Here is a 119,411-nt window from a genome sequence, read left to right on the forward strand (position 1 = left end):
CCTCAGCACTTTAAGTATTGAGGAGTGCCATGTATTCAAAAGCTTAAGCAATCTTTGTTCATTGCATGAAGTAAATGAGTTGAAGACATGTTCTATTTGGCAGTGTGAGGGGATTGAGTGTGTGATTGACTTGTCATTATCATCTAGCAACTCACTTCCGAAAATCGAGAAGCTAAGCTTGGGGGATTTGTGCAACTTGAGTGAACTTGTGAGAGTAGAAGTTGCCGTTGTATCTACATCTCATGCTCGAACCCCGCCCGCCATGTTCTCTTCTCTTAAAACATTATGCTTGTGGAGCTGTTCCAGTATGAAGAACTTGTTTTCACTTGAGTTGTTGCAAGGCCTTCAAAACTTGGTGCATATCCAAGTTGTAAACTGTAAAGCAATGGAGAAGATAGTAGCATCAGAAGAAACTCATCATGGAGAAGGAGAGGGTGCCACTACCAACATAGCAACATCTGTTCTTCCCAAATTAAGGGAATTGTCCTTGCAGTACTTGCCAGAATTAAAGATCATTTGTAATGGTGGAGTTATGATTTCTGCATATTGCCTGGAACATCTGTCAATAATGGATTGTTCAATGCTGAAGAAAATCCCATTATCTCTTCCCATGCTTGATAATGGACAACCACGTGCTCCTCCCTCCCTCGGACGGATCACTGTAGGCTCAAGAGAATGGTGGGAATCAGTAGAATGGGATGATGCTAATGCTAAGGATGTCCTTTCACCCTTTGTTTGTTTTGAATAGAATGGGCCTCAGCATCTCAATGACTGGTGAGTAGTCTTGCTTCTTCTTAAGACCTAGCTATAACAGCCAGCTGATCCACCATAAATCCTTTCTCATTGTCCCCCTCAAAGGTTTACTAATTTTCACAATTTTCAGGTACATTTGCAGATTGGCAAGAAATTGTTGTGAGGAGGCATTTCAAATTTCAAGGAGTTTCAGATTCAGAAATGAAGTGAACATGATTGTTGCTTTGGAGGGGATAAGAAAATACTGACTCAAAAAGTTCATGCATGCCTCTTGGACTTCTTCACATCTAATAGGTTTTCAACATTTTATCTATTTTTTTCTATTTTAATTATTATGTAAATTTAAGCAAAAATTACTTATAAACAATTACATATTAAATTTCATATAATTATTGGTTGGATTGATCTAGAAACATAAATGCATAACCTATTTTTTATCTATACTAGTTTTTGCTACATTTACAATTTTATACACGAAATTTAATATTTAGAAAATAATTTTAAAAAAAAGTGATTTTAACTTAAATTGGAAAATAATTGGTCTTCTTGTATTTTAAAAAATTTCTCTTTTTTTTTTTGGGCCATCACATTTTTAAAAAATTCTAATAAATTAAAATTTTATATATGAAATTTAATTGTAACCATTAGTAAGTTATCTCAAATTTTATTAATTCTTGTATTTTACTTCCACTAAAATATAAAAAAGTAAGTAAAATTATTAGAAATAAATTCAAAATTTTTATTTTTTTAAAACTCCATTAATTATAAAAGAAATACTTAAATTGAGTTTTTTATAATTTTGTAAGGTATTTAAATATATTTAAAAAAAAACTAAATAATGATTCACAATAAAAATATGAAATTATTATACCAATATTATTGATAGTTAATATAATAAATTTGCTCCCATTAAGCATAAATCTTGATTTCGTTCCTAGGATCATTAATACATTTTGAGAGATAAAATTGACAATAAATCGAATCAAAATAAATTTTACTTATTTCAAATTAAACCCGATTTTATAATCATAAAATTCAAATTCGATCCGAAAATTTTTTTATTTTTTTTTACACGAATTCAATCAAATCCGATATTATATAAATCGTATCTAATCTTACACGAAATTAATAAAATATTATTTTTAAATATAAAATATTATTTTTTAAATATAATTATATAAATATATATAATTAATTAATTAATTAAAAAATAATTTTTATATAATATCATATTGAATTTACTTAAAATTCGACCTGATCCAAAATTCAATTTAAAAAAAAAAAATAAATTCGATTCTTAGACCAAGACGAAACTCATAAAAAAATGAGTTGGACTGCCAACCTATTGGGAGATATATTTAAAAAACAAATTGCATAATTCTTCTGAGGCAAGGCCCCTAGCTAGGAAAACAGGACGAGAGACATAATAATATTATTTTCAATATGTTATATATGGAAGTATAAATTAGCAAAACTGAAAAGAAAACCGGGACTAATATTACTAGGACGAAAGCAGTTAGGCACAATAACAAGTGAAAATTCCAAGCTTCAAACAGGGTATTAAACCAATACACGTGATGCATCAATTCTATAATAAGTTTCAGGTTCAGCTATTGGGATTTCTAATTGTAGCAAAGTGTGAAAAAAAGTTTGGCAATGTCGATTCACCAAGACTTATTAGGTTTGACATAGTTGAATAATGTCGCATATCAAGCAAGCTGTAGATCAGATGACACATAAAACAAGCTGTCTCTGAATACGTAGGAGGATAGACAGACTGAGGAATATTCAGACGTTCATTACTAACATTGACTTCAAGCACAAGCACATATGCAGTTTGTGTATAGATGCTGATGAAAGATGTGCAGAGATTCTTGAAATAACAATGTTTTCAGGCTCCAGATCCCACCAGTCGATACGATCCAACTAAGCTAGGATGATTTTCACAGCTCCACGATAAGCTTGAATGGACCAGGTCAGCTGACAAGAAAAGAAATACCTTGGAATTAACAGTAAATCCGTATAATAATTCAAAGCACACGTTTAATAGGCAAGGAAGTATTAAAGGAAGGAATTACCCTTGGAAGAATTTCAGATTTCATTGTGAGGCTTCAACCTCAGCAACTCCACCTGTGGGCCCGTAGTTTGATTCATTCACAGAAGCATCTATGCAAGGGCTGTTCTTAAACTGCTCCACATGTTGGGGGTCCATCAATGAGGAAGGAACTTTTGAGACCTGGTGAGTAAGGTTTTGTTTAACTTGTGAATTGTCTGATAAGCAACCCATTGGCAAACTCATTAAACCTGCTGATTTGTGTTCACATGCGAACTTTGTGGAAGCAGGTGATTCAGGTGTCTCAGGATGCTTTACTGACAACTCCAGAGGCCGATGGAAGAGTAAATGAGCAATGGTACGGTCTATGGGATTGGTCTCTGTTTCAGCATCGGACATCCTGTACCATTTCATTCAAGAAGAATGAGAGGCATAAAATGCAGCATTAAGGGTTATAAATGGATATTAAGTTAAAAGAGCTGTTGATTAAGGGAAAGAACCTGAAAAGTTTAGAAAAATTACTTCAAAATGAAATAATATAAATATTAACCAATAAATAAAAACCAATTGAAGCCATATTAATGCTTTTGAGTTTGTTTGACGGTGATCAAATCAGGAAAACTCATGAAATCTCCGCAGAGGAGCAGATAATCCGTAAACACAACTGAGCAAGCATGTACTTACTCTAACTTATACAAGAAGCAAAAACCCTGGCTGTTAGTGACATAAAAACTAAAATAAAATTGAGACAGCAGAAAACACATATTTATAGCTTGTCATTTAGCAGACACTAGTAAAAGGGAAAGGTGGTGATTGAATGTTGACAAGAAATCCCTCCCATGATACTGTAATGGAATGAGATAGTGTGGATAAAAGGATTCTGCTAGACACAGTTGCATTGTTGGATTCATTAAGACTAGAATTCCAGTTGTCAAACACTCTATAATAGCATATTGCTAGTTATCAATGTCCTATAGTGCATTATTATGGCAAACCATTGTCAGAATTCATCCTTTTTATAGTACAAACCATAATTAAACCATGCTATTCAAAGTGCAAGTATCAACAAATTTTCATAAAGCAAGACAAGAAAAAGATCGTCAATTCACCGACCAGGAAAACAAAAGAAAAGAAAAAGGAACTTTAATCAAAAACCTTTCCTTTTTTATCTATATTTTTCATCTTGGCTCAAAATACATTGATGCCTCAGTAACTCCGCATTCAGCCATTAATAGTACAAATCTTAGGTCCAGTGCTATTTAATTTTAGTAAAACCTTTGGAGAGTTCATGACAGAGACTAACCTTTCGAAGGATAACATAAAATCAGTTTCGCATTTGAAATAAATATAAATGCAACAGCATAGAGTTTACTAACCTGTTATGGTGCTTATTTTCTTCTTTTAAAACTTCATTTTCATCCCTGCCATTTTTGTTAGTGCTGCTTGTGTCACTAGCATAATGTCTCTGCATTGCACTTTGAGCCAACCGGAACAAGCTATCTCTTATGCAAAGTCTAACTCTCACATCCAACTGCAAAAATTGATTTCTTGATGTCAGTAATTCCTTATTACCAAGCAAGGAAAGAACTTCACCAGAAAGTCAAGCATACCTTTGCAATTACATCTTGTAGCTGATAAAGTACCGTGTCCCCCACTGAATAGTCATCAATTGCAATAGAGACTGTATTAGAATCATCTTGCTCTAGAGGCGAGTTAGGGTCAAAAGAGGCAAGAGTGCTAAGGTCTTCAACATCAGTTCCCTCAACAAGCTGAAATTGATTTTCTTGAGTTGACTTTGGAATGAGAAATTGATTGGTACAAGGAACTTCATGCGTAAACTGCTGTTGTTGTTTCTGAATGGCAAGCAGTGCTTGCATTTGCTGGCGCCGCCTCAATTTTTCAATTTTTTCTTGAGGTGTCATTCTCAAGGGTTTTGTAGCAGCCTCAAATGACCTGTTTAAAGGATTTGCCTTTCCAGGGGAAACATCATAACAAGAAAGTAAGGGTTGCTGATTAAATTCCCCATACTGGATGTTGGACAACACAGGTATTGCAGGATATTGGTTTGTAAGATTCCCATACGTGGCTGCAAATGTATTGGAGATGTGTTGGTACTGCAGTAAGTCAGATCCTCGAAGCTGCCTCTGCTGACTCACAACCGAAGATGGAGAAGATTTTACCATCGAGGTTGCCAAATTATTCTCATACTGAGCCAATGGGTTCCCAGTTGGAGTCCAGGTACATAAATCCTGTACTTGTTTTGCCTCACCTATTTCTTCAGCTTTTCTTCGAAATTTCAACAGCTTTTTCTGCCTATATGCCTGCACAGAGAAGTATTAAAATAAAAATAACAGTCACATCTTGAAGAAAACACCTAAATTTACAATGCCAGTAAATTAACGCAATAATTTATATATTGTTTATTCACAGCAGCCTCCAAATTTCCCAGACCCCTAGGGGAAAAAAAGAGGAAAGAAGAGAGAATAGAACTCCTAAAGGTCTCCTTTTTTACTTTGGCTAAAGAGTGAAGTCAACATTTAAGGGAAAGCAATTACTCGAGCTTGAAGGAAAATTGAATATATCCAAACACATAAAAATTGCTTTTATACATGAATAAGTACAAGCTGTCTTTAGCAAGCTCTATCATTCCAAACTTCCATAGTTGTATAGACAATATAAATCAGTGACACTGTTGTCACTGTGTAGCTAGCAAACTTCAACATGTTCCAAATTAAGCTGCTGCCTGACGGTTATTTTTTATCAAATCTACATAACACCGAAAAGGTGGTCCTTTTTAGCTCAATAAATTATATATCAGACATTAGAACATGAGGTGGGATCCATTTACACAAGCTTAAGTTTTACACTCCTTTTTGACCTTTGGATCAAAATGGCTAAGATTAAAATTATTATTTTGATCCATGGATCAAAAAAGAGTGTACAACTTGCACAGGTATACTCTTTGAACATATATACAATGGTACATTCTCAGCATCTATTAGCAATTCCAAACTCCCAACTTATATCAACATCTACCAAAAGCTAGAATAAAATTTAACAGCAATATTGTCACAAGGGCTAGAAAGGTATTCTCTGTCTTCAATGAAAACCACATAATCACAGTTAAATGTCAAAGTTAAATATAACATCAGAATTAGACAAGGAGAAGAACTTTCTACCCAGATGGTTTTCATTGTTAGAGGTTTTCCATGACTAACAATACTGAGCCAAACCTGCTAATTAACAGGCACCTAATAAACAATTTCAACCCATCTATTTTGATTTATAGCTAACAAAATCATTTATTTAAAATATTCTGCACTGAAAGAAACTAGGCGCTTTCCCCTCTCTATATAGCACTACGGGAAAGGTTCGATAAACTTACACATATAGTTCTGTTAATGCACAATGAATGAGACATCATAAAAACTTGCCATCCCAGGACCACGGAAAATAGCATTTTGTTATAAATCTTGAAGAGAAACACCAGAAACCAAAGATAATATGAATAGTTAAGTATTAAAAGTAGGATAGGAATACCTTATCAACCAATTCATTAGGGGCCATAACTTTTTCTGTAAACAGGTGAGAGTTTGATGTACTAGTTTTTCCCTTAGTTTCCACATTCATCTGTGAAATCAAAAATAGAAATTATGTAATTACTTTGGATTGATTGTCTAAGTTAAAAGCATGAGTAACAAAGAATTGATCATACTGCATGTTAATATTCCACACCTGCTCCTCAATAATGGATTTACTCTTATCTCCATGAAATTCCACATTATGCAGACCATGAGATGTGCAACCATCCAGTTCTTCATAGATAAGAGTAAATGACTGGTTATCTTGTTGCTCGTATTCTCTTTTGATTTCCAAACTCTCAGATGTGCTCCTTAATGCTCCTAACCCCAGGTTAGGAGAATCCATAGTTGTAGGAAAGCATTTTCCTGGGCTGTTTGTTACCTCTTTAGATGAGGACCATAACTCATCAGCACTACCAAGACTTACATTGCCAAATATTGGGTCATCATTGCTGCAAAATCATCACTTGTGAGAATATTGAGTCAGATGGCTGCCATTGTATATGATAAAAAGGAGCAACAACTAAAGGTACATTCTGATTGGAGTTCTCTTTTTTGCCCCAGAAGGCGTTCAGGTGTATCGGACTCCTCAAAGATTTTTCTTATACTAGTTTGGAACGCTACTACCAAATCAAGGGAAACACATAACAAGTGTATTAAATATGGACAACCGATTGATCAAACTGCTGCTGAAGTTTCAGCTTCTTAGTTCCAAATTCAAGGGTACATAGAATAGTTATAACTTGGACAATATAAGTAGAAAATTTCAAAGTCAAAAGTTCATGAAAACAAATGGTCATTTATGTGAAGACACAAAGGTTGTTCCATGGTGACAAAAGTTATCAACTTATGGTTACTTACCGAGTTCCAAATGAAATGTGAGTATCATAACATATACTACTTGCCTGACCGCACAAAGACCAATCTTCCAGATTAGATTGTCAAGACAATGCTTTCATAAGCTACAAGAAATGTATAAATTGTGCTTTACCTGAAAATTCGATCAAGATCATCAAAGCTTCCAATGTTAGCCCAGCTGTAGTCAACAAAATCACCTTGTTCTTTACCTTCATTGGGATTTTGAAAAACTTCAGGATCTTTACCATGTTCAAGCATCTCTGATGTTAAAAGAATGTGGATAATTAGTTATAAAACAATAAAAAAAAAAGTCATCAGCTTTAGTCTGAATAAAAAATATTCTCACCATTTTTTGAACAACAATTAGCTACTTCAACCAAATTATTAGAGACTTTGCTACCCATGGAATTCTGATCAGTTTTTTCTGCATTAGATAAAGAAAACTCTGGCCATGAGCCCATGCCAAATCCTGAGGTGGAAATCCTTCCATTGGCATTGAAATTGGAACTGCCTTCCAACTTTCTTCCATGAAGATCAACTTTATTCCCAGGTGTCTTTTGCTGGGTGGACTTTATGGTTGCAGTTTCTTGACTCCATTCCTTCTTAGCATGACAGCTTTCACTTCCCTCTTGATAAGGTACTATATGGTCATCAGTCTCACCACCCTCACCCCATATTATATTCGTTAGCTGAAAATATGACAAAAGGGTCCATATCATCACTCATATCACATACAAGAAGGTACTATTATATCTTTAAGCAATCAAAATAATGACATTTAAGTAAAAAAAAAAAAGACAATTCAAAAGATATATCAAAGCTGCAGCTCTCTTGTTTGGTGCATAGGTCTGCCTGATTAAATCAATTGTTATGCTTTTTGCTGCTTTCTAAAATAAATCACTGCCTACAATGATAATTTCACTATAGCAAAAAGACAGAAATTATTTAGAACTCAAGGTACCGGAAGGATAGGTTATGAGTTTCTTGAATGGAAATTATGAAAAAAAAAGAAATCATCAAACTCTCTCCCCACTCTCTCCCCAACCCAGATCATTACTTTGTTAACATGTGTCACAGCCTCATTTATTTAACAAAGCCTCTTGATGTTCTCTCCTTTTGGCTCAAATGTCTTGACTTCAATTAGCATCCGTTAAATCTTCCTTAAACATGATTTGATTCCAAAAATGTATTTGATCTCAGGAACTTTTGTTGTTTCTATGTTGATTATACCTAGTAGTGTTATATTATTTATTTTGAATCACAATCCAAAGAATCCTTCCGACGAATGTAACCTTAGATTAACTGCTTTCTATAAGCATACAGAGCAAAAATTTGCAAAAACAAAATAAAATACTTCATAATGTTGTCTCACTTGGATGTCAAGCTAAGAGATTCAACCTTAAAATCAATTACTTATTGATGGAGGAAACAAAAGTCACGGGCAAGGTGAGTTAGTACTTCAACCAGAAAAAAAGAAAAAGGACATCTGACACACAAAACTAAAAGATATTTAAGTAGCTGATTGGGAAGATATAGGACGACACTTTAAGTATATGTTTCATGAACTCCAAAAATTAACACACCAGATATAAAGGTAATACATATAGGATGGGAAAAAAATGATCCAACAAGTACTTAGATACTCCATTGACAAAGAGAGGTACCAAGATATATAGTAGATGTTTTTGGAATATCCTATTTGATTAGGTGCAAATATGCTCCGTTTTTCTGATGAGATTTTTGGGGGTTCTAGAAGGCCACAGGAACTCACCCATCCTAAATTTATCACGCGTCGTTAAGTCTTAAAATTCAAAACTGTTTCTTTTCTTTTTTTTTTCACATAGTAATCAACAATTAACACATACACGAAGGTAAGGGGAAGAGTACACATCACAAAGCAAACTGCTGCTTTTAAGAGGCTAGAATAAAGCCCAATTATAATCAACAGTTTAAAGTATTTGAATAAAGAGCTTTATCACATGTTAATCATCCTTTTTGTCAAGAGTATGATGCTACTACCCATGCAGCAGCAGACAATGTTACACAAGCTTCCCCAGCGTAGGAAATGAATCTGTTCAAAAATATTTCTGGGGAAGTTACTAATAAATAGCTCACTAATGTAGGCACAAAGGCTCAAGTGCTCCCAGATGTAAGGCAAAAGGGGAGAGAAAGACAAAGGAAAATCTACCTTAAGCTGCTAAAAGTAAAGATTAACAAAGACTCAAGCAGAATGGTTCACAGAACCCTTAACCATATGATATCAAGAACCATGCATGTTTACCTGTCGAATAAAAACCAAGGTAGGGTAGAAAGTTAATCACCCCTGTGACCTCGTGATTAAGGTGGCATGCAATTTCAGCTACGTATATAAGTTGTCTTGACATTGTAAATTTAGTATTCTATGTCAAAGTATGTGCTATTGCCTCCTCATGATGTAGAAAAAGTTTCTCAAGCAAAACACTTGAGAAATAATCTTAAATTTTTAATGAAATTTCCCCAAATCTCAACTCTCAATGGTCATTTCTCAGAATCAAAATCTCCAAAATCAAAGCCTCAACAATCAAATCTCCATAATTGATAAAACTCCAAACTTTATATTTCATAATCCAAACCTACTAGAAAATCAAATAATATGGGTCCTAAAATCTAAACCCTAAACCTTAATATAAGCTCTAAACTATCAAATATAACCAAAACGCAAATATTATTAACATAAATTGGCCTAAAATGTCATAAATATATTAAAAAAAAAAAGTTAACATATATAATATAACAAAATAGCAACATAAATCTTAAAAATTTAATCCCTCAAGTAGCTTCTATCCATCTTGGTTCAATAGGGCCGACCTTAAATATGTGCCCTAGCTGTTTAGAAGGCATAAGCAGGTTGCCTCAAGGCTTGGACAGCTTTATTAATTAAAAGAAAACTTCGCTTATAACCAAATTATTTTTTAGCTACAGGAATGATCTTGAATGACAACTATGCTTAAGTCTATTAACCAAGGACTCCCTTACTTTTACAATTAGAATAGTGATTCCAATACAAAGGGATACAAAGGGATTCCAAAACTACATCAAGTAAGAGAATCCCACTTAAAACTTTAGCTTTTACTCCTATCCTTAACCTTAAATATTTGGTTAACCTCTCTTTAAATGCTTCTCTGTTTCTAACACATTAAACGAAGCATTTTCTCACCTAAATTAAACTAAAAACCCTAGCCCTTCTGCTCTAAAATCCAGGCCCTAAACAATAATTTGTTTCACCTCTTGCTCTGTAAGTGATTTTAAGTAGGTTTCAGACTCTCATGAAGCACAGTTTCTCCTTTATACAATTACTGATTCACAATTTTGAATTATTTCAAGATAAAGTTTCTGATTCCACCAATTCTAAAATCCTAAACTCCTTCCATTACACGACATAGCCTGCCCCTTTCCCCTCAGACCTTCTAAATTCTTTCCAAATACAAATCATAATGCATTCATTCGCACCGTTCTTTCACTTCATCTAGTTTTCTGTTTTCAAGTTAAGTTGACAAGATGCTACAGAACTGAGAATAATACTCCCCATGAATATAAACCATTTACTTACTAGCAAAGTAGTTCAAGCCTCTTCGATTCTCATGTTTCACGGTTTCTAGCTCCTAACCCAGATAAATTCTTCACAATGAATTGTTTTAATACGTGATAAAGACAAAAACTCCATGTTCACCCCAGGAAAAAAAAATCCTTAAAAAATTTCTAGACTAAAATTGCTCTCAAGATTCCTGAATTATAGCTCACTTTATCCTATCACTTCATTGTCCTAGATCTCTAACATAGCCTCATTCCTATGTTAAGTATTGAAACTCCTCTTTACCTAAATCCAAGACTACAATTTTGCCTTCAAGCAAGAAAAAGATTGCATTTTTATGTCATAAAGTCCTAAGAAAAAGTTACTATAATTGATAATTCGGACACAATCTTAATCGAAAATATTTCCTTAAATAGAAACCTCAAAAAAAACACAGTTCAAATGAGAACACTGACAGAACATAAAAACAGAGCAATCTAAGCAATTCCCCGAATAAGTCAAACATAATTTTTCAATTAAATATATTCCAAGTACAATTATTTTAATATATTAAAATAAACAAGATAAATTAAAAAATGAAATTGACTACATATTTTGTGCATCAACTTGCCCAAAAAATTAAAAAAAAAAAAAAAAAAAAACCAGAGCCATTTACAGAGTCTTTTTAACAAAAGAAAAGGTTAGATCTAATTACCTCTTCGTCGTTCCAATCAAACATCTCTAAAGAAACCGAGGCTAATCACAAATCCAAATCCAAATCCCAATTCAAAAGCATGTTCTAAAATTACTCCACACATCGCCAATTCCACCAAAATTTTAAAAAAATAAAAAAAAAAAAACTAAAACAAGAAGAAATAAAACATACCCAGAAAAATTAAAATAAAATTATTTTCTTTGATTTTTATTTTTTTGGATAAACAGAGGAGTGACAAAACAATAAAGCAATGAAAGACGAAGATGAGAGTTACAGAGAAACAGAGAGAGAAAAAATTTTGGGGAAAGAGTTACTATTGTGGGACCCATTTCACGTGACGTCACGTTTCTTAAATGGCGGATAAGATGACACGTGTGAATAGGAGTATCCAAAGATGTGGCTAGGAATGAACTGATCTATTGCTAAGTTGTGATTGGGCCGCTTTGATTACATTTCAATTTCATTTGCATTTCAGTTTTATTTGCAGTTTTATTTTGAAATAAGGAGTTTAGTTTTTTGGTCAAATTTCATTTACATCCTTTATCTTTTAACATCTTTTCATGTAATTCCCTATAATTTTTTTAAATTCTTAATTGTTTATGATTTCAATTTTTTATCGTAAAGTCAATTGATACTAGCTAATATGATATTTATGGAAAAATATTTTACGATTAATTCATTATTTATCAATTAATTTTGTGAGAAATTAAAATTTTTTAAATAAATATCATTATATATTTTAATATACATAACGATAAAATTTATAAGATTAATGAAAATTATACTCATTATGTATTTTAATATCATATAAATATTAATTTCAAAACCTCATAATAACATATTGAAACTAAAGAGGATTTTTCTTTATTTATAAGAGAGAGATTCAAACTCAAAATTTTAAAAACATAAAATTTTCATTGAACCCAACATTCATATGTAAAAGTTAGTAAATCATAGGGTGTTATTTACAAAAAAGATAAAAGTAACGAGGTATAAGCATAATTTTTTTGTCTTCTGCCTTGCCTTTTCATACTTCACGTTTTTATTTGGAATTTTGCTTGACTAGAAATGTCTAGGGTTCAAAAAAAAGAAAAAAAATTTCTAGGGTTTGTTCTTAGTGACTTAGTGGTAGTGGCCAACTTGCTTGTTGCTTTCATGGTGTGGGAAAAGGACTAAAGCTTTATCCCCAAAATCTTATATAATCTAAAAATCTAAATATAAATTATATTCTTATTATAGTGTGATGTAGGATTCTTTTTTATACATACATATATTAAAACATTAGGTTATAATTTGGATCTAACATTCACCAAACATTTTTATCCAAAAAAAGCATACATTTTATTTAATTTGATGGATAAGTTTTATTGATGTCATGTTGTCATCATTTATTATATATATATTATTTATTTATTTATTCATAAGAGAACAAAAGCCCAAACAAAGGGAAAGAAAGATAATACATCAAAATATTTTTTTGAAAATCTCTTAATCATTAAGTTAAGAGATGAAAAATTATAATTAAATGTAAAAAATAGATAAATAAAAAATTATAAATTCATCCCAAAAAATTAAATATAAAAAATTCACCCCTCAAATTGGAAATTCTCTTTCTTTATACCATAAAATAGATTTCAAAATAAATTTTATTTATTTATTTAATTATACCAACATGATTGAAGTGAAGTACCATACTTGATTTGTTAGAGATTCTCTTAAGTCCAAAGACATAATGGTCTTTTTGACATTTTTTTTCTTACAATTGATAAGCATTATATATTTTTTCTATGCAAAAACTATTTAATTGGATTCACAAGCAAATAATGTTTTTTCGTATAGCAATGAGTTGACTTTAACAAAATGAAAAATCACAATAATATCTCAATTAAAAAGAAAAATGATAGGATGAGAAAAGGGAAAATCCGAATTTGATCCCTATACTTTTTTAATTGTGTGATTTTGGTCCTCTTACTCTAACTTCAATAAATTTAATCCTTATATGGATAAAAATGTTAAAATTCTACAATTAAATTCGATTAGGTAAATTCTTATTGATGATGTAAAATTTTAACTTAAACTTTTTTTACCATGGGGCACATATTTATTTGAAAAAAAAAACTATTTTATGAATTAAAAAATAAATGAAGTATATATTTGCATAAATTAAAAAGTAAATAATTTTAAGGTATATATCATTAAATTTAGATATAAATTATTTTTTTATTTAAGCATGTGGTATGGGTTTATTTTTCATTTATGAATTTTGTTTATTAATGTACAAATAAAGCAATATTAAATAAAATATTTTTCTGCATTCCTTATAACTTTTTTATTAATTTAAAAGTAAAATAGAAGATTGTTATTTCATTTATATGAAATAAAATCTATACTTTTTAGAATTATTAAAATTATTACGTCTGGTGCTGCAATATTATTAATTCAAACAAAATTAAAAACTTGCTTTGATTTTTTTCTTTAAAATTTGCAAAAAAAAAAAATTTTTCTAAAATTTGCTTTTGCTCATTTTGGCAGATGAGAAGGGCTGGACGTTAGAAAATGGATCTACGGTTATACATTATGGGCTGCGGTATATTTATATTGTATAAAATATTAAAAATTAATTTATATATTTATATAATATTTTATATAAAAATTATATATTATAATTTATATCGATACGAAAATATAAAATATATTTTTTAATTTTATTAAACATAAATATAATTTTTATTAAAATTTTAAATAATATTATTTTTATATATTTTTTTATGACGCATAAACCAACATTTAAAATATATGATAAATCTTGTTCATAATCTTGGTAGTTTTATCATATATGTATAATTGCTTATAATTAGGGATGTAAATGATACATTAGTACTCGTAAGCTACTCGGATTCGATTCGAATAAAACTCGAATTCAGTTCGATTATTATCGAGTCGAGCTCGAGCTCGAGTAGCTCGACTTATCGATCGAGCCTAATTCGAGTATTCTTATATTTCACTCGAGTAGCTTGCGAGTCTAATCGAGCTTTTATATTTAAATATATTTTTATTATTTTAATTAATAAAATATTTCGAGTCCGAGTTCAAGTTCGAGCATGAATAATCGAATTCTTGTCGAGTATACGAATCGAGCTTATTTTTATATATTAATCGAGCTTAATCGAGCGAGCTCGAATAGCTCGAATTCGATCACGAATCGAGCTCGAGCCGAATATCGAGTCCCGAATTGTGAGTCGAGCTCGAGCTCGAGCTTCTCATTATTCGACTTGACTCGACTCGATTACACCCCTACTTATAACCATCTAGAGATATCAGAGTTAGGAAATAAGATAAGAAATGACTAAAGACGTTTGAGGATACATCAAAGACCTGATTTCGAGTTAAGTTTTTTCGTCTCATTTATTTGTATTAGGGTTTTGTCTTTTAGATGTAACCAAAAAAAAAATATGAGATTTTTTTTTTTAATTTTTGTGATAATTAATTGATTTAATCTGAACATAGAGCAATAAGGAATTACTCAGTTTGTATCAATTCCCACCGATCTCAAAAAGCAAATTGCCAGCAAATGTTGCAAATCTTTTTCTTTAATTTTTATTTAATTCATTATATAATTACTGATCACTTGAAAATTGTGAACTATTTTCAAGCGGTACATAAGAAGAATTTATATTAGAGTGATTTTTATATTTTTTAATTTTTAAATTAAAATTAAATTTATAATTCATTTGAATCAAAAATAATAATTTTAATTTAAAAATATAAAAATCATACTAATGTAAATGAATTATTCCTAATTCATCTTTTTTTCTTTTAATTTTTTGAAAAGAGGGATTCTAATTTAAAAAAAAAAAAATACATGCATATATCATTCAATCAAATAATCAAATATATTTCATTAATATCTTAATTGTTAAGATTTGAATTTAAAAATTTTTTTTTATCAAATAACTCCAAATCTATTTAATGTTATTTACTAGGTAACTGAATCAATACTTAGGCAAGTCACATTTTTAGTGTCCCTCATTATAGCAAATGGAAAATTTATACTAAAAACATTGTAATAGACAATAAAGGATGATTCCTCCAACTCGGATAAAGAGACAGGCGGTGGAGAAAAAGCTGAATGAAGTGGCTGGAGAGAATCCTATATTTCTTCACACGTTGCATCCATGCAACCACAAAACGACACCCAAAGCCATTCCAAAACGCATCATAAATGAAATTGAATTAATTAATTAACAAAAATATATAAATTTAAATTTAATAATCTAAAACATGAATATACGAAATATAAAATATGAAAATAATATAATTTAAAATTTTAATAATTATTATATTTAAATTTACTAAAAATAAAATTTTATATTTTATTTTTTTATATTAAAACAAATTATTATACATATAAAATATAATATAAATATATAAATTTTAATATTTTATATGATATAAATATACGAATTACCGAATTTATAATTTTTTTTTTTTTTGCTTTTCTTTGTTTAAGTTTTTAATTGCCAAAAAAAAAAAAAAAGTAGAAGCTAGCTTGGAAAGCATGATGGCTGTGAGTTGGCGTTAACTTCAACAATGGGTATTGGGGTATCATACGAATTTTGGTTGCTATAAATAGGATGGTGGCAAAACTAGTTTCCTCATTCAAAAAATTTTTTCTATACCTAATTGCTAGCTTAGCCCTGCAATATTAATGGCAACCGTCATTGCTCCTGACCACTACTCTGCTGTTGAAGATGCCGAAGCCCTTCAAAAGGCTTGTAAAGGTAATTCATCTCTCATAAAGCATTTTAATATATATATATATATATATATATTATAGATTTGAGATTGTTAAAATTTAAATTTTAATTATTGAAATTAAAAATTTATTATATCAATAATTTATTATGATCGATAATGTATATATTTAGTTTCAATTGTACTATCATTCCTGTTAAAAATTAAATTTTTTATTCATAACAATAATTTTATTTGTAAAACTTTTGAAACTCTAATTTAATTAGATAATTTCGAGTCTAAATTAAATTAGAGAATCTAAAATATAATATGAATATGATATGAAAATAAGATACGAATATAAAATAATTTAAAATTTTATCAATAATCATATATGAATTTAATAAAACTAAAAAAATATATATTTTATATTTTTATATTAACATAAATTATAACATGTAATTTTCATATAAATATAAATATATTAATTTAAATATTTTGCACTACAAAAATACATGTATTTTCATATTTAATCTAAATCTTGAGATAGAGGCAAGAAATTTACACAATGAAAGAGCTTATTATGATAAATTTGTTCTGATATAATAAACTTTTATAATTATTAAGTAGTTGGTTCAATCGGTTAAGATTCGTTTTTTTTTACGAAAAAATTTTGGGTTTGAGTTCTGTCAATGATCACTTGTTGGGATCATCATGAATGTACGATTTGTAATCATATATTTTAAGCTGTCAGATATAATATATCTTATTTTAACTTAAAGAACTGACTAATTTATCTATCGCAGATTTTATTTACTAAAAAAAAAAATGGACTTTATGATAAATTAATTTTTTCAATGGATTTTCTTCAATATTATTTAAATCAAATAAAATTTTTTTTTACCAATGTTGGCAAAGTCACTACTACCTGATCAATATAAGTTTAGGGCATATAATTCAATATGGATTGCTTAAAAGAATGTCACTTTCTAAAAGTCATGCATGTTTCATAAAATTTATGATAACAGTAATTAGGTCAATTCTAAATTCCAATAAAGAATTGAATGGAAATTTCCTTTTGATGTCACCAACTACACATTTCTACTTGGTAGGTACACTTTTCTTGTCCATAGACACGTAGCTTCATATGTCAATTTCTCTTTTATTTTAAATCATCTGTCATATTTTTCCTTTGATTTTCTTGTATTCATTTCTTTATTACAAAAATAAAAAAACCCAAGCTATAATATATTTTTATTAGTTTTACGTATATGATCTAATCTCATCTAAATGTATTAAAAAATATATTTCGATTTAATCTCTAAATTTACGTGTATATATGTAAGAAAAAAAATCAAATAATAATTTTGCTTGAAAAGATACAAAAAATTTTGAAAGGCCGTGGCCCTTGCCAGCCCCCTAGCTACGCTCTGGTGTGTGTACTGTAACACATGAACATCCTATCATTCAAAAAGTTTTGCTAAACAAAGACTAAAGAGAAATTCAGAAAGCTAATAATTTTCAGAACAATGGCTGAAAAAAGGGGAATCTGATAAAGAGTTAGGTTCTTTGGTTCACCAAAAACTTTCAAATGATCAAAAGATAGCAACATATTAGGCAAACATTTATTAGATTAATTAATTAATTAATTAATTAATAGGGAAAAAGTGTAACAGGGACTGAATTCAACAAAGGAACACTAAAGCTGTGAACATTGGCAACTTTCCAGCAAATTACTGCTAAGTAAGCCTGGGTTGGATTTCTTGACAACTATTGATTTATCATTTACAAACAATTCAGGTTATGGAATCTGCTCTGTGTTAAGAAAAAAAGAGTACATAACTTTTTAGCAATACTTCACCGTCTATGAATTTTTTGAAAGAAAAATTTGAATTTGACTCGAAAATATACGTATTTATTACTAACATATATGTTTGAAATTCAAATTCAATATCTTATTAAATTAATTAAAGTTAATAGCATATGTGAGTTTTTTTTTTTTTCTGTAATTAGTACATAAAGGAAAGTACCATGACTTAAATTAACTTACCATTTCTGCTCCATTTCTTGTCCTTACTCTTCGACTTGAGTCAAGCTTAAGTAGCAAAGATGAAAACTTTTCCTAATTACTCTTACAATTATCATTGCAATTGATAATTTATTCTTTGAAATGGGAGTTTTTATTCTTTGAAATGGCAGCATCTGTTACAATAAATTACTCCTTAAAAGATCATGCTTTACCAGGGTATAGAAAATGTTATATTATATCTGCACAGCTAAGCATAAACTGAAAGATCATAAATATTATGCACTAAAATAAGCTAAATTAAATAACATTATCTAGTATAACTATGAGAAAATCACATATAATTTATTTTTAAAAATGACACATTAATTCATAAGTTTGAAATTTAAATTTCAACCCATATAATTCTTTCTTTCATTTTCAATTTGCGGTGTCTTTTATAAAAATTTTAAAAAAAATTATTTTTATTTTATCCAAGTCTAAAAGATTTATTTTTATAGGCGTTAAGTTCAACGATATTAATGGTTTAAATTGAGTGTTGTGAGGATCCTAGTACTATAAATAAGAGCCTCAGGTAATAAAGTCTCCTTCAAAATTCATTGACAATCTCTTAAGATTAGAGGAAAATAGTTCAATCAAATGGCTACCATTGATGTTCCTAACCAGGTTTCATTTCTTGAAGATGCAGAAGCCCTTCGAAAGGCTTATCAAGGTTATTACAACGAAATTTTTCTAATAATCTCATAGGCCCTTTAGTTTTATGTACTGATCATTTGTTTTTCTTATAATCCATCTTTATACTATATGTAGTTCAGACTGGAAAAAACCTTGTGACTTGTACATGTTTTTGTGCTTGTAACTTTTGCTAGGATGGGGGACCGATGAGAAGGCAATAATTTCGGTATTGGGTCATAGAAATGCAGCTCAAAGAAAGCAAATCAGGCTGGCTTATGAAGAACTCTACCAGGAAGATCTTATCAAGCGTCTCGAATCAGAGCTTTCTGGTGATTTTGAGGTTAATGCCATTGCCAGCATCATTTCCATTTCTGTTTCATTCTTAAATATTGGATCATCAGTGTTTTTGACACTAGTTAAGATTGATTGTTGTGAATATAGAGAGCGGTGTATCGTTGGATATTGGATCCAGCAGATAGAGATGCTGTGTTAGCTAGTGTGGCCATAAGGAAAAGCAGCCCTGATCACCATGTGATCATTGAAATATCATGCACTAGATCCCCTGAAGAGCTCTTGGCTGTAAGGAGAGCCTATCAGGTTCGATACAAGCATTCCCTGGAGGAAGATGTTGCTGCTCATACCAAGGGAGACATCCGAAAGGTATGTGATCCTGATCAATATTCTTCATTTTATGGTTGATGAAACCTTGGGGGAACAAGTAATTACAGAAAGTTTTTTATTGCTGTTACAGCTCTTAGTTGCCTTGGTGAGTGCATTCAGATATGATGGAGAGGAGATAAATACCAGACTAGCAAATTCTGAAGCCGAGACTCTTCACGATTCTATCAAAGACAAGGCCTTCAACCATGAAGAAGTTATCAGGATCTTGAGTACAAGAAGCAAGATGCAACTTATGGCAACTTTCAATCGTTACAGAGATGATCAAAGCACTTCCATCACTAAGGTAAATGTTAAAAGCTCTTTTTATCAAACTCAGACCTTAGCTTAATTGGTTCATACCACCAACCTTAAGTGGTAGCGTCTAGCTGATATTCGAATTCAAACACCTGTAATCCCTTCCCTTAGTCAGGCACCTGTAATCCCTCCCCTTAGTCAGGCACCTGTAATCCCTCCCCTTAAACCTGGGTTGTGGCAAGCTATGTTCATGTCAAATGTATTCTCAATTAACCATTTCTTTTCTGTTTCTCCAGAATTTGCCAGCTGCTTCAGGTGATGAATTCCTGTTGGCACTGCGTACTGCAGTTCGTTGCCTCAATGACCCGAAAAAGTACTTTGAAAAGGTTGAGTTTTATGACCCTGATAACAATTTGCTAAGCTTTTTAATCAATAAGATTGGTGGAATAAATGGACTCAAATCTGGTATTTGTGTACGATAGGTTTTGCGCAGTTCGATCAAAAGGACCGGAACTGATGAGGATGCTCTTACCAGAGTGATCGTTACAAGGGCAGAAAAGGACCTGAAAGAGATCAAAAACCTTTATTACAAAAGAAACAGTGTGCCTCTTGATCAAGCTGTTGCCAAGGACACCTCAGGGGATTACAAGGCTTTCCTTCTTACTCTGATGGGGAAGGAAGATTGAAATCGTTACTGGCCTTTTGCAGGTTTCAATAAAGTGTCCGGTTGCTTTGAGTCAGTATTATCTTGATCCGGGCTTATGTTTCTATGTGGCTTGATCCTATTTGCTTATGTATTTTCATTTAATCTGGTTGTAATGGAGTGGTTATTTTCCTAAGCAGTTGTCAGAAATGTACTTTTCTTTAATCTGGTTTTAATGGAGTGGTTATTTTCCTAGGCAGTTTCTAATGACATTCCTTCAATCTCTAGATGATTGCCACATATTCATATGAGAACAAGAATCTTAGTTCAGATGGTTCACCCATATTATATTAAACTATATTCTTAGAAGAATCTAAGCTTATTCTAGATGGTTCACCCACTTCCTCCAATGAATTCTCATGAAGCATCCTCCTATGGAAGCTGAATTCCTTCAATGAATTCTCACAATGAGTTTTATCAGGGCATTTGCATTCCCCTTTACCCATGGCCTTGGTTCCTGGCAACATATATATCTTAAAAGAAAAAAAAAATTGCAAGCCTAATTAATGCTGATGGGCTCTCTAAGACAATCTTTTGGTCATGAGAAGATGAGAAATCTCGTTAATCCATACCAAACCCTAAACCCAACAACCAGCAAACTACTTCATGTAGATGTTAGACCATATCCTGTGAGCCAAGTCAGCTGAAACCAAGCATTGGCTCTAGCAACCACAGCTCAAGCTAAAACTAACTTTTGATTCAGGCATTATTTTGTGTAAAATCAAATTTGAAGTCATCACATATAAACGCACACAACATTCAATGGAGCAGGTAAAAATGAATGATCTCATTCATGGTAAGATGCATTCCACCAGGAGTTCATTCAATTGGTTAAGACATCATTTCCGGGGATGGGTTTTACTTAGAAACTATAAACAACTATGTAACTGTATTTTATTGATAGAGTATCATGGATTATTCCTAATAGAAACGGTAAAAAACCAAAAGCTTTCACCTAATGCTAATCAAGGTCTCCTATAGTGCAGATTGGAAAATCATCTCTGCAAGTTCCTGCAACAACACAAATCAATTGTACTTTTAGATTTGATTCATACTGCATTAAATGCTACTTTATGTCAACAGCTAGTGTATGAGACAGAGGAAGAAGAACGATCTGAGAGAAAACATCTAACTAAAATATTTTCTAGATTAAAGTATTGCATAACAAGTGTGTATATAAAAAGATAGTAAAAAGGTCAACGATGTTCTATGAAAAGTACTGCCTTCTGTCATACTTATAAAACCCAACCCCAAATCCCATCCTTAATATTTGACAATATGGTCATCACAGTCTATCTTGAAGTTAAATAAGCATATAAACATTATAAAAAGTAGCATATCTAACTACCTGCTTGGCTGAAGCAACCTTGGGCTCGCTCCATTCCATGGCTTTCTTCTCTAGCATTTCAAAATCAGCTTTACCAGCCTGTTGGATGAAGTATTACTTAGATTAGCCATAGGAAATGCGTTTTTTAGGCCAAAAAGGAAGTTATTACAAAAACACATCACCTCAATTTGGGCACCAATTTCTGAGTCAAAGCTGGAATATCGTTTACGAACCAGCTCAGCCAAAGACCCATCCTATAATCAACAAATTCATTAATATAGTGAAAGGTGAGACAGGCATTTGGTGAAAAAGTGGAAGAAACTTGATATTGTAGTACCTCAATCAGCTTGGCAGCATTTCTAAGTCCACGGGCCAAGGTGTCCATTCCACTAATATGAGCAATGAACAAGTCCTCAACATCCGTGCTCTCTCTCCGTCTACAAAACCATTAAAAGTCAACAGTTCATCTCAATCGGATAAAAATAATGACTATAGGTAGTCACAACACAACTGAAAGAAAACAAGGAAAAGTTTACACTCACAATTTCGCATCAAAGTTGAAGCCTCCAGGTGCTAATCCTCCCTGTCATAAACAAAAGAGAAACCCAACGTAAACCCCACTGAAAGTTGAACTCTCTTTGAAATATCAAAAGTAATTACAAAGAATCCTTCACATACATTTCTTATCACACTTAGCATAACCATAGTCGCCTCTCCAATATCTGTCAAGAACTGATCTGTATCCCAGCCTGTGTTGCAAACAAATCAATATCTTCAACTCTAAGAGGATTGTAATTCTAAATTTGTAAACTGAAAGTAGGAAACTTTGAAAGAATAGAAAGCTTTTATTTATTGAATGATACCAATCTGAGGATCGCCAGTGTTTGCATCAATATTTCCTAGCAATCCATTGATTCTTGCAGTCTCAAGATCATGATGACAGCTGCCAATTACAACAGCACCACAGGTTGGCAAAGCAATTTACATGCATGCAGTTGTTGGGCAGTTTTAGATGGAAATAATAAGCAGTATAAAAAAAATTTGAAGGAATGGAACATCACAAACCTGTGACCAGAGAGTGTGGCGTGGTTGCATTCAATGTTAAGTTTGAATTCCCCTGCAAAAAGAAATAGTGAACAGCAAGTAAAGAATGTAACTGCCTACCAACATAGACAATAGCCGGAAAGATTCTTTTCCTTTTTCTTCTATAATATATAAATGGAGGTGATCAACTAGAAATTCCAACACTCTGGAAAGCATGGTTTGGAACATTAATTTAAAACAGGCAACTGAATAAAGGGACAGTTTACTTCATTAAAGTTTCTGTTGGAAACCAAATACTCAACAAAATGGTTCAACATCGCAAAATATCAAAAGCCTAATAAATTCTAAATTATGTGGAATTATTCTCTGGGATGAGTGTTATGCTTTCTCATCATACAATTCTTTTCTCAGGCAGCTAATCTTACCATGTAATCATCAGTTTCTTTTTATTTTCCTGGTCCTAGTAAAAGCATGACTTAAATACTTGCTTTTACCTAAAAGGTATAGGTTTTCACTTTTCAAACAGCATATATAGACACATTCATGAAGTCAACTCTTGCATCATAAGGTTAGAGTTATCTATGAGGCAAGCCCAATCAAATGCATAAGTTTAGTTTATATTTTATTTAGCTAATGCATGCTGAAAATTAGAATCATGATACATGCAAATAACAGAGTTATCAAAGATCACGCAAAGCAAAATTAGTAATCAGATGAGAATTCATTAGAGCTCACCAAGCAGCCCATATTTTCGCAAGAAGTTAGCTGTTGTTGCAGCATCCCAGTCATACCTGGAAAAGATCAAGCATAATTCCTATAAAGAACAGAAGGGATTTGATTGATATTACTAACTAAGCTCGAAGGGTTGTTGAAACATACTGATGTTTGGTAGGTTCTTGAGGCTTAGGTTCAATCAGTAGAGTTCCTGAATAAAAGTATGTTCCATCAGAATTTCAGCAAAATAGGAAAAAGATGAAAAAGAACTAAAGAAGAAATGCAGACGACTCCTTTGGTATAGAATGGCATCTTTTTCTTTGTTCCCCTCTTCCTAGCCACCTATATTAGCAAGAAGGGGAGTTATCATGAAGTCTTAAGATTATTACAATGGAAAATTACCATTGAATCCAATCTTCTTCTTGTAGGCAACAGCAGCTTCAAGAAATCTTGCCTACAAAATAAATAACAATAGTTTAAGTTAATGAGAACTAGGTCCCTGAATTGGAAAGTTTGAAAAACATTCAATCGGGAAAATGCATAAATAAAATACGCCTTTTTAAGTAACATAAAACTAACAACAGCCGACATTGAAAAGCACAATTTATATACCATAGTAAGAAATGTGGAACAAACATACCAGATGATCAAGCTCTCTTTCCATGTCTGTGTTCAAGAGTGATTGATAACCCTCACGACCACCCCAAAAGACATAATTTTCTCCCCCTAGATAATGTGTCACCTATAGGATGAGCAAAGCAGTATATAAAGCAGTTATCAGAAATAAGACAAATGTTACTGTAAATTAAATGCACAAAGCTACACAAAGTTTTCTCTTGATGTTATATATGAGTAAACACCCACCTCCATGGCTTTCTTGACTTGAGCAGCAGCATATGCATATACTGCCATTTCAGAGCTGCAAAGCAAACACAGAAGGAAGTATCAAGTTCATCAAGGGACAAACAGATCACATTCTCTACTGGATATATACCAAGGAAATATACAGAACACTCAATAAGGATACCTTGTAGCACCACCATGCATGTAACGAGGATGCATAAATAGTTGAGCCGTACCCCACAGCGGACGGATCTTGTCCCCCTGCATATTCAAGTAACAGAGATGTTTGGGAAATAGATAACTTAGTCATGTTTCAAACAATAAAAACTTATCAAACAGATAATAATGAAGCCCAACATGCAAGGATAATTGTTCACGCTAGAAAAAATGACAAAACAAGGTGCCAAATTATTTTGAGCAAAGTATAATTTGTGGCAAAAGATTTTTCATGCCATAATTAGATCTTATTTTCAATTAGAAGAGCATGAATATGTAATAACCGAAAGCCCCAGACCCCAATAAAAACCCTTCTCCAATATCAAATTCGAGAAATATAATTGTAAGTTTTTCTATTCTCCCATCCCCTGGCATGCAAATCAAGCACTCAAATGGAAACAAATATTACGTCAATTGCCAAGTCTATTCAATGGTCTCTTTTCCTCATATTATAGAAGTAGAAAATTACAGAGCAAGTGAATTCACTGTTGATGTTCTATAACTAGTTATCATTCACGTTGCTCATTGCTGAGAATCCATCAAAAGTGAATTATTATACTTCTTCCACAAACAATAAACTGGTGTAACCTGTTTAGGTAACATGCATATGTCCAAAAGTGACATGGGCAGCTTGGATAAAAACAGGCACAGTGCCTGTTATCTATGTGATTGATTAAAAGCTAGACTGTTAAAATAAACAAACTAAAAGCAAATAAGTAAATAAGAGATCCAATATGAGATGTTCAAGAACATGTAAAATTATAGAAAGGAAAAAAGGGAAGTTCGGTACTTAAGTCTCTTTAAGCAAGACAGCAGCCAATTAACACTTTATGCACATTCGGTCAGTTACCTGAAGTTCTTTAGCAAGGGCCACCACTTCATCCAAGTTTGCATTAGTTTCCTACAACAACCACAATAAGAAAATGATTGATAGACAAATGTCAAAAGTAATAAGAGGGTTGCTAAGACAGTTTAAAAAAAACCAGTTCATTTCAAAGCATTCAAATATAAAAGCAACTATAACAATCAATAAGAAAACTATCAGACCTCTAGTGTTTTGCCATCAGGAGCGATGTCCCTGTCATGGAAACACCACCTATCAACTCCAAGCTTGTTTATGAATTCAAAATTGGCTCTCACTGAAATTTGATTCAAAAAGAAGCAAAGAAAATTACTAAATGCTGCAAATTAGTATGAATCAATAATCAGAGAAAAGTGGGCAATAACTATGAATCTTACTTCTTCTTTTGGCCATAGCAATGGAATTGGTACCATCTTCCCATGGCCAAAACTTTGTGGGTGCACCAAAAGGATCGGCACCTGTCCCACGGAAAGTATGCCAAAATGCAACGCTGAATCTCAACCAGTCCTAAACCATTTTTATCCAGTCAGCAACCATCAACATCTTGATAAATCTCATAGAAGTTACAAATGGAAACCAACCTTCATTTTCTTCCCAAGGATCTCCTCTTCGGCATTGTACCATTTGTATACAAGTGGATTCTTGCTAGAAGGGCCCTGCACTCAAAATTACAGTCACATTTCATAATGTTTGAATAATTAAGCTATGGCAATCACAACTATGTTTGCTTTGAGAATCATATGTCTGATTTCTAATAAAATATCCAAAAAGGGAATACAATCCTTTTTAAATTTTTTATTAACAAACACAATCAATTTATTTTGCATAACTATTGGGACCTAACAGTCTTTACCTCATACTTAATTTTGGGAATTCCAGGGAAAAATTCCCCTTCCCATTCACTATCCTCAGAACATTTTCCACCAAGATCAGCAGGGCATGTTTGTGGTGCAGCATTCTACATGAAAAAAAATTCCGATTCACAAAAAAAAAAAAAAAAAAGAAAAAGAAAAGAAAAGAAGAAGCAACATAATATCTACATAAAGAATACATATAAACATTACAAAGGAGGGCTTTTTTACCACTATAAAAGAGACCACATTCATACAAAGAAGTAGTAATAAAATCCTCCCAGCCATATTTTTCTTTTCTAATATCATGCAAAGTAAACCTGCAAGACAATAACCAACCAAACAAATAAATACTAGTAAAATTATTAAAACCAACCGATAATTATAAAAAAATTAACAATCATCCATCATCATATATCACATAAGAAATGAGGTTACTATAAAAAAAAATTAAATATCAAACTTTAGCCAAAAAAAAGTTAAGTTTTAACATTCAGAACTAATAGTTGGAACAGCAAATGGCACTAACGAGAAAATTAAAAAAAAAAAATCCCTTTTTTCCTTTTTCTGATGAATACCCATCATCATATATCACATGAAACCAATAAAAACTTTAAAAATTTTGAGTTTTGACAAATACCCATAATCAGATATGAAGAAAAAAATCATGGGTTAATCTCAAATTTCTAGCTTTTTTTCTTTTTAAGACAGCCCAAAAAAAGAAAAAAAAAAAAAAAACAGAAGTGACCTTTGAAAATCGAAAAAAAAATACATATAATAATTTTAAAAAATGATGACAGCTGATAAAAAGTTAAAACTATAACAAAAAAGAAATAGAAAACTTACAGATTTTGAAAAAGATAATTAGTTTGAGAGAAAGAGATGAATCAAGAGCTGAGGCAGAGTCAGTTAGTATTTATAAGTGAATTTGAACTCAAAATCATATCTTTTTTTTTTAAATGATTGCGTCATTCTTCAGGGTTTTATTGGATAAGTCTTAGCTAATTTTTAGGGATATTAAATTACATATTAATAATTTATTTATTTATAAGTAATTAATAGTAATTTTTAAATTAATTTTTAGACTTGGGTATGGATTTCAATAATTGTTCGTTTGATTTTAAAATTTTTTTTTTACTAAATATACAATAATTATGAAACTATACATATTTATTTTCTCGTCTTGTGAAATTTATTTAAATAATAATTTTTTTTTTGTTTCTTTTACACATCTAGTAATTGTTAACACAAACACTACATACTATTTTATTGTAATTTTATTTAACACAAACACTTTTTACTGATTTTTTTTCTTATTTTGGGTTTCTAAAGTGAAGTATGTTCATATTCTATGAAATCAAATGTTTAAATGAGAGTAAAACAATCAACTGAGTATTAATTCAATTATATATTAATTTAAATAGTTAAAGAGTTTAATTTTTTTAAATAAGATTTTAATTTTGAATCTTATAAATAAAAAAATAAATTTTAAAAAAATTTATCCTATTATAAAATTTCGATCTAATTCAATTCAAAATTAATTAAAATTTAAAATGATTCTCGAATATCAAAAAATTTTAAACAAAAAAATTTGTATATTAATCTCCTTAAAAAAAATTATATATATTAATCAGATTTTTAAATTTACGAATTCAAGAAAAATTTAAATAAATAATGTGATTTTCAATTGAATTAAATCGGTAAATATTTTTAAAAAATAAAAGTAAAACACTTCTTACTATTTTGTTTTTTTCTCTATTCAAATTTAATACACTAAATATAATATATTTTTAAAATAAAAAAATAATTTTAATATTTCCACGAGCGAACCATCGCTTTCAACGCTTTTTATCAGATAATAATGTACACGTATGTTTCTCGTGGCAGTTTCCTTGGAACAGTGAAGTTGCTATGTTATCCTTTGAAGTTTGTTTTGATGGAATAAAATAATAATTTTGACTAAATGAATCTTTTCTATGTAAAAGATAAATACTAACTAGAAAATATGACAAAGCAAATTTAATTAATTTTTTAAAATTATAATTATAATTAAATATCACATTCATATTTTTAAAAAATCATCAAATAATTAAATAATCATCCGAAAAAATTTTAAGAGTAAAAAAAATTATTTTATTTTCAAAATTAAAATAAATCGTCGATTCAATTAAAATTTACGAATTTATTAAACTCAAGGCAAATTCTAGTTACAAATGAAACAGCTAATAAAACAGCAATTCTTTCATTTATTGAAAAAAAAATAAATATTCCTTATTAATTTGCAATAGGCTTGAGGAGGACGAAGATTGCCATTGTTTTCTGGAAATCTGGGTTCAAGAAAATGGGTGACTCTGAAAGTTTCCTCCAGTATATCTCGAAGAGTTGATCAATGATTTCAATTCCGAAGTGTTTCGCAATGAGTTCTTCCAGGACAGCTCTCATGTACAGGGCTCGATGTTGGAGGTCAGGCATGGCTATGTGCTGCTTTGGGTTGGTCAAGATGTCCATTCTCTCGATGCTGAAACTTCCATTTCTCTCTATAATTTGCCGTAATTCCTTCGGGGATGTGTAGTAAATAGGCAAGTTGAAACTGTCCACCTTTGCCGCACTTACCATTCCCTGCGTCACAACCCAATTGATAAGTTCTTTTCACACCGATAATAATTAAATCCGATCAAGCTACTTGCTAAAGCTTGAAAATCTGTTTAAAATTGGAGAGAATTTACACATAAATTTTAGAATTTGTTTAAAAATGAATTGGGTAATGTTAGATTCAAGAACTTTTTTTAAAAGTGACAACTAATAATATATATATATATATATATATATGATATTACCGATAAATTTATCAATTTTATTAACGAAAAAAAAATTGTTGAGAAGAAAATTTTAAAAGTGTTAAGGAAAATATTTCTTTTAAAATTTTTGTTTTCCAATTTTTCGTGCTCATATGAAAATTTTGAGATGTCCAAAGAAATTTTATTTTTTGTTTAATTTTCTTGTTTTCTAAGGTTTTTTTTTTGGGGGGGGGGGGAGGTCAACCGTAAACATGACAATACCAATTAGATCTAGTAAATAATTTATATTATTTACAAAAAAATTTATTTATTAAATATATATAAATATTTATATAAGGTATAAGTGCGGGAGGGATGCTATATTATCTATTTTCATTTACATACCCAATAAAAATTTAAATCATATACTCTTATTCTCATAATATAATACTTATTTTCATCCTTATTCAAGTAAAATAGTAAATTTTTTATTGAATATGAATAAAATTAACATCTCTAATTAGATTTACTTTTGGAATCAAACATTAAGCATAACATTTAAGATTTAGATCTAGCTCGATTGAATAATTTTTATATATTTTTTTATATTATATAAAAATTAATAGTTAACTAAGTAAATATGTGTGTATGTCTATATTTTATGTCTATATTTACCAATCTCATCCAAATATCAATTGAATTAATACAGTTATTTTTTAGGCTTTATTTTGTTTATTATTTATTTTAGTATAGTTAATATTTATTATAATTTTTTTACTTTTTTATTTAAATAATTGAAATGTGGATAGACTTGATCGTTTAATCAATTTTTTTTTTAAATGGATTGAGCCTAGACATCAAAATAAGATTCTTACACTTTCAAGCCGAATCTAAACATCAAAATGAAATTCATACAAATCTGGACAAATCTTAAGCTTATTAATATTTTATCTAAACATGATCCAAAGTCGGTCCGACTTGATCTATGCATGGGTCTAATAAGAACTCGATTTGGAATTATTATTGAATGAACAAAAGATTTGAAAGTTACCATTTTTGCCATCTCCATGAGACAAGAACCGACGAGTTCCAATTCTGATCCTGTTGTAATTTGAGGGTGGGTGATCACATCCGGAACAGCGGGTATAACAAGTGCCATCAACCCACCAGCCACAATCTCTTTCACTCTTGCCTGCAAAAACGAGTCTATGTCCTTGGCAAATTGATCTGAATAAGCTTCAAAAACCTCCTGCGGTGCACCAGTATAATGAATCCTACCTTGATTCCAGGCAGGGCCAGTTTTGTCTACGACCGCTTTGGGCACCTCGGAGAGCCAACAAAGTGCACATGATGAGTAAACAAAATGCAGGGAGGCCGTAGGAAACAGGCGGTCATAGAAAGAACCAGGAAGAGCAGCTGCATAGTAATTTCTCCCAAGTGGAAGTGATGCAAACAGAGAATTGAAGTCATTGCCAACTTGGTCATTAAAGAAGACCTGAAATTCAGGATCAGTTCGAGGGCTTGGTCCATGAGCTTGGAACTTGTGCTCTAAAGCCTCTAGTATGTTTTGGATTGCTAGAATTGTATTGGGTCCAGAAGAGCAACCCAAGTCTTCAATCCTGAATGGCTCTGAAGCTGCTAAACAAAGTTGTTGAATGTCGAGTTTCATGGCGATTTCCTCTTTGATCATCCCTTTGGCAGCCTCCATTATTCCTCTCTACAAAATAGTAGGGCATGCTTCAATTTAACCATAATCGTCAGTATTAATAAAGTTAAAGATCTAAACCTGGTACGAGGAGTTTTGGGCGTAGCTGTAAGGTCCAACTCCTCCGTTCATAGCATATGACTCCATACTTGGGCTTTTATCTTCCATCAAAATGCTTGAAAAATGCAGTCAGTAGATTTTATCATGGAGTTTAATTATATGTATATATGATTCTAAAATGTTTGAGGTTTTGTTATTGAAACAATAGGTTTGTATTCTTGAAAGGCAGAAAGGTCCAACGATATAGTTCAACCAACAACTTGTGCGTAGTATAAAACAAGTATGCAGGGAATTGATAGAGGGAGATGCGTCGCCTTCATCATTTTGCAAGTTGAAATCTTATCTTTAACTAAAGTTCTCACAATAAAACACTTGATGGAGGATCCAGGCAGGCCCACTACCCTTATCAAGTATTCAAGTATACTATTTTAGTTTTTTTTTTTTTTTGCAAAATACAAATTGCATACATACATACGTATAGACCTACGAATTAATTGGGACGAATCATAGGTCTATACGTATGAGACCTACGAATTGCATATACATACTTGGAACAAAGTATTGGATACGGTTATTTCAGAAAAATGAAGAGTCGTAGCAACATAATTGATCGTATTATGCATGGCTATATAAACATGTGCAAAGCCTTCGGGACGCTCTTGCCACAGATTTTGTTGGAGTGTTCATATACTGCCTGAGGACGTGGTTTGCTCCCTGTAGCAAGGATCATGATTGTGTCTTGTCCGCGATAGGTTTCCTTTTATCAGTATTCTAGATTGCATTGGAAAGGATGTCAGCTTTCAAATTTTGCAACATCTTCATTTACCTTTGGCCCTAAGTGTCACGGATCCACATTTCCAACACAAAAGACATATTTATTAAATAAAGAAAGATTCATGATTTATAAGTTCAGGAACATCTCTTTCTCCTATTGACGTAGGATTCGTAACATTCTCTTCTATCCAAAAATCTTATCAAAATAAATCTTCATGCATTATAATTAGAGTTAACAATGAGTACGGGTCAGTGCAGAGTTTTGTTCGTCTCGAATCTGACTTAATTTTATAACTACAAAATTTGTATTCATATTCTATCAAAAATTTTTTTTATTTTTTAATACTCAAATTCGATCCGAATCCGATATTATATAAATCGTACCCGATTCGATTCGATTTGGAATTAATAAAATATTATTTTTTAAAATATAAAATATTATTTTTTAAATATATAAATAATTAAAAAATATTTTTTTATATAAATATCGGATCGGATTTACCTAATACCCGAATCCAACCCAACCCCGATCTTTCTTTCATAATACTCGACTTGACTTGATCCGAAACTCAATTTTCAAAAAAAAAATCGAACTTATGAGATCAGATCAAATCGAAACCCGTAGATTCTGAGTTGAGCTATCAACCCTAATTATAATTCTAGTTTTCCAATATCAAAAAAAAAAAAAAAAAACGGATGCAAAGAATCCCATCATTATTAAACCTACTTTAATCTTTTTTAGGTGTGAGAATGCATTATCTATGATTACATAGGTGCATTTTTTCGCCTTCTTTATTTACAAAATATTTAATTTTACACTTCAATCCTTAAACAAAACGCCATTAAAATCAATTTCCTTTAACAAAAAATCTACCATACCCTCTTGCTAGGTCATTCATGTAGATTTTACTACCTAAAAAGCTATATATTTGAGCTTTTTGTATGCTGCATATATATAGATATTGAGTTCATGATGCTTCTTTTCTCATTTTTTTTAAATTTTCATTTTATTTGAAGAAGGAATAGAAAATAAGGGAATATACTAATTATGAACAAATTTGACTCTCTTTTTTAAGTTAAATGTAATATTAAAAATTTTGATGAACATATGCAAATATAATTAAGGTATGCAACACACATCCAAAATGATTTGATTTCGAATTCGAAAATTTTTATGATAGATTGATCTAATAGCTCAAGTCCATTTTCATCTTCAAAGAACAACTTGAAACATCCCTTTCTCATAGATTTCTTGTGTTCATGGTTTGAATTTGCCTCCATAGAGATCAATTGAAGTCTTGAAAAGAAGATGAACTAATATTGATCATTTATAAATTTCTAATCAAAGAACAAACTTGCTAGTTTCAATGATCAAATTAGCTATGCCTACAACAATGTAGAAATCTGTTGTTCTTGCTTTCATACATATGTCAATAACTTTTTTGAACTTATAAGATAAATTAAAGTAATTTAAAATGCCATAATTAAAAAGATTTAAGTTACGGCCTTTTATATATATAAAAAAAAAAGAAGAAGAAATATATTTACATCAACCTAGAAGGCTATTTTTGTCATTTTAGTACATATTAAGGTTAATTATATTGAAAAAAAGGAAAAAAATTATAATAACAATGATCATAATTAAAAAATTAATTAATAATTCATGTAAGATGTTGATATTATATCTAAATTCGGTTCAAATTTAAATCGAATCTATCCATAAAAACCTCTATTATCAACTAAAGGTCACATGCAAAATATAAGCCAGAAAAGGATTTTGACAAAGGGTATTGTTGAAAAAATTTAAACTAAAAATTTAACATTCAATTCAAGATAAGATTTTTAATAGACGATGAAAGATTTTTATAAATAGATTGATTTGAATGAATGTCACATGTTCATGACATGAAACAAGATATTTTCGATGTATCTAAAATTATTAGCTAAGATTTCATTGCTACTAACACTTGGAATCGAAGAAACCATACGTTTTAGTCACGTGAAACATTGCAACTATATTTATCGAATTAATAATTAATACTTTAATCAAAACTTAGGTGGTGTGGACCGTCATAATATGATAGCAAGTTCTTCATTCATTCTTTTTTTTTTTTTTAATTTCTTTTCTTTGTTCCAAACTGCAATTTTTATCAATTTCTTACGCAATCCTCTACTTTTCCTAATGCATCACTCTTTTTTTTTTTCTTTGTTTAGCCTATACTTTGCCTAAAAACATTATAATTTGCAATTATTCTTTTGAATTTTGAATTTTGTCACTTTGAAAACACAATTGGGAATAAAGGGTCTATTCTTACTTCCCTTTGTTGTCCCAGATGGAGCCATGTATAATTAATCATTGACTAGCTGTCCTGCTGAGAAAAGTATCATAGACAGCTAAGATTTTCAATTTTTTTTTTAAATTAAGCAAGTTATTATTATTATTATTTTCAACTCACTTCATTTCTAATATCAAATTAATTTATTTTGTGATCGTGGAAAGTATAAGGATGTAAATGATACATGATTACTTACAAGTTATTTGGGTTCGATTCGAAAAAAATTTAGATTCGATTCGATAATAATCGAATCGAGCTCGAACTCGAGTAATTCGATTTATCGATCGAGTCGAATTCGAGTATTCTTATATTTAATTCGAGTAGTTCATGAGTCTAATCGAGCTTTTATATTTAAATATATTTTTATTATTTTAATTAATAAAATATTTCAAATTCGAGTTCGAGTTCGAGTTCGAGCATAAATAATCGAATTCTTATCGAGTATACGAATCGAGCTTATTTTTACATATTAATCGAGTTTAATCGAGTGAATTTAAGTCGTTCAAATTAAATCACGAATCGAGTTCGAACTTGAAAAATAAAATTACATTGAGTTTAAATCAAATATTGAATCGCGAGTTGTGAATCGAACTTCTCACTGCATCGATTCGACTCGATTACACTCATAAAAAAGTTGGAAGGAATGTGGATTATTTTAATTTCACCCACTTAGATTGTAAGTGTGTTTAAAGGGCACATGTGATTTTTTTAGGGGACACACATTTTTCACTTTTTTTTTATATATATCACAAAGAAATAAAATATAGCATGTGAGATTTGAAGATGGCGAGATTTGCATCATCAACAATAATTAAATCAAACGGTCGGACGTGTTTAAAACATGATTTTTTTAACTTATTGAAAAAATATTCTTAGTTCAATTTAAAACTGTAAGTTTCTAGGATTCAATGATACGTTACTGAAGATTTTACCTTTTAGTAAAAGCTTCTTTAAAAGTTGAAAATTAACTCATGGAAACTGATATGTTACTGAATTCTTAAATGTTGCATTCAATGGTGAATGATAACTAGCAAAAGTTGTTACGAATTGAAGGAAATATCAATATTCTTAGGTACCAAACATAAATTTCAAAAGCTTCATGAAAGTTAAGAAAAATATGCCAAAACCAAAGGGTATCATAGCTTTTTAATTTGTTTTCATTTTCCTTACTTTTTTTTATTAATAAAATGGCTTTAATCTCCTTTCATTTTCTTTTCTTTTTTAATTATGAAAAATGGTATGAAAATCCAACAAAAATAAAGATTACAAGTACTGATATTTAGCATAGAAAACAACAGAAACTGAAGGAAGAAAGAAACTGAAAAAAATCAGTGAACAAAATGAAGAGTTTTAAGAAACTTTTCACAAGTAAATCAAAAGCCCATATCCGTGAATCTAGTTTTAAGATTGAAGGAATGGGTTCAGTTAAAGTACTAGATGTCGTTCCTCCTCCAGAAGAAGACTCTGAGAAACTCAAGAAAGCTTTTCAAGGTCTCCTCTCTATCTCCATTCTTTTCATTTTTTTTCCTTTGTTTATTGAGAATCTAAGATAATTTTTATGATATTGTTGTTGATGTTATTGGGAAATTTGTTTACAGGATTGGGGACAGATGAGGAAGGGATAATTGAGATATTAGGACACAGAAATGCAAGTCAAAGGAAGAAAATTAGAGAAACTTATCAGCAGCTCTACAATGAAAGTCTTATTGATGCTCTCAATTCTGAACTTTCTGGTGATTTCAGAGTATGTTATACTGTGCATTCCAACATAGCTGTTTAGTTGATTCAATTAAGATCAATGATTTTCTATTGAAAATTTGAAATTTCTGCAGCAAACCCTTGAAGATCAGAACCTTGAAATCTCATTGTTGTGAAGTTAGAATAGCACAAATCAAAAACATTTTAGGCCAGGTTATAACTCTGATCTAGGCTGCTACCAGAAAGAGGAATCAAATCATATGATTTCACATCAATAGAAGAATAATTAAGGCTTCTGTTTTTCTTGCAGCTTGTATTTCCTTAAAGCAAATGTATACATATATATCAAACATGTATATAGGAAAAGACCCGCCTTTAGAGTACGTTTTCCAATTCACTGAGGTTTTGAATTTTTTTAAGGAGGCTTGGTTTTAGTCCTGGAATGATTCTTCAACTTGTTGAACTGTTCTGATTTCGAAGAAGCATTTCATTTCCAAAAACTAATGGTAACATCCTATGGTCATATTTTAACAATAAAAATTTTTCATGTTTAACAGAAAGCTGTCATTCTTTGGACATATGATCCTCCTGAGAGGGATGCCAAACTGGCAAATGAAGCATTGAAGTCAAAGAAGAAGGGTGTTAAGCAGCTAGAAATCATAGTTGAGATGTCATGTGCATCGTCTCCTCAGCATCTTGTGGCAGTGAGGCAGGCCTATTGCTCTCTCTTTGATTGTTCACTTGAAGAAGATATCATAGCTTCAGTATCTGCACCCCTCAAAAAGGTAACTATACTCAGAATCGATACACACCAGATAAAGAAGGAACACTAACCTGTAATTGACTGCAACTTCATTTATATTGGTGTTTTGAGAGATTGAAAAACAGCCATTTGACTTGTTAATTTTGGTGATGCACAGATTTTGTTGGGCTTAGTAACTTCCTACAGGTATGACAAGGAAGTGGCGGACATGGATGTAGCCAACTTAGAGGCAGATAGATTACATGAGGCTATCAAAACAAAGGAGTTAGTTCATGATGATGTAGTGTATATACTCTCGACAAGAAATTTCAATCAACTCCGGACAACATTTGAATGCTACAAGAAAAAATATGGAAATCCTATCGACAAGGTTCTGCTTCCAAGCATTTATGTAGTCTATATATATAACATTTTCTTTCTATTTTTCATCTTTTATCATTTCCTCTTGACTGAGGATTTCTTGTGACAGGACATCATGAAATCTGGGAAGGGTGATTTGGAAGTGCTACTGAAAATGGTTATTTTGTGCATAGATTCTCCAGAAAAGCACTTTGCAGAGGTGATTCTATCCTTTTTTCTATCTAAGTAGTTAATAAACCAGAAGAGCCATGTTTCTGAACCATAGTTATTGTAAAAAAAATAGGTATATAAGAGGAAATTCTTGCCAGTTCTGGATATAGTTTTCAGATAGTACTATCTTAGATGATTGAATCCTTTCAAAGCAAGAAAGGTTTAACAGATGAAATTGAACTTTTCTATCTTTTTTTTTTCTCTGTTAAATTTCAATCTTTTGGAAAATAGAATATTTTTACCTATTAGCATGACCAAAGAAACACATTAGTGCCATCAATTATATTGTCTGTTGGTAGAGTATTGAACTCTTAATTCCGTGATCAGATTTGATTCTTAACAATCTCAAGTGTGTGTGTGTGTATATATAAAGATAAAGAAACACTTCAGTGATGTTCCAGTATTTCTCATATTGAAGAGATGAGAATATGTATCAGGCCACTCTGTTGCTAAAACTTGAGTGTTCAAAAATGTGGATTTGTGTTTAGTACTGCTTTCAACCTAAATTTTGGGTGTACTTTTAGCAGACTTGTTTTGTTTTTTTCTCTGTTTGGAGTGGCTTCTTATCTGTTCAAACCATGAACAGGTTGTTGGAACTTCCATCATTGGGCTGGGAACCGATGAAGATTCACTAACAAGAGCCATTGTCACTAGAGCAGAAATTGACATGATGAAAGTAAGAGGAGAATATTTCAACATTTACAAGTCGAACCTTGATGATGCAGTTATAGGGGATACATCTGGAGATTACAGAAACTTCTTGGTGACCCTACTTGGTGGCAAGATCTGATCCCTTCTGTCATGTTTACACTTTGAATTGGAGACCATGGATTGTTTGCATTGGTGGTTTAATATGATTTGTAATGGGAAAACCTTTCATATAAAAAAAAAAAAGAGAGAAAACCCGTATCAAACTCCTAAGTCTCAATTGTTTCTATCTGTTTTCAAGTCTGACTGCTTGTCCATAGGTTTCGTTGATGATTTCTCTGTTTCTATCTGATCGTTTACAGCATGAAGTTTTTAATTCTCTGCCAACTGAAATCAGTCCCCAGCATCATAAAGCCATTTTCATTTATACATGGGTTAAAGTTAGGAATAATACTTGAACTATACTAAAATATGCAATAAGATATTCAAACTTTTAAAATATCTATTGTGATATCTTAAATATTAATTAATGCGATATTTAAGAAATTATTTGATCACCACATGTCATTTTTAGAACTAATCACAAATAAAATAAATATTACATTAGTTAACAAATTTATAGTTTAAGTATAACGTTAACGATTTTTAAAGTTCATGCATTATATTTAACATTTTAAAACCATTTGTGACATTATTACTTTACATATCCTAGATCCCTATTGCAATCCAGAAGAGAACTGAAACACATATGCCAGTGTAGCTTTCATTTATAAATGGATAAATAAATAATATAATAGAAAGAGAGTTTTGTTCCATTTTAAATGCCACCCAAAACTATATCTATAGCTTTGACAATATTAGAGGCTAAATTCTCATCATCAGCAATTATAACAGTACCAGTTTCTCCAACATTGATCAAGGCTTTCTCGGGATCATGGATGTCTATAATACCAGCAGCATTTTCAGATTTAGCATCATCCATGACTTGTTTTATGGTTCCATTAATTGCCATCTTGGACAACTCAGTCAGAAGCCTCTTCAAATCTGGTGAACCCCAGTGTACTAATGGTCTTTCCTGCTTGGAGTCTGCTGGCTGGAACTCAGAAAGTAACCTATGTTTGCCATGATCCATGAAAAGCTCCCCCTCCAGCCTTGTGATTGTTTCCTTTTTCAACGTTTTCCAGTAGAACTTGGAAGCCAAATCGGTTGCAATCTCTATATCCGTGTTCTCCTTCAAGCTTGGTATATGTAATGTTTCATTTTCAGAGTAGAGAAAAGTTGCATTTGCTTCTGAAATTTGGATCTTGCAGCTCAAATCCTTTGGAAACTGTCTTAAGCAGCAGCAGAAAGTGATGTTAGAAAAATAAAATCTTATACAAGTGAAAAGCAAACATCAGAAAAAGTAGAATAGACCACCAGAACTAATTTTGGCTGCAATATCTTTAGTAAGGGTTGAACTTTCTGCAGCCTGCCAGAAAAAGACAGAAACATAAATGCAATAGTATCTAAACCCCGAGACAAACATTTCTTTCGTACGAAGAAGCAAACAATTTGATGTAGTAATAAAACATTCCATGTCATCAGACATTAGGGCAAGCACGAGGAATTTGCTTAAAAGATAATCCTAACTAGTGTTAAAATTCTTTACGGATACTATTTGTGTGTATGTGAGTGTGCATCTTTTTGCGAGGGGAAGAGAGGGAGTCAATAAAAACCTTATTCCAGACAGAAAGGAACACTGAAGAACCTTCATTGCCATTGGTTTGAAAGGCAAGAGAGCTAAGTCAGCATCAACACCACTCTGCAAAATTCACATAAATTTATTCCATTGCTCAAAAGCATTCATAATAAGATCATATTAAGTTTAATAACCGGCCATAAACAAATATTGTAGATGCTTTGATAAAGCATAGATGCAAGGAAGCACCTCAAGGACAAATAAAGAGTTTGGATCTGAGCACCAATGCCGAAGCAAATGAACAACTGGACCAAGCCACAAACTCCAGTGAGGAGAGAACACAATACAAGGTTCCTGCCAATTGGCTCTATGTACATAATGTTAGGGTCTTATAGGAAATACATGATACATGATTACCAAAAAAGTCGTTAACCATTCCAAACTGATTACAAAGTTCTAAAGCCATTTTAATGATTTATCGGTAAGTTACATTTTACTTCCCTGATACATCTTTCTTTCAGATTGAAATCTAATTTATGTTAGTAGTACTTGGAGTGGGCAGGAAAAGAGGCATTGGCATTTGGTTAAACATATGACAAGTGGCACCAAGTATCTTTGTAAGTAATCGACAACCCTCAAATTAAGACTTATTTTCTCACAACTCATGAAAAGAGCATGCTTCAGTCAACATTTTCCACTTATAAGGGTGAACCATCAGCAGGAAATAGCAACAGAAACAAAAGGGCATATCTTACAATAATTCAAGTGAATGAACTGCAAGAAACACATGAACTTTCCTCTCTTTTATGAGCTTGACATGTCCAAACAATGGTTCACCAGACAAAAGCTGCCAAACCAACAAACAGAGAATGAAAAAGGTCCTTTATTTATATTGAGACAATAAGCCACTTATTAAGATGTACCTTCTCTTGCCGCTGCTTGCAAAGCCACTCTGGTATTATATTGGTAAATGCCAATAATTCTTCTGCCACAGAAGATATAATGTATATGGGAACCTGCACCACAGATATATAGCATATGAATTAGCAAAGAAGCATGAACTGATGTAATGAAAGTATACAAGTTAGACATCTTTAATTTTTCTCCTATTTAAAGAACTGCTCAACCAGAGAACTTAAGTTATAAGGCCATGGCCTTCAAATAGATTTTAGTCTCTAAAATGCCTACCAATATAAAAGCCTTGGGTTTTAAAACTGTGGACAAAGCCAAGGCCTGCCTCACGCTGTGATTATCAAAGATGTACAAAGGTGCAGGCCCCAATACCAAGGTATCATATCAACCATATATCTGGGTAAGACCACTTCAGTTTTAGTTAGCAGAAATTCATTATGATGCAGAAACAATAATTTTTACAAACAATGATTCCAGCTGTGAAACAACAATTCTCTCTCTATAGCTCTCTCATATTGGCTCCTTTGTTTCTTTTGACTCTAAGCCTCGGCATCTATATGTCTTCAAATGTCCTTAAGTAAAGGAGTAGCTACACACGCTAACCCAAAAGAAAGAAAAAAAGAAAAAAATGAATACTTTTAGAGATGAAGACTCCAACAAAAGTGACATATGCTCCAAAAGGCACAGAACAGTTCCAAGCCGATCAATAGTAACAAGAACTGATCCACCTGCTTTAACAGAATCAAGGGCACAGGAACATAGAAAAGCTAGTTTCTCCATTTCCTCCATACTTTCATCATCCTTGAGTAAGGATACAGCCATCTCTTCCAAATTGTTGACACCATCACTACACTCATGAGACATAGAATTTCAATTCTACCATACTAGCAATCTAATATATATATATATATATATATATATATATATATATATATATAGTATTCATTAACAGAAAAAGCATCCCAGCAAAATTAGTATATCATTACCTAAAAGCAGAATTACCGAACATTTGATGAACTGAGAGTAACTGGATCAAAGTAAGTATTATCATTCTCCATATTTTCTGTAGCACCCAGGGATGAGAAATCTGAATATATTATCGAATCATTCCCACAAAGTCCAAGGAAATTGAAATCCATCGCATGTGTAGAAACAAAGATAGAGCTTGAAATATAAGCTATATTTCTTTTTGGACCATTTATCGTCCAATTGCAGGTCCCTATTTCCAAACCAGAGCTGAGTGCTTTTATGATCAAAGTTCCATTGTAGCAAGCTTCTTCTGCAGATTTTAGTGTTTGAACCTTCCTCATGCAATCCTTCAAATCAACTGCACTGAAAAGCACACTCCATTAATTTCTTATAAATCAACTTCTACATTCAGAAAGCTGTAAAGGATTAAATCTGGATAGAAAATGCATTTAATAGATGCAACAGAGATCGGTGGTCATACAAATTAAAGAATTGTTTAGCATTCTAAAAGCAGTTTTAGTTACAAATTCACCAACTGAATTTGTTATGGAAAGGATCTCAACTCAACCATGACTAATCAGAACTGAGACGTGAAAACTAACATAATCTTCTACAAGCCTTGAAATCAAAAGGTGCACCAGATTAATCTACACATAAATACAAACATATCATCTAAGGCATGATAATTACCCGTACAAAGGCATCCAAGCTCCATGCTCCTCACAATCTTTGCCTAATACTATTTTCTTCAGTTCTAATGGAAGCAGTTCAAGCTCTTCCCACCTCATCCATTGAGGGAAACAAGAATCTTCAGGTCCATAAAATTGCCTAAATTCCATGTGCATTGAAACAAGATCCTCCATCAAGAGCTGTCCTATTCTCGCTGTTGCTTCAGTCACATATACCTGACCAGGTTAAAAAGCAAAGCTCAGCAAACAACTTTCAGCTAAGGCTAACAAATATCAACATTTAATATTCTTGTTTTAAAATGAAACACTTCCCAAACTCTAGTTACCTTTGCAGAAAAGTCCTTGGTTCGAGTAAGAAATGGCAAGCCAAGCATGCCCATAAGAGTTGAGATCAATCAATAAAGGAAGCATCGCATAGGTGCAAATTTTTTACAGTTTTATAACAAGGCTCAGCATGTACTAAATCATTTGCATCAAAAGTTTTTTTGATCTTCTTCTTTTTCCTAACAACCGAGTCCGTATACAAAGACCCATGGGCCCCAGGAGCAACTGGAACAGGAGTGAAAATAGCAAGAGATGAAAGGTCCAAGGCGCAATCAAGTAAAATCCTAAACCCGGATACATTAAGCATAATAGGAAATGGAAACCACAACCCTTACTAAGGCATGTCCGCAAAAGCACAAACTCAATGAATTCCTCTAGACCAGAATTCAAAAACACACACACATATAAACCAACTTACAGGCTCAGCAACAAGTTCATTTAATTAATAATGTTAGCTTTAAGTACCATTTGATTCCAAAAGCAAATAAAAAGTGCCTTTGCATACAAAACCAAAAACATAATTTTGAAGAATCAAAAATTAAAAAAAAAAGGTTCTTTTTTTAACAAAATTCATGATTTTTGCAGAATTGGCGGTAAAATATAGTGATTATATTTGTTCATTATTAATTAATTACAATTTTATTTAACAAAAGAAAAAACCAAATGGAAATCTTAAAACTTTATCTCTAAGGAAGAGAGAGAAAAAGCAAGAGACTTACAAACTTCATTGAGGAAATGAATGATAAATTCACCTACAAAACAAAAATCACATTGAAAAAGTTAGCTTGGATGCCTTAAATTAAAATTTTTTTATCTTTTTATTTGTTTTCATTTTTTCATTATTACCTTGATGATGAGCTCAATCAACTTCAAATAAACTGTGGGCCAAAAACGCTAGTAAACCAAAATAATTTATCAAACTGACCGGCCGTAGGAAAAACAGCCACCTTTTCAACGCCGACGAAAGAGTTGGTGATGAGATAAAAAAAAAAAAAGGATTTTAAGCCAAACCAACGAAGGAAATTGAGAAAATAGAAAATGGGTTTTAGGCTCAACCTTCGAAGAGATTGAGAAAAGTGAAAATGGGAGAGTGCTAAACTAAATCTTACATCAACTTCAAATCCTGCTAACTTCCATTAAAAAACTTGCCTTCGCCTTTTTTTTTCTCTTTTGACGGAAATGAAATTAATTTATTAAGAATTAGTTCTTCATTACTGCTTTTAGAAAGAACAAAGTAACACTATGATATTAATTTTTAACAAATTAATTTTAGATGGTAGATTGACAATTGCTCTCGCATGCCTTAAACGATGGAAATTTTTTAAGTCAGCCAAATAAATCGAATGCGTTCATTTATTAACAATAATAGCAATAGTGGCAGTATTGTCGGATCAAAATGAATTCGGTTTAATTTTTTAAATAATGCATAAAATTATAAATATTTTAAATTCAATGCAAATTTGAATCGAATTTTTATGCATTTCTAATTAAAATGAATTTAATTTATTTAATTTATCAATTTTTTATTTTTATATTTTATTTTAACATAATTTTTAATATATTTAAATTAATTTAAATATAAACTAATTATTTTATTTTATAAATTTTAAAATATTTATAAATTAATAAAAATATATAATTTGATTTATTTTTTTAACTTTTATTTTTTATTTTAAATTTAATCCAAACTTAATATATATATTTAAAATTTAAATTTAATCCAAATCAAATCAAATCAAATCCATTTTCAGTTTTTTCTCATCCTCTTTTCAGCCTTTCTGAAACAATTTCTTCTTTAACTCAATTTATGCTGTATTACTTTGACTTAACCTTGTGGTACTAGCCATAACTTTATATAAATATAAAGATTAATCGATAGCACAGGCAGTAAAACTAAAATCAGAAATGATATAATAATATTACTAATGAATTTTTAATAAATTAAAATGAAACTCTTACATTTACTTTTAAATTTTTTTTTTGTTACATCGTGATGATAAAGTTTTAATATAAATAAGGGAAAGAGAAGAGGTTTGACTCGATAACAGCCATTGATAACCTCAATTTCTAAGCAATTTTGCCATTACTTTACACAATAAAAGAATAAATGTAACTCACCCACCTATTTTCTCTTTTCAATTTCACCAGAGAAGATAAAGATTTCAGCAGAGAAAAAGGAAATTGTGGGAAAAATTCTCCAGGAACCATGTAACAGAGCATTGGTAAGCATAGAAGATTGCAAAGCTATGGAGCTCCATTTGCTTAGAAGAAATTATGAATGACATTAGGTAACAATTAAAGAAAAATTTAATAACAAAGAAAAAAAATAAAAAATACATGTAAACAAAAAAAGAGAGAGAGTAATTATCAGGTAAATAACTTGTAAGAAACTGACAAAATTGAAGAAAAATTTTTAGATAGCCAATTAACTTGCAGCGATAAATTATTTATTTATAATAATTTTTGCCATAAATTTTCCGCTCATAATATTCTCTAAAATGCACTCATATGTTTATCTTGTACTAAATTTAAATTTTCTCCAATATCTTACTAATAGTGATAGTAATATGAAACTCATTAAAGCATTTAGAAGATATTGTTTCTAACTATGATATCCTTTGTTATCAAATGCGGAAAAGATAATAAAAATACTTAATTATCATGTGAGAGATGTGTGATAGTGGTTGGATCATGCACAATGGTTTTTCTTTGGAGTTTGCACAAAAATTATGTGAAAGATATATATATATATATATATATATATATTGATGTTTCAAAATTATGTTTTTTTTTTATTATTTTTGAACATCTAAAACTCTTACATTTATATTTAAAATTATTTTTTAAATATTAAAAATCATGAAACTTTAATTTTATGTAAATTTTAATATTAAATGCATCAAAATCAAAACTTTTTTTTTTTTTTTAATTTGGTGAAAGTTAATATTACCCAAATAATTTAAGATGGAGGAAGCAGTTCATATGACATATAAGAAATGGCTAAACCTGAATACCATAGGAAATAAATAGCTGACTTCAAAAGACAAATACCTATTTGAGTTATGGCAGGACATAACTTGGATGCAGTCCTTTATTAGAAATAATTTATCACAATCATGGTTGAAAATTGCAGGTTTATTTGTTCATATAGTGTTTTTTCTACAACTGAACTTTTACATTGAAGATCAGTTGGAGGTTAAACAGCAAAAAAAGATTTGTAGTACCAAAGACAAAATGAAATGACATACATAGAAGAAAAAGTTTGAAAAAAGAACCAATTAACAATTTAGTAGAAAATGTCCAAGTTGGATTCTGATTGTGTAAAACTTATGAAAAAAAAATTTGAACTGGAATTTAAACTCAAACTCGGCTCGAACTTTGAAATAGTTGAAAAATAGTTGGAACTTAAAAATGATTCGGATCCAAGGTAATTCAAACTGAACCTCCCAGTTTAGCACTTCTACTTTTATTCTTCTGTCAAATTTTGCAGTCTCACTAAAAACACCAAGCAGGTTATCTGCCAACAAAAAGTGCACCTCCATGCTGCCATTCCCACCCTGTTCTCTGCTGCCTCAATTGAGAAACCCATATGTCCATATCTAGTTTTGACAAGCAGTGGAGAAACGAGAGGAAGGGCTTCTCGAGGGAGTTTTGGATAGCATTGGAGGATCTTAATAACAGGGAAGTGGTCAAGGCTGGAAACATGAATCCAATGCTCAAAGTAACAGGCTAAGTAATTGAAATATGGCCTCAATTCCCTGTATCTCTTCTGATTGCTTAAGACCCAGGCAGACCATAAGTCAGAAAATTCAAATGAAATACAGCAAATGACAATAAGAAAGAACATAGACTATTAACTTCTATTATCTATCAGTGTTCTTCCCTATCCTCAGATTATCAAGATCTTTTACCCGTCAGTATTCTCCGCCATTCTCTGGGTTCTCATTATATTCATATTCATTGTCATCATTATTGTCATCCTCATCAATGTCCTCATCAACATATAAATTGGCTCGAGGGAGTTTGCTGAGCTCCATTTCACCATCATCTTCATTAAGGAGCTCCAGCCCATATTTTGTATCATGATGTTTAACTAAAAGCCAACGCAACAGTCTGTCTTCCTTGTTCAAGTACTGCAGCTCCTTATTGATATTGATATTGGGGGTGGCCATCATTGTCATCTGCATGAGTTGGCCCTGTACCATACATAATATAAGCAGCAGTTAGTTCAATGGATCCTTTTATTAATAAATTTCTAGGCCATAAAGATCAATTCGTCTACACATTTCTAACACATTTCTAGCTCATGAAGAAACTTTCTACAGAACAAGTTAGCAGGAAACTTATAGTCACACAAAGACAGAATTTGGACTTAAGGAATGATCATCAATACATATTCACCTGGTTGCTTTAAGCAAAATACTTTACATTGAGACCAGAAAGTAGATAAATCGATAAATTCTCCTTCATTACTGATATAAATCAATAATTTTCATGTTAAGGTAGTAAGTTTCATATGAGAAGACTCTTTCCTTTTACAACCAAAGTCCAGTTTCAAACAGTGAAACAAGAAAGTAAGAAATAAATACATATCATAACATAGTATGCTAATATTTCCCATATTAAGATGAACTCCACCATAGCAAGTCCAATATCTTAAAATGGAAAACAAAACACCACCATATCCATATTGACTGATCTTTAACATGTTCCATTTTTCATTGCAACTGTATCTATTGGAGTTAACTCCAATTTTTGTTCTGAATCGTAACAATGTTTGAACATTATACAATCTGCTTAGGCTCATAGGCTGGTTACAGACGACCAAAAGAAAAGACAGGTTATTTTAAATAAAGCAAAGCTTGATTCCATTTCAAAGTTCAGTAGTCAATACTCATTACAATCAAAACTTTACAAACAGAAACAAATCCACATCAAAGCAGGATAAACTTCAAAGGAAAAAGGCAAAATCAAACAATTAATACAGAATTTTAGCTGGATCAAATCTCCATTCATAAATACCGTGCACCTTTATTTTTTAAAAAAATTAGAGAGTAAAATTTTCTCACCTGGTAGTATCTCCCAGAAAGCTTCTTGATGCCATACCCCAATTGAATGGTCCCAAATGATTTGATCTCAGTAAGAACCCCATTTCTGCTATAAACATGTCTTCCTACTCGCGCTACCAAGTCCATCAGCCCCTCCTTCTTCACATGGGGCTTCAATGGAAGCATACAGAGGCATTTTTTTCTCTCAGTCGCTTCAAAAACTAAAACCACCAACCCTATAAAACAAAAAAATTTGGGAACCACCAATGAAAGAAAGCCAGTTATATATATGAATGCCTTTATCAAATTAAATGGCTTGGTTAATGATGAGAGTGAATCAAAATGTAAACAATAATGCTAACTAATATATTAAAAAATCTCAATACTATCAAAAACAAGCGAAAATAAGATTGCGAAGTTACACATTATAGTGAGCAATCATGTATTAATTTGAAATATGAACAAGTATTTAAACTATAAGACAACCCACATTAACAAATTCAAAGCTAAACCAGAAAATGATAATATATTAATATTATCCTCAAACATTGATTTTAGACTCTTGAGCTGAACGAAATAATCAATACTCATCAAGAAAAATTGACAATAAGTTTTAACCAAAGCACATAAAATTAATCTCAAAGCTTAAAAAAAGCAGAGATTGAAAAATACCTGAAGCTGAAGGCTGAAGCAATGAAACACCCAAATCTTGTCCTGAGAAAGAGAACAGAGCAATGGGGGCAGTGATTTGGAGTGTGGGTTTTTGGGTTTTCTGCTAGGATTCAAAGCCCAAGTAAGTCAATAGGTTTTGAAACAGAATTTTTCTGGGTTAATGAAGCAATGGGTCTTGGGTCTCCATTGAATCCAATTGAAACAACCAAACTGGGCTTAAGGCAAAATATATAAATCTTTTTTTTTCTTTTTTCAACTTAATTTTTCCCAAAAAAATGTGGGATTAATAGAAATTTGTTGAATTGGATTTGAATATGTTAATTTATAATTTTCTTATAACGAAATAGACACGTGAAAACCTTAAAACCTGCTTATAAAAGTAAAAAATTTCATCGTAATTGTATTAAATATTTAATATTTTTTATTCAATAAAAATGTTACTTATAGCTTTTCTTATTTGCCTAAACATTCGTGTTCTAATGGGTTTGAAAATGAATAATGGTATAAATGGTCCTCAACTATAATATAATTTTAATATGATATTCGAATTTTAAAAATTTTTAATACAGTACTTGAATTATAAACTTATTATAATTATTTATCTATCAAGTGTCATCACTTGAAATTAATCATGTTAACAATAAGTATTATATTAATTAATAAATTTATAATCTAAGTATTATATTAAATATTTTACTAAGATTTAAAAACAATTCATAATATTAACCCTTTTGAAATTTTCAAAAGTTGAGGACTCCTCAATTCTCATAGGCTAGATAGATATCTTTTCCAACTTAGGTATTTGAAATATAGTCCAAGCAAAATTGGTGGGATGGAATATTGAATGTGATGGTTTGAGGTTTTTTTTTTTTTTTTGCTTAAAGAAAGTTTTTTTTAGATTGGCTATGCTGCATAACTTGTATCTTTTGATAAATCATATTGGTTTTTGAAGAGACTATTTTCATTTTTCTAAATCTAAAATAGTTTTTGCATTCAAAAATTATTTGTAATCCCAACCTCAATACCAAATAACAAAAAAAAAAATGAGTTTTTAATTTAAAAATCTGATTTGCAAATCCAAACAAAAAAAAATCCTAAAGAGATATTTTAGCATTTAATCATAATTTTTGTGACTAAAATGATTTTATTATTTTCATATTTTTAAATTTTTATTATTTTATGTACATTTTTGGACATTTCAATTCAACATAATATTTTTTTTACAACACACCTAAATACTTAAAATTATTAATTTATATTTTTCTCGATGCATTTTTAAATACATTTTTTTAATTTAATTTTTTTAATCGCAAATATAAACTAACCCAGATAAGGTATGTCTCTCCTCACTTAAAAAGAGTAGGATTTCAACCTTTTTCCCAATAAATAAAATTAAAAAAAAAAAAAAAAAAAAACCACCCATGCACATCAAATAAGTCCATGATAACAAGTTAAATGAAGCTGACTCATACTGATGTACAAGTCTATATATTTTATTTTTTCAAGACAATGTTTGCTTTTATATTTTTACTATTAAAAAAAGAGTTTCCTTAATTATTACAAAACTATTCAAACAAATAACAACAAACAGAACACAACTACTACTTCAACTGCTACAAATCCCTACTTATTTTCTCTGTAATTAGTTGCTTTTTTTCCTTGTTATTTTCTTGAGAATTGAGATATTGTCCTTTGATAACATGTATCTCTCACTCATATATATTTCTATTTGCCTTTTTTCTGCTGTTAATTTGTTCTTCATCTTTAACTGTTATGGATTTTCACCTTCTCCTCTCTTTTTCTGTCAAATCTGCTCCTTTCTTTGCTTTCATTTTCATTGATATCATTCTTTACAGAAACACAATGGAAACCCCATCAAGTAGCAGCAGGCTGGTACCCTGAAGAAGAGAAGAAAGCACTCTTCAGGCTTTGATTATTTACAAAAGTTGAAGAATCAACTCATCCATGGATTGATCAATGATGGAGAGAAACTATAGCTACTCAAGTGTTCATCAATGGGTTCTTGCTTTTTATTCTCATCCTACATGGTAGGGTTTGACATAGTAATTAGGTGAGGAATTGGAGTTCTTGCTTTTTTTCAACTTCATTGAACAAGTGTTTGAGTTAATAAGTAATTAAATTTGCAAGCAGGCTTCAGATGTATGATTTTCATTTTGTTTCTCTTTCCTTTCTGTCTTTGAGTTACATGATTAATTTAGTATCTCTCATTTAGTAATTTACTTTAAACTGTTTGCTATATACATTGATCAAAGCTAATTGCTACACGACTAGAAGATTGGCTCAAGGCTTGACCATTTAAAGATCTATTTATATGAGGGATGAAATCAATTTAAATGAGATTGAAAATAATAATAAAAGTAAAATTAATTATTATAATGATGAAATTAAAATAAATGATTAAATATGTATTTAGATGTAAAAATAACATAATGATAAAATAAATTATAGTGAAAAAAGAAAATGATTATTAAAAATATTAAATTAAAATTTATATATAATAATAATTTTAAATTATTATTATTTATAAAATTAATAAATAATAAAAAATTATCAAATCATTTTTATAGTAAATAATAATTATGTTAATAAATAAATAATAATATATCTAATAATAATATAATAAATTAATAAATTTATTTAAAAAATTTTACATTAATATAATTTTAAAAAAAAGAAGAAAAATATTTAAATTGTAAGGACATTGTTGTCGCCAACACTATAATTACAAGGATATGACAAAAAAAATTTTTAAATAAGGAATTTTTAAAACAAATATTGCACTGGATTTAAAAAATCTCATTGGACCCCTTAAAAGGGTCAGTCTCAAACCACAGGTACAGTGCACCAATCACACCGCCCTATTGTTTTCCGAGTGATAAGCACGCGCATGATATGTCCCAAAAAAGTGATATATTCACGCCGTAACTCAGACACAATACGATCCAATGAACCCTAAATCATTCTAAAAAGTCAAGCAAAATCTTTATTTTTTCTTGCATTTAGTGAAAATAGTGTATTAAGCAAAAATATTTTGCTAACAAAACACTCTTTAAGGATGGTTAATATTCTATTTATAGTTATTTTTTATATTAAAAAAAAAGTTACATCTTGAAAATAAAATAAAAATAAAAAATTTTAACTCAACTAAATCGTAAAAAAATCATTGCCATCAATAGTAAATTAATATAAATTATAATATTATATTTATTAAAATTTAAAATTTAAATCTATTAAATAATCTTTTAAAAAAAATTTTAGCATGCTCATTAGCAAAACCTAAACAATGACTAGTGACCAATGACCAATTTAGTTTAATTAATTGATGAATTCTAGAACCCCTATACAATTAATTTATACTTAGTGTCTTTCTCTTTCTCCCATAAATAAATCCCAAAAAGAATATGACTTTGAATGTACTAAAGCAATTGGACCACATTTTAATTAATTAAACTAAAGCATTTCTTAGAAACTTGCTAAGCATTAACCTAAATAAATGCAAAAAGGTATCAAAAAATATATGTCTAGTCAATAGTTAAATCTTTACAACTGGCAAAATTAAAAGGTTTTTTCCTCTCCAACTAACTATTTAATGTAAACTTGTAAAGTAATATAAAATTCATTTAATTTTTTTTCTATCATATTTTTCAAAATCAACTCATTTAAATAGTAATACTTTCGCATACAATCTAAAGTCAAATTAAAGGAGAATCCATATAGAGAAAAGCAACATAACAGTGAGATAAATTTTAGTGAAAAAAATATTATTAATTAAAAATATTAGATTAAAATTTATATATAATAATAATTTTAAATTATTAATATTTATAAAATTAATAAATAATTAAAAATTATTATAAACATCTCATTTATTCTGAGGTCAATCACATTTTAATATTAGACTTTGATTTTTTTTATTGATTTATTTTTTATATTGTATTTAGTTTAGAGTTATTCTTATTTTTAAAAAATTAGTGTAAAATCGAATTATTCTGGATCGAAGTTCTTTCGAATTACAAAAGTTTTGGTTGAAATCAAAATTTAAAGCTTGAATAAAAATGGAATTGAAACTTTTTTAGATCAAGACTTTTGTTATATTTGAAATAAAATCCCTATAGATTCCCAGCATCATAGTTTCATGAAGAGGAACAACCAGTGAGCAACAATTACATAAAAAGCAACCATTAGCAGTTATGATCACCATTTATACTCCACCACCATAGCTTAATCACCACAATCACCCAATGGCCATCTAAGCAAACATATAATAATAGTAGAGGCAAAACCAATAAAAACTAAAAATAACCCAGGATAAAAAAACCATCAGAGCTAGATGGATCTAATTTCTTACAAACCCAGAAACACTCACCTACACAGAGACTACAATTTATAGATACAAAACCACCACCAGTAGCTAGCAAACAAACCAATCCACCCACGACTCCATACTTGAATCGATCTAGGTAGATATGCACCTAGTAGAGCCTTAATGAACAAAATCAACAATGATCAAAATTGTAAGACTCAATAATTAGTCTTTATTTCCTAGCCCACTACTTATCGATCTAGCAGTTTCATCAACACACAATCTAAAAATAAGCAACAACTACAAGACAAAGCAAGGAAACGAGTAAATTCATAAAATTAAAAAAATAATATTGAGAATAGTGACTTAAATCCTAGAACATATTTGTTTTGGATTGGTTGGATATTACTTGATGGACAAGAAGACTAGCAGAAGAAGAATTTTAAGAGAAAATGGATTCTTAATAGGCAAGTTTGACTTGTAGAAGAAGAATTCTAAAAGAAAAGAGATTCTTAATAGGCATATTTGTATGCTTATAAATAAGTGAAGTCTTTATATAGTTAGTTATGAGAAAAAAATGTAAGAGAGTTATAAGATTTTATGAGATACATATCCCATAGGACTACTAGAGATTTAACGTCCTTATAGGTGTATATGTTTGAGTGGACTAGAGATGACTGAAAGAGTCCACATCGGTATGGTGCATGTGAGTAGACTATAAAAGATTAAGAGGATCCATATAAGTATAATACATAAGTGTACAAGGGTATGTGTTTATTTGGATTGAAAATAGTTTATAAGACTAGAGGAGATTAATAGGATCTTATGAGTATTGATTGTTAAGTGAAATTGATATGATTTGTATATTTGTAATTCTTTACAACTAATAGATCTTGTTTTTAATCAGTAGAAGTAAGTCGATTGGGTTAAACTACGTTAAATTATTATCTTTTATATGTTTGATTGATTATTTGATTATACTTTCGCTGACTTGATTGAATTGAGGCTTTTTACCTAATAAATGTTATCAAAGCTATGTTAATTTCCCAACAAATGATACATTTGTTTTTAGGCAACAAGTGTTTTGTTAGATGGAAAAGCATTAGATAAGCTTTTTGAAAGCCCAAGTTCACCAAGTTATTAAAAGAGTCTATTCCAGAGCTTTTGGATAGACACTAACGATGACAACATCAGTGATAGAAATTGTAAAGTTGTGGTGGTCAACATAATCGGTGAGACTTTTAGGCAATCCGAATGATGAAAAAAGAAACGAGGATGAAAGCAAAAACATACTAAAAGTTAAGTAAGATCAAACAACGAGAAGTGGTTGAAGAGATAGTAAAAAAGTCTCGTTACTACTTTGGATTCAAGATATTAAGGGGTGATTTGAAAGACTTAGACATTAGATATTAGGCGAGGAGGCCAAAATGGAGCTTCAAGTGAATTTTTGGATCTAACAAAATATGATAGATGGCAACCAACAGCGACTGGTGTTAAGGCGATGAAGCCTCATTGGTTTTTAGATTATATGACAGCTGTTCACTTTGTAAAAAAAGGTAAGATAATTAAAAAGGTAGAGAGAAAACAACCTATGAAAATGAAAAAAAAAGCATAAGGAAAGGCTCATATAAAAAAACCAAAACGACATAGTTTTGGCGATGACCTAACTTTTTAAGCTCCGTAGTTGGAGACTCGATTCGGATCCAACCATTGTTTGCTCCCGACCCGTGCAGTATCTAGAATAAGTTTTGGCCCAAGTCATCAAGGCTCATTTTTCAAGCTTGGATTAGAATCTAAATTGGGCTATTCCAAGTTCAAAATTTCCTAGACTTCAAATTTGAACTTAGCCCAGTAATTAGTATAATTTTTATTTTTTTGCTTTTGTTTATGTAATGTTATTATGTATTATTTATTTTGATTATGTATGTTTTGAAATATATAAAAAAATAATAATAATTTTTACAAATCTATTAGATTTTACCAAACTATTAGAGTATTATTGTGGACTAAAAAACAAAAATATATATTTTTTATTATAAATCTTATCAAACTATTAGAAGATCACATTCAATTAAAAAGATAAATTTTCAATCATACCAAATGATTGAAGGATTTAAATATTGAATTATGAATTATACCAAACGACTAGAGAATTTCATAATGAATTTTTGAAAAATAATTTTTCAATCCTACCAAATGATTTGAGAATTTAAATTTTTAGTTCAATCTTATCAAACTATTAGAAGATTTAATGATAATTCTTTAAAAAAATTTTGTAAATAAGTTTTCGAATAAAAATCCCGTCAAATGATTGGAGAATATGCATCAAAATAAAATCCTACCAAATGATTGGAGGATTTTATTGATTGTTTTCAAAAATAATATTTTGAAAAATATGTTAATGAATCTGACGATGAAATATCTTTAGACTAACACACAAGTCTCTATGAATATTCTCAATGTAAGGAAATTGTCTTAAATCACTATCGATTGGAGTAATTTTAAAATTAATTTTTAATAATTAAATTTACTTGGTAAAAATTTAAAAATATTTTAAGACTTGGATAATATGAAATCAAACTGATACCATCCTTCGATGGGCATTGTGAGGATGTTATAACTTTTTTTACACGTAACTGTACTCTCAGATTTAGATCTGATTTTGTGAATTGAAATTTACTATTTAAATATACCTAAGTCAATATTGAGATATCTTTTTAAAATAGGACAAATTCGACTAGATGATCAATTACACTTAAACGAAAAAATATTTAAGGTGACCTTTAAAGGTAAGTTTAGCTATAGATCTACGGATTTATACTTTATGACAATTATTAAATTATTTTTATAAAAAATAATAATTATGCCAATAAATAATTAATAAGAATAATAATAATAAATTAATAAAATCATTTATAAAGTTTTACATTAATATATTTTAAAAAAAATAGAGAAGGAAAATGCTTAAATTACAAGGACATTGTTATCCCAACTTTATATCTATAAGTATATGAAAGAGAAAAAAAAAAAAACTTAAAATAGGAACATTTTTTAAAACAAATTTTGCAGTGGACTTGAAAAATCTCACTGGACCCTTAAGGGTTCTGTCCCAAACCGCAAGTGCAATGCACCAATCACACTATCTTATTGTTTTACAAACAATAAGCGTAGTATGATTTCTCCCAAATAGTGATACAATCACGCCGTAATGCAAACACGATACAACTCAAATAGACCTTAATTCACTTTGAGAAGTTAAGCAAAATCTTAAAAATTTTTTTCTTGAATTTAGTGAAAATAGTGTATTAAGCAAAAAGATTTTGCAAACAAAACAATTTTAAAGGATGGTTAATATTCTATTTATAGTCATTTTTTATATAAAAAAATTACATCCTGAAAATAAAAGATAAAAGATAAAAATTCTTAACTCAACTAAATCTTAAAAGAATCATTGCAATCAATACAATGAATCAATATAAATTATAATATTACATGTGTTAAAATTTAAATTTTAAATCCGTCAAATAGCTACATAAATAAAGAGCTAAGCCATTACGTCGTAATAATATTTTTCATTAAATGTGATAGTTTACCCTTAATATATTGATTCTCAATGCATTGGAAGAAAAGATTATTTAATATGATAATCTTAATAAAATATTTTTAGGACACTCATTAGTAAAACCTAAACAATGACTAATGACCAATGACCAATTTAGTTTAATTAATTGATGAATTCTACAACCCCTAATACAATTAATTTATACTTGGTGTCTTTTCCTTTCTCCCATAAGTAAATCCCATGAAGAATATGACTTTGAATGTAATAGAGCAATTAGACTACATTTTAATTAATTAAACTAAAGCATTTCTTAGAAACTTGCTAAGCATTAACCTAAAGAAATGCAAAAGGGTATGAAAAAGTATACACTTAGACAATAATTAAATCTTTACAATTGGCAAAATTAATAGGGTTTTCCTCCCCAACTAACTTCTTAATGTGAACTTGTAAAGCAATATAAAAATAATTTTATTTTATTGCTTCCATTGTTTTCCAAATCAACTCATTTAAAGTAGTAATAATTTTACATAGGGGTGAAAAAAAAAACAAAATATTTGAAAATTGATTTAAATTTGTAGTGTTCAATTCAATTCAAATCGATTTTTTTATTCAATTCGAATCAAGTTTGGATATTAAATGTATATATTAGTTTCGAATCAAATTTCGGATCTGAAGATAAAAAACTAAAAAATATCAAACCATACCGAATTATATATATATATATTAATTTTTATATATATTTAAAATTTTTATAAAATAAAAATAATAATTTTATATCAAAATCTATTTAAATATATTAAAATAATATATAAAAATTAAAAAAAAATTAAAAATCGATAAACTAAATCGAACCAAACTATACCAGTAATATTCGATTTAATTCAATTCGAATTAAATAAAGATTCGATTCAAATTTGAATTTTAAATTTTTATAATATTATATATTATCTAAAAATTCAAATCAAATTCAATCCAAATTCAACCGTTATCATCACTAATTTTTCATGTAATCCAAAGTCAAATGAAAATAGGAACGAGTAATTAAAATATAAGACAACCCAAATTAGCGAATTCAAAGCTAAATCAGAAAATAATGATATATTAATATTATCCTCAAACATTGATTTTAGACTCTTGAGCTGAACTAAATAATCAATACCCATCAAGAAAAATTGATAAAACACGTTTTAACAATAACACGTAAAATTAATCTCAAAGCTTAAAAACAGCAGAGATTGAAAAATACCTGAAGCTGAAGGCCGAAGCAATGAAACACCCAAAATGGAGTTGGAACCAAACCTCTTGTCCTTAGGAAAAAGAAGAGAGTAATGGCGGCAGTGATTAGGCGTTTGGGTCTTGGGTTTTCCGTTGGAATTAAAAAAGAACATGGTTAAAAGCCCAAGTAAATCAGTACGTTTTGAAACTGCATTTTGTGGGTTTACCAATTAATGGGTCTTGGGTCTCCATTGAATCCAATTGAAACAACCAAACTGGGCTTAAGCCATAAAATATATATTTTTTTCTTTTTCGACTCAATCTATCCCCTCCCCAAAAAAAAAAAAAAAACGGGATTAACAAAAATTTGTTGAATTGGATTTGAATATGTTAATTTATATATATTTTTTTATAACAAAACAGACACGTGAAAATAGGATTGGCATAAGGCCAGGTTCGGAGCGGGTTTTGCTTTTTTCGAATCCGATTTGATTTTATGTGTTATTAAACTCGAATTTGATCTTATCCGAATTTTTTTTTATTTTTTCATACCCGATCCCGATCCCGATCCGATATTATATAAATTATATCCGATCCGATCTGAAATTAATAAAATATTAGTTTTAAAAATATAAAATATTATTTTTTAAATATAAATATTTAAAAATATTATTATATAAATATAAATATTTAAAAATATCATTATATAAATATATATAAATAAAAAATTAAAAAATTAATTAAAAAATAATTTTTTATATAATATCGGGTTAGGTAGGGTTTGCCTAAAATCCGAACTTGACCCGACCCCGATTGCTTCTTAACCTTATCAATTCGATCCGAAACTCGAATTTAAAAAAAAAAAAACTCGATCTCATAAGATCAGATCAGATCGAAACTCGTCGGAAACGGATTGAATTGTCGAACTTACGTGTGGAAACTTTATAAATCTACTTAAAAAAGTAAAAATTTCATCGCAATTGTACGCAATAATTGATCTTTTTTTTTAATAAAAAAAAGTTTTAGCTTTTGTTATTTGCCTAAAAGTTCGTGTTCTAATGAATTTGAAAATGGAAAATGTTATTAATGATATTGGATTATAGTTAAATTTTAATATGATATTTAAATTTTAAAAAATTTTAATGTGATATTAGAATTATGAATTTATTATAATTATTTGTTTGTATTATTATTTAAAATTAATCATATTAAACATAAATATTATATTAATTAATAAATTTATAATTCAAATAAATATTAAATATTTTTAAAATTTAAATATTACATCAAATATTTCACTAAATTAAAAAACAATTTATAATATTAACCGCTTTGAAAATTTCATAGGTTGAGGACTGCCCCATTCCCACAAGCTACATAAATTTCTTTTCCAACTTAGGTATTTGAAATATAGTCTAAGCAAAATTGTGAGGATGGAATATTGGATGTGATGGTTTGAGATTTTATTTTTTTCTTAAAAAAAATTATTTAAATTAGCTATGTTGCGTAACTTGTATATTTTATATTGGTATGAAGAGATTATATTTAATTTTTTAAACCTAAAATAATTTTTGCGTTTAAAATTTGTTTTTAATTTAATTTTGATGTTAAATAATAAAAAAAATATGATTTGATTATTTCATATTTTTAAACTTTCATTATTTATGTATATGTTTTTGAATATTTCAATTCAACATAATATTTTTATAATAATATTAAACACTTAAATTTTTTATTTATATTTTTTTCACCACATTTTTAAATATATTTTTTAATTCAATTTCTTTTCAATTGCAATTATTAAACTAAACCCCACATAGGTAAAGACTCGGATTTCAACCTTTTTCCATATAAAAATGAGAAAAATAAAAAACCCACCCATACACTTCATATAAGTCCATGATAACAAGTTAAATAAAGCTGACTCATACTGATGTACAAGTCCATATATTTTATTTTTCCAAGACAATGCTTGCTTTTATATTTTTACTATTAAAAAAAGAGTTTCCTTAATTATTACAAAACTATTCGAACAAATAAAAATAAACAGAACACAACTCCTACTCTAATTGCTGGAAATCACTTCTTATTTTAGTTGTTACTTTTGATTTCGAGAGTTAAGGTTTTATTATATCTTATAGACATAATTATTGTTAAAATAATATTTTTCACATCTCAAAATCATTTTTTTTTATTTCTGTTTTTTTAAATTTTTTAACATTTCTATTTTATCTTTGAGTTAGATGATTAATTTAGTATCTCTCAATTTTACTTTAAACTGTTTGCTACGTACATTGATCAAAGCTAATTGCAACACTACTAAAAGATTGGCTTGAAGGTTTGACCATTGAAATATCTATTTATGTGGGTGATGAGATTGATTTTAGTAAAATTAAAAATAATAATAAAAAAAAATTAATTATTATAGTGGTGAAAATAAAATCAATGATAAAATATATATTTGAAATAAAAACAACGATAACGATAACATAAATTATAATAAGAAAAGAAAATAATCATTAAAAATATTAAATTAAAATTTATATATAACAACAATTTTAAATTATTAATATTTATAAAATTATAAAATTATTAATTATTTTTATAAAAAATAATAATTATGTCAATAAATAATAATAATAATATAATAATAAATTAATAAAATCATTTAAAAAGTTTTACATTAATATATTAAAAAAATAAAAAGGAAAATGTTTAATTTGCAAAGACATTATTATCCCAACATTATATCATTAATTTGGCTTAAGGTTCAGGTTTATTTTAGATAGATAGTAAAATTAAATTTGGTAAAAATGAAAATAGTGGTAGAGATAAGATTAATTATCGTAACGGTAAAATTAAAATTAATGATAAAATATATATTTAAATGTAAAAATAACAATAATAATGAGATAAATTGTAATGAGAAAAGAAAATAATCAATAAGAATATTAGATTAAAATTTATATATAATAATAATTTTAAATTATTAATATTTATAAAATTAATAAATAATTAAAAATTATCAAATCATTTTTATAGTAAATAATAATTACTTTAATAAATAAATAAAATCATTTACAAAGTTTTACATTAATATAATTTATAAAAAAAAAAAAAAGAAGAAAAACACATAAATTGTAAGGACATTGTTGTCCCCAACACTAAAATTGCAAGGATACGACAAAAAAAAAAATTTAAATAAAGAAGTTTTCAAAACAAATATTGCACTTAATTTAAAAACTCTCACTGGACCCCTTAAAAAGGTCAATCTCAAACCGCAGGTATAGTGCACCAATCACACTGCTCTACTGTTTCCAAACGACAGCCACGTGCATGATGTGACTTCTCCCAAAATAGTGATATAATCACGCCGTAACGGAGACACAATACGATTCAAATGGACCCTAACTCATTTTGGAAAGTGAAGCAAAATCTTTATTTTTTCTTGAATTTGGTGAAAATAGTGTATTAAGCAAAAATATTTTGCTAACAAAACCCTTTTTAAGGATGGTTAATGTTCTATTAATAGTAATTTTTTATATTAAAAAAAAGTTTACATCTTGAAAATAAGAAACGAAATAAAAATTCCTTACTAAAATAAATCTTGAAAGAATAATTGCAATCAATATAATAAATTAATATAAATTATAATATTATATTTATTAAATTTTAAATTTTAAATCCATTAAATAATTTAAAAAAAATATTTTTAAGACGCTGGTTAGCAAAACCTAAACAATGACTAATGACCAATGACCAATGACCAATTTAATTTAATTAATTGATGAATTCTAGAACCCCTATACAATTAATTTTATACTTAGTGCCTTTCTCTTTCTCCCGTAAATAAATCCCAAGAAGAATATGACTTTGAATGTACTAGAGCAATTAGACCTCATTTTAATTAATTAAACTAAAGCATTTCTTAGAAACATGCTAAGCATTAACCTAAAGAAATGCAAAAGGGTATGAAAAAATATATGTCTAGACAATAGTTAAATCTTTACAACTGGCAAAATTAAAAGGTTTTTTCCTCTCCAACTAACTACTTAATGTGAACTTGTAAAGTAATATAAAATTCATTTAATTTTTTTTCTATCATATTTTTCAAAATCAACTCATTTAAATAGTAATACTTTCACATACAATCTAAAGTCAAATTAAGGGAGAATCCATATAGAGAAAAGCAATGATAATAGGGAGATAAATTATAGTGAAAAAAATATTATTAATTAAAAACATTAGATTAAAATTTATATATAATAATAATTTTAAATTATTAATATTTATAAAATTAATAAATAATTAAAAATTATTGTAAACACCTCATTTATTCTAAGGTCAATTCACATTTTAAGATTAGGCTTTGATTTTTTTATTGATTTATTTTTTATATTGTATTTAGTTTAGAATTATTCTTATTTAAAGAAAAAAGTTAGTGTAAAATTGAATTGTTCTGGATCGTAGTTCTTTCGGATTACAAAAGTTTTGGTTGAAATCAAAGTTTGAAGCTTAAATTAAAATGGAATTGAAACTCTTTTAGATCATGACTTCTGTTATATTTGAAATAAAATCCCTATAAATTCTCAGCATCATAGTTTCATGAAGGGGGAACAACCAGTGAGCAACAATTACATAAAAAGCAACCATTAGCAACCATTAGTAGTTCTGATCACCATTTCTACTCCACCACCATAACTTAATCACCATAATCACCCAATGGCCACCTAAGCAAACATATAATAGTAGAGGCAAAACCAATAGAAACTAAAAATAACCCAGGATAAAAAACCATCAGAGCTAGCTGGATCTAATTTCTTACAAACCCATAAACACTCACCTACACAGAGACTACAATTTATAGATACAAAACCACCACTAGTAGCTAGCAAACAAACCAATCCACCCACGACTCCATACCCGAATCGATCTAGGTAGATATGCACCTAGTAGAGCCACAATGAACAAAATCAACAGTGATCAAATTGTAATACTCAATAATTAGTCTTTATTTTCTAGCCCACTACTTACCAATCTAACAGTTTCATCAACACACAACCTAAAAACAAGCAACAACTATAAGAGAAAGCAAGGAAACGAGTAAATTCATAAAATTAAAAAAATAATATTGAAAATAGTGACTTAAATCCTAGAACATATTTGTTTGGGATTGGTTAGATATTACTTGATGGACACGAAGACTTGCAGAAGAAGAATTTTAAGAAAAAATAGATTCTTAATAGGTAAGTTTGACTTATAGAAGAAGAATTCTAAGAGAAAAGAGATTCTTGATAGGCATATTTGTATGCTTATAAATAAGTAAAGCTTTATATGGTTAGTTATGAGAAAAAAATGTAAGAGAGTTATAAGATTTTATGAGATATATACCTCATAGAACTACTAGGAATTTAACGTCCTTATAATTATGTATGTTTGAATGGACTAGAGAAGACTGAAAGAGTCTACATATGTATGGTGCATGTGAATAGACTATAAGAGATTGAGAGGATCCATATAAGTATGATACGTAAGTGTACAAGGGTATGTGTTTATTTGGATTGAAAATAGTTTATAGGACTAGAGGAGATTAAAAGGAGATTATGAGTATTGATTGTTAAGTGAAGTTGATATGATTTGTCTATTTATAATTTTTTACAACTAGTAGATCTTGTTTTCAATCAGTAGAAGTAAGTCGATTGGGTTAAACTACGTTAAATTATTATCTTTTATGTATTTGATTGATTATTTGATTATACTTTCGCTGACTTGATTGAATTGAGGCTTTTTGCCTAATAAATGTTATTAAAGTTATGTTAATTTCCCAACAAATGATTCATTTGTTTTTAGAGAACAAATGTTTTGTTAGATGAAAGAGCATTAGATAAGCTTTTCGAAAGCCCAAGTTCACCAAGTTGTTAAAAGAGTCTTTTCCAGAGCTTTTGGATAGACACTAACGATGACAACATCGATGATAGAAACTGTAAAGTTATGGTGGTCAACGTAATCGGTGAGACTTTTAGGCAATTCGAATGATGAAAAGAGAAATGAGGATGGAAGCAAAAACATACTAAAAGTTAAGTAAGATCAAACAACGAGAAGTGGTCGAAGAGATAGTAAAAAAGTCTCGTTACTGCTTTGGATTCGAGATATTAAGGGGTGATTTGAAAGACTTGGACATTAGATCTTAGGCGATGAGGCCAAAATGGAGCTTCAAGTGAATTTTTGGATCCAACAAAATATGATAGGTGGCAACCAGCAACGACTAGTGGTAAGGCGATGAAGCCTCATTGGTTTCTAGATTATACAACAGCTGTTCACTTTGTAAAAAAAGGTAAGAGAATTAAAGAGGTAGAGAGAAAGCAACCTATAAAAATGAAAGGAAAAGCATAAGGAAAGGCTTATATAGAAGACCAAAACGACATAGTTTTGGTGATGACCCAACTTTTTAAGCTCCATAGTTGGAGACCCGATTTGGATCCAACCATGGTTTGCTCCCGACCCATATAGCATCTGGAATAAGTTTTGGCCCAAGTCATCAATGCTTCTTTTTCAAGCTTAGATTAGAATCTAAATTGGGCTATTCCAAGTTCAAAATTTCCTGGACTTCAACTTTGAACTTAGCCCAATAATTAGTATAATTTTTAGTTTTTTTGCTTTTGTTTATCTTATGTTATTATGTATTATTTATTTTGATTATGTATGTTTTGAAATATATAAAAAAATAATAATAAATTTTACAAAATTAATCTATTAGATCTTGCCAAACTATTGGACTATTATTGTAGATTAAAAAACAAAAAAAATATTTTTGATTATAAATTTTATCAAACTATTAGAAGATCACATTCAATTAAAAAGATAAATTTTCAATCCTACTAAATGATTGAATGATTTAAATATTGAATTATGAATTCTACCAAACGACTAGAGAATTTCATAATGAATTTTTAAAAAATAATTCTTCAATCCTACCAAATGATTTGAGAATTGAAATTTTTAGTTCAGTCTTACCAAACTATTAGAAAATTTAATGATAATTCTTTAAAAAAAATTTGTAAATAAGTTTTCGAATAAAAATCCCATCAAACGATTGGAGAATATGCATCAAAATAAAATCATACCAAATGATTTGAGGATTTTATTGATTGTTTTAAAAAATAATGTCTTGAAAAATATGTTAATGAATCTGACGATGAAACCTCTTTAAATTGACACACAAGTCTCTATGAATATTTTTAATGTGAGAAAATTATCTTAAATCACTATCGATTGGAGTAATTTTAAAATCAATTTTTAATAATTAAATTTACTTGGTAAAAATTTAAAAATATTTTAAGGCTTGGATAATATGAAATCAAACCGATACCATCTTTCGGTGAGCATTGTGAGGATGTTATAACATTTTTTACACGTAATCGTACTTTCAGACTTATATCTAATTTTGTGAATTGAAATTTACTATTTAAAAATACCTAAGTCAATATTGGGATATCTTTTTAAAATAAGAAAAATTCAACTAGATGACCAATTACACTTAAATGAAAAAAGATTTAAGGTGACCTCTAAAGATAAGTTTAGCTATAGATCTACGAATCTATACTTTATGACAATTATTAAATTATTTTTATAGAAAATAATAATTATGTCAATAAATAATTAATAACAATAATAATAATAAATTAATAAAATCATTTATAAAGTTTTACATTAATATATTTAAAAAAAATATAGAGAAGGAAAATGCTTAAATTGCAAGGACATTGTTATCCCAACTCTATATCTGTAAGGATATGAAAGAGAAAAAAAAAACTTAAAATAGGAACATTTTTTAAAACAAATTTTGCACTGGACTTGAAAAATCTCACTGGACCCTTAAGGGTTCTGTCCCAAACCGCAAGTGCAATGCACCAATCACACTATCTTATTGTTTTACAAACGATAAGCATAGTATGATTTCTCCCAAAAAGTGATACAATGACGCCGTAATGCAAACACGATACAACTCAAATAGACCTTAAATCACTTTGAGAAGTTAAGCAAAATCTTTATTTTTTTTTCTTGAATTTAGTGAAAATAGTGTATTAAGCAAAAAGATTTTGCAAACAAATTAAACACATTTTAAGGATGGTTAATATTGTATTTATAGTCATTTTTTATAAAAAAAAAAAAGTTGCATCCTAAAAATAAGAGGAGATAAAAATTCTTAACTCAAGTAAATCTTGAAAGAATCATTGCAATCAATACAATAAATCAATATAAATTAATATTGTTATGTTAAAATTTAAAATGTAAATCTGTTAAATAACTGCGTAAACCAAGAGCTAAGCCATGGTTTGTAATAATATCTTTCATTAAATGCATTGGAAGAAAATTTTATTTAATATAATAATCTTAAAAAAAATATGTTTAGGACACTCATTAGCAAAACCTAAACAATGACTAATGACCAATGACCAATGACCAATTTAGTTTAATTAATTGATGAATTCTACAACCCCTGTACAATTAATTTATACTTGGTGCCTTTTCCTTTCTTCCATAAATAAATCCCATGAAGAATATGACTTTGAATGTAATAGAGCAATTGGACTACATTTTAATTAATTAAACTAAAGCATTTCTTAGAAACTTGCTAAGCATTAACCTAAAGAAATGCAAAAGGGTATGAAAAAGTATACATTTAGACAATAATTAAATCTTTACAATTGGCAAAATTAATAGGGTTTTTCCTCCCCAACTAACTTCTTAATGTGAACTTGTAAAGTAATATAAATTTTATTTTATTTTATTTCTTCCATTGTTTTCAAAACCAACTCATTTAAATAGTAATAGTTTTACATATGGGTGAGAAAAAAATGAAAAATTTGAAAATTGATTCAAATTCGCAGCGTTCGACTCAGTTCATATTCTTTTTTTTTCTTATTTAATTCGAATTAAGTTTAGATATTAAATATATATATATATATATATATTAGGTTCAGATTAGATTTCAAATTTAGAGATAAAAATTGAAAAAAATCAAATCGTGTCGAATTATATATTTTTCTTAATTTTATATATATTTTAAATTTTTATAAAATAAAAATAATAGTTTTATATCAAAATCTACTTAAATATGTTAAAATAATATATAAAAATAAAAAAAATAAAAAATTGATAAACTAAATCGAACAAAACTGAATTAATAAAATTCGATGCAATTCAGTTCATATCGAATGAAAGTTCAATTTAAATTTAAATTTTAAATTTTTATAAATATTATATAACATAAAAAAAAAATCAAATTAAATCTGATTCGAATCGACCATCATTACCGCTAGTTTTTCATACAATCTAAAGTCAAATGAAAATATGGGAGAATCCACCTAAAGGAAAGGAAAGCAAGAGATTGTTGAAAATCAAAAAGCAAGACAGGAAAAAGGTGGTAAGTGGTCAAAAAATCATGAACAAGATTTGCAATTTAGGCCTCAACTTTTTTTTTGCCTTTAACGTGAGCTCAATGCCATCCCAAAGTTTCTCGATTGTCAAATTGGGATGGCTGCGTTCTGATGTTCAAATTGCATGCTCATACTCAAAGATTTCCTTTAAACACTCCTTTCTCACGTGCAATATGAACTTTTATTTATTTTCTTAATAATTGTTTATGATCTAATATCAAATACAAAGTTTTTTCGAAACAGTTAAACTTTAAATTAACATTTTTTTTATATAGGCATAATTCTTAACATTACTATTTCTTATCTTATTAACTTTTATAATGTTTCATTTGAATATTTGACTCATTCGTTGATGCATGTATCTTGATAATCAAATAGCATAATTTGAATCTTTTTTTTTTTATAAAAAAAATCTATATTGTCTCTTTGTAATTTAGATAGTAAGATTACAAGAGATAATCCCTACAAAAATTTTTTTTTTAAGGAAAAGCATATTATTGTCGTATTTTATTATGTTCTTTTATTAAAAAAAAAAAAGGATAAGAATGTAATGAAATAACTCGACACATTGTTGAGTTCAAAACTCCTCTTTGAACTTAAAGATTGATAAACTATATAATAAGAATTATTTTATAATCAATTGACTAGTCATATATATATATATATTTAAGCAACAATTAATTAGGGATGTTAATTTTATCTATACCTAATAAGAAATTTAATTTTTTACCCTAATAGGATGAGATGTGTATTATGTTATGGATATAGGTATGGGTATAAAGATTTGTATGATTTTAAATTTTTATTAGATACAGGGATAAAAATAGGTAATATAATAGCCGCCTCACACCTGCATGTTATATATATTAATATATATTTAGTAAATAATTTTTTTATTAAATAATATATATTATTATTTTAAATTAATTAGAAGTAATATATTTTTATTGAAAAAATATATATTAATATATTTATAAAAAAAAATTACCTAAATAAACAAGATGAAAATTAAAAAAATTTAAAATATATATTTTTTAAAAACTATGGGTATGAAAATTATTCATACTCGTTAAATACCCCAAAGATAAAAATGGAGATAAATTTAAAATATTTATTATATATGAAAATAGAAATGAATATAATATAAAAATTTCGAATTTGGGGATTGAGAATGGAAATGAGAAATGTTTAACCCTCTCCATACCCTATAATTAACTCAATGAAATGGTCAACTTTACTTAAAATACACTCAATTTAGTTGGAATTAGACAAATATTTTTTATTGTTACACTTGGGTTTGGCTTACTATTTATTTGAACAAAGTCTAAAAAAAAAATATTAATGCGTGTATTAATGCCATTTTTTAAAAGTTTTATTAGTTTTTATGAATTATTTAATGAGTGTGCAAAAATTAAAGATGTTGAAGATTTATTAAACTTTAGCTGCAGCTGTTGGGAACTTAGTAAATAAAACCTCATTTTCTTTAAAGTTAATATAATTTTTTCCCTTTGAAATTATGAGATATAATAGTTAATTAACTTTGATTAATTCAAAATTAAACTTAAGATTAAAATAATAATATATATTAATTATTTAATTAATCCAACACCAACCAAAATTCTTTAAAGTTCCAATCTTGCACTTAACCATTTTAATCAATCTACTTAGTATTTTCACTCCTGTTTATTTCTAGTACTTTCTCTCCTTTATTCTTTCCATTGTTGAACTTTCCATACTTTTGTAAATATCGAATACAATCATTTTCAAAGATAATACAAGAAGAAGTTCTTGAATTTTGCTCAAATTTGTAATTAAATCCTCCTATTTGGTAAATCACCATGTATATGCAGTACAAATAAAAGCATATTACTTGTAATTACTGCAAATAATTAATCAATTAATCAAATTAAATTTAACATCTATATGAGGTTTATCAAAAATATCTATAGGACTCATACTTTAAAATAAAAAATTCTTACATAATTTTTTTTATTATGATTGATTAATTATAAAATTATAGCATAAATAATTGTAGGTAAAAGCAAACACAGCTAACCTTTTTTTTTTTTTTTTCAAGTCTTCTTATGCAAGTATGAAAAGAAATTGCCTCTCAATACATGACTCAGCAAATGAAGAATAAAAAATAGAAAAATACTAACAAATTAACATAACAAATAATGCATTTATTATATAATATATATAATTGAATGAATTGAATCATTTTGAATTGGATTATTTAAAAAATTTTTGAATGATTTTAAATTTAAATTATTTTAGATTTAAATCATTTTGAACATAAATTTTTTAATTTTAATACTCAAATTATTTATAATCTAAAGCATTTTGAATAAAAATTGTCGAGCTTAGAGACAAGTAAATATAATTTGGAATCATTTTATGGTAGTCTTTTACGTTGCTTTTTTTTTTTTTTTTTAATTATGGCCTTTTTATTAATAAAATTAATTTGGGTCAGATTCGGGCATTAGAAGAACTTTTCAGATTCTGATAAGCTTTTGATAAATCTAGCCATAGGCATAGCTATCGTTAAACAGGTCCCCGATAGTTGATGAGGCAGGATCCCCGTAGCTTCCTCCACTTTCAAATCTTGAAAGTAAGAGCAATTATTTTTTAAAATTAAAAAAAAAAATTATATGAGACAATTACATTTTATTGATATATCATATTAAATATTATTTTTTATTTAAATAATGCTAAATAATTAAATTATTAAAAAAAGTTATTAATATATTCTTTATTAATTTTAATAAATTAATTATTTAATAATATAATTATATAATATAATTTAAATAAAAAATATATACGTTGACGTAGCCTAATTATTTTATACAATTTTTTTCTTGACTTGGTCCTCTCGGAAAAGAGGATAGTACTAATAAATAAGCTGAATGACAAGTTAAGAGCCAACTGACATTGACATTGACATTGACAAGGATGGTATCCTTCTCCACATAACTCCGGACTGCAAGCTTCCATTTTCACATTTAACAAATTTCTTTTGACGATCATCACCGTAATATAATAATTTTAAGCTTTTCCCGTCGTTTCTGTTTCTTGTTCAAGTCCAATGAGGGAAGATGACAAACAGATTGTTTCGCCAGAAAAATAATTTTTTCTGTCCTGGTCGGTCTTCCTACCTTGTATTCGATTTTCTTTGTTGCTTTTTCTTTGTTTTCCACTCGTATTTTCCCCGTTAAGATTCAAGGGTGTTTCCATTTCTTGGTCTTTTTCTCAGTCTTTGTACTCCGATCCTCAGGTTAAGTTCCTTCTCTTTTCTTGGACCTTGAATTTTTCTTGTTATTTTTTCTTCTTTTTACACTTGTATATATATATGAATCTATTTCTGTTTGTTATTTGTATTTATAATCTGTTTAATCTTCCATATGAATTTGCAGCCCCTTCTCTGTTTCTGCCAAACCCCTGTTACTGTTTGACTCTGTTTAGACGCTGGAAAATCCTCTGTTTTCAGCTTTTTCTTTGTTTTTTTCTCTAGACTTTTAATTCGTTGAATCCTTTTCCCTGGAAATTTGTTGATAACTTTATTTATTAAGAACTATTCGATCTTTGAGAATGCAAAACACTGACGGCAGAAGCTTTCCTGAGCTTGTATCAGAGCTAGAAACCTTAGTGGAAGAAGTAGCCTCACTGGCAAAAGAATCAGAAAATGGGCTATTCTTTGAATTCTCACTTCTTCTCAATAAACTTGTCCCAATTTTGAGTGATATAAGGGATAACAAAGATGTCATGGACACGGTTACTATCCGAAAAGCAATAGAATCGCTCGAGAAAGAGCTTAGACGTGCTAAGACTTTGATCGAAAGCCCTGATTCGAAACAAGCAAATATATGGATTGAAGATGTGATACAGGATATTGGGAGATCCGTAGGCCTTATGCTCTTTGCTAGTATTGATCTTCATTTGGATATGAAAGAGAAAATTGGTGCATTGCATAAGGAATTCATGAATGTGAGGTTTGATGCAAGCTTAAGCCCAAGTTCTAGTCCAAGTCATGAATCCGAGTTTGTTAGTGCTACAGCATCAGAGAGAGAAATTGAGGAAGAAAGAATAGAAATTGAGGAGGAAGGAACCAATCTTACTATCAATGATGTTGTCTTGCATCTGAAGTATGGTAATGATGAAGAATTCAACTTTGCGCTCTTCAGCTTCAACGAGTCTGTTAGGCAAGGATTGATTACAAATGAATGGATAAATGAAGAAGGCATTATTCTCATTCTAGTTAATAGGTTGGGATCATGTAAACCAAACAACCGTTTGATCATCCTTCAGATACTGAGAAAACTTGCTTTAGAAAATGCCGAAAACAAGGTAAACTATACTTGTGACATATTCTTTTGATCTTTTCTTTCCATTATTTATTCTGTTTTTTCAATTGGAAAATTTTTCTTGTTAACAGGAGAAGATGGCAGATGCTGCATCTTTATCAGCATTGGTGAAATCTTTGACGCGAGATGTGGAAGAGAGGAGGGAAGCCGTGGGGCTGTTGCTTGATCTGTCAGATCTTCCTGCAGTTTGGAGACGGCTTGGCAGAATTCAAGGTTGCATTGTTATGTTAGTTACCATGCTTAACGGCGATGATCAGATTGCTTCGGAAAATGCAGGGAAGTTGTTAAATGCATTGTCAAGCAATACACAAAATGCGCTGCATATGGCAGAGGCTGGTTACTTCAAGCCACTAGTGCACTACTTGAAGGAAGGTAACACAAAATTACCTTTTACTTGCTGCATTTGAGTGCTTGAATCTTGACTCTTAGATGCATCCATTAAAATGCATGTAACTAAACTTGGATAAAAGCTGATATGTAATTCTATCGTACTTCTATTCAAAGGCCTAAGTTACCTGTTAAAAACATTGCCATGTTTTGCCAGGCTCTGACATGAGTAAGATCCTCATGGCAACTGCAATATCAAGAATGGAGTTGACAGATCAAAGTAGAACTTCCCTTGGAGAAGATGGAGCAGTTGAACCTCTTGTTAAGATGTTTAATGCTGGAAAGCTTGAAGCCAAGTTATCTGCTTTAAATGCATTGCAAAATTTGTCAATTTTGCCGGAAAATATACAACGGTTGATCAGTTCCGGCATTGTAGTTTCTCTACTTCAACTCCTTTTCTCTGTCACATCTGTGCTCATGACTCTTAGGGAGCCAGCTTCAGCAATTCTTGCAAGAATTGCTCAGTCGGAATCTATTCTTGTTAATCAAGATGTAGCACAGCAAATGCTCTCCCTTTTAAATCTCTCAAGTCCTGTAATTCAGTATCACCTCCTACAAGCACTGAATAGCATTGCTGGCCATTCTAGTGCATCCAAAGTTAGAAGAAAAATGAAGGAAAATGGTGCAATTCAGCTCCTTCTACCCTTTCTAACCGAAAGTAACGCGAAAATCAGGACTGGAGCATTGAATTTACTCTACACTCTTTCGAAATATTTACCTGAAGAATTGACAGAACAGCTAGGAGAAAGCCACCTGAACATCATTGTCAACATTATCTCATCAACCTCATTGGAGAGTGATCAAGCTGCTGCAGTTGGCATACTGAGCAACATACCAATTAGCAATAACAAAGTGACAGAGGTTCTTAAAAAGGCAAATCTGCTGCCAATTTTGATATCTACAATGACTTCGAGTCCTTCAACCTTGACATCCACATGGCATTGGTTAGCAGAAGGTGTTGCAGGTATATTAATTCGATTTACGATTCCTTCTGATAAAAGACTACAGCTTCTTGCAGCACAGAATGAGGTGATTCCTTTGCTTGTGAAGTTGCTTTCTAGTGGATCATTGGTTGCTAAATGCCGAGCTGCTACCTCACTAGCTCAGCTATCACAGAACTCACTATCTCTCCGAAAGTCAAAAAAATCAAGCTGGTTCTGTGTCCCCCCTTCCACTACTGCATTTTGTGAAGTCCATGATGGCTATTGCTTTGTTAAGAACACATTTTGTTTGGTAAAGGCAGGTGCAATTCCTTCACTAATCCAAATATTGGAAGGCAAAGACAGGGAAGCAGATGAAGCTGTTCTAAATGCAATTGCAACACTATTGCAAGATGAAATTTGGGAAAGTGGAAGCAATTTCATTGCCAAAAAATCAGGTGTTGGAGCAATTATAAAAATCCTGGAATCAACAACTGTGAAGGCTCAGGAAAAAGCACTGTGGATATTGGAAAGGATTTTCAAAGTTGAGGAGCATAGAGTAAAGTATGGGGAATCTGCTCAGGTGGTGCTCATTGATCTAGCTCAGAATGGTGACCCCAGATTAAAATCATCAACAGCAAAATTATTGGCACAGCTTGAACTCTTACAAGAACAATCTAGTTACTTTTGAGAGTGCAATTTCTACTATATCAACTACTGTTTTCTGCATGTCAATTTCTATACTTTGTTTTCTTTGTTTATACTTATTTTGCGTATCCTATAAGTGTTGTTTGGTCATTTTAGGATGAATCATAAGAAAACAAATATTCCTGTTGTAAGTAAAATAATAGCACTCGAGCATTTAGCTTAATGGTAAATAATTGATAATATTCCTCTGATCAAATAATTGAGATTAAAATTTTTTTCCTCCAATTAATAATAATAATAAACGAAATTTGTTGATTTTTTTTGTACAAATAAAAGGACGATATATTGTTAATTAAGTAAATTTGGCTATTAGTACTGATAATTCTTTTTCATATTTGAAGTTATTAAGATTTGAACGAAATCGTTAAAATTAATAATTTAATGTTTTACCAATAGATTATGTTGGTTGGTATTTACAATTCAAACCAATATAAAATTTCTCCATTGTCAAACATTGAATAAAGATTAATACAGGTTTGATATCAATTCAACAGCAGCTAGAGAAGAATTTGATAAATTACAAACAAAACATCATATAATTTGATTACTAATCACTCACAGATACGAAGGTATATACTTTTTCTTTCTATCGCACCGATGAAAAAAAAGTATAGTTACAAAAGCAAGTACTATAATTTGAGTTTAATAATCTACGTTCAAACGTCATTATAGTACTATATTACATTTTATGAAGTACAAAATAAAAATTCAGCAACGGAGACGAACATTTCAGATGCAATTTCACACTGCCATCTGATTGCTCCTTATTCTAGAGATCGAAGCAAGCATCCCACAGCCAGCAGCAGCATAAAGCAAAGAGACTGCAAAATATATGATTTAGATGAAAAATAAATGTTCATTTTGAAAGAAATTTCAGGAGAAATTTATTATATAAACTATCTGTTTAGCTTTTAAATTTTATATTGACAGTATATCGAATATTAATTTTATCTCGCATTTTAATTTAAAATAATATATCCTATATGTGGCAACTCTCTTACTGCACTTGTGGAATTTAATCAATGGTGAATAAGATAATAAAAAAAAATTGTTAATTTGAAGGTGGTAGAGTTGAAGACTTACCATCCTTCAATGAAGCTTCTGTTCCTGCCGTTGCCCTTGTTTCTTGTCACCGGAGGACAACATGCTGGAAGACATATATACAAGCATTAAAATCGACAAAGATCCATTTGAAAAACAGAAAAAAGATGATCAATATGTGACATTGAGAGATCACCAGCTGATTTGTTGTCGCTTGTTGGTTCTTGGTTTTTGTGATTTCCCATGGAGAAATCAAGACAAGCTCTGGCTAGAAGTTATGAAGTACGATTGGGTTATGGCCTTGTCAATCTATGATTCTGATCAACTTCCTTGGCCCCAATTTACATACTTATAGAAGAAAGAAAAGCATTTTTTTCGGTTTTTTTTTTTTTTTTTAAAGCTGGCGAATTCTGGACAAATCTATATGCTGCTCTTGGTGTTTCTAAAATTTTGTCTTGGAATCGGATTCGAATGAACTTTTGGTAAGATAAAGCAACCATTGTTACTGTGGGAGATGCCAATTTCTCAGATATTGTTTTTGAAACCGAATTGGAGAATCACTTCAAAGACACTACTAGTATACCATTCCCATTCTGCAAGCTTCTATACCATTCGATTTTTGCGCATCTAGTTTCTAATCCGTAGATTAAACTAATGCTATGAAATAAATGGATAAGCAAGTTTGAGATTTAGTTTAGTTGATTTATGAAATTATGGACACTTTATTTAATCTCAGTTCCAAGTCGATTGGACTCAAACTCAATCCAAATACGATTGTAAGATTTTTATTTATTTTTATTATTTCATGTTTTATTTTGTATTTATCCTTTTTACTTATTTATTTTAAATATTTTGTGATTTATCTCTAGTTTAATGGCATTTTTTATCATTATCTGATTAATTATAAAAAATGATAACTTTTCAAGAAAGAAAAATTGAATGGCCAAGGAAAGAGTGATCGGTGGTGATAAAGTTGTTTATTAGAATTGGAATTGGATTTAACTTGTACATAGATAAATTCTAATTTTCTTTTTATGATAATACAAATTGAATTAAGATTGATTTAGAATTATCCTAAGTTTAGTCTTATAAATAATAAAAAAAACAGCAACAAGAATAGAGAGTACACGACAAATATAAAGAGCAATCAAATACAAAAAAAAAATTTCCAAGAAAAAGTTTGTGGTAGAATTTTTTTTTCTTGTTTTAATTTTTGAAATTGAGAAAGTTTGATATGATGTTCTTTGGAGGATTCTAAAAAGTCAAAGGGTTAGTTTAAGGTTTTAGTGAATTTTTTAAATTTTCTAGGTTTGTTTTAGAAAATTTTCAAAATTCGATGAATTTTTTTATAAAAATTCAAATTTTTTGGTAACTTTCTAGTGACAAACCCAGTTTCCGACATCATTTCTAAAATTCGGTGAGCTTTTCCAAAAACCAACAATTTTTTGACAAAACTTTTTAGTTTGTGGCGTATTTTTGTAGAAACCAATGGTCATTGAAATCGATTTAAGAAAAAGAAGAAGAGAGACTCAAGAAAGAAAAAAAAGGAAAATAGGAGGTCTGAAAAAAAAAATCGACTTTATATACTTAGGATAAACGATGTCGTTTTGAGCATTAATGCCAAAGATCCACACGTTGCACCAAAAACCTGATCCAACTCATGTTGCTCAACTCGTTTCTGCCAACAATTGTCTAGTCGAGCCGGGCCTAAGCCGCTTTGGTTGCTTTCCGTGCTTGCAACCAAGCCATGATCTAAGCTCAGCCTAGCTGACCTTTTTGGTATTTTTATTTTATTTATTTATTTATTTATTTGGTTTGTTTATTTATTTATTCATTTATGTTATCATTGATTTAGTTTTGAAATATTTGGGCATGATTAAATTTTAGGAAATATTAGAAGAAATAATTTTAAAAAAACAATAATAATGAAAGCTTAATAAAAATTTAAGAATAAATAATAATTATCCAATGATAAAATTTTTTAAAATTTTAAATGATAATTTTTATGGAATTTTTAAGTGATAAATTTTTTTTAAATTTGATCCAAATAGAGAAAAAATTTAGATAAAATTTCAATAATAATAATTAAAATTTATTTTCAATTCTAAAAAAAAGCCCAAAAACATAAATAAATTTAATAAAATTTTAAGATTGAATTAACAATTATCTAATGATGAGATTCTTAAAAATTTTAAATGATAATTTTTTTAAAAAATCTCTATGTGTGAAATTTCTTTAAATTTGACTCAAATGATGGAATAATTTAGATGAAATTTCAATAAAAATAATTGTATTATTTCTTAAATAAAAAAATTTTAAAATATAATTTACAAAGTTTGTATGAAAATATTTGACAATTATCCAATGATGAAATCTAAAAAAGAAATCACATATGGCTGAATTTCTATGAGATTTCTAGGTAGAGATTTTTTTTAAATTCAACTTAAATGGTAAAAAAACTTATATGAGACTTTAAAAAATAATTATTATATTATTTTCTTTTTAAAGATTAAGAAACAAATGATGAATAACAAGAGTTTAATTTCTAAGAAAGATATTTTTAAATTTAACTCAAATGGTAAAAAATTTAGAAATTAAACTTGTAAGATATTTCTAAATTAGGCCCAAATGGTGAAAATTTTAAAAAATTTGACCCTAATTTAGAAATAAAACTTTTAAAGTAAAAAATAAATCTCGAGAATGAAATTTTTAGTAATCACAAATTGATGATTATCTAAGACATTTTTAGATGAAAAAATATTTCTAATTTTTGCTCAATTGGTAGAAAAATTAGATATATTTTTAATAAAATAAAAATTTGACAGCCAAAATGATTAAGTTTTTTTATGACGGAACCTTTTTAAAAAAATAAATGAGATTTTTGAACACTCTTGAGATAAAGAAGTATTTTTAAAAATTTTACCAAATTGATTGAGAAATCTTAAGAATTATTTTTAATATTTAAATATTAAAATTTAAGACCGTTAGAACTATAAACCTTTAGGATAATTTAGAATAAAGTGGTACCGTCCTTTGAATGGACGTGTGGAGGTGCTATAACTTTTATTGATAGTTTAGAATGTAGTGCATTTCACATTGAATAAAAAGATTTAATTATTGATGAATAAAATTAATAAAATTAATTTTTGTATTAATTTTATTCATATTTTAAATAATTATGTTTGAATACAAATAATTATCATATAACAAATTATCATAACTATTTGAATGTAAATAGATTATTATTCATAAAGATCATGATTATACAAAATGTTATAACTATTTGAATAAAAGTTTGTCTGTTCATTCATTATAGATAAAATTTTCAGTATAATCATTTTCATTACTTCTAATTAGAGAGTTTGAGGTTTTATTGTATCCTAAAGGTATAATTGCCTTTAAGAAAGTATTTTTCACACCTCAAAGCCAAAATTTTTTTCTATTATTTCTCTTCCCTTATTTATTTTTTCTAACAATTTAAAGGCTATTGTAAGAAAGTTATATTTTGCATAAGAAAGATACAAGAAAAAGAAATTGGCATGATTTGGAGATCAGTATTAGCAAAGGCTTAAGGTGTCAAATGATTAATATTTTTATGGAGTAAAATATTAATTTTCACAAAAATCTTCATTAGAGGTATGCATTTTATTTTTTTGCATAATTGCTGGTAAAAAGATTGGTTGAATGTGATAAATATGTTAACAATTTATTTTATTAGTGTGTAAAGTCAAAACACAATATGCAAAATATTGATTATATTATATAAGTTTATGCATATACTGAAATTGATTCCATAATTGGGTTTAATGAATTATATTATATCTATTTGAAAAATTGATACTTATAACGACTAGGATAGAAAATAGCCTGAAAACATAAAAGAGAAAGACATGAATTGATTTGCGATCAAAAGAATTATCACTTGTTATAAAGTAATGAATTAAATTGGGTTATAATGGAATGACCGATTATTTAATTATCATGTCTTGGTTATATATAGAATAAACAAATTATCCCATGGTTTCTATGAAAATAATCAAAAATAGGTAAAGGTATTTACCATAAAAAATTAGATATAAGTGGAGAAAATATGCAAAAAATAAATTTTGACTGCAAAATTAGTTTTATTTTAAATCATAGCACCAAAATTGAGATAATAAGATGAGTTAAGCTATTTGTATGGTTCTATTTTTGTTGATCATTTATAAATCAAATGTTGATATATATATATATATATTTAAAATTTATTATTGGTTTAAATTTTGGCTTGCATTCTATTTTCATGAAAATCAATTAAAATTAAACTGATATATGTAAATAATTATTATTAAGATATGATGTTTTATGAATTAATTGGTGGATAATAAACCAAATAATTGTTATTATAAAAAATATGGGCAGTGTGACAGGTATTTTTGCCTACTAGGTGTATTACACTAGAAGTGATTTTACAAAATAAAATTTTATTGTAAACAATCACAAAGTTGAAATCATAAATAATGGTTAAAAAGTTAATCAATTGTTACAAAAAAAGCATCTTTGCTTTTCGTATATGGGATATTGATTAAACAAAAAGACATGTCATTAAAAAATATTGAAGCATCTATTTGTTACTAGCATTTTGAAGGATGCTCGTCAATGTCTAATCAGGCATGTTTATAAATTAGAAAAGAACATGCAAATTCAATGTTCCAAAAGCACCAATACATGCATGTGTTTAATTCTATTTTATGATGGCATGGAGAACATTGGTATAGTTTATCATATATTACAAAAATGAATTGAATGAGATAGAATTTTCTTTCTTGTACATATAAGAAAGATATGGACTATGGAGATAGAATGCCATTGTCTAATTAATACATTATTGGTTAAAGACAATGAATATATTTTTACTTTTTGTACCCGAAAAAATGACCTTTTACAGGCTATTAAAATGAAATGTGAACAAGTTCCCGAGGTTTTCAATAGTTTTATGACAATGGTAAGGATGTGGCTAGTTATACACCATATTAACATATGAGCTTAGATAATAATATTGGTTTATAAAAGTCGTAAGCCTTAGAGTTAGCCAATTAGTGATTTAACCAATGCAAATTCATAATGAATTTTTTCATGAAATGTGAGTAGAACTGATATTATAATTATTGTTTATTCTATCTTATGAAAATGATTCTTTGGATTCATGTTTCATGACTTATATTGATATGATGATCTAAACATGAACATATTCATCACAAAATATTATGAAAGTATTTAAAATTGGAGTTAAAAATACTATAGACTCTTATTTTACATAGGCATATTGGTTTTATGAGTAAAGTTTGAATTTATTATATATCTAAAAATGTTATGACCAATTAAAAGTGATAAATAACAAAGATATATAGATTGCACAATGGTGGAGAAATAAAATTCTCATAAAAAAATTTGAAATCAAAATTAGAGGCTTCAATAGTCACGAACTTAAAATTGGCTATTAGGCAATTAATATATGCATTGAAAACTCATGATAATATTTGAAATAGTTAGTTTTCACAAAAAGCCATCATTATAAATGACATAACTTCAATAGCTAAATTTACATGATTTGTTGGTATGACGTAGATTATTATGGTTGGCTTAAATTAGCTATAAGCTAAATTTGATGCCACAATCTTGATCATGTTAAGATAATTTTTTATTATGTATATAGTCTAATTCATGGATTGTACAAATAATTTAGCATTTATAGTTTTATATAGTAAAAATTTCAAAATATATATACTTTGGAAACCATGAGTGATTCAAATATCTTATGAATATGAAAACTTTTATAATAGCAAAAAAAATGCTATTTAATCCATTTGGGTGATAGAAATGGTTTTGTTCATGATAATAAAAAATTATTAATAGTGTCCATGATGAAATAGATTCATATAAGTATTGATGATTTGACATAAAAATCTTAAATAAAGACTATAAAAGTATTATTACAGTTGAAATCTGCTTATTGATATAAACTTTTATATTAAATTAAAATGTAAAAGTTTTGGAACTTTTATAAAAATATGAAGATATTTGCTAGTTATCTTTCACTAAGAGTGGATTTGGAGGCCTTTTACTTAAAAAAAAAAAAAAAACCACTTAAATAGTGAAAAGATAAATGAAATGACAACTTGATTAAGTATATATAATATTTTGAATAATTTAATGAGACATTCTTTAATAAAAGAATGCATACTTGCGCATGGTAGAGGTGATAAAAATCCAAATAAATAAAAATTACCACTATAGTGTTGTAAGATTTTAGTATAATTTTATGAGCAAATTATATAGACTAATAAGTTTAAACACTTATTAAAGTAAAATCATAAAAAAGGTCCTTAAAAATCTTAAAAGGACTAAAATCATTTGGTTTATTCATTAAGTTTATCCAATTGTACTAGAAGTATAATTATATTAAAAATGTATAACAGTATGAAAATAAAATGGTTGAAATTAATGAATATAGAGTTGTGAACACAACAAAACCAATTATTTCTTAAAATGATAAGAATAAGGCCAAAATGTCTAGAGCATATAAATGATATGCAAAATGAAAAGTTTGGGCATATTAGCCTGAAGTGATTATATTAGAGATTCAACTTCAAGTTGAGGTAATTACCATAAAAGAAAATTAAATTCCAAGAAATTTAGTTAGTAGTACTACAAGTAGAATGAATTTAAACCCTTACTATTAGACACCAATAATAGAAACCCAACTTTAAATTAATAACCTCTAATTACAAAGTTTAATGGGTAAAAATAAGTTATTGTTTATATGTCTATTAAACACTAGTAAAATCCATTCAAATTTTAAAAATTAGTGTGATCCATTGTATATGGAGAATGAGTTTTATACTCTTAATGGAGTTTTAAATGTCTAAAGCAATAGAGATATAATCGAAACTTTACCTATATAAACATAAAAGTGATGCTGCTTCAATAAAAAGACTTGGGGTATCTCTTATAAATGTTTATGAATAAGATAAGCACATAGTCATAATAGTGTTAAAAACGATTATAAACCTCTATAGAAGAATAAATAAGTATTATGTGTGTTATATTTTTAATTCTAACGCAAAGAGTTGAGGTTTAATTTATAGATACCATCAATTTCGTTAGAATTCTAAGATATATATGCTAATTGAAAGTTTAAATCGAGAGATAGTTTCTTGTATTCATAATATTTATTTGTGCGAAAGGTAAAAATTAAATACCAACATTCCAAACTAGTGGAGGATTTTTAGTAGTTTAGAATATGGTGCATCGCATATTAGATAGAAAGATTTAATTATTGATAAAAAAATAATTTTTGTATTAATTTTATTCATATTTTAAATAATTATGTTTGAATACAAATAATTATCATATGACAAATGGTCTTGACTATTTGAATATAGATTATTATTCATAAAGGTCATGATTATACAAAATGTCATAATCATCTGAATAAAAGTTTATGTCTATTTATTCACTATAAATAAATCTTTCAGTATAACCATTTTCACTGCTTTTGATTGGAGAGTTTGAGGTTTTGTTGTATTTTAAAGACATAATTATCTTGAAAAAAATATTTTTCATGTCTCAAAGTCAAAATTATTTTATATTATTTCTCTTCTTTTATTTATTTTTTCTAACAACTTTTCTCATGCAAAACCAAACTCTCAAACCTTATTTAGAATTATAGGCCAAAACCTATTCTTTAAAAACCCTTATCAACATTAGGATTTATTTAAAAAGATAAATTTACCTAAGTGACCAATCACACATTAATAAGAAATTGGCGACGACTTCTTAAGTTGTAGCTATAAATCTACGGATCTATATGTTATAACAGTAATCACAATAATATTTAGTAGTTTTAGAATTCAAAATTTAACATTTGTAATTATTTTTTTATTTTTAAATTACGATATCTTTTGTAAAAAAAATTAATAAATAAATGCATGCTTGCTTGCACCTATATGGATTATAAATATATAATAATTGATTGAATTGATATCATATATATAAAAAAGAATCAACTTAATTAGTAGATAAAATAAATAGTAAAAATGATATAAAACAACAATATTTAACTAGTTATTATTTACCTTTTTAACATAGAAATATTTACGACGAAGCTTATTTAAATTTATTTGATCAATTAGACTCTCTAAAAGTGGTGGATCTTAACATCTAAACTTAAGGAGGTCAATTAATATTATATTATATATTTTTTATTAAATTTATATATATATATATATATATATGTGTGTGTATACACACATAATACGTAAACAATATATTAATAAATTGTAACTAATTTATAACATTATAAGATAAAAATATTAGTATTATAGCATTAAACTTTTAAGGATAACAAAAGTTTTAAATTAATGAGAAAATTACTAATCACACTATCTTTTAATGAATTATTAGAATTTTTTATTTATTTAAAAATTTAAAATTGAAATAAAAGAATATAAATAAATCAATCATTAAACAATATTTTTTTGATCAAAACAAAAAAATAAATATAATTTTAAAAAAATGAAGTTGAAACTTTGGGACTAGAAATTACGAATTTTTTTCTTAACATTTTATAAAGCGGTTCGAATCTTCTTTTTTGTTGGAAAATGATTTAAGATAGTATGAGATAAAGATTTAGAGTAAAATTAAAATAAAAATTTTATGTAGAGAGATATTGTAATAAAATAGAAAAAAAAGAAAAAGAAAACACATATTTAATACTTAGTTGAATTTTTGGAGTCTTGCTAAGAAAGCTACAATGTTAATTTAATTTTTGTTAATTTTACATTATTATTTAAATTTTGTTATAAATCTCTAACTTGATTTTAAGAATTTATAAATAACGATTTATGAATAAAACAATTAGACACATAGTAAAGTAATTTTAATTCCTTTTAAATTACAATAACATATAAATTTAAAATTTAAAATTTAAAATCACAAAAAATAAATTAGTAATTTTAATTTGGAGAGTTAACTTAAATTTATTTAATATTAATATATTCGTATTACATTTTTAAAAACTTTGGTGGGGGCTTTGGGCCCCTCTGTGTCCAGTGAAGAACCGCGATTGCCCTCAAATTTATATCATTACCATTCATTAAATTCTATCTCTTATCTATTACCATATATTCACATTAGATAGTTTTTGGACAAAGCCACAATCAAGTTGATAGCATTGCCAACAAATAATCAAGAATATTACATTCTTTATAAGGATTTTTTTTGGGAAATTATTAAATATATTAATAGTAAAATTTTTTAATTTCATAAATAAAATTAAAATAATAACACATAAGGTTAGCAATAGGTTCGATCGTGGTGAGTTTTTGCTCGTATTGAACTCGATCTAATTTTATAATTCTAAAATTCAAATTCGATCCAACTCGAAAAATTTTTATTATTTTTTATATCAAACTTGATTTGATCTGATATTGTATAAATAATACCCGATCCAATCTTAAATTAATAAAATATTATTTTTTAAATATAAATATATAATTATATAAAAAAATTAAAAAATAATTTAAAATAATTTTTAATATAATATTGGATCAGGTCGGATTTGATTTACCTAAAATCCGAACTTGACCGGACTCGAAACCAAATTTAAAAAAAAAAAAAAATCAATCCTATGATATCGGATTGGTCGAAATCCGTTAGGTTCAGATTGAGCTACCAACTCTAATAACACATATCTTTTGTATCTTTAAAACAATTAATTTAAACAAAAAGGATGAGACATATATATTACCATAATTGCGTTTATCAAATTAAAAAATTTCATTATTAATGTATCAAATATATATATATATATATATTACATGAAAAACCAAGGTCTAAGAAAATTTTGGGAAAGAAAATTTCAGAACCCCAATTTTGCTAAAAGCTATCTTCTAAAAAAAAAGTGAATCATTTGAACTAAACATAGATTCCTTAGACTTTTAATTAATGCATTCCAATTGTTTTGAGCAAAATCCATTTAATGAATGTATAGTTAGTTCTTAGTTTTAAGAGTTCGTTTTAATAAATTGATGATAAAATTGAATGAAATGTTTTGGTTGAGAACCATCAAAATAGAAGAAAATGAAAAGAAGCAAAGGTTATAAAGGATACATGCATGCATATATGTTTGATTAGTATGTTGACTAGTCTGAATTCCAGGGGCAATTTAAATCAAAGGTAGCAGCCAGCAGGGAATAAAAAACTATGGAAATCACGTTCACATTTAAATTGATTGAAATCTTAAAAGATAGAATTGGACCTTTCCCAATTTGAAGATGCTTAAAATCCCTTTTCGCATATTAGGATTGACAAGAATATGGAATTGTAGCATAAATACGTGGATGGTTGGCAAATTAGCGTTTGAATCGAAATTATATTCATTTTATTTGTTCATTCCAAAAAATTCAAAAAAAAAAAAAAGAAAGAAAGAAACAGTGCAGTATTTAGATATTTTAATATTTTGTTGGTTCGCTAAAAAAAATATGAAAAGGGAATAGTACTTGGAATGATCAAAAAATGATATTTAAGGAAAAGAATTAAATAACGACAAATTATTAAATACACAAACGAAATTAAGATGATAACATATATTTTATTTTTTAAAAAATATATATTAAAAAATATGTATCATTATCCTAATCTCGTTTATAAAATTAAAAAAAAGGTTTCATTGCTGGCATAAAATTTTTTTTAGAGTTTAAGATTTAAATGGATATATTTTAAAAAAAAATTATCCTATATCATGAGGAGATTTTCAACAAGAGATTATTAACGAAAATACTATTTTCAACAATAAATTCATGAGAGACTTATAGGCTACTAGCAATCAAAGGCTGTACAAGTGTGAAAGTAGGATTTTTCCTTTTTTTTTTTTCAAAAAATGATATCATTTTACACTTCTCCCTATGGTTCCAAAGCTTTTCACTGAAGAAAACAAAAGACACTAATCAATCCAGACAAAGCTAGGGACTAAACAAGAATTTACAAAGTTCAATTGCATTCATTTTACCTATGTTCTTCTCTCTTCTTGTTGTTCTTGATGCAGAAGTTGTCGCTGATGTTGATTGTGTTTGATAAGGAGTTGAGCATAGACTAGCTCATTCCAAGTATCAGGAACACCAGGGAGACACCAGTGGCTGCAATCCTGGATTCTAGTAGGTGAAGTTCTCTCCTCCTCGGTTATGGTCTGCTTCCGGTATATTGATGGATGGGCATCCTTTCGAAAACCAGTCATTCTCGAAACATTAAGATACAAGACTGGTGTAGTCATGCCATTTATGACAGATTCAAAAATTCGCATTTTTGATGGATATTTCTTCAAGTACTTCTCATTTGTAATAGGTTCTGTTTCACCATCACATTGCCCACCGGAATTCCATCTTCCACCCCTATGAACAGGCAAAATGAATTAAAAGGCTCGCCATTTTCCCACTTTAGCCTAATGTATCTTTTCTGTTCAATTTACCTAAAGTGTGATGCAGAAATGCCTCTGAAGAAAACAAGGGTCTTCATAGGATCGATATTAGTATCTATCCATCTTGCCCATGTAGTCAAAGCTTTTCGAAATGCCACTTTAACGTTTAATCGATCATAGATAGTGCTACCCTCTTGATAGTAATCCACCCTGCAAATTTCCTAAACTGTTATGGCTTCTGCACTTAAGACTACTTATGTCGTCAACTTAAGATTATCGATATCAACAGTATGAACAAATAGATAGAATGAACCGTACCCGTTCTTAGTTTTTTCATGAGTCCACCAATGTCCTGTGTTGAAGATGAGAACGTCTGCATTTTTGTACTTATCAGATGAGTTATCAACAATATCAAGTCTAAGTGTTTCCTGCTTTGCTCCATTTCTCCCAAGCATTTGCCATTCTTGAACTAGAAATGCCGATCAGAAGTACTCAATGGAGCAATTATAATCCTGTTCACCCATCCATACAAAATTATTAGCAAGTAAAAGTCAAATACAAGAAAATGACTTCTCTTTTTCTTTAAGCATAGGAAAGAAAACTATCTGAATGCAACTCTGCAAGTAGTCTGAATCAAAAGAGAAGCATCAAGGCCAAACATACTTCGAATAAAATGGAGTAAGAGCTCTCATCTCCTAATTCAGGCCTACCAGGAGCATCAAAAACATTGTTTTTCTCATCAAGAGAATTTTTAAGGACACAAACTAGAGCTTCCCACATATTTCTACCGAGCGAATCACCAACAAAAGCTACACGCTTCCCTCTCAATAGTTCCAGCATATGCTTGCCATTTAACCTGCAAGACAAGTCCATCCAAAACCAATCTAAGGCAAAAGCCAAAATTAAATAAATAAAATAGGCAAAATGATACCAACAATAACATATATAAAACAACCATCATTTTCCACCAAATATTATTTATAATTACATATGAACATGAAAAATTAGCAATATTCCTTTACATATAAATGAATCAAGAAATGTAATCTATCTATCAGCAGTTGGTAAATTACCTTGGCATGATGCATCCATTGGGTTGCCATCTGTATTTCTCATACCTCCTATCAGGCCTACCATTAAGAAAGCAGTTGAAAGACTCATCAACATGAGGACAAGACCCTGGGGCATAAAGAGGGTAAGAATCATCTCTCACTCATTTCCCATCAAATATTCTACAATGACTCATTATTTCCACAAAATTTCCCTTTCTCTGCTGCTCAAGAATTTCATCACTGCTTCCATCCAACTTCACATTACTAGATACCCCCTCCTCTAAAATCCCTTCCTTGAATTCTTTTGCACTTTCCCTAATATCTAAAGACTGAGAAGAAGTTCCAGGACTGTTGGTTGCATTAGCATTTAAATTTTGTGATGCGTGATTGGATTCTTGTGAGAAAGTAACAGAAGTGTTAAAATCATTACCATTTGAATGAATCTTTAACCCTCCACTGTTGTCTTCACTGGAAAAAGACTCATATTTTCCACCAAATCTTTCACTTTCCAGAGAAATCTGAAAAAGGTCTCCATTGTTACCATCACTTGACAAAGACCAATCCTTTTTTCCATGAAATCTTTCAGATTCCGGAGAAATCCGAAAAGGGTTGCCTTGGAGTTGAAAAACAGGACTTGGGCAGTAATTGGCTTGGGAAGAGTTGGGGAGAAAGTGAGAAAAGAGAGAAAAAGTGGGATCTGTAAGAGGAAGTTTGAAGGAAGTTTTTAAATCTGGGAGATGAGTTAGAAGGGTTAACAAGTAACAAAGTTGTAAAACCAACAACAAAAACAGAAGTAAAACTAAAAGCAAAAGCCACTGTTTTTCTTGTTGTGAAGATTGAGAATGTCGTTTTTGTTTCTGTTAATGTCCGTAAAGGGTACTTTGCATCAGCCATTGCAAAGACCCGAAGATAACAGGAAAAAGGGAGAGTTTTCAGCTTTGCAACAAGATCAGTGTGTTCTATCTTGTATAATCTACTTTAAAAATAACTAAAAATCTGGTTACATGTAATAATTTTATTGAAAAAGACTGTAATTTCAACATGAAAAATCCTATAAATAGTTTTTTTTTTTTTTTCGAAAACTACAAGACATCAGGTGGGATCTTCCCTAACTGTACAATTCTTTTTATATAAGTTGAATCCAATATCTAAACTTATTTCAGATTATTCGATTAAATTTAAATGTTTATTTCAGATTTAAGGTTTTAATTGTTGAACTGGGTCGGGCTTGAGCAAATATGAAAAGCTTTAATATTATGTCTGACCCAAATTTAGCCAGTCCAAACCCTTAGACAAAAATATTGAAACTTTTAAAATATTTCGAGATTTAATATTCAAATTTTATTGTATATGGGTGTGATCAATTTAATATTAAATTTGTTCGATCATATATTGATTCAGTATTCTTTAGTTGATTTATTTGTTTGATGTAATTCAATAAATTTTTATATAAATATAATATTCATTATGAACGTAATTATTTTTATATTTATAATTTTTTACAAAAATTTTAATTCCTCTTCCGTTTATTTATTGAACATATAAATAATTAAATTTGATAATACAAAATATGATTCGGTGACACAATATGTATATAATCTGAAAAATAAATATAAAGATGTTATAATTTAAATTTTAATAATAATTACATATGCATTTAACAAAATAAAAATATATATTTCATATTTTCATATTAACACGAATTGTAACATGTAATTTTTATATAAAACACGATATAAATGTATAAATTTTAATATTTTACATAATAAAAATATATGAATAATCAAATCTATAAATAATAAGTTGAAAAGATTCAAAAAATGAACATAAAAAAGTTATAGGCAATGCCTACTACTCCATCTTAAAAAATTGAAGCATACACTTCTTTTTACAAAGGGTAACGCAAATATTTTATTATTTATATGAAATAGTATGTAACTTTAATAATTATAATTACAATCAAATAATCTTTATAATATAATTGAACAAGAAATTTTAAAAGTAAATTTCATTTTGAAAAAGAAATAGTTCATATATAGACACAAAAATGTTGTCAAAATCTAATCTTATATCGAAGCAGCAGTCTTGAAAAAGAATAATAATACATTTTTCCTAATATCAAAATCTTAAGAAGTTATTTTTAATAGGAATGCAAATTTAGACAATAATTATTATTATTATTAGGTTAAAAGTTACAATGCATAATAATAATAATTTTCAAAATATAAAAAAATAATTTTATTACTATTTTAAAAATAAATAAAATTTTTTAATATAAAAATTAAATTTATTCACTAGATAAGCACAAATGTCTATATTTGACTTAAAATTTTTTTTTTATGATATCGATAGAATTATTAATTAAAAATATATCTTAGAAGTGTTTTTATTATCTTCAAGCCTTTAGTTTAGTGATTAAAAACGTTTAAAGAGACATTAAGGGTTTGATTTAGAGTCAGGTCTCCTCATTCCCTTTTACTTGTACTAAGATTTTATTCTCCTGATATAACTAAAAAAAAATATAAGATATAGAATTTTACCGTACCGCATTTTAAATTATCAAGAACATTAAAATAATCTATTTGTTTCAAAATTTTTTAAAAAATTTATTATCTAAAAATCACACTGTTGTTAGAAAAATTAATCAATGCAAACATTTTTTTATTTTTTATATTCAAATATGAGACGTACATTTTAAGATCCTTTTAAAATAAAACTATGACATAATTCATATTTGTGTTTGTTAAAAATACGAAGATGTCATCAAGCAAACCAAATCGAGTTCAACAAGGGGCAAAATATTAACACGATGTCTATAGATCTATCACCTGTTTACATAAAAAAAAAAAAAAAAAGTTGTGTTTAATCACTATAAGAGAGAATTCATTTTCTTATTTATTGATAAAAAAATTTTAACTTTTTTTCAATATTTTATTTAATCGTATAAAACAAATTATTTACATTGAATTTAATAAATTCATAAAAATTATTTTTTATAATTTTATAAAAAATATAAATATAAACAATGAAGATAAAAGAATCACTAATAAGTGATTGACTCAATTGGTTAAGTTTCATTTTTTTCAATAAAAATATCTTAAATTCGAGTCTTGTCGATATGTATGACTTATAACCACCCCAAATAGTGATGTTAACTCAAGATATATAATGGAGAGGTAGTTTTTAGAATTCTCTTTCATTTCAAGTGAAAATAATTATTTTTTTATTCAATATTTTTTATTTAAATAAATAAAAGATAATAAATTCTAGTAAGAATTGGTTGAATTAGTAAATTTTAAATATTTTATTGTAATATTTATATTTAAAATTTATTGTCCATAACTTTTTTGATGATGGATTCATAAATTTAATATAAATTCTCTCTTAAGTCCACAATTTGTCTTGATTTTAGATTAAAAAATTAATAAAATATATTAAAAATATTGAATTGAAAAACTAAGAAAAACTAAGTCTTTTAGTAAATTTTTAATAAGAATGAACAGAAATGAGATAAACTAATGCTATATTTAATTTGTTGTGTAATAAAATTTTTAAAAAATATTTGATATAAAATTAATTATGAAAAATATTAAATTAATATTAAAAAATTATGATAATATATTTTTAAAATATATATAAATAAAGATATATATTGGATTAGGACCAATGGGCAATGCAATTTGAATGCAAGCCTTTTGTGGACCTTCGTCTACCAAACAGATTTGAATGCCATTGGCCCAAAGCTCAGTTAGCTGTTAATAGGGTTTAGAATTTAAACAAATGGCTCTAAAATCTCACAGCCTACTGTGGAGTGTTTGGAATTAATGATACTTTTAGCGTGCGCAAAGTAATAATCAAACAAAGTTAGCTATGTGTTTTCTATGATAGATGTAGGCCACATGGCTTTTTTACATTTAAAAAAAACAATTATCTCTGTATTTATGGGATGACAGCGGTGTAGATCTAACAATTTTAAAGATAATACGATTACATAATATAAAAATAATATAAAAAAATTATGTAAAAATTTAGTGTAATTATGTTTTGTATCTCAATCATGTCGATATAGTTAAAACATGATATTATCTGTGTCAAATAATAGTAATATGTTGAACATACGGTACTGTTTATAATATAAAAAATTTAAAAATTATTTTAATTTATTTAAAAAATAAATTAATAATTATATTTATCATATCATTTTGGTGTTTAAATATATTATAAATATTTAATTTTTAAATAATTTTTTATTTAAATATTAATTTAATTGATATTTTTGTTTAAATAAATGGATTAATCGTGTTTAATCGTATTATTTGTATATAATCGTATTAATCGTGTTATGTCATATCATATATTTAGATAATTAATTATGTCTAATCGTGCTATTCGTATATAATAGTGTTAATCGTATTGTGTCGTATCATGTTAATTGAGTATACATTAATTTTAAATATATTAATCATGTCGTGTCGTGTATAACATATATAATAAACGTGTCGTATTCATATTTAAATTATTTGTATCATTCATGTATTCATATTGTATTCGTATCAAAATTATTCATGTCATATCTAACATAAAATATGATACGATGATATAAATTATTAGATGTACAGTGATAAATACAATTGTTTATTGCCTAAAGAAGGTAATCTAACTCGAATCTGGTGGGTTTCGACCTGACCTAACCTTTTAGGATAAGTTTTTTTTTTTTTTAAATCAAGTATCAGGTTGAGTTAGGTCAAGTAATATAAAAAAAAATTTAGGGTCGGATTTTAAGCAAACTCAACCATACTCGACTCTATATATATAAAAATTATTTTTTTAATTATTTATTTAATTTAATATATTTTTATATATTTTTTAATTTTATATTATTATTTTAAAAATTTTATATTTTAAAAAAATATTTTATTAATTTTGGATCAAATTAGATTGAGTACGATTTTATATAATATCTGATCAGCTTGAGTTTGAATATAAAAAATTAAAATAATTATTAGATCGAATCGAATTCATATTATATATATATATATAATCAAATTAAATTCAAAGCGAACAAAAATCTATCTCGACCCGACTCATTTGCATCACTATTCTTGCCCATTGTGAGAAAAGAGATAATAACTAATTAATCATAATTAAAAGGTCTCATACGTGTGAAATGAATGTATAAGATAAGTGTAGATAGCATTATCTTCAAATTCAATTAATTTACTATAATTATTAAATTCAATTCAAGAGAAAACGATACATTAAATGCTAATATCATCTTTATCAATATTAATGAAAATCCGTTTCATTTAAATCATATTACATAATTAAATTATTAAAAAAATAAATCTTTTTTACACATCATATATATGAATTTATTAAAATAAATATTTATCATTTAATTATTTCGTGTAATATATAATAAATAATTAACTTTTTAAATAATATAATTACGTATCTGATTTAAATGTAACGAACATATGTTAACATGAAATAACAATGAAATACAATTTTTTTCTCAAAGGAACTTAAAGGAATTATTTCTGTCTTATGCAAGCAAATCATATCTTCTTACATGTTATGGAAATTTAAATATTAAATTTATTAAATATTTAAAAAAAATTTTCAAATCATATCTTTATATAATAAATAATAATTTTAATTATTACATCTAAACTCGTGTTTTACGGGCTCTAGACTTCTGTTTCTTTATGAAGATGAAACTGACAGTCATCTATTATTAAACCCATAGGAAACAATAAAGAAACGGGAAAAAGATTTCTTCAAAGAAACGATTATACTAAAAGTAATCAGTTCCAGATTTGCAAATACCATGTCCTCGTTTGAATTTTATTGATTTTTTAATACGATATAATTAAATTTAAATATTAATTTTAATGAGATTAAATTAATATAAAATTTTTATTAAAATTTTTAATCATAATTATAATAATAATTATTATTATTTTAAATCTCGTCGTAACTAGAGGTTTAAACGAGTAGAGTCGAATCGAATAGTGAAAATCGAATAGTGAGAAGCTCGAGCTCGAGTTCGACTCACAATTCGGGACTCGATACTCGGTTTGAGCTCGATCGAATTTTATTTTTCAAGCTCGAATTCGATTCGTGATCGAATTCGAGCTCGCTCGATTAAACTCGATTAATATGTAAAAATAAGCTCGATTCGTATATTCGATAAGAATTCGATTATTCATGCTCGAATTTGAACTCAAACTCAGACTCGGAATATTTTATTAATTAAAATAATAAAAATATATTTAAATATAAAAGTTCGATTAAGCTCGCGAACTACTTGAGTTAGATATAAGAATACTCGAATTCGACTCGATCGATAAGTCGAGCTACTCGAGCTCGAGTTTGACTCGATAATAATCGAATCGAATTCAAATTTTTTTCGAATCAAATCCGAATAACTTACGAGTACTAATGTATCATTTATACCCCTAATCATAACGAATTTCATCACCAATTCAAATAGAGCTTAAATTGGTATATATTGCAGTAATTTTTTCTCACAAGAAATTATTAGTTATGACTGAAATAAGTTTAGATGTTTAACTACCAGTCAAAACTCAAGCACTATGTTGAAAATATGGCTCGGAGATTTACTGTTAGAAAAACTTAAGGGGTAAATTTTTCACACGGTCCTTAATCTTTTACTCTTATTTTACTTCGGCCCTTAATTTCTAAATTGTTACATTTGATCGTTAATCTTTTAACATTTGCATTTTGACCCTTTTATCACACAAATGAAAAAGATATTTATGTGTCATCCGAAAGGAAATTTCCACGTAGCATGACTAGAGGGGTCCTTGCGACAAATCCGTATAATTATTAAAGTTTTAATGGACCCTACTAATTTAACAGTAATATTTAATATATCATGTCGGCACAAATTTTAAAAGCTTGGCTCATATAGTACATGGTTTGTGGTCCTTATAAGTTATGTAGTGTCTAGGACAATATTATTTTTTGTGTTGAATTGGATCATATTAATAATTTTTAAATTTTTTTTATTATTACTTGAGTTTAAAACAAATTTTTGTATATAAGGAAATTCATTGAACTTTGAATATAAAAATCAACTTGTTATCTTATAAATTTCAATCCTCTTCATATTATTTAAATTTACAAATATATAAGAATAATTAAAACTTTTATCAAAGATACCTAAACTATTTTTACTGCAACTAGATCAAGTGGCCATTTTTTTTTACCTTAGTAGATTATTTTTTGCCGAATTTTTACCAATAATGTAGTTTTCATAAATATTTTTATATATAAAATGTGACATATTATATATTTTGCATTTAAAATGAAATGATTATAAATTTAACTACCAATAATTTAAATATTTCATAAGGACATTTATTTAATATAAATTTATTTATATAAATTATCAAAAATTGTTAAAAGCAAATATAATTTCATCACAAGATAAAAAAAAAAAACTTGTATATCATATCGTATTAATCCACGTGTCACATATTTATGTCGGCTCTTATCGAATAGCACTACCATCAATATACTTAAATGTTTTAACCCTAGCATAGCATACAAATATGTGTTGAATAATAGATCATGCCAAACTTAACTCATACCATGCTGAATCGTATCACATCATGGATTATTCGACCCATTTTACACCTCTAAATGTGCCATTACCGTGAACCATAGGTTATTGTTAACAAAATTATTTGCATAAAGAAATTATTTTAAAAGTTAGGGCTCAAATAGAACAATTCAAAGAATAAGGGTTAAAGTTGAATCAAAATTAGATGTTAGAGACCATGAAGGAAATTTATCCAAATTTAAGCTTTATTTTTATGAGCCTTTTAGTCCCTAAATTTGCTGTTTCTAATTATGGAAGCTTGACAATGTCTAACTGATTTTGTTAGTATATATTGCTATCAACTTCTGATTTAGTTTCAACTTTGTTTACTCAGAGAAAAGTACCATATAAAGCTCCATAGTTCATCACTTCAGATTTTCAACTTTCAAGTCCTCACCGTCATTCCATCCCTCCAATTTTTTTCCATTTCAATGAAGCATATTGAAGGCTGTGGTTGCTTTCAGTCATTTCTTTAGATTGCTGTTTCTCATGTCATTAAGAGTTGGAACATGTGACGTCATTGTTTCTCTGATACATGAGTTGAAACTCACTGAATTGATTTCCATTTCTAAGCTGATCAGTAGAGGAGTTTCTGCTACCTGGATCTAACTGGTTATTACCCAGTCAAGTACAATGAATAATATGAACATGGACAACTGCAACTCACTTATGGTTTGCCAGAATCCGAAGAAGCCAATGTTGCAGATCTCTCGTCCCAGTACATCCAGTGGTTTCTCTCTAGAAGATTTGGACAATGGTGTGGAACATACTGCAGATGATATTTCCAATGAACAGGTGTTGTCTAGAAGTTTGTTTGCTGGTTCAGACAAAAAGAAACCAATTCCATGCATGCCAAGGACGAAACAACCTTGTAAGAAGATTCCAGTAAAGGAAACTACTTCCATCAAAATTTCCAAGGTAATTCTTTTGAAAGATCTTGTTTCTTTTCCATTGTAAATAGTTCTGATAAGTTAGCAGTGATGCAGGTTTACGTTATTTTTATTCATAGTTACATAAAAGATCAGACGCCTAATTTTTAATTGTTACTTCATTTTTGGACACTCTTTTACCTTTTAGAACTTTGTAGTTTAGCCAATTGTAGCAGAATTAGATTTGAGTTCTCACCATCTTCTGTATTTTGAAATGTAGCATGTGAATGGAAAGAAGATGATCAATGACTTTGTAAAAGAGCAAAAGATTAATCGGGGAAGTTATGGAAAAGTGGTATGGATTAATGCTTTTTGACATGGTTAGATGCTTTTTACATCGGCAGCGATAAACTGATAATCACTTTGCTAATTAACTTGGTGCAGGCATTATATCGAAACAAAAATGATGGAACCCCCTATGCTATTAAGGTAGCTGCCATTTTTATCTACTCCATAAGATACCAAGATCTGCAGTATTGAACTAAATGAAATATTTTTCCTTATAGATATCTGACACAAGTTGTATGAGTAATGCTACGCAATTAATTAGATTATAATCTATTGTTAACATTAAGGTTGCATCAAATTACTTCTGGTCTTGCTGATGCAGCCACATTCCACAGCCATGGCTCTGCAATATGGTTTAGGGATCAGTCACTTTAGGTGACAGAAAAGAGTTTGTGTTTTATTTACCAGCCTTTCAACGCTTGATGTGGTAAATTTGATTTGTTTTTCGATAACTTGGACATGTTGACGTTAAAAATAGACTGCCTTTTTTCTTATGTGATTCTCTTGCAAGTTCCATTCAATGTTGATTTCACTTTGTTGTTAATTGTTGTTGCAGAAAATATGCAAGTCTAGATTGTGCAAGATGCGGATGACACAGTCAGAAACAGCAATGACCAATGTTCTCAGAGAGGTAAGATGCTTTTTACATGCAAAAACAAGATTGGAACACAATTCGATGCTATCAAAAGTGAAACTTACTTGGTTACAGAATGAGTGCGCATGAACTTTTCTACCACAGAAAAAATAGGAAAAGCAGGAGGATAGTGTCACAGCTCTGATTTTATCGTTGGGCTAAGTATCTATATCAGATTGAAGTAAATCTTGGCTAACTGAACTATTTTGAATTTGAATCATGATTCCTCACCAGAACCTGAATAGCCAAAAATTGTCATTATCCTGGAATGAACTGTTTTCTTCTGCAATTTCCATTTGATGGCTTCGTTTTGAACTTGCTACTTACGAAACAAAATTCTTTTCTAGGTTTCAATAATGAAGATGTTGGATCATCCAAACATAGTCAACCTTGTTGAAGTAATAGATGACCAAAGATCTGATTACCTCTATATGGGTATATATCAACATAGCTTTACATTCTAGATTTTATCAAATAAGTTTAATGCTAGAACCAAAAATCCTGCATAGTGCAGCATAGTTGGAATTCTTGATATGTATATGCACGTTTGTAATTTTGCAGTTCTTGAGTATGTGGAAGGTAATGATATAAGAAACCTTTCTGAAATCCAAGGACACATTGATGAGACAGCTGCAAGGAGATACTTCAAAGATATAATTGCAGGTCTCATTTATTTGCATAGTCATGTAAGTATTTTCTAGATCAACCAAGCAGTATAGTTTTAACACATCTTCCATTATTAAAAAAAATCCGTTTTAGTTGCTAGTTTGTGATTTGCATGTGTCAAGAATTTGTTCCAGTATTTAATTTTATCTTATTATACCTAGTGAAACTATAAATTGGATATTATGCCATAGATAATGGTCTGTGTCATGGACTCATCATGATCTCATGTTCTAAGCCCTTTCAGAGTCATTAGAGCTTTACACACTTGGTGTGTGATAGTCTGAGTCTCAGAGATACACTCTCACCATATATGACACCCTGGTTATCTGTCTTAGGTTCTTGTCATTATAAGTTTCGGGTACTAATATATGTTCAAGTTCAGTCAAAAGTTATGTTATAAACAAAGATAATGTATTAATTATGTTCTCTTTAACTTTAAATGTCTTCTATCACACCTTTATGACTTCAACTAAACTATACTTCCATTGCTCACTGTGACAGAATATCGTGCATGGTGATATAAAGCCCGAAAATCTTCTGCTCACAAAAGGGGGAAGTGTGAAAATTGGTGATTTCAGTGTGAGTCAGGCTTTTGAGGTAAGTTAGATGCTCATTTTGAGATGGAAACATATTAAGCACTCCCCTTTAAACTACAAAGAGTACGGCCCTTCTCAAGTGGAATTGATTAATTCAGAATTGAAAGCTATATTATGAACAGAAAAGGCATTTTTGCACACCAACAACTTTGTTCAACTGGAATATGCTGGGAAAAGTGGCATTACTGCTGTGAAATATTTCTGTTTGCAGCATTATTGATCTAAACAAGCTGATATTTGTAGGATGACAATGATGAGCTGTGGAGATGCCCTGGAACTCCAGCTTTTACTCCACCTGAGTGCTGCTTGAGTATGTACATTAGTTTGATTCATATGGTTTTCAAATTCATTACAAGTATTACTTTTAAGAAACTTTACCATGAACAGTCTAAAATTTTTTTGAGGATAAACTTCAAGGATTGGACTTCTTAGTGAAAGAAGTGCCTGGTAAAAAGACAAAAACATATATTGCCATACGAGATTCAATGACAGCATCTTTATGACACTGTTGAAAATTTGGTATGAAATAAGAAATGTTTGGCAATTTATAGCAGATACAGTTTATCATGGAAAAGCAGCAGATATATGGGCTGCAGGTGTAACCCTGTATTACATGGTGGTAGGCTGCTATCCTTTTCTTGCTGATAGTGTACCTGAGACTTATAACAAGGTAAACATCTTATATTCCTGCTTATTTATCTTGCTGTTCTTATGATTTCAACCTTTCCTTTAACATGGTCATGGCTGCAGATTGTAAACTGTCCTTTATTACTCCCAGATGAACTAGATAGAGGGCTCAAAGAACTGCTCCAATGCCTTTTATGTAAAGGTCATGTGTATTGCTCTATGTTTTTCTTATTAAGGTCCAAAAAATAGGACATTTTAGATTTCGTTAGTAGAGTTTTATGAATTAAAAAAGGTTCTCCTTTGTTTCTGATACGCAGACCCTACGCTTCGAATAACCTTGGACATTGTTGCTGAGCATCCATGGGTGATTAAAGATGGTGCCATAATCCTTCCAAAGGGCTCCTGCAGTTAACCCGAAGCTTAAGTCGATTGATTCATGCAATTATCTTAAGGGATGGCATAAGTCTGAGCTCCTCTCCTTATTCCTAAGGTGCGACCTTCTTTGTAAAAAAGAATCTCCTGCAGCTGCAAGCTTGGTATCTGAGATCTTGCAACCTAAAGGCCTCAAGAAAAAATTTGATAGTTCTTATAAATGTACATATAGCATCATGTTATGTTATTAATTAGCCCTAATACATGGAAAAGGTATTTGATGTGTATATGATTACAAAATTCATTTGCAGTAGAAAACCAATGTATTTGATGCATTAATCCTTTATAATCAAAACAGTGAATTGCAGATTTCTTTCATTCTAGTACAATATTCAAACAATAATTTTTACAAAAACAACAAACAGCTAACACGTTTGTTCTAAGTACTACAGCATGAGAAATTTAGTTTCTTTCATATTCTTCAGGATATTTTTGAACTGGTGATTTTGAACCCTTTGATGATGGAGATGGCTCAGCACCTTGGGGCAAATCAGAGATGGAAGCCAGTATTCTGCGAATGCTTATAGAACGAGCAGGTTTGAGGCTTAATGATCTCATCTTGTTCTTGGAGAAAATATCAGATGACTTAGAAAGGATGAGATAAACCAGTGCTTGAACAATCAGGAACATCAACACCTTCATTAAAGAATCTGCCAGGGACATCTCTACTTCCATGATTTCTTTAACAAATTAACAGGAATCTGACGAGAGCGTTACAAAGTATAACAAGATTTTTTGTAAAGTTGGAAAGAAAATGAAATTCCAGGACAAATATGAAGAAGCAATGGTTGGGGAAGCTAGTTTATATAGGGAGGAGATGCCTAGATTGGAAGACCTGGCATATCGAAACCGGCATGTTTGACTTGTAGCCAAAGCCTGGAAGTTATTCGTTGACTACACGTAATTGGATTAAGGAAGAAGCCTAAATAGACTAAGATATTGAAAATGTCTGCCGTGTATTGAGAAATTTAACTCATTTATTTATAAAAATGGCCGCAGTTTTTTATGTTAAATATACGTAAGATATAAAATTACTATGTTATTATTTAAATATAAAATATATATTTTAATTTTTATTAAATTTATATATTATTTTAATTAAAATTTTTAAATAATATTTTTTTTATTTTTTTATTTTTATATCATATTATTATATTGTATTTAAAATTATTAAATTTACTTGTAAAAAAAATTATTGGCACGTAGTTACCATTTTCACGTGATTAAATTTGCTTTGTATGAATCTCAAATCTCATTAGCTAAGTTTACAAAGAAAATAGGAGGCGGTGACATCAAGGCTGACCATTATACAAGTTGGTCAAATCCCAAATTCAACTCTTTATAATGTTCTTATACTTGGAATATTTCTTGCATTTAATTTACTTACTGTTGAAGGATTAAATATTTCGAACTCTTCATTAATATATAGAAAGAAAAATCTAGAAAACTTATCAATTGGTCAGTTATATATATTATCAAAATCTGCTAATCACTATTAAAAGGTTGTTAGCCACTTATGAACGTTAGTTAAGAAGATTAGTTTTTAAATTTGAATCTTCACATGATAGGCTAGAAGAAGGAGAAAAAGGAAATGAAATTGTTATCTATAAACTATAAAACATGATAAATACACAAATAATTTTTCTCATTTTTGTTTTTAATTTTTTGGCACTTGAAATTTTTAGAATTTAAATTATTATTACTTGAATTAATTTTTTTTTATAAAAAAAAATTCAATGATAGATACATTATTTAGTCTCTCAAGTCAAAGTAAAATGTGCTTACCTGATAATCTAAGATAAGTAACTGTAAATCATGCATTCGAGATGATTCTAATAAATGATCACCAATAAAATTCGAACTTAAGATTTTTTCGTCGCAGAAAATAACATTGATTGATTAAATCAATCACTTGTTGATTTGAATTAAAAATTTAACATTTATGAACAGATCCAATGATTATTAACCCTCGTTTTTATTCGAAGAAGAATAAAATTTAAATCATATTTTTTGAATATGAGAATATGCACTAATCATTTAATCAAATATCTCAAAAAATTTTTATGTTTTAAATTTATTTACAAACATATGAAGACTTTGCAGTTAGACCCGAATTGCATTAATAATATTGAATGAAATAGATTTGATGATTTATGTATTTATGTTATATAAAATATTAATAATTTTTATATTTATATCATATTTTATAGTATGTAATATAATTTATATAGATATAAAAATATAAAATATATATTTTAATTTTATTAAATTTATATATAATTTTTAATAAAGTTTTAAATTATATTATTTTTATATTATATAATTTATTATATTTTAAATTATTAAATTTAAAATAAAATGGTTCTTGCTGAAGATGGGTAGGTATATATGTACCGAAAATTTAATATTGTAACTGTACATTTGTCAGCTTATTACCTGGGAACAAACATTACGTGGTTTGACGATCCTGCGTGGACCGGACAGCTAAGGATGTGATCAGATGCATGATAAGTGAGGAAACTGTCAACAAGGAAAGCAATAGAAGGTGGGCCCTGCAGCGCTGTTGCCTCGTGGGAAAGGAAAATAATGTGACACCCTGTTGAAGATAAAGCTTATTTGTTAGGTTGAGGTGGCTAGCTCTATGACGTGTTCGTTTTTTTGTTGGAAAGTTGGCAAGGAAAAGAAGTGATCAAATATCCTCGTTCATGCAACCGTGTGATTATATTATTATGAAATAATTGATGTAAAGCACTATAAAAACATGACTTAATTTGCTTATAATATATGTCATATTGATCTACCCCTGTTGGTTTAAATAATAAAAAAATTAATCTTTTTAAATAAAATTTTAATTTCAAATTTATAAATAAAAATATAAATTAAAATAAATTTATTTATTTATAAGATTCGATTCGAAGTAATTTTAAATTAATTAAAATCTAAAACGAATTATCGAACGTTAAAAATTTTATTCCAAAAAATATTATGTCACATTGGAATTCCTACATGGTATGCTCCCTCTATTTGCTTTTAATCAATGCACTTTTTTCATGATTTTATTAATATCTTTGATCTCAATTTCTTAATAAATATTTCATTAGAGTTATTAAATTCATCTTTTCATAGTCTTAATCACTAATAATTAAGAAGCTTTCAAGAATGTCAAGCATTTGCTGTATTTGAGCAAACAAAACAACAAGATGGCCTTGCTCCTTCCAAACTAGAGCACTTGGGCAACAACTTTCTTTTTTCCACTGGGTTCAGGATTTCCACAGTTTTGACAAAGATATAGATGAAATTCTTTAACTGAAATTGGTAAAGTTTTTAATTAAAAATAATTAAATTAAAATTAAAAATTAATTGATTGAAAGGTTTTATTATATAAATTAAGTGTATAAAATTAAATTTTTATCATTGAATAAGTATCGATGAAATTTTAATTATAAATAATATTTTAAATAATTTTTTACATATTATTGATTTTTATATTAAAATTTATCAATATATCAATTTATATTTTTTAAATTTATTTTTTAAAAAATTATATAAATTTCACCTAAAAAACTTCATAGGATAGGATGGTTGCATATCTTTATTAAAAATATGAAAAAAATATTTTTCGAAATTTAACAAAAATAATATTTTACAGATAAAAAATATAGTTTTTGTTAAAAATAAATTTTTTTTATATTTCAATAAAAATGATGTATTTAAGATCAAAAATACGATTTTTATTGAAATTATAAAAATATTTAAGAATTTTTTAGTTTCAATGATATTATTCACGTATTATCAAAAGAATATAATAAAACTATTAATTAAATAATTTTATATTCCTTCAAATCAAATACAAAAAATTTATATTTTTGAAATCAATAAAACCTAAAAATCATATTTCTTTTCAAAAACACATCACTTTTCTTTTTAAAATTTAAAATTCCGTAAACCACAACTTAACGTTTCAATTTTGCATTTTCTAATCCTAATTAATACCATCAACGAGCTTTTTCATGTCTTGATGATTTCTGATTAAGTATTAACAATTTGCTGGATATAACAAAAGGAATTCAATTTGAGGATAGAAATCTCAAAAAAAAAAAAAAAAAAAAAAGGAAGGAAAATTTAAAGGTTTGCTTTTGCCCTTTCCAATTATGGCCACTAGAGGACTTTCATCAACAATGGATAGTTTAGAATATGTCTTATTGCTTGACAGTCTCAATCCTGTATCTATATTAGAACACGAAACTCATGTTATCAGTCCTTTTCTTTCAGCTATCTTCGACTTCTTTGCCACCACAAACCTTGTTTTCAAGGCTTTTGGGATGTTTCAAAACGACATTCCCACCTTTAACCTTATCAAGTTATACGATTGTTTTCATTTTTCTCTTGGAAAACTAATCTAGATAGTTGAAAATCATTGCTTCTAGATTAGAAGAATTGGGCTTAAATTTGACCTAAATGGAAATTTCCATAGCCATTATTCATGAAATCATGATGGAAAATCTCAAACTTTTAAGCTTATAAAATTATTTCATGTTTCATCTTTTTTTTTTTTAATTTCAATGTTTGGATTCAAACCCTTTACATGGCCCATCTATTGTAGCCTTTCAAGTTTGATCCGTATTATCTTGGGTCAAGCTTTGCCTCGTTCCTCCCTAGCTGTTTAATACTTTTACCAGAATAAAAAAATATTATTTTATACATTGATCATAGAATTTATGAATAAATATTTATTTTCACTGAAATACTAACACCATAGTCAAAAACTTGTTTTGACTGTATAATCCTCTTGCTATTTGTGGTTTGATTTATATATTATTTTGAATAAATATAATAATTTGTGTATTTGTATTATATAAAATATTAAAATTTATGTATTTATATGAAAATTATATATTATAATTTATGTCGACACAAAAATATAATATATAATTTTTTATTTTATTAAATATATATAATTATTATTATAATTTTAAGTTATGTCATCTTTATATTTTATTTTTATATCATATTTATATCATATTATCATTTTATATTTTAAATTATTAAATTTAATTTTGAATGATCAAATTAAATAATTTAAATACCATATACCTTACCTAAAAGGGGACAAATAGATAAATGAAATTGGATTTGAATCGAAAAAAAAAAAAAAATATTATGAGTTTGAAATTTTTTTTTTTTGAATTTAGATTATTTGGAATCCAAATCTTTCAATTGAACATTTGAATTATTCAAATTTAGATAATTGAATTTGAATAATTGCAAGTTGAAATTATTAAAATTTAGAATCAAATTAATATATTTTAATTTATTTTAAATTAATTTTTTAGATCATTCGAATTTTAATCATTTTCATTTTAAATTAATTTAAATTTAAAAAGTTTGAAAGAATTAAATTATTAATTTTTTAAATAAAATTAAAATAAATTAAATTTGACTGAATTAAGTGGGTTGAACGAACGGACTGTTCAAAACTTTCAGCATTAATTTTAATTTAAATTAAAGCCTCCATATCTTTACTTTTTAAAAAATCTAACGGTGCAATTGTCTAGAAATCACGTCAAATCAAATAAATTTGGAGTTTTAAAACGTTGCGTGTTGGAAATGTCACCTTCGCGTTGAAAATGTGGAAGCTTTTGTAAACTTAAGTTGAAAATAACGACACAAAGGGCGTGAAGCGTTATTTAAATTATTGGCAAACGAAAACGATCATAAATAATTTTTTATTTTATTATAAAAAATAAATTTAATAATTTAAAATATAATATGATAATATAATATAATTATAATTATAAAAATAAAATATAAAAATAATATAATTTAAAATTTTAATAATATTTAGATATAAATTTAATAAAATTAAAAAATATATTATATATTTTTATATCAAAATTAATTATATCACATAATTTTTATATAAAATATAATATAAATATATAAAATTTAATATTTTATATAATATAAATGTATAAACTATCGAATCTATTAAAAATTGTTAATCTGAAAAAATAATTTTATCATACATCAAAACATTCAACTTGATATGAGCATAAATATTCTTTTTAATAATTTAATAATTTAAAATTAATTGAAACCTTCGTTTACTTGTAAATGATGAATGTTAGCTAAAAAATTGATTCAAAGCTTAAAATTCATGCAATCGTGACATTGAATAATCTCAAATTGAACACCAATATATCTTGTCTTATTATAAAGACGGGGGCAAGCTATTTTATCTCAAATTATATTTTATTAGAAACAAATATTTTTTTTTTTTTTTTTTTTTAAAGTGGTCATTTCATAAGCCAACTCATAATTTGGACAAGTTAGTTTAATCTTGTCTAAGTGCAAGCGCATGCTTGGATATGTCAGTATGTGAACAGAGAGGAGATCCAAATCTAACAATCTTTGACTCTTTTGTTCAGGTTTTTAGGACACGCAATTTGCGGAGCCGACTTTAACGGCCTTTCCTCCACGTTTACCCCTTTCTTTCTTTATTTCTTTCTTGTATGAAACGATTCAATTTTTAGTGATGCTTTAAAAAGTGGGATTGGATCCCTTTGAATATTCCAATGCAACTGCAAACTGGGTTTGGTCTGGCTGTTACCGTTATTTGGTCAGTTGAAACTGGATGAGCTGATAAAATTTTTCATCTTGGTAAGTTTTGGTGAGTTTGTTTTTGTTCTTTTTGTTGATTGATTTGAGCTTTTGAGCTTGGATTTTCTTCTGGGTATTGCTTTTAAATTTTTTTTTTTCTATCTATTTTGATTATTTGTCAATTTTCGATTGGGTAACTTTGGTATTTGGAACTGGATTTTGGTTCATTTGGCTGTTTTTTGGTCATCTAAAATTGGGTTTTTTTTTTCTGGATACCTTATGCTTCTGAAATGGAAATTTCTTGATAGGAGAGGGGGGAAATGGTTTTCCATATTCAAGTGATTGATTTGCTGGTAACTTTGCCATTTTGGGCTGTTCAAGTGAGCCTCACGAGTGCCTCTAGGTTCCGTTTATGCTTTTTTTTTTTTTTTAGGCTTTTTGTTGTTTTTCTTTTCTTTCCTGAAGTTGTCTTTTACAAATATCCTCTTTTACTAGTAGTTGGATCCCAGAATAGTTTACTCTTCATACTTTTCTGATTTACATATTGAGCTGTTTGAAATTTTCAATCCTAAAATAGATCCACCACTCAAAAAAGGAAAGAGGGAAATGGGAACCTGCTGCCTGGTTAGAGCTTGAGAATAATAAGCATGCATCTCATTATCATTTCATTCTGATGCTAAACCAATACGTTCCCTTGATTACTTGGAAGTGAAGTGGTTGCAGAATCTACAGTTTGTCAAGTGTCTTAGAGGAGTTCTAATGGTGGTTGTATAGCATGGTTTTAGCATGCTACTTTTCGGTAAAATTGTAGCGATAGGCGGGTAATGTTGTTTCGATAGAGATTTTAACAGAAATCTAGCAGTTTAGGAGGTGCTAATGTTTATTTTGACATAAAGAAAACCGACAGAAGGGATGTAGTTTTTTCTTTTGCTCTTCTGTCATTTAATGTATAAATGAGATGAATTTCGATTGTTGGTTAGAAACTTAGAATTGTCTCTAGAAGATTGGTTGATTTGTCAAAGTGTCCATCGGTTTCAAAAAAGGTTTATAATATATGTTAAGCATTCATAAGTTTCTTTATTGATGGGACGTGTAAAGAAATTTCAGGTGCATTTCTATTAGTGAATATACAGCATTTTCAATATTGACCAAGACCTTCACATTTGGGTGTTTAATAGTCTCCTGCACCTCAAGTTGCTTTTGTATCAAATTAATACACCTTCATTGAATGTTGTTATTTAATTTTGAAATTTGAGAAGAACATTCTGGTGCTGACTTTTAACACTGGATTATTGGAGTTGAACATCTTTTCATTTTTGAGCTTGATTATTGTTTTAGCTTTATCCATCTTCAACTGTTTACCGGTAAAATTCCAATATGCGAAGATTAGGTTGTTAAAACTTTCCTTTATAAGATAATCCTTTTTTCTTTGGCTGCTTTTGAGATGACAAGCCAGAACCTCCGAGTTAAATGGTAGTTTTAGGAGGAGACTGCAGTGACAATCAAGATTTTCCTCAAGCATCACAGGCTTTGTCTTGAACTTGTAACAAAATACGTAATTGTAGCACTAGAAATTTTGGATTACTTCTTAAGGTACTATAATGACGAAGCAGTCATGTTGGTATGGTTAACTGTAGATTGTAATCTTCGATGTGTTTGATAAAACTATGATCTATTGTGGATTTAGTACCAGTGCTCAGTGCACCTTCTTGGTATTGTTAACTGGTTCATCGCTTGTTGCCAATCTCTATCTTGAACTTCATGAAATTCTTCATGGCTTTTGACTTTGTCAAGATGAATTCTAAAGTACATAGCTGCCCTTTAACCTTTTTGTTCTTTTCTGGAGAAAATTCATGGTTTATCCTTGAGTCAGATGGATTGAACTTCTAATGTCTAATACTTTTTATTGGCAGGGGAATGCATTTTATAGATATTAGAAAGTGAGAGAAATGCAGAAAAACGTTATGAAACTTTTGCAAATGAGTAGTTGAGAGAGAAGGTCCAATTCATCTTTCGTCCTCCTCTGCATTGTTAGCACTATACTAGATCTAGTAAAGAGTGTGTGCTGGCATTAACATTCAAAGCTAGAACTATGGCACCTGGCGGTGGTATCTGCAAAGATGTGATAGAGTCCCGCGTTGGATTTTCAGCTTATGATATGGCAACATCAAGTGCAGACTCAGGAGGTTCCCCATTAAGAAAAGCTGCAACTGGTTTAGGTGGAAATCTGGGAGCTACGTCAACAAATGATGTGCATGAACTACTTGAGTGTCCTGTTTGCATAAATTTGATGTATCCTCCAATTTACCAGGTAGCTTCATTTTACATGCCAAAAAAAAAAAATTCACAAAGCATTTGGAGATTAATTCTCCTCGAGATTTTATGCTTGTATCAAAGTCAAATTGTTTAACCATTGGCATTTGATATAATGTGGGAAGACTGCAAACTATGGACCTTCACTCCCTCGCAAAGCGGAGAGCTTTGTGCACCGGGGTTTGCCTTTTTTAATCAAGATTGAAGAAATTAGTATCTCGTATAATTTATGAACCGCAAAGCTGGACACCTTTTCCCAAATCTTTTAACTGCTATTCTGGTATATGCATTTTGTGATTATGCTACTCCTTGATTGAACCATTTTGGATGCCTGACGGCTAGGCAGCTGATAGGTATATGGAGAGTGCTATAATAATTGGTATGCATGAGTAAAAGTGTGTTAGAGAGTAAGTTTTACATTTTGATCTCCTTGATTGCATCGATATCTAACAATTATAACATAAAGCTTCTACTTCAATATTCTTATAGTGACACATCTTTTCATATCTTTTATGTTAGTGTCCCAACGGCCACACTGTATGTTCAATTTGCAAGGCTAGAGTTCACAATTCTTGCCCAACTTGCCGCAATGAGCTTGGAAATATAAGGTGTCTGGCTCTGGAGAAAGTAGCCGAGTCACTGGAACTTCCTTGCAGATATCAGATTCTGGGTTGTCAAGATATTTTTCCATACTACAGCAAGCTGAAGCATGAAAAAAACTGTAGATATCGCCCATACAGTTGCCCTTATGCGGGAGCCGAATGCTCTGTCACTGGTGATATTCCATTTCTTGTCACGCATCTCAAGAGTGATCACAAGGTTGACATGCACGATGGATGTACTTTCAACCACAGATATGTCAAATCCAATCCCCATGAAGTCGAAAATGCCACATGGATGTTAACTGTAAGATCTCTTGCCCTCTTCCTCCCCCTCTGTGACATACACATACCGGTAACAAGTGCACAAACTTTCATACATCATCTCAAACAGATCTCTTATCTGATCCAAATCCTTTTGTAAACCAATTAAATATTGACAGATGTTTAGCATGGGAATTGTAACAAACTTTAATGAGTGCTTTCCTATTCATGAAGTTCCATTCAGGTTGATCCATAGTTAAAGCCATAGATGGTTCTGCAGGTTTTCAACTGTTTCGGTCGACAATTTTGCTTGCACTTTGAGGCTTTTCATATAGGAATGGCACCAGTTTACATGGCCTTCCTGCGATTCATGGGTGATGAAGATGAGGCAAGAGAATTCAGTTACAGCCTGGAAGTTGGTGGCAATGGCAGAAAGTTTATATGGCAAGGAGTTCCTAGAAGCATTCGTGATAGTCATCGGAAAGTTCGAGATAGTCAAGATGGACTTATCATTCAAAGGAACCTGGCACTCTTCTTCTCAGGTGGTGATAGGCAGGAGCTGAAGCTGAAAGTGGCTGGCCGTATTTGGAAAGAACAGTAACTCCAGAAAAATGAAATCTGACATATTGTTGTTAAAGTAGGTACCAGAAATTATATATATAAAATAAAAAGCTTGCAAGATTCAAGCAAATTTCTGTAAATTTTGTAGATAAATATATCACATTGTGAGGGGACTATGATTTGCAATGGATTTTATTACTTAATTTTTATGATATTAATTTCAGCATTATACAGATTTGCGGAAATTTATATATATATATATCTGTCTTTGTGTGTAATTGAAAATGAAAATGAATAAATAGTTAAAATGTCATATCAATTCAAAATATTAATGTTCAAAATAAAATAAATTATACATTTTATTAAAAATTAGAGATCTTTTTTGTATTTAAATGTATGGTTAACAGATTAGAAAATTATTATTTCTGATAAATCATATATTGAGAGTAATTTATCAACTATTGTGAAGAAAATAGTAAGGAACAATAAAAACATAGAAGAGCCAACAATAAGCTAAACAAAATACAATATTCTAATCTATTAACACATGGACTGGTTCAGTGATTCATTAAAAGTATAATTTGTTCCAAGAAGTCATAGTTATATTGATCTTTACACATTCCCTTACCCTTGATTGCATGGCTTTAAGCATCAACAAGCCAAGTTAATGGCTTTTCGCATCAACATACGCCCTTGTAATCTGCACGCAAAGATGCGGGTTACCGGAAGCAAAATCTTCATACTTCTGTGAGGAAACTATACTTTTCATGTTTTGGACAACGAAGTTCAAAGCAGTTTCCTTCAGTTTCGTGTTTGAATGAACATCCGCAATCTCTAAAATTTCAATAGCATTAGATATATTCATGGAATTCAGCATGTAACGTTCACAGGACTCCTGTAAGTATGGAATCTCATACTTATCAGCTGAGACATATAGCGCGAAAACATGCTTCTCCAACTTATCTAAGGGCAAGTTCCCAGTATAAAGAAACTCTAAGAGAGACTCAAGCTCTTCAGTGCTCAACTCAGACAGAGTGATTGTATCAGTACCCCTTGGTGGAGCCTTGCAGCCGTCTGAGTCCAGTATATTCTTAAAGATTTCAGATCTTGCTGCCCACACAATTGCTAAACCTTGATCAATCTTTGTAGAAAAAACTAAAGGATGTGTAATGCAGGTATAGATAGGGATTTTTACCAGCAAAGCCTTGTGTGCTGGTATGCAGGGCCCATTTTTAGGCTTAAGCTGTATATCAGTGTGGCTTTGTTCCTTGAATGCCACCACAAATCTGCTTAAGAAACTTACTCTCTTTTTCAAATCATCTTCAGTATCCTTCGAGCCAGTCAACGGTTTCTTGAGATTTGCACATGACCAAGCATAGCACATCCAGGAACATAGATGTTAATATTTATTTCTAAATTGTTAAAATAATCATTTAGCATTTATATCTAACAATTTAGAGACTACTTTTATATGTACTTCCCCTCATCCCTGTTCAGAAACAAAGCGAACTGTCTCAGACACATTTGATATTTTAGCCCCTTTTTCAGGTGCTAAGATATCCTCAATTCAGTTGCTGCACATACAATGTGGTCAATGAAAAGTTGAGATTGGGCACTGTGATACCCAAAATAAAAGGGACTTATAGCAGAATTTCAAACATATGAAGGAGATTTTGAATGATATCATTTTTAATCAATGATTAAAGATATAATGAAAAAAGAAAATTAAGGGAATAATACTTTTCACAGACATCTCAGAATAAGCATTTCTTCATAATAAGTCAAGAACAATAACTTTTATTTTATCCCTATATGTTTAAACTAGCCAAAGTTATGAAGTTATTACAGAAATTATATACTGCTGGTGGTCAATTTGCTGGCTGCTGTTTTTTGTTATGGAAGTTAACTAGCCCCTTAGTACATAACATTGATTAGTTTAATTGCCAATATAGACAGAATAGGTTAAAACAAGGATATTATGTCACAAAAATTTAGAAAAAGAAAATAAATTACGTCATTCACTATAGTGACAGTTGAATTTGTCCTGAGAGAAACAGAGAAAGAAAAGTTATGTGAGACAGAAACCAATGAGGAACCTGACAAAGAAGAAGCCGACAAGCTATCATTTGCAACGAATGACAAAAGCGCAAAACCATCATTAGCGACAACTGTATTTTCTAACCAAATCCCATGCTTAAAGGAGCTTTAGTCCCATAGTCAACAATCGACCTATAACCCATTTCTGTTTTTTATTCTGATATTAACAGTCATTAAATAATTTGACAAAAAAAGCATTCATAAAATAAAAGTACCTTGTACTTGCTGATGTTTGTGCAGTCGTGGAACTGGAAATTGAAGTTGTCGAAGCGGGGTTTTCTACAAATAGAGAGAACATTAGCTAAAACAAGAATTCTACTTGATCAACTTAGGCACCGTCTTTTGCTTAACACTTTGTTATTTGATATTTAGTAAACATTTTTCAGTTACTAAAAGAAATTTTTTTTTTTTTCTATACACCGCAGTAGATTTACACCTTTCCCTTCTTTCCAAATCCAATTCTTCTAAAAACAAGATAAAATCAATCATTCAACTTAAATTAATAATTTTGTTTACAATTTTACTCATAATATCTTTCTTTCCCTCTATTTTTTTCCTCCTCCACACCAAATACAAATTAATAATTTTTTTTTTCTGTGCAAAAGTAAGATTTTTTAGAACTCTTAAAGGATAGAGGCATGAACCCACATCGAAATTACACACATTTGACGTGAGATTAAAATCGCAACACTCTCTTTTGAATTTCTTTAATTCCTACAAAACTTAATATTAATTTTGATTTTCTTTTCGAAAACCATTGATCCAGAAGTGAACACAAACAAACACTTACTCACCTTTAAGAAAATATAACATGTAATAATCATTTTAATCTTCCCATATAACAATTTGAATAATCATAAGTTAAGTACCAAAATCAACTAAATTAACCCATAGTATTTTTCTTTTTTTTTTTTAAGAAAAAAATAAGAACCTGTATAATATATAGTCAAGGGTCGAACGAAGGGGAAAGAACCAGAGTTGGCAGAAGAAGTTCGCCAAGGCAGAGGGTCCGAATCCCTAATAACCCAACTTTTTTTTTTTGGAATAAGAAATCATCGCCGTTGGAGCCTCGCAGACTTGCAGAGTCGCAGAGGAAGAGAGCCGGCGTTTTATACAGGAAGGATTTTTCGGTTTGTCTTGTTTGAAGCCGGACCGTCCCGGTTCAGCTACTTTTTTGGTTCACGTGCTTCCCACGTGTATGGCAATTGCCAGGAAAATGAATGAAAGATTACCCAAAAGAATATACTCTAAAAAGTTACCTTGATAAAATCTGATTTATGAGGTTAAAAGTTGAACATTTTTCAACTTAGATGGATTAAATTGGATTTTTCTTGTAAAACAATATAAATTTTATCTTTTTTTTTTTTTAATCTTTTCTTTATACATCCTTTCGATTATTTTTTTTTCCATTAATCAATGATGAGCTCAAACAAGCTAATTATCATTTTTTTTAACAAATCAGAATTTTATTGCTTTGCATGCATCTTTGCATGTAAGATATATTCTACATATTCTTGGTGATTTCCCCTTAATTGTCTTTGCATGAACATATCAGATATTTTCTGTTGATTGATTTCTTCTTCAAACGGAATGGTAGTTAAACTCCATTAATTTTTCTGGTTTTGGCATCCATTAAAAATGCCCTTGTAATCTGCATACCGAGATGAGGGTTCTTGGATGGAAAAACTTCATACTTAGCTGAGAAAACTATATCCTCCATGTTTCTAGCAATATTGAAGTTCAAGGTAGTTTCCTTTAATGTCTTGTTTGAACAAACATTTGAGATCTCTAAAATTTCAAGAACATTTCAGGCATTCAAGGAACTTAGCATGTACCGTTTGCTGAAATCTTGAAAGTGTTGAATCTCATACTTATCAGCTGCAACAAACTATGAGAAGACATGCTTCTCTAACTTGTCGAAGGGCGAGTTTCCACTGTAAAGAAACACTCAAGTTCTTTACAGTATTCAACTCTGGCAGAGTCAAGCATGCTCCTGAATATCTCTGATCCTGCTGCCTATAAATTCAGTAAATGAATAATTGATTTTAGTTTACAGAAAAAAAAATGTGGAAATTAAAGATCCAGTAAGCCTCTGTGTGCTGGTATGGAAGCCCCATTGTTGCAGGTTTGAACTGAATGTCAATGTGAATTTGTTCTCTGAAAACCACAACAAGTCCACTCAAGAAGATTATTTTCTTATTCAAATCATCTTCTATATCCTTCATGCTTGTTATCCATTTGGTAAGATTTGCAAGTGGCCGTGGCTAACACAAAGAAAAACAGATACTTTAACCCGGATATGACACGTGCACGCAAGGGTTCAGGCATGTCCCTACTTCATAAGAAGTCGGTAAGATATAAAGTTAGGCATCATTTTCCATACCGAAATAATTCGAATGCAGATTTCTAACAGCAATTACAGAATCATAGCAGTTCAAACCATACATTTACTGCACCGGTACAAACAGAAAATGCAACAGGAAAACATGAAAGGATCGAGGTTCGAAATGATTGATTGCAAGGACTGGGCCACCGAATTAAGAAAGGAAACATGAAAGCAGGCCTTGCCTTACAGGAATTTGGTGAAGATGCAACAGGAATATTACTGTCTTTGTTAGTTCCTTTACAATGATCATTTTCAAGCTTGTTCATCAAGGTTATTCCATTTCTTGCCCCATAGCATGCTCCACATATTGTATTCCTTAGATGCCTTAGAATCACTGGCATTGAACTACATATTGAGCAATCCATTTGCCTTTTTTGTCTATCACAAAACTTTTTGCAGAATAAAAAATTATGAGAGGAAGATGAAAGATAGAAAGGAGGAAGAAGGAGAAGCAATATCCTATTTTGAATTCAAATATTAGATGGCAGAGTTCATCGTTCATCCAATAATAACTTAAACTAAATAGATAATTTGCTTCTTTTCTTTTCTTTTTTTTCATATTTAAGGATATCAAGATTGAAGCTTAGTTATAGAAACTAAGAATACAATATTCTACTAATAGATCACATAACTATCATAAAAATATAATTAAGTATTTAATGAAAGTTGGCAAAAAATGAATTTGATGGAAAAACATGGATAATTAGAGCATTAAAGACGGGTAGAAGAGTCAATGGATGACTGTATATTGAAAAAAAAAAAAGAAGGTAGATGTGTGTTGTTGTCAGTCAAGGGAAAAACGGGAAGTTGGCTGGAAATGTGTTTTGAGTTAGTTCATGTCTTGCATAAACAAATGTATATAAAATATATTTTAATTGGAAAAAAGATTGATTCAAACTTCAAAGAACATCCGGCTTCCATAGCCATCTTGACCAAACTTTATGACAATTCCTCTTCAACAATCCCACACTAGTAAAAGCATGCATCAAATTGTTTATTTACATTTTACACTAGGAACTAACATCCAATACAATCAACCTCACTAGCTACCCCTCTCCCATAAACAGCAATGATTTGACTAAGTAATCTCATGATATGTAGGCATCATAATATATAAATTCATGATATGGATCATGTGATAATACCATTGTGTATTAGTTGAATGTATAGAGTCAAACAATTTGTTTGTACTGTTGAACTTCTTGTGTCAAACCTGGTGATCAAGTTCAAGAGAGGCGAGTGTCTAGAGCATAATTGCATCAAAATAGTAATGAAAAGTAAAAACAAAATATATATTTTTTCACAACATATATGGTATTATGTTGCAAAAGACAAGTACAAATTATATTTTACAACAAAAATAAATACAATATTATTGTTAATGCTGTTTAAAACACTACTATTTGCAATCCTTTGCACAACATTTTTTTAACATGATAAAAGTCTCATGCTGCAATAAGTGTGCATAGAAGTTATTACAAACATATTTTGTAAAACATCTTACAGCATTACATGAAATTTTTATTGCTAATTATCACATTTCTTGTACTAAGGATTGAGGTCACCAAGTCACTCTTACTTTTTTATGTTAAAAGTAACTGGCATGTCTGACAAATTCATTGTTGTAGAAGAGAAATCAGCATCTTCAATGACCTGAAAATGCAAGAAATATGATGCATTAAGAAACTAGGACGACCTTCATTTGTCACTGTTTTTTTTCACACGTATATTTTTCATCCTTGAATCCTGCAAAAGGACTCTTCTAGAGATGTTTATGAGATTCTTACCTGATCACCAACATGGATGGAAGGAATATGAGCTATCTTGAACCACTCCTTTCCTTTCCTCTTTTGAAGCTTCGGATTCAGTGAAGAACAGTCCGTGATACTAAGATGATGCAGAGAGTGAGGTAGCCCATCTTCAGGCAAGGAACGAAGCTCGTTACAATCTTTTATTTCTAGAATTCGAAGCGAAGTGAGTTGTTGAAGCCCATTTTTATCCAGGGATTTGAGATTCAACAGGCTGCTGATGCGTAAAGATTTGAGATTAGTTGGCAGCAGACTATCCTCCGGAAATGACAACATTTCTTGGCATCCACCTTCAATCTCGAAATGACTAAGAGAAGGAAGTTTATGCAACTCCCACGCTGTCTGAGGAGTTATTTTGTCACAAAGAGAGATGCAAAGTATATTTAAGCTGGAAGGCAGGCGCCATGGTGGAAGTGGCTCCAATTCCCTACATTTGTTTATATGCAGTGACTGAAGAGATTTGAGGCTTTGCATCCACCGTGGGAGTGACTTGAGGTTGTTGCAGTTGGACAAAACAAGTGATGTCAGGTTCAGTGCTTGCAATCCCTCTTTAGGAAAAGTTGTCAAATTAGGACAATCCCGAATTTCTAAGACCTCAAGTGACTTTACATCGTTTTGCAAACCCTTCTCGATTGAAAGACTTTGAAGATTTTCGCAGTCCCACAGACTAAGAGTTTTAAGATTCGGGAAGGAATTCAAGGAGAAGGACACCAGAGAATCGCAACTGCTCCCCAAATATAAATTTTCAAGGCGAACAAACTGATTTGCCATTTCAATATGTTGAGGAAACTCAAAGTTTCTGCAGTTGCGGATATAAAGTCTTTTCAATGAACTGGGTTGATGAAGTTGAGGAAAGGTTTTGAGTGAATCACAATCGATGATATAAAGACGTTGAAGAAGAGGTCTGTCCAGTATTCCTGTAGGTAGGGACTCCAAGGCATTACATCTCTCAATTTTGAGGCTGGGCAACCTGGGTGGTAAGTCCATTAATTTTGTGATACTTGACACTTTGAAAGTCACAGAAGAGGCAGATGAAAAAGAATCATCCTCTAGCAGTTTCTTACTTGGTATGGAGTCTGAAAAGTCATCACGTTGATGATAACCTGAAATCTCACTTACACTTGAAGGAAATTGGGATGGTTCTTCAACATCACTAGTTCTTGACTGATTATCACCATTACTTCTCTGCCGCACCTGATCACAATTGTTTAACTCCACTTTACAAGTATCTGGAGTCCTTGGAAGTAAAGCTGCAAGCATCTGACAATCAGAGATCCTCAGTTCTACCAAGGAAGGAAGGCTCTTTGGTAAACCACCCTCCAGTTTTGGACAGTTTATCAGATAAAGCTTCTGCAGGCAAGGAAATTCTTCATCTTGAAGTGATATCCACTGTTCCCATTGTCTCATTCCTTCAAATGTTAAAGTCTTCAAAGAATGATAAGGTTTAGAAATGGATCCATCCACCCTATAGAATTCATGGCCGATGCTACTTACTGCAACAATCCTTTCAATTATGAGGTGTTCTAGTGATGGCAGCTGCCCAAGTGGAGGCAAAGAAGAGCAATTATTGCAGTTACGGAGACATAGAAACACTATGTTTGAGAATGAAGAGTCACACAACCAGGACGGGAACTCTGTACCCCCATAATATTGAATTGTAAGGTTTTTCAGCTCTTTAGAAGGCTCTAGATTCTCCAGCACCGTCTGCATGTCCTTGGCTGGATTGCTTTCATTGCTGCTCCATTCCAACCGTAGTTCATTGAGATATCTCTTAGCTTTCAACATGGCATCAGATGCATCAGATGGGAAGGATATATTTTGCAAGTTCGAAATGAACAGTGTTCCGTGAAGATCTAGTGCACCCAACTCTTTGATATTCAGCCCATTGCCCACAATAAAATTTGTCAAAGTCTGAAGGTTTTTCAATCTGCTCATTTCTTTTGGCATCTGTTTCAAACCAGCTCCCTTAATGTTGAGATGTCTCAAGTTGAACAGCTTGACAAAGCTTTCTGGTAACATTATAAGTTTTACACAGTTTGTCAACAGCAGTGTTTCTAGATAGTACAGAGTACACAATGATTTAGGCAAACTATGTAATGCACTTTCAGAGAGGTCTAGATAACGTAGATGCTTCAATTTGCCTATTGAATCGGGCAATCGAGCATCTTGATATTGAGATAAAGATAGGACTCGCAATCTTTGTTGTCTTGAACAAATATCCTCCAATGTACGAGGACTTAATTGACAAGATCCATGATCTGAAGGAGAATTAATTAGAAAGAACGTCCTTAAGTTCTTAGCTTCATGAATGCCCTGTAGTTTCTGAGAGGCATCATATTGGCTGGCTAAAAAGGATATATGGCGTGTCCTCTTAGGTATTGGATGATTGCCTTGTAATAAATAAAATTCTTCTCCGGATGCAAAAGTTACTAAATCATGCACAAGATCATGCATTTTAAAGAACAAGCCATCTTGTATAAACAATGACCTCTCTAATAAACCGTCAAAGCATTTAGCACCTACCTGCTCCAAAGATTGGCCACCAGAGTTTGCTAGAAAGCCTTCTGCCATCCACAAGAGGACCATTTCTTCCTTCTCAAGCTCATAATCTAGGGGAAATAAGGAACAAAAAGCAAAACAGTGCTTTAGATGATCGGGGAGGTAATCATAGCTCAAACGCAGAATTGGAAAAATTGGTCCCTCAGCTTCGGTTGTCAATGATATGCTGCTGTCCAGGACTTGATGCCACTCTTCACGGGTCCTTTTGTAACGCAAGAGGCCCCCCATTGCCATTACAGCCAAAGGTAAGCCATGGCATTTCTTCACAATTTCCATGCCAATATCCGCAAGATCTCTCGGAACACTTTGACCCATCCCAGCATATGCAGACTTTTGAAACAAAGACCAGCTTTCCTCCAGCGATAATAGGCTTAGTTCAAAACAAGTGGAACAGCCCATAACACGCGCAACATTTCTGCTGCGTGTGGTAATAAGGATCTTGCTTCCCCTTGCACCAGATTTCAGAAGAATTTTTAGGGCATCCCATTTTATTATATCTTCGTTCCAAACATCGTCTAAGACAAGTAGAAATCTCTTTCCGGCTAAGCTATCACGCAATACACTTTGAAGCAGATCTAGGTTGTAGCTCTTAGGACTAGGCGAAGTAGTGGCCTCAACAATTGCCCTGGTGATTTTCAGAATGTCAAAGTCCAAGGAAACACTTATCCATGCTTGAAGGTCAAAACGCCGACGCACCTTATCATTGTTGTATACAAGCTTAGCAAGGGTGGTCTTTCCACACCCCCCCATGCCCACTATGGCAATCCCATCAAGTTTTGCATCCCCTGACAGTAACAAGCGAACGATTTTATTCCTGTCTTCAGATCTACCAACGACTTGGGCTTCATCAACCAAAGAACTTGTAGTCAATCTGTCTGAGTATCGGAATTCTTCGTATTTTCTTGCCTTGAAGTTAAATCTGTTTTTTTCATCATCAAGGAGTTCAATAACTTTCACAATTTGCTTGATCTCTAATTTCATACCCTTTCCATATTGTTTCCCAAAAGAAGGAATGAACTGGCGTGGCAAAGATGTTAGTACTTTTTGAGATTCACCTTCCAGTTTGCTTCTCGTGTCGTCGTACAAAATCTCATCCGCAAGATCGTCTGCGTCGTAGACAACATCTTCGAGCTTCTGAAGCCAATACTTCACGCTGTTATCTTCTTTTTGCTGCTCCTCAGCACCCGAAATCACAGCGCTAATACTCGACAGCCTCGATTGAAGCATTTCCAAGTATGAAGCAGATTTTTTATGCTTTTTTGGGAAGTCTGATTCTAGAACCGACTGAAGCTTTCCCAAAAGAACCCGAATGGAAGTAGATACACCAGGCATGTTGAAGGCTAGCAGATGATGAGACAAAGTGCAAGAAACAGACTGATTTTGCTAGATCTGATGAGGTTTCAACGGTGGAATTTTGAGAGTTTTGCTTCCGTGACTAATAAAAGGAAGGGGAACACTTTCATTTGGGTGTAATAATAATAAACTTTTAGTGATTAGGGGACACTAGTAGTTTAAGATGCATTAGGTGTAAATGCGGGTTAAATTACGAAAGCCCTGAACTGCAAAGGAAAGAAATTTTAGTTGAGTAGGCTAAGTTTTAAATAATAATTTTTAGTGGATGAAAATGATAAAAGAGAAAAGATAAGAAGACAAGAATTAAAAAAAAAAAATGTATGGTTCAATTTTGATGGTTTATATTTACGGAATTTTTTTTATAGGTAGTGCAAATAATATATAAAAAATAATAAGAAGAAAGATGATGAGATATTACAACTGATTATAATTTATTTAAATTATATTTTTTAAATTAATAATTAATTACTTCTTGATTATCAATATTATCTCATTATTATTTTTAGAGAAATCTTGAAAAGGTTAATATATTTAAATAAAATAAACGTAAAACTTTTTTAT

The 119,411-nt window shown here is 29.4% G+C and overlaps 13 protein-coding genes, 1 long non-coding RNA gene and 3 pseudogenes across 22 annotated transcripts in view; 6 read left to right on the forward strand and 11 right to left on the reverse strand.

The window, feature by feature from the left end:
* LOC111309659 (putative disease resistance protein At1g61300) overlaps positions 1-1,190 on the forward strand; it is an 8,424-nt gene extending 7,234 nt beyond the window's left edge. The window contains exons 3-4 of one of the 2 annotated variants that reach the window (XM_089748893.1): positions 1-774; positions 896-1,190. The exon at positions 1-774 is cut by the window's left edge and continues 2,213 nt beyond it. In XM_089748893.1, the coding sequence (XP_089605019.1) occupies positions 1-748 (748 nt within the window). In that variant the 3' untranslated portion in view covers positions 749-774; positions 896-1,190. Of the gene's footprint in view, positions 775-883 lie in introns of both variants that reach the window. The other variant, XM_089748892.1, reaches the window with a different exon arrangement.
* A 1,038-nt stretch (positions 1,191-2,228) lies between these two features.
* Positions 2,229-11,784, reverse strand: LOC111310001 (protein LNK2-like). Of its 2 annotated transcripts, none has more exons than XM_022909072.2 (9): positions 11,511-11,784; positions 7,592-7,934; positions 7,379-7,505; positions 6,542-6,839; positions 6,347-6,436; positions 4,417-5,127; positions 4,183-4,337; positions 2,832-3,206; positions 2,229-2,733 (listed from the first exon to the last, which is right to left on the reverse strand). In XM_022909072.2, exons 1-8 carry the CDS (start codon positions 11,532-11,534, stop codon positions 2,852-2,854), a joined length of 2,103 nt encoding a protein of 700 aa, XP_022764807.1. In that variant the 5' UTR covers positions 11,535-11,784; the 3' UTR covers positions 2,229-2,733; positions 2,832-2,851. The 2 variants fall into 2 exon arrangements, with proteins under 2 accessions (XP_022764807.1, XP_022764808.1); XM_022909073.2 differs by having other exon boundaries at positions 2,229-2,752.
* Positions 11,785-18,861: 7,077 nt separating this feature from the next.
* Positions 18,862-20,762, forward strand: LOC111284118 (annexin-like protein RJ4). Its single transcript, XM_022872844.2, has 6 exons — positions 18,862-18,982; positions 19,140-19,285; positions 19,387-19,605; positions 19,697-19,909; positions 20,157-20,246; positions 20,343-20,762. The coding sequence occupies exons 1-6, from the start codon at positions 18,910-18,912 to the stop codon at positions 20,544-20,546; spliced, it is 945 nt and encodes a 314-aa protein (XP_022728579.2). The 5' UTR covers positions 18,862-18,909; the 3' UTR covers positions 20,547-20,762.
* A 566-nt stretch (positions 20,763-21,328) lies between these two features.
* Positions 21,329-27,309, reverse strand: LOC111310003 (xylose isomerase-like). Of its 2 annotated transcripts, none has more exons than XM_022909077.2 (21): positions 27,267-27,309; positions 26,652-26,740; positions 26,423-26,527; positions 26,151-26,225; positions 25,947-26,076; positions 25,755-25,846; positions 25,558-25,608; positions 24,676-24,752; positions 24,513-24,567; positions 24,289-24,390; positions 24,051-24,102; positions 23,814-23,859; positions 23,670-23,725; positions 22,956-23,007; positions 22,754-22,833; positions 22,569-22,639; positions 22,433-22,473; positions 22,228-22,327; positions 22,073-22,144; positions 21,912-21,989; positions 21,329-21,574 (listed from the first exon to the last, which is right to left on the reverse strand). In XM_022909077.2, exons 2-21 carry the CDS (start codon positions 26,727-26,729, stop codon positions 21,539-21,541), a joined length of 1,449 nt encoding a protein of 482 aa, XP_022764812.2. In that variant the 5' UTR covers positions 26,730-26,740; positions 27,267-27,309; the 3' UTR covers positions 21,329-21,538. The 2 variants fall into 2 exon arrangements, with proteins under 2 accessions (XP_022764812.2, XP_089605021.1); XM_089748895.1 differs by lacking the exon at positions 27,267-27,309 and adding an exon at positions 27,061-27,095.
* A 1,274-nt stretch (positions 27,310-28,583) lies between these two features.
* Positions 28,584-31,210, reverse strand: LOC111309660 (S-adenosyl-L-methionine-dependent methyltransferases superfamily protein). Of its 2 annotated transcripts, XM_089748896.1 has the most exons (4): positions 30,984-31,210; positions 30,476-30,914; positions 30,249-30,389; positions 28,752-29,039 (listed from the first exon to the last, which is right to left on the reverse strand). In XM_089748896.1, exons 1-4 carry the CDS (start codon positions 31,068-31,070, stop codon positions 28,885-28,887), a joined length of 822 nt encoding a protein of 273 aa, XP_089605022.1. In that variant the 5' UTR covers positions 31,071-31,210; the 3' UTR covers positions 28,752-28,884. The 2 variants fall into 2 exon arrangements, with proteins under 2 accessions (XP_022764395.2, XP_089605022.1); XM_022908660.2 differs by having other exon boundaries at positions 28,584-29,039; positions 30,249-30,914.
* Positions 31,211-35,295: 4,085 nt separating this feature from the next.
* LOC111309661 (annexin D3-like) lies at positions 35,296-38,084 on the forward strand. The gene is made up of 6 exons (XM_022908661.2): positions 35,296-35,563; positions 35,671-35,816; positions 36,328-36,555; positions 36,691-36,903; positions 37,003-37,092; positions 37,690-38,084. The coding sequence occupies exons 1-6, from the start codon at positions 35,413-35,415 to the stop codon at positions 37,891-37,893; spliced, it is 1,032 nt and encodes a 343-aa protein (XP_022764396.2). The 5' UTR covers positions 35,296-35,412; the 3' UTR covers positions 37,894-38,084.
* A 405-nt stretch (positions 38,085-38,489) lies between these two features.
* On the reverse strand, positions 38,490-46,028 carry LOC111284117 (uncharacterized; annotated as a pseudogene). Its single transcript, XR_016330440.1, has 11 exons — positions 45,860-46,028; positions 42,326-42,697; positions 42,001-42,215; positions 41,349-41,673; positions 40,978-41,193; positions 40,353-40,445; positions 40,185-40,276; positions 39,679-39,796; positions 39,467-39,552; positions 39,168-39,219; positions 38,490-39,078 (listed from the first exon to the last, which is right to left on the reverse strand). The product of XR_016330440.1 is annotated as an uncharacterized LOC111284117 (transcript).
* Positions 45,755-48,131, reverse strand: LOC111309662 (uncharacterized). Its single transcript, XM_089748210.1, has 3 exons — positions 48,044-48,131; positions 47,393-47,607; positions 45,755-46,519 (listed from the first exon to the last, which is right to left on the reverse strand). The coding sequence occupies exons 2-3, from the start codon at positions 47,555-47,557 to the stop codon at positions 46,238-46,240; spliced, it is 447 nt and encodes a 148-aa protein (XP_089604336.1). The 5' UTR covers positions 47,558-47,607; positions 48,044-48,131; the 3' UTR covers positions 45,755-46,237.
* Positions 48,132-69,582: 21,451 nt separating this feature from the next.
* LOC111310004 (U-box domain-containing protein 44-like) lies at positions 69,583-73,123 on the forward strand. 2 transcript variants are annotated; one of them, XM_089748897.1, is made up of 4 exons: positions 69,583-69,858; positions 70,216-70,928; positions 71,017-71,317; positions 71,490-73,123. In XM_089748897.1, the coding sequence occupies exons 2-4, from the start codon at positions 70,347-70,349 to the stop codon at positions 72,941-72,943; spliced, it is 2,337 nt and encodes a 778-aa protein (XP_089605023.1). In that variant the 5' UTR covers positions 69,583-69,858; positions 70,216-70,346; the 3' UTR covers positions 72,944-73,123. The 2 variants fall into 2 exon arrangements, with proteins under 2 accessions (XP_089605023.1, XP_022764813.1); XM_022909078.2 differs by lacking the exon at positions 69,583-69,858 and having other exon boundaries at positions 70,042-70,928.
* Positions 73,124-73,477: 354 nt separating this feature from the next.
* LOC111309663 (uncharacterized) lies at positions 73,478-74,417 on the reverse strand. Its single transcript, XR_002692458.2, has 3 exons — positions 74,198-74,417; positions 74,044-74,107; positions 73,478-73,781 (listed from the first exon to the last, which is right to left on the reverse strand). It is a non-coding gene; the product is annotated as an uncharacterized LOC111309663 (long non-coding RNA).
* Positions 74,418-84,882: 10,465 nt separating this feature from the next.
* On the reverse strand, positions 84,883-87,525 carry LOC111309438 (protein trichome birefringence-like 4; annotated as a pseudogene). Its single transcript, XR_016330481.1, has 5 exons — positions 86,530-87,525; positions 86,120-86,312; positions 85,775-85,968; positions 85,508-85,666; positions 84,883-85,430 (listed from the first exon to the last, which is right to left on the reverse strand). The product of XR_016330481.1 is annotated as a protein trichome birefringence-like 4 (transcript).
* A 6,931-nt stretch (positions 87,526-94,456) lies between these two features.
* On the forward strand, positions 94,457-98,711 carry LOC111310006 (serine/threonine-protein kinase GRIK2-like). Of its 2 annotated transcripts, none has more exons than XM_089748899.1 (11): positions 94,457-95,056; positions 95,288-95,362; positions 95,452-95,496; positions 95,912-95,986; positions 96,337-96,424; positions 96,551-96,675; positions 97,157-97,252; positions 97,495-97,561; positions 97,803-97,921; positions 98,002-98,080; positions 98,196-98,711. In XM_089748899.1, the coding sequence occupies exons 1-11, from the start codon at positions 94,772-94,774 to the stop codon at positions 98,288-98,290; spliced, it is 1,149 nt and encodes a 382-aa protein (XP_089605025.1). In that variant the 5' UTR covers positions 94,457-94,771; the 3' UTR covers positions 98,291-98,711. The 2 variants fall into 2 exon arrangements, with proteins under 2 accessions (XP_089605025.1, XP_089605026.1); XM_089748900.1 differs by having other exon boundaries at positions 97,806-97,921.
* Positions 98,555-99,094, reverse strand: LOC111310009 (uncharacterized). The gene has a single exon (XM_022909086.2). The coding sequence runs from the start codon at positions 98,983-98,985 to the stop codon at positions 98,713-98,715; it is 273 nt and encodes a 90-aa protein (XP_022764821.2). The 5' UTR covers positions 98,986-99,094; the 3' UTR covers positions 98,555-98,712.
* Positions 99,095-104,646: 5,552 nt separating this feature from the next.
* LOC111310005 (E3 ubiquitin-protein ligase SINAT2-like) lies at positions 104,647-108,880 on the forward strand. Its single transcript, XM_022909079.2, has 4 exons — positions 104,647-104,970; positions 106,824-107,221; positions 107,743-108,129; positions 108,367-108,880. Exons 2-4 carry the CDS (start codon positions 107,003-107,005, stop codon positions 108,685-108,687), a joined length of 927 nt encoding a protein of 308 aa, XP_022764814.2. The 5' UTR covers positions 104,647-104,970; positions 106,824-107,002; the 3' UTR covers positions 108,688-108,880.
* A 276-nt stretch (positions 108,881-109,156) lies between these two features.
* LOC111309439 (BTB/POZ domain-containing protein At3g56230-like) lies at positions 109,157-112,294 on the reverse strand. Its single transcript, XM_089748721.1, has 4 exons — positions 112,253-112,294; positions 111,676-111,761; positions 110,960-111,023; positions 109,157-109,998 (listed from the first exon to the last, which is right to left on the reverse strand). Exons 1-4 carry the CDS (start codon positions 112,292-112,294, stop codon positions 109,312-109,314), a joined length of 879 nt encoding a protein of 292 aa, XP_089604847.1. The 3' UTR covers positions 109,157-109,311.
* LOC111309664 (BTB/POZ domain-containing protein At3g56230-like) lies at positions 112,170-113,559 on the reverse strand (annotated as a pseudogene).
* An 851-nt stretch (positions 113,560-114,410) lies between these two features.
* Positions 114,411-118,905, reverse strand: LOC111309441 (putative disease resistance protein At3g14460). Its single transcript, XM_022908498.2, has 2 exons — positions 114,918-118,905; positions 114,411-114,783 (listed from the first exon to the last, which is right to left on the reverse strand). Exons 1-2 carry the CDS (start codon positions 118,827-118,829, stop codon positions 114,706-114,708), a joined length of 3,990 nt encoding a protein of 1,329 aa, XP_022764233.2. The 5' UTR covers positions 118,830-118,905; the 3' UTR covers positions 114,411-114,705.
* Positions 118,906-119,411: the final 506 nt, after the last annotated feature.

This window comes from Durio zibethinus, chromosome 19 (assembly GCF_047325235.1).
Source record: "Durio zibethinus cultivar Kanyao isolate XHJ-2024 chromosome 19, ASM4732523v1, whole genome shotgun sequence".
NCBI lineage: Eukaryota > Viridiplantae > Streptophyta > Magnoliopsida > Malvales > Malvaceae > Durio > Durio zibethinus.

Bases quoted from the DNA above. Each gene is read 5' to 3' on its own strand.
- LOC111310001 (XM_022909072.2), bottom strand. From the start codon at position 11,534: ATGTTTGATTGGAACGACGAAGAG. The intron at 7,506-7,591 runs GTGAGAATATTT...TTTTAACATCAG, and splicing joins TAATTGTTGTTCAAAAAATG to AGATGCTTGAACATGGTAAA. The intron at 3,207-4,182 runs GTTAGTAAACTC...GAAATGGTACAG, and splicing joins GAAAATAAGCACCATAACAG to GATGTCCGATGCTGAAACAG.
- LOC111284118 (XM_022872844.2), top strand. From the start codon at position 18,910: ATGGCTACCATTGATGTTCCTAACCAGGTTTCATTTCTTGAAGATGCA. The intron at 19,910-20,156 runs GTAAATGTTAAA...CTGTTTCTCCAG, and splicing joins AAAGCACTTCCATCACTAAG to AATTTGCCAGCTGCTTCAGG. The intron at 20,247-20,342 runs GTTGAGTTTTAT...TGTGTACGATAG, and splicing joins CGAAAAAGTACTTTGAAAAG to GTTTTGCGCAGTTCGATCAA.
- LOC111310003 (XM_089748895.1), bottom strand. The intron at 26,077-26,150 runs GTTGGTTTCCAT...AAAATGGTTTAG, and splicing joins TCCTTGGGAAGAAAATGAAG to GACTGGTTGAGATTCAGCGT. The intron at 23,860-24,050 runs GTAATTTTCCAT...ACTTTTATTCAG, and splicing joins GAAGAAGATTGGATTCAATG to GAACTCTACTGATTGAACCT.
- LOC111309660 (XM_022908660.2), bottom strand. From the start codon at position 31,070: ATGGAAGATAAAAGCCCAAGTATGGAGTCATATGCTATGAACGGAGGA. The intron at 30,915-30,983 runs GTTTAGATCTTT...ACTATTTTGTAG, and splicing joins CCCAAAACTCCTCGTACCAG to AGAGGAATAATGGAGGCTGC. The intron at 29,040-30,248 runs GTAACTTTCAAA...GTTGTGACGCAG, and splicing joins TCATGGAGATGGCAAAAATG to GGAATGGTAAGTGCGGCAAA.
- LOC111309661 (XM_022908661.2), top strand. From the start codon at position 35,413: ATGAAGAGTTTTAAGAAACTTTTCACAAGTAAATCAAAAGCCCATATC. The intron at 35,817-36,327 runs GTATGTTATACT...CATGTTTAACAG, and splicing joins AACTTTCTGGTGATTTCAGA to AAAGCTGTCATTCTTTGGAC. The intron at 36,904-37,002 runs GTTCTGCTTCCA...TTCTTGTGACAG, and splicing joins ATGGAAATCCTATCGACAAG to GACATCATGAAATCTGGGAA.
- LOC111309662 (XM_089748210.1), bottom strand. From the start codon at position 47,557: ATGCTTCCATTGAAGCCCCATGTGAAGAAGGAGGGGCTGATGGACTTG. The intron at 46,520-47,392 runs GTGAGAAAATTT...TGTATGGTACAG, and splicing joins TTTCTGGGAGATACTACCAG to GGCCAACTCATGCAGATGAC.
- LOC111310004 (XM_022909078.2), top strand. From the start codon at position 70,173: ATGCAAAACACTGACGGCAGAAGCTTTCCTGAGCTTGTATCAGAGCTA. The intron at 70,929-71,016 runs GTAAACTATACT...TCTTGTTAACAG, and splicing joins TAGAAAATGCCGAAAACAAG to GAGAAGATGGCAGATGCTGC. The intron at 71,318-71,489 runs GTAACACAAAAT...ATGTTTTGCCAG, and splicing joins AGTGCACTACTTGAAGGAAG to GCTCTGACATGAGTAAGATC.
- LOC111310006 (XM_089748899.1), top strand. From the start codon at position 94,772: ATGAATAATATGAACATGGACAACTGCAACTCACTTATGGTTTGCCAG. The intron at 95,987-96,336 runs GTAAGATGCTTT...ATTCTTTTCTAG, and splicing joins TGACCAATGTTCTCAGAGAG to GTTTCAATAATGAAGATGTT. The intron at 96,425-96,550 runs GTATATATCAAC...GTAATTTTGCAG, and splicing joins ATCTGATTACCTCTATATGG to TTCTTGAGTATGTGGAAGGT.
- LOC111310009 (XM_022909086.2), bottom strand. From the start codon at position 98,985: ATGGAAGTAGAGATGTCCCTGGCAGATTCTTTAATGAAGGTGTTGATG.
- LOC111310005 (XM_022909079.2), top strand. From the start codon at position 107,003: ATGGCACCTGGCGGTGGTATCTGCAAAGATGTGATAGAGTCCCGCGTT. The intron at 107,222-107,742 runs GTAGCTTCATTT...CTTTTATGTTAG, and splicing joins TGTATCCTCCAATTTACCAG to TGTCCCAACGGCCACACTGT. The intron at 108,130-108,366 runs GTAAGATCTCTT...ATGGTTCTGCAG, and splicing joins ATGCCACATGGATGTTAACT to GTTTTCAACTGTTTCGGTCG.
- LOC111309439 (XM_089748721.1), bottom strand. From the start codon at position 112,294: ATGTTCATGCAAAGACAATTAAGGGGAAATCACCAAGAATAT. The intron at 111,024-111,675 runs GTTCTTATTTTT...CTCTATTTGTAG, and splicing joins CTTGACTATATATTATACAG to AAAACCCCGCTTCGACAACT. The intron at 109,999-110,959 runs GTACTTTTATTT...GCAAATCTCAAG, and splicing joins CAAACATCAGCAAGTACAAG to AAACCGTTGACTGGCTCGAA.
- LOC111309441 (XM_022908498.2), bottom strand. From the start codon at position 118,829: ATGCCTGGTGTATCTACTTCCATTCGGGTTCTTTTGGGAAAGCTTCAG. The intron at 114,784-114,917 runs GTAAGAATCTCA...TTGCATTTTCAG, and splicing joins CCATCCATGTTGGTGATCAG to GTCATTGAAGATGCTGATTT.